The sequence below is a fragment of the Callospermophilus lateralis genome, chromosome 13 (genome assembly GCF_048772815.1).
Source record: "Callospermophilus lateralis isolate mCalLat2 chromosome 13, mCalLat2.hap1, whole genome shotgun sequence".
In the NCBI taxonomy this organism is placed as follows: domain Eukaryota; kingdom Metazoa; phylum Chordata; class Mammalia; order Rodentia; family Sciuridae; genus Callospermophilus; species Callospermophilus lateralis.
Window position 1 is genome coordinate 77,180,471 of NC_135317.1, and position 144,179 is coordinate 77,324,649.

At 38.8% G+C, this 144,179-nt stretch overlaps 2 pseudogenes; both read left to right on the forward strand.

Moving 5' to 3' along the window:
* The first annotated feature begins 11,694 nt into the window (after window positions 1-11,694).
* On the forward strand, window positions 11,695-91,658 carry LOC143412104 (complement factor H-like; annotated as a pseudogene).
* Window positions 56,183-56,569, forward strand: LOC143379398 (cytochrome c oxidase subunit 7A2-like, mitochondrial pseudogene; annotated as a pseudogene).
* Window positions 91,659-144,179: the final 52,521 nt, after the last annotated feature.

Genomic DNA, 144,179 nt, shown 5'->3' on the forward strand with positions numbered 1-144,179 from the left:
ATACTTGGGTATTGTCTCAGTTTACTGTACCTGGTCACAATATCTGGCTTAATTCTCTGGTTATTATATCTTGTCATAGTAGTTGATATTGTCTCTGATTTCTCTGTTTGGTCACAGTATCTGGGTAATGACTCTTTTTTACTCTCTGGTCCTGGTATCTGGCCAATGTCCTGGTTACTGTACTGTATCATGGTATCTTGGTATTATCTTGGTAGCCTCTACTTAGCCTTGGTATCTGGTTAATGTATCTAGTTACTGGTCACAGTATCTGGCTAATGTCTGTGGTTCATGTACCTGGTCACAGTAAGTGGTTTACATACTTGGTCATCAAATCTGGCTAAATAGTTTCTGGTTACCATACCTCTCACAGGAGTTGCTAATGGCTCTGATTTCTGTATTTGTTGCTATATCTGGCTAATGTCTTTGGTTCCTGTATCTGGTCATCTTATATGTGTTATGACTCTGGTTACTATACCTAGTCATGGTATTTACCTAATGACTCTGCTTATTATAACTGGTCACAATATCTATTTTTTTCTCCCTTTATTTATTGAACCTGGTCATGGTTTTGGGCTCATATCTCTTGTTATTGAACCTGGTTATGGTAACTAGCTAATTTTTCTGCTTCCTGTACCTGGCCATGGTAAGTGTCTAATTTCTCTGGTTATAGTACCTGGGCCACTGTATCTAACTAATGTCTCTGGTTACTATAACTGATCACAATGTCTGAGAAATGTCTCTTGATTACTGTACCCAAGTCATAGTATTTGCATATTTTCTCTGGTTACTGTATCTGACCACAGTGTCTGGCTTATATCTCCTGTTATTCTTTTACCCAGTCATGGCTCTGGGTAATGTCTCTAGTTAGTATATCTTGTCAAAGAATATGATTAATGTCTGGTGTCTGTGTCTGATCATATTTACTATATATTTTTCCATACTCTGTACTTATTCAAGATGTCTGACCCATTTCTCTGCATACTATACCTGGTCATGGTATCTGGCCAACATCTCTGGTGACAGTAGCTGTACATTGTATCTGTATACTGTATCTGTCTGTGTTTACTGTGCTTGCTCAAAGGTTCTAGCTAATGTTTCTGGTTAATGACTCTGCTTATTGTAACAGGTTGAGGTACGAGGTATTGTCTCTACTTACGTTCCTACTGACAGAATCTGTTTACTGTACCCAGTAACAGTTTCTGTCTCTGGATAATATATCTATTCATGGCATCTTATTAAATTTCTGCCTATTGTAACTCTACATGTAATCTAGTTATCATCAATAGTTACTGAACCTGGCCATGGTATCTCTTGAATGCCTCTTCTTATTGTAACAGGTTGAGATATGAGGTATTATCTCTTCTTACTGTTTCTGGCCACAGAATCTTCATCTACTTCACCTTGTTAGAGCATCAGGTTGTCGTGTCTATTTAGTGCACCTGTATCTGGTATTAGGGTGAAGTGTCTGTTTACTGTATCTGGTCACAATATTAGGCTTATGCCTTTGGTTATTGTGCTGGGTCATGGTATCTGGATATTATCTCTGGTTACTCAACCTGGTCATAGTATCTGGCTGATGTGTCTGGTTACAATGCCTGGACAAGATATTTGGCTAGTGTCTCTGGATGGGGGACATGGTATCTGGGTATTGTCTCTGGGTACTAGGTACACTAGCACCTGGGCAAGGTGTCTACATATTGTCTCTGTCATGGTTATTGAATCTGGTTAAGGTTTCTAGTTGGTCATGGTATCTAGGTAATGTCTCTGATTATTGTATCTTGTCACAGTATATGGCTAATGACTCATCATGGTATTGTTCTGTGTACTATACTTGACCAAAATGTCTGAAATCTGTTTCTGTACTGGGTCAATGTACCTAGCTAATGACTCTAGTTACTGTCCTTAATCATGATATTTGCTTAATGTTTGTGGATATTATCCCTGGTCACAATCTCTGGTTAATGCCTTTGCTTATTGTAACACATTGAGGTATGAGGTGTTGTCTCTGCATACTATTTCCTCCGCAAAATCTGGCTAAGGTCTCTGTTTACCTAGTTATGGTGTTAGGATATTGTCTCTGTTTACCATACCTGGTCATGGTATCCAGCTAATGTCTCTGGTTTTTGTATCTTGTCTAAGTATTGGATTCATAACTCTGCTTACTGTATCCAGTCAAACATTTGGGTATTATTGCTTGTACCTTGTACCTTATCACAGTGTCTGGAAAATGCCTCTGCTTACTATACTGGGTCACAGTATCTGAATATGGTCTCTGTTTACTGCAACTCCACAGTACCTGGCTAATATCTGTAGTTACTGAATGCAGTCACGGAATCTGGCTAATGTTTCCTGTTGCTATTCCTCATCACAGTATCCAGCTTCTGTGTCTAATTGCCATACTAATGCATGTGGTCATTGTATCTGCTATTGTCTGTGGTTCCCGAACCTGATCACTAAATCTGGATATTACCTCTGGTTATAGTGACTGGTTCCCATATCAGGCTAATGTCTCTCTTAACTGTATCTAGGCACAATATCTGAGCATTACTTACTTGGTCACTAAATCAGGCCTGGTTACTATATCTATTTATAGCATCTAGCTATTGTCTATGTTTACTTTACCTGGTCACAGTAGTAGGCTAATGCCTCTGTTGATTGTATTCAGGCATAGTATCTGGACATTGTTTCTCCCTGGTCATTGTATCAGGTCTGGATATGGGATCTGTTCACTACATCTGGCTATGTCTCTGGTTACTTGAACTGATTATAGTAGGAGGCTAATGTGTCCCGAGATTGTATCTGGTCACTATCTCTGGGTTTCATCTCTATATACTGTTCTTGGAAATGGTATCTGACAAATGTCTCTGGGTACAGCACCTGGTCATGTTATCTGGCTTTTTCTGTTTAATATTCATGGTCAGGTTATCTGACTAATACCTGTGGTTACTGTACCTGGTCATAGAGTCTAGATAATGTCCGATTTTGGTACCTCTTCATGGTTTATGGCTATTATCTCTGGTTCCTGCACCCAGTTACAGTAACAGGCTTTGGGTTATAGTGGATGTATCTGGATACAATATCAGGCAATTGTCTCTGAATGGTGTACTCATTCGTGGTATGTGACTCATGTCTCTAATTGCTACTTCTGGTCACAGTATCTGGATATTGTCACTGGTTACTGAACTTAGTATCTAGCTAATGTCTATGGATACTGTACCTACTCATGGTATCTGGGATTTTCTCTATATATTATACCTTATTATGGTAGCTGATTAATGTATCTGGGTACTGTACTTGATCACAGTATCTGCGTAATGACTCTGTTAAATGTACCTAGTCTCAGTATCTTGCTAATGTCTCTGGTTACCATTCCTGGCCACAGTAATTGCCCAATTTCTCTGGTTACTGTACCTAGTCACAGTATCTGACTATGCTTCTCCTTTCTGTAATAAGTCACAAAAGCACAGTCTCTGTTTACTGTTCCTGGTCAAGTATCTGTCTAAGATCTCTGTTCACTGTACATTGTCACAGCATTGGGTTATTATATCTGTTTACTATATCTGGTCCTTGTATTAGGGTATCATTTCTGTTTACTTCATCTGGTCACAGAACCTGGCTAATGTCTCTTAGGTCTGTGACATTATATGATTAATGTCTCTGGTTATAGTAACTACTCACAATACTTGGATAATGTCCAGTTGCTGGATCTGGTCATAGTGCCTAACGTCTGTGATTACTATACCTGATAATGGACCCTGGATTTTGTCTCTGATCACTTTACATATCTGATTTTCTTCTCTGGTTACTGTTTCTGGTCATGGTACCTACTTGTTTGTGGTTCCTATACCTAGTAATGGTATCTGGCTGACATCTCTGGTTACTCTACCTGCTATATATCTGGTGTGATGGTTATTCTGAATTTCCAACAAGATGGAATTAAAGAGAAGCCTAGTATTAAAAGCTTCTGGGTGTCTCAGTGAGGTTGTTTCTAGGAATGATTGGCATATGGGACAACAAGCTAAGGTGGATACCCATTGTAAGCTTGGGGGTTCAATAGGCTGGGGTCTTGAATGGAATAAAATTTGGAAGAACAAGGAAGCAGCAGCAGAAACAAGCTCAATTCTTCTTGAATGGGTTCTTGACTACTTCTGTGATCACCTGAGGACATCAGAATCTAGTTCTTTCATTCTTCCAAAGCAGACCCTGACCAGCAACTCTCCAGGGGGTTTTCAGGCCTTTGGTCCAGGACAGGGGTGGTATCATGGTTCCTTTTCTTCTGAGACTCCAGTTTCATGGGCTGAGAAGCTACTGATCTCTCCAGCTCTCCAGTCTGCAAATGGCCACTGTAGGACTATCCAGTTTCTGGTTGTATAAGACAATCTAACACATCCCCTTTGTATAACCATACCTATATATATCCTGTTGGTTCTGTTCCTCTAGAGAAACCTGACTAATACTCTTTCGTTACTGGTCACAGTATCTGTGTAATGTCTCTGTTTAGTGTACCTGGTCATGGTATCTGGATAATGTCTTTGGATAGTGTATCAGGTCACAGTATCTGAGTATTGTCTGTGTTTTCTGTACCTGATCACAATTTCTCTGTATGTTTCTGATAATTATACAAGGTCACAGTAGAGGATAACATCTCTGGTTACTGTACCATGTCATAGTATCTGAGTATTATTTCTGTTTATTGTCTATAATTATTTGACCCTATTGGTTTGGGCTTCTGGCAAGATAGGACATGATGACAGAAAGCATGTAGGGGAGCAATGTGGATTACCTCATCGTGGCCAGGAAGCAAAGATTAGGAGTGAGGGAGAAAAGGAGCCTGGGATAAATGACAAAATGTACCCTCAAGGGAAATCCCCCAATGATCTATATCCTCCAACCTTGAGCACATTCTCCAGTTCTTACCTCCAAATAACCCCTTGAGTGAGGGATCCACTAGCATTCTTATAATCTGTTTGTGAGGTCAGAGCCCTTTATGATCCTATCTTCTGCTCAAGGCCTAATCTCTGAGCTCTCCTGCATTGGGGACCAAGTCTTTAACACATGGACTTAATGAGGACATATAAGATCCAAAGCATAACATTCTGCACATAGCTCCCAGAAATGTTGTCAAAATTGCATTTAATTAATCTCCAAGAATTCCTGTAGTCAATAGTTCCAATATGGCTCAAACATCCAAGTTCAAAGCCTTCTCTCAAGACTCAAGGATAAATATTTGATGTGAATCACTGTAAAAATTAAACCAAGAGTTGCACGTTCCCAAGGCACACACACAGGATAAATGTCCCCATTACCAAAGGAAGGAGTAGAAAAATGACAAAGAGAAATGGTTCAAAGCAAGACCAGATCCTCCCAGGGTAAACATCAATTCCTGTAGGTCCATATTCAACATCTATGTCACAGGGTGGTATGATGTGAGCACCAAAAGACTTGTGCAAAATCTCAACTGAAAGTGGACCAAGGACTTAAGCAATGGACCAGAGACCCTGCCATAACTAGAAGAAAAAGTTGGCCCAACTCTGTATCATCTTGACTTTAGGAGTCAAGAAGACTCCTGGAGTGTAAGAAGTAAAACCAAGAATCAATACATGGGATGATAGCAAGCTAAAAAGCTTCTTCACAGCTTAGGAAACAAGAGTGTAAACAGACAGCCTACAGAAGGGAACATCTTTACCACCAGCACCTCAGATAGAGCATTACTCTCCAGTATATATAAAGAACTCAAAAAAAAAAAAAAACAAAACCTTTTAACACCAACAAAACAAAACAAAAATAATCAATCAAGAAAAAAAAAACCCACCCAAATAACTCAATCATTAAATGGGAAAAGGAACTGAAAAGGTACTTAACAGAAGAAGAAACACTATTGTTCAAAAACTGTGAAAAAATGTTCTACATCCCTAGTAATTAGAGAAATGTAAATTAAAACTAACTCAGATCTTATTTCACTCTAGTTAGGCAATTATTAAAAAAAATTAAAATAACAAATATTAGCAAGGGTGTGGAGAAAAGTTTCACTAAATACAATGCTGGTGGGACTGCAAATCGATGCAACAACTCTGTATGGAGATTCCTTAGAAAACTTGGAATGGAACCACCATTTGACACAGCGATCCCACACCTTGGTTTATACCCAAAGGACTTAAATCAGCCTACTACATTGATACAGCCACATCAATGTTTAGAGCAGCTCAGTTCACAAAAACTAAGCTATGGAACAAACCTAGGTGCCCTTAAACAGATGTATAGATAGAGACTGTGGCATATATACACAATGGACTATTATTCAGCCTTAAGGAAGAAATTATGGCATTTTCTGGTATACTCGGGGAGCAGGCACAGACTCTAGATAGCTCCCCAATATCACATGTGCCCAATATCACTTGTGCCCATGCATCCACACACACACACACAGACACACACACACACACACACACACACACAGACACCATTATGAAGCCTGATAAGATGGTGCCCACTTGAAATGCCTTCAAAGGTTGAGACTGAGGACTTGGGAGCATCATTTTGAAGTTCATCTGGGGAACAGTGTAGAGCTAAGTGGTCAAGTTCTTGTGTGGTATATTAATCTCCTGTGTCCACAACTAGTGGGATGAAAAAAAATGTAAGGAAGGTAGAAAAAAAAAAAAAGGAAGGTGGTAGTAGGAAAGCTGGGGGAAGGAGGAGGTAGAGTTGAGTTTACTCCTCCTTCCTCTCCACTTCTTGAGGACAAAGCAAGGAAGCCGAGCGAGAGAGAAGGAAGCTAGTTCTGTGCACACACCAAATCTCCTGGCCACCTGACTTGGACTCATCAGGACCCGGGAAACCCAGAACTTGAACCCATGGATTCATTGTTATGAGCTAGCCTAAGATGGCGAGGGGCAGGAGTGAGTGTGACAGGGAAGGCCTCTGGGCACACCTGTGTTTCTCTGTGCCACGGCAGGACCCATTTGTGGCGTCTAGGATTGGTGGCCTACAGTTGTGTCCTGGATCGCTTTGCATAGTTGAAACCACTGCCTTGGGGGTTCCAGGGTTCTTGGAGAGGGAGGTGTCTCAGAAATTCTGGGGGAAATGTGGACCAAGGCACGTTTGTTCTCAGCCCCGTTGGAGTGAAGAAGCTGGACCCGGGTGTCTTAGGGAACAGGGCATTGTGTGAGGGTGCGGTGATGTGACTGAAGGGCCACCACATTAGGACACCAACCTCCCTGAGGCGGCAGACAAAGGAGGGTGGAGGCGCTATGGACCGAAGGCCAAAGGAGCTGCGGGTGTTGGGACCAGACACACCAGGGCCTTGGAGCCCACTACAGGTTTTGGTAGGTGCGTGAGACACTGTGGGTGGGCAGGACGCACCTGTCCTTGAGCTTGTGGACTTTGATCTTCGCATCATGACCAGTGCCAAGGTCCTGGGGGCCAGAACCCCCAGGGAGAGGAGCACCATGGGCCAGGCAGGGCGCACAGGGCCTTTGTGGCCGTGACCTCACAAGGGGCGATTGTGAGGGCATTCCACAGGGCGTTATAAAAGGCAGCAGCGACAGCTGGGCTTCGTCCATTGTGCAGGAAGCTCTTGGTGGTGACCTGTCGGACTCCCAGCTAGTTAGTGCGTTTGGTGGTTGGTGGTTGGCGGTTCTGGTTTGTGTCTTGGTTCTTTGGTTTGTGGTGTTGTTGTGTTGTTTTGTTGTTTTAGTCTTGCTTTGTTTGTTGGTTTTGTTTGTTGTGTTGTTTTAAGGTAGCGTCCTCGGGTGGCGTGGCCGCTCCTGATGCCTAGAGAGAGTAGAGAGAGTCAGAGTAGGGCGCCCAGGAGCCCCCAGCGGGGCCTGGAGGCCAGCTCGTCCTCGGAGGATGCCCTGAGGGGCCAGTATGAGGTGCTGAGGTGCATCGGGCAGGGCAACTTTGGCACCGTGAGGCTGGCCCGCCACATCCTGACGGGGGCGGAGGTGGCTGTGAAAACCGTGGGCAAGGGCGAGGAGCTGGACCTGGCCTTCCTTCAGGCCGAGGTGGCCATCATGAAGGCCTTGGAGCACCCCAGCGTGGTGCAGCTGTTCCAGGTGATGGAGACGGCTGACCGCGTGTACCTGGTGATGGAGTACGCTGGTTGGGGCCAGCTGCTACAGTACATCCCAGAGGGGGTGGGCCTGCCAGAGCGGGAGGCGCAGGGACTGTTTGAGCAGGTGGCCAGTGCCCTGCGCACGTGCCACGCCCAGGGCATCGCACACAGGGATGTGAAGGCAGAGAACATCCTGCTGGACGCGCGAGGCCGCATCAAGCTGTGCGACTTCGGCCTGGGCTGCCAGTTCAGGCGGGGAGAGCTGCTGGACACGGTGTGCGGCACGGTCACCTACTGGGCCCCGGAGATGTTCCTCCAGCAGGCGTACCACGGGCCTGCGGTGGACGTGTGGAGCCTGGGTGTCGTCCTCTACTTGATGCTGACGGGGCACCTGCCCTTTGAAGGGGACACCTTCGAGGAGCTGAGGGACCAGGTGCTGCACCGCTCCTGGGTCTTACCGGCCCACGTGTCCTTCGAGGCTCAGGACCTGGTGGCGGACATGCTGACCGTGGACCCCATGGAGAGGCCCAACATGGCCCAAGTTGCGACGCACCAGTGGCTGAAATGGGGTCAGTGGCCTTTTGTGATTGCTAGCAGGAGGTCCCGCCGCCGCTTCTGCCCAGATCCCTCCACAGTGAAGGCCATGCTTGACCTGGGTTTCGACCTCACTGACACCTGGATGTCCCTGAAGGGCCGAAAGTTTGACGAAGCCATGGCTACATATCTCCTGCTCAGGCACCAGCACAGGCAGGGGGTGGGCTTCACGGTCCAGAGGAGGTCTGTGCACTCGGGGCTCCAGCCCAGGTCCTCTGCGGGTTCTCTCCCAGCCACCCTGCCCCGCCAGAGGAGCGCCAGCAAGCCCACCTCTCACTCCAGGCGGGTGGTGCCAGCTGTACAGCAGCCGCGTGGGGAGCACCTGTGGCCCCGTCAGAGGGGCAGCAAGGGAGGCAGCCTGCCTGCCCTGGCCCTCCCCAGCCTGCAGGCCCAGAGCCCAGCTGCCCCCGGCATGGCCCCGCAGCAGGACCTTGCCGCCCTGCCTCCTGGCCCTGGGTCTGGAGGCCACGGGTCACAGGTGGAGGGCAGCATTAGCCCCCAGGGAGTGTCAGGAGGAGAGCAGGCCCTCCCCAGGCAGCAAGCCCAAGGAGGGACAGCGGGCTCCTCCCAGGAAGGCACCAAGGCCTGGCGGAGGGTGGCCAGGAGGATCCTCGCCTGCCTCACACGAATGTGCTGTTGCTGCGTGGCGGCCCCCAGGACAGGATCCAGGCAGGAAAACAGGGTGGCTGGGACCCCAGAAGGGCCGGCACGCAGAGTGCGAAACAAAGTGGTTCCTGAGTTGGTGGCCAGTTGAGATGGAGGCGCAGCCAAGCAGGTGGGTGGATGCAGCCTGATGAGGCCCTTGCGCCATCCCTGATGGCCTTCCCCAGGACATAACCCCCTGTCCCTGGGTGGGTACCGAGAAGGGGGCGTGATGCGCGCACGCTCAGGCCAGTCCCTGTCTTTCCCCTCAGGCAGTTGGCAAGGATCTGATCAGCATGGCACCGGTGCTCCATAGAGGCGTGCCACCTGCAGGAACCTCCTTCCTATGAGTTCCAGTCCAGAGGGTCTGCTGGGGACAGGATGCCTGGAGACAAGTGCTCTACCACCAACCCCCTCCCTGGTCTGCAAGAAAGACTGGGGAATCCTTTTCCTGGGATGCCCCTCCCCCGGCCGTGCTCTCCTCTGTCCCCTGTTTCTGGCATGGCAGACATGGATGGTTCTTAATAAATTTTTCTTCCTCACAGATCTCCTCGCTTGGATGCTTTCAGGGGGACCAGGGAGATTTGTCTGGGTTGCATCCTGCTCTGAGTTGGGGCTGGGCCACCATCCGTTTGAGAGAAGGGGTGGTTCTGTAGTACTGGGAATAGAGCAAGGCAAGAGGGACTCCTGGGTCCTGTGGAGGTCCCCTGGGCCTACAAGGGCTCTCAAGTGCTTGGAGAGGTGGGAGGCTCTTGAGCTGCCTGGGGGCCAGCAATGCAGACCCTGTGGGGCACCTTCTGACCCTGCTGGTCCCTGATGAGAGTGGAGAAGGGGAGGTGCCCTGGACAAAACATGCGCCCAGAGATCATGTCCTCAGTGACCTATCTCCTCCTGCTGGGCCCACGTCCTAATATCTCTACCACTTACCCCTAGCCCACCCAGATGCACAATCACCAATGTCTCCATCCATTCCTGAACTCACAGCGCCTTTGATCCATTCACCTACCCCAGGACCCCAACACAGAGTACTGCTCCCCTGAGGTTCAAGCCTTCAAGGCATGAGCTCTCTGGGGACTGTGAAGAGTCAGAGCAGAACAGGAGGGGTGTAGACTGTGCTTAGAATGTGGATTTGAGGCCGACCATGGGCTCAGAAGACTCAATTCAGATCCATTCTCTTCCACTGACCCTCTGAGTTACTATGGACATGTCACGAAACTCTGCAAGCCTTAGAGTTCTTGTTTATTCCAGAGGCCTTATTGAGTGCCTACTGTGTGTGTGTGTGTGTGTGTGTACACATGCTTGTCTTTGGGATCCGCCCCAGGATCCCACCATATATCCCAGCATATTTGTGCCCTGTGACAAAACAGGACCCACACTTTAGCCTCATGAACAGTGAAGCACAGACAGGAGGCGGATCATAGGAGAGAGCGTGACACATCCAAGGGTCTGGGTACATCTCTTCCTGCTTTCCTTCTCCCTGAAGGGAGTCTCCGAAACAGAGGGTCTGAGGTCCAAGGCCGAGTCTTGAATAGGATCCACTAGTCCTGGGATGTGGAGGGCTCCCTTCAGGCTCTCTTGGGAAATTGCTTCTGTCCACTTGATTGAATTTCCTATTTTCTTTTTCCCAAAATTAGAACACAAATATCCAGTGGTGATCTTTGATCATGTCAGTAAAGCAGCACTTTAAAAAGTGGTAGAGTAATAAGATAGTTGGTGCCTGAATCTCTAGATTTTGTCAACCTGAGTTTTGAAATGCCTACCAGATTAGACCTTTATGTGAGACAGAACTTCTCATATTGTATGTCTTTTAAGCAACTGAACTGATTCATTTTTTTTCATCATCTGTAAAGCAACTAAGTTTTTACAGTGTACACAGGCCAAAAGCTAGGAGTTTATAGGGTTGGGGAAGGTCACTTGGCCTTTAGTCTTCTATTCATTCTGTATCTTCTGAGATTCCTTTGTTCTAAATGTCTTATTGCTCATTTAAGTTATTTTGTTGTTTTGTTTCAGTCTCAGAACATAGTTCCAATTCAGAATCTTTATAGCTGACATATTCACCCAAAGACTTCGAGGGAATCAAACCCATAAGTCATCTTTCTTGCTGGCTTATTGTGAAGTAAGAAGAACATGAATTCTTTGATACTCATCACATCAAGAAGTGGTTGAAAAAGTAACTCTGTCTTTATCTGGACAGTCTCTTTAACTGTTTTGACCCATAGCATATGGTAGAAGCTGTATCATGTAGATTTCTGGGCCCGGGTAGTAAGTTTGTGGCTACCTCCACTTGCTGTCTCTTGGAATACTTACTTGTAAGAAAGTCCAAAAATTTCTGTTTAAAAGCCCTCCTGGAGTAGAAGTAAAATCCCAAGTCTACAGTCTCAGTCTCCCAGTAACAGCCAGCAACAATGTGCTACCCATCCTGTGCTACCCGTGAGTCAGCCATCTTGGAAGCAGGTATTCCATTTCTAGTCAAGTCCTCTCTAATGAAATTCAGGTGACTAGAGAAGCACCATCCTGTCAATTCCTGACTAGACTGCAATTTTGTCAGCACAATTGTTTTTGAGCCAAAATTTTGCAGTGGTTTTTTATATAGAGATAGCATACTGTGAAATATTTTATTAAAAACATTTTATTATACTGCCCTGTAATATTATGCTTATTTGGCACAAAAGCATCTGTAGCTATTATCTTATTCAGACATGTTTACCTTAAGACTATGACATTCATAACAATAAAACATAGCAGGGCCAATTACCACCTAATACAATTACCAACTCTACTATTTTTTTCTTTTTAATCCTGAGGATTTGGGTGCTCAGAGGTGCTCTGTCATTGAGTTACACCGCCCACCTTTTTAATACTTTTTATTTTGAGACAGGTTCTCACTAAATTGCTGAGGCTGGCCTCAAACCCTGACCCCACCTGTCTCAGCACTCTGAGTCTCTGTGATTACAGGTATGCACCATCACACTGGATTTTGTAGGCTCATGTGGAAGCTCAACATTCCTGCAATTCCAGCCCACCTCTCTAAAGTTAAGCCCCAGGGACTGGGAAGGCTGAGGTAGGAAGATCCCACGTTTCAGGCCAGCTGGGAAATTCAGAATTTTAGCAACACTGTAAGACCCTGTTTCAAAATAAAATAAAAGCTGAGCGAGGTGACCTACTCCTGTAATCCCAGCATCTCAGGAGGCTGAGGCAGGAGGATCAGGAGTTCCAAGCCAGCCTGAGCAAAAGCGAGGCACTAAGCAACTCAGTCAGACCCTGTCCATAAATACAAAATAGGGCTGGAATGTGGCTCAGTGGCTGAGTGCCCGTGAGTTCTATCCCTAGAACAACAACCAAAAGAAAAAAAAAAAGAAAGAAAAAAAAATGCAGAGGATGTAGCTTAGTGTAAAACACCCATGGGTTCAATTCCCATTACTAAACAAAGAAGCAAAAACAAAAAATTTAAAAACCTGCAGATGGGCCTTCAAAGGAAAGCTTAAAGGCAAGAAATAAAAAATAGCCTGGAGTCATGCTCATATTTAAGGCTGGAAGGAGAAGAGACTCAAATGGTGGCACTGTCCAGTATCATAGCCTTTGTCCACATGTAGCCATTTATACTTACTTTTTTTTTCCACTTCTTAGCTTTTTAAAAAATTTTATTTTTTTATTCTGACTTGTTTTATATGACAACAGAATGCATTACAAGTCATGTTACATATATAGAGACCAATTTTTCATATCTCTGGTTGTAAACAAAGTATATTCACACCATTCCTGTCTTCATACATGTGCTTTGGATGATCATGTCCATCATATTCCACCATTATTTCTAACCCCATGTTCCCTCCCTTCCCCTCCCACTCTATCTAGACTTTGTCTATTTCTCTTCCTTCCTACCTGACTATGAAACAGCTTGATGCTGGTTGTTTTAATAAATCATAATAATAGTCATTATTTATCAGGTCGTTAGTGTGTGCCCAAAACTGTTAAAACACTTCATAAACTAGATTTCTTTTTAAAGTCATGTTTGTTGAGATATAATTTATATATGATACAATTACCCCATTTAGTTTATAGTTATATGTACTTTGATAACAAACATATAAAAAGTGACATGACGTATATATGGATATATGGTACTACCTTCAAGATACAGAATGTTACCTTGTTCTCCTTTACTTCTTTTTTTAAACAAATGGACAAATTAATTTTAGTATATTTCATTTAACCCAATGGATAACCAATATCATTCGCAAAGAAAATAATTGTTAGCAAGATATTTCATGTTCATTTTCTTAGTCCTAGTAATTCTTTGGAATCTAATGTCTATTTAACACATAGCACACCTCAATTCAGACTATACACATTTCAAATACCCAGTGGCCTCCTGTAACCAATGGCTGCCATATTGGCTCCTTTATCCATCTTTCACCTTTGTATGAGACACATGCTGTAGGCTGCATGATAAGTCTCCTTGTTATGTGGTTTCTTGTTGCATTCTATCAGAAAGGGACCCCAAAGAGATGAACTTAAAATATACAAGAGTAGAGCAAGGTGTTTTATTCCTTCCTATAAGACTCTATTATAGACTGTGAGTTGGTTTCTACATGCTTTTAGTGGGAATAACTTCAGTTCGGTCACCTTCTCCTACAAGTTTTTCATAATGGCTCTCTCTTCCTTCACCTCCTACCTCTCCAGGTTTACAGAAGGAAAGGTGCTTCACAAAATTTATTAGTTACCTTCAACCTTGCCCTTATCTTTATAAATACCTTAGTAAACAATTTTTCCTCTGATTGATCTTTTTCATCCTTGAATCTTAAATAATGGCTTTTTAATTAAAAGAGTAAAGTATACCTCATCTCATAGCACAGGCAATGTATATACACATACTAGATTAATTATATATTAAAATATAACATATAAAATGCTAACACTTTTAAAGAACATATTTATATAACTTTGTGAGGAGAAATGGAAAACCAAAAAATATGAAATAAACAAAAACCTGAAAAATGAGATGATATTGTAGTTTAAATTTTTATGTGTAAAAATTTATCAAAAAGAGTTGAAAGAGACGTGAATTGTATTACAGGTCATACAATTCACGTCTATTTTGATATTTAGCTTGACTTGGTTTCTCCTTTGGTTGGCTTTTCCTTTTGTAGTTCTTCCTTTTGCAGATTTTTATTGTATTTTATTTCCTCCTCATGGAATATGTTGCCAAGAATGTTCTATAGTGCAGGCTTTCTTTCTGTAAATTCTTTTATTTTTTGTTTGTCAATGAAGGTTTTAATTTCATTGTCAAATTTGAAGCTTAATTTTGCTGGATATAAGATTCTTCGTTGGCATTTATTACCTTTTAGAGCTTGGTATATATTGTTCCAGGATCCCCTGGCTTTGAGAGTCTTGGTTGAAAGATCTGCTGAGATTGAGTTGCACTTTCCTTATAGGTAATCTGATTGTTCTCTCTTGCAGCCTTTAAAATTCTATCCTTATTCTGTATGCTAGGCATTTTCATTATAACATGTCTTGATGTAGATCTGTTGTAATTTTGTACATTTGGTTTCCTATAGGCCTCTTGTATTTGATTTTCCAGTTCATTCTTCATGCTTGGGAATTTTTCTGCTATTATTGTATTGAAGAGATTGTACATACCCTTGGTTTGAATCTCTGAACCTTCCTCTATCCCGATAACTCTTAAATTTGGTCTTTCAATGGTATCCTTGAATTCTTAGATATTCTGTTCATGGTTCCTTACTAGCTTCCCTGTGAGTTCAACTTAATTTTTAAGATTGTATATTGTATCTTCATTGTCTGAGGTCCTGAATTGCAAGTGATCTAGTCTGTTAGTGATGCTATCTATTGAGTTTTTAAATTGGCTTATTGTTTCTTTCATTTCAAGGATTTTTTTTTAATATCTATCTCTTTCTCCTGCAACTTGTATTTGCTCTCTTATCTCTTTGTTGGAGTGATCCATTTTTGCCTGTATCTGCTCACTTTAGGTCATTCTTTAGTTCCTGAATCATTTTAGTTATGTATATTCTGAACTCCTTCTCCGACATTTCACCTACTTCACTATCTATGGATTCTATTGCTGTAGTATCTTGGTTTGTTTTGGGCACTTTCTTCCCTTTTTTTTTTTTTTCATGATGTCTATGAGTCATCCTCTCTTGCAGAGTAGACCCGAGGTATGACAGTCTCTGCTCTATTGTCTTATAGTGTTCCTATATGTTACCAATACCTCACTTTTAAGGGAGAGATCAATATTAAGCACTCAATGTACCCAACATGCAGCCATATATCAGTTAGCTTCTATTTTTACATCTTGCTGTTTTTTACTCATCAGAAATGATGAGTTCGGTTATCTTCTACCTTATAGTCAGTAGGTTTGCATAATGGTTTACATTTTCTAATGGTAGAAGTGGGGCATGGGGGGTTGGCTGAGATTTTTATGAAGTAGGATATTAGAATATGGAGGTGTTAGATTATATGACATGTGAGAGTGTAATCGTAAGAAGTTGGCTGTTAGTAGGAGAAACATGAGATAGGTAACACCATGCAAGACTCCCTGTTACCTCAGCAACAGGATAACTGTTAGCACCTCTAGTAGAGAAACTCCTGGTGCAGCCAGGCACACAGGGACCTTTATGATATCTTACCAGGTCCTTATTGTTGTCCCTTGATACAAGTGGTGATATCCCAGTTTCGTGGTGGCGGCAGCCTCAAGCTTATATGTACCCTGATGTTAGGCTGTGGAGCCATGCTTTGGTGAATAAGGAACCCCAGTGTCGGGGGGCTCAACACATATCTCTGAGCCCTGGACAGGCCTCTCCTCCTGACCTCCTGGCCGCATGTGGCGGGCCTCTCCTCCGGATCTGTGGGCCAAGATGTGGCAGTCAGGTCTCTGGATCTCTGGGCCACGTGTCACAAGGCTGTTCTTGTTTGGCTTTAAATGTCTCACTCCATTCTACATTATATAATTTTTTAAAAATATATCATAAAAAATTAACATTGCCCTCCCAGATCCCTATGTTCTTTTCATTTTGATCATGCTATTCTCTCTCTTTTGAAGCCTGTTCACAAATTCCTAGAAGCAGACTGAGAAAGCCTTTTTGCATGTGTTAGACTGAGAGTTTACATAAATCTAAACCTGATTAAATATCTAGAATCAGTTTTCCTTCTTCTACCAGTTAGAAAAATTTCTGCCTAGTAATCTGCCTAGCAGAAATCATGATGACTGTTTAACTGGTAATGACGACCTGAGAAAATCAAATGATTATTTACTTTTACAAGTATACTTTTTTGCACAGCAAGTAATACCTGCTATCTCAGGTTAGAGTCCATACCCATCAGTGTAGATTGTTGTTTGTGTTTTTCAAATGACGTTGACAGTTTAAGTCATCTTCCCTAAGGAATATTTCTTATTTAAAGACTTAAAAAATAAGATGAGATTAAAGTATAAAATTGTGATGTTAGTATAAGTTAAATATAAGCTAGTATAAAACACAGGTAATATTCTCCCACGTATGTTCCTTGATGTATGATTTCTTAATTTACGTTAAATAATCAATGCAATAATAGAACAGAAGATATTTTTTCCAGAAAGAACAAAATGGCACAATATGTTGTCAAGACTTTTAATATTCCAGTGCAGTATTCTGGCGAGTCATCAATTAGGGCAATATGCATGCTTTTCTCTGACTTGGTGTTGTCTTGTTAGTGAATTAATCTTGTTTAACCTTTGAGGCTCTACTGTGTACCATGGAGAAGGCAATATGTAAAATAAATCAAGATGTCAATGCTGAGTTTAGGGAAAGACAGTGAGGAGAAAAATGTGGCAAGAGGAAGAAAGAAGTTAGAGCCTGCTAATTACATCTCATAGCCATATCCAAGGGGGATGCATGGTATACAATTGATGCCATTGATATTCTGCTCTCAGATTTTCTTAAAACTAAATATAAAGTTAGGAACCATAAATTCAGGTCAAAGAATTTTTTCTAATTTTTTCTTTCTCAAAAAAAAAAAAAAAAGAGTTCTGCCATACTGTGGCATTCTGCCATGCTGTGCCTCAGTAATTTCCGATTAGAATTGGAAACAGTTTTGAAAATTCTTCTTTAAAATATTCATTTGATTTGCAATCTAGTGTACATCCTAGCTAAGCTAGAATTGGACTGGACTTTAAGAATGATGGAATATGTAATAATCACTATTCAAATTTTAGGTATTAAGATATCTACCAAGTTTAGTTTCTAATAAAATGACCAATATGGGCACAGAGTACTTGAGTACTAAAAGAACTTCCAGATGATGCATATTTACTTGGCAGTTCTAACAGTAAAAGCATCGTTATAAAGTCTGATGTTCACTATTTACCACTATTCTTTACTCATTAGGGAACTGAAAAATGATTTGGATGGTGTCATATTTCTTTCCATTTGAATCTTTTTGGATATCAGTATTCAATGGCTTATGTTAATACTCTTTTAATAGACCTTCAATTCTAACTGAATGAACGATACAATCAAGAAAGCACATGGCTTCTAAGTTTATGTTGCATACATTGTGCATGGGCCTGAAGCAACAATATTAGATTAGATCCATTATCTACCTAGCACATAAATAGAGGAAATGTAATACACTATGCCTGAATCAAATCTGAAACGTGGTTTAATTACTAATTCCATGTCAACTCAGTGCAATTAATTTAACACAGTGTGGGACTCTTCTTTTTCTTTATAAAGAAACTTTGTTATCCTGTTCTCATCCCACTTCCAGGAAACTAATGGAATCCACTACTCAATCTGGCCAAGCTACTCATTTATTCAGCCCTCATCCTTCCTCCTTCTAACACTGATTTCTGAGGAGTACAGTTGGTCCACACACATATATTCTATTCTTCATTTGTCTTCAATCTGAAGATTGACAGAGTTCCTGTCACAGTCATTGCCAAAAAGTTAGCAGAACATGGTATTTAGTCACCCAAACCTCTGCTACCACCCACCTATGCTCACTTATACCTATTTCACTGTGTATTAATTTCTTCCTTTTTCCCACCTGGATCTACTTATTATCCTTTCCCTATCTTTTAGATGTTTAATTTATTTATTATTCTTTTTATATTAATTTATTATTTGTAAGCTAGTACTTGAATGCTGTTTTAGCTACATCCCATAAATTCTGATATATAATATTTTCATTGTTATTTTCTAGAAATTCTGTCAATTTAGTTTATAGTATCCTTTTGACCCAAGGATTCCTTTATAGAAAGTCTGTACATTTTCATACTTACTTGGCTTATGTTTTAAATGTGTTGCACTATAATCACAGAATGTGGCTTATATAAATCTCTATTTGGAATTTAGTTATATTTTCCTTATGGCCTAATATATAGGGCAAGTTTTCATGACTGCTTCCTGTGCACTTGAAAATAACCTACATCTTTATTATTGGGGTGCAGAGTTGGCATAATCCATAAAGCACCTCTTTTGCTAGTATATTGATCACATGAAGTAGACAAAGACAATTTTTAATTTTCCCTCCTTTTACCCTTCACAGGGGTTTTGCTTCATAAATTTACTGTTGTGTTAGTTCACTATAGGTATGTTTAACTGAACTGTGTCTCTCTTTGCAGTTGAGGCGCTATAAAGAATTCTTCTTTGGTTCTTTTGCTGTTTGTGTCAAGATTTTCACCTTCTCAAGACTGAGATACTTGTAATACTTTCCTCCTTCTCCTCCTCCTGCTCCTCTTCCTCCTCCTCCTCCTCCTCCTCCTTCTTCTTTTTGAATTAGTTATACTTTTAAAACTTGTGTTATAAAACTTTGAATTAGTTATACTTTTAAAACTTGTGATATAAAACACGTAACTTAATATTTACCATCATATCTAGTTTTAAGTTTACAGTTCAGTTACATTAAATGTATTCACACTGTTATGCAACCATCACCAACATTCATCTCCAGACTCTTTCACTGAACATGAGCTCAGCATTCCTCTTTCCTTCAACACCTGGCAAACATCATTTTATCTGTTTCTATAAATTTACCAACTTGAGAGTATTTTATTCATTGTGCCTGATTATTTCATTAAACCAAATGTCCTCAAGTTATCTTATTTTCTCTTATATGAGTTGAGCTCTTCTGTTGTTTGTTTCATCTATGATGTGTGTTTGTATATTTTTAAAAAGTTTTTTGTTATGTTTTTTTTCTTCGTTCATTATAGTGTTGCACTTTATTTTTTAATTTATTTACTTTTAAGGAGGAATATATTAAATGTTTTGAGTTCTTGATATATCATGGGGATTAGTGCTTTATCTAATGTGCATGTGGTAAAAATTTGCCCCTATTCTATAGGCTCTCTCCTCATTTCATTAATTGCTTCTTTTGCTGAGAAGAAGCTTTTTAGTTGGAATTCATCCCATTTATTGATTCTTGATTTTACTTCTTGTGCCTTAGGAATCTTGTTAAGGAAGTCAGGTCCTAAGCTGATATGATATAGATTTGGGCCTGATTTTTTTTCTATTAGATGCAGAGTCTCTGGCCTAATTCCTAAGCCCTTGATCCATTTTGAGTTGAGTTTTGTGCAGGATAAGAGATAGAAATTTAATCTTATTTTGCTGCATAGAGATTTCTAGTTTTTCCAGCAACTGTTTGTTGAAGAGGCTATCTTTTCTCCAATGTATGTTTTAGGTACCTTTGGCTAGTATGAGATAACTGTATTTATGTGGGTTTGTCTCTGAAAAAACATAACACCAAAAAAACAAATAACTCAATCAATAAATGGACTAAGGACTTAAAATCAGCATGTTACAGTGATGCAGCCACCTCAATGTTTATAGCAGCTCAATTCACAATAGCTAAACTGTGGAAACAGCCTAGATGCCCTTCAGTATATGAATGGATAAAGAGACTGTGGTATATATACACAATGGAATACTATTCAGCTTTAAAGAAGAATGAAATTATGGCATTTACAGGTAAATGGACAGAATTAGAGAATACCATGCTAAGCAAAGTAAGCCAATCTCCAAAAACCAAAGGTCAAATGTTTTCTCTGTTTTATATTTGAATTGTTTAAAGTGATTAACAGACTTGCCAAAGAGTTGTTTCTATATTTGAGAAAAATAATGATCCATAATGGGTGGGGGTCTGGGGAAGAAGAAAGAAACTTTGTATTGAGCAGAGATAAGGATGAGGGGAGGGGAGGGGGAATATGGGGGTGGGTATGGGAGAATGATGTGGACATTATTACTCCTATTTATGGGTATGATTGCATGAATGGTGTAATCCTACATCATGTACAATCTGAGGAATGAAAAGTTGTGCTTCATTTTTGTAAAAAAAATATAAAATTGCACTAATATAAAAAAGAGGACTATATTCATCAGGTAGTTACATCAATGCTAATTGATGTAAATTAATAATTAAATAATATCTCAATACCACATGCCCTGTGGAATATGTATTTGACCTTATCTGAAAAAAAATACTAGTTTACAATTTCTTTTTTTCTTCTCCTTCCTTTGCTTTTCTCATCATCCACTTTTATTCAGTGTTAATACCTTTCTGATTATTTATTTGTTCTTTGAAATATATTTAGAATTCTACTATGTCATTTAGCTTTAAATTTTATTATTTGACTCCCAACTATAACCTATGAAGGGAAGAATGAAGGAAGAAGGAAGAAAGTGAGAAAGATAATTCCAAGTATGTCAATCAAAGAATAATTAAATTATTTTGCCTCCATCTTATGAATGCTACTCAGTTATAAAAAATTAAATCCATCCACATATCAATGTGGTTATAGATCTATCATATTTTAGATGAAAACAGAAGCTTTAGAACAACAATATAGCATAATATATAATATACAGTATTTTTGTATATAAGTGAGTATTGGAGAATATATATTTACATCTGAGAAGACACAGAGCAGATTTGTTACAGTGTTAACCTCTGGACTGAGAAAGTCAATCTAGAGTATTGAGGAGACTAAAGAGAATTTCGTTCTTTATTTTATTTACATTTATATTGTTTAAACTGATTAACAGAGTTGCCAAATAATTGTTTCTATATTTAAGTTCATGTAAGTTCAAAAACAGGTTAGTAAACAGTTTTCATTTTTGTCCTTTGGTTACTAAGGTTTGATCCAAAGTTGAAATTGATCTGTTTTTATCCACTAAGTCTCTGTTTTTTTTCAGTCTATCACTTTTTCTTCTTTGCAGTTATGCCTCCTCCCCCCATACCATCCCCCCACATGCCTAGGTCTTTGAGATTCTGCCAACCAATCTGTTTTTTGCTCAGTTAACTAATGTGCACTTTATTCATTTCTTAACTTTAATAAATCTCAGAACCTTGTATCTAAAAAGGGCATAAGGTAATTGGGAAAATGTGTTACATTTTTGCTTAAAATTAAAGAAACATTGCAAAAAAATAACTCGGAGAAAATAAAGTAATGGAACAGAGAAAAAAAAACCCAGCATGAAATAATAAAAGAAAAAGAACATAAAGATTTGACAGAACACTTTTATTTGTTTTGACATTTTAACTTAGAAAGCCAAGTTTCTCATAAACCTTGTTAACTGGAAATATAATAGATAGAAAAGTGATTATAGAATGTTCCTTCAAAGGTTCCTGAAAGATTTTTTTCTTTTTTAAGCTAAATTAAAGTGATTCCTTGCTTCAAAACTGTATCATAAATTCAAAGTTGGGACACATAGACCAGATGCACAATGGAATTACAGAAATTGGAGTTTCTGGGTTCATGGAACAGCTTTTAAGTGCACTAACATTGTTTCCTCCTCATCTTTTGTATTTTTACATTTGCTGCTGTCTAATATGCCTACAGATCAAATGGGAAGTCTCCTAGTTTCGTTTCATTTCATTCATTCATTCATTCATTCATTCATCACTTTGTGACTTCTAAGTGCTAGGCAGTATGACAAGTACTTTCTAAAGGAGATAGCTTAGTGGAACAAAAAACAAAGAAATGAATATTTTAGTATGTAATACATTATATAACACTAGACGAGTGCTATACAGCTGCACCACAACCGCAGCTCCCCAGGATAGGTTTTGAAGATTGAGAAGGAGTTAGCCAGGAAAGGTAGTCAAAGAAGACATTAAAGACGAAAGAACATCAAATGTACAAATCTGTCTCCATGTATCTATTTGCTCCATCAATTTAACTTCCGCAGCTACTAGTAATGGAATTTTGTACAATGTGTTAATTTTTTTTCTCTCTCTCTCCTTTTTTTGGTACCAGGGATTGAACTCTGGGGAACTCAACCACTGAGCCACATCCCCAGCCCTTTTTTATATTTTATTTAGAGACAGGGTTTCATTGAGTTGCTTAGCGCCTAGCTTTTTGCTGAGGCTGGTTTTGAACTCATGATCCTCCTGCATCAGCCTCATGAGCTGCTGGGATTGTGGGTGTGCATCACAGCGCCCGGCTTCCTTTCTCTTTTAATATTTACCCCCAATATTCCCTGATAATTACTCAGATGCTAAATTATTCCTACTGCAGGATACTCAGGGTCTCATTTTAACGTTGCCCTGTGGCTAAGCTGCTTTTTGTGGCAGCCAGTCAAGCATTATGAAAACTCATTCCATATATACTAACAATTTATTTTAATACTGAAATAATGACGGGCAGTAGGAAATAGCTACTCAGACACTACATGTTTCAAGAGATTTGATCTCAGTGGAATCTCAAGCTCTTTTCTGATAATAATGTATTTCAACCTAACTATGACATATCTGTTATTTTACCCAGTTTCTTAGGGCTGTTACCTGTTTTTCCTGGAATAATCTTTTTTTATATATTTTTTTAAGTTATAGATGGACAAAATATCTTTATTTTATTTATTTATTTTTTACACAGAAATTGCACAATCATTTCTTTAACTATGAAAAATATATAATTTTGATTCTTTGAAAGCTTATTAAGTGCAATATAAATGCTATTCCTTTTTTAGAGTTTATTTTTTTTAAACTTCCTTACTGCCACTGATATTTTTTTACACCACTTTTCCCAATTACCTTTCTTCTCATGATACTTCTAATTTGAATAACATTTTTAGAACCTACTTGAATCATACCATATATATGCATATAAACTATACTCATGTATATCCATGAGAAGATAGGAAAGAAATTTGATGCAAAATATTTGCTTTTTTCCATTTTCATTTTGTTCACTTGCTTTATTTTTTTCTAAATTGATTTTGAAGTAGGCTATTTAAAAATATCTCCTACTCTACTCTTTTTTCTCCAAAAAAAGTGATTTTAGAAAAATAGAGCAAATGTACAAAAAAAAGTAAACATTTAAGTAAAGTTTTCTGAATCCCACTATTATCTATAATCATAATGGGACAATTAAACTCAAAGATACAAAGAAAATAATACCATTCTCTTAAATTTAAAAGTAAAAAAAAAAGGTAAATGATGATTAAATGACAATAAATTCACAGGGTGAAACATTTGTTGTTTAAATCCAAACAAATACTTGGATATAAGAACACTGACTTTACTTACTAATCTGTAATTGGAAGCATAACATGGAAACTTTTAAAAATTTTAAGATAAGTCAAACATGAAAAAACATTTTCACACTTTGAAAAATATTTTTATGCTGCCTATGTAATAAGTCCCTATTCAATTTTCTTTAAGAACTGCCAATTTAATTCAAGAAAATTTTGTACATACATGTTGATGGTTTGATCATTTGGAGCAAAATAACTTATTGCTTACTTATAAATTTTTGAGAATGTTTTTTATTAAGCTTGAACCTGTAGTTTTTTTGTTAATTCAGGCAAATAAACATCCTAACATAAGAAATGCTTAACTATTGTTATAACTCAATATGGTGAATTATTACTTGAACTATTTTTGCTATGACATAGTTGGTAATAAAAATTCCATGTATTGGGGATTACAACAAAAATAGTCAAGATGTACTTGAAGAGAGAAGATATTAAATATTATTGAAAATTATTCTACCATACAAACAGAGACAGTCCTCAATTTCAGTTAGCTTATACTTTGAGAGTGATAGACTGAATTATAAACTAAGATATGGGGCTGGAGATGTGGCTCAAGTGGTAGCACACTCGCCTGGCATGCGCAAGGCACTGGGTTCGATCCTCAACACCACACAAAGGCAAAATAAAGATACTGTGTCCACCTAAAAGTAAAAAATAAACATAAAAAACTAAGATATGAAGGAAACAAGGGCCAAAGGAAAGGACGTGGGATGGAACTGTGTTGCGACATTAGATGAGCTAGACTTGGGAATCGACTAGTAAAAACTGGATGGCTTTGAGCAAGCAGCATTTGAATAGAGATCTAAAAAATGAAGCAAAGCCAGTCATCAAAAATCTCTGGCTGGGGATGTGGCTCAAGCGGTAGCGCGCTCGCCTGGCATGCGTGCGGCTCCGGTTCGATCCTCAGCACCACATATAAACAAAGATGTTGTGTCTGCCAAAAACTAAAAAATAAATATTAAAAATTCTCTCTCTCTCTCACTTCTCTCTTAAAAAAAATCTCTAGTACAAATATTCTAGAGGAAGAAATAACTAGAGAAAAAAATCTTAAAAAAAAAAAGAAAAAAAACTAAAGAGAGACAAGTTTTGAAATGCTTAACAAATTATAAACAAACCAGGGTAGAGCGGTCCCAGTATATGAGAAGAGATTGGAGAAAATGGCAAGATACAGATTATATGTTTCCATTCAGGTGGAGGTAAGGAATGAAGACTCCTTAGTAAAAAGGAGATGTCTTAGAAGAATTTTAATCACAGGAGTGATGTGATCAGATTTGCAAAAATCACTTGTGGTTTTGTACAGAATGGCCTGAAGAATAGAAGAGCTGAGGCCTAGAGTCAAGTTAGGCTGGTCAGTAACAGAATGTGGGGAAATGGAGAAGGGATGATACTTTCTTTTCTTACAAAATCCAGTGATGCCACTTAAAATTGTGAAAGAAAGCACTGGAGTGTTAAAAATTATTTGTGGTGAAGAAAGGAAAGAAAGGAAAGAAAGGAAAGAAAGGAAAGAAAGGAAGAAAGGAAGAAAGGAAGAAAGGAAGAAAGGAAGAAAGAAAGAAAGAAAGAAAGAAAGAAAGAAAGAAAGGAAGGAAGAAAGAAAGGAAGAAAGAAAGGAAGAAAGAAAGGAAGAAAGAAAGGAAGAAAGAAAGGAAGAAAGAAAGGAAGAAAGAAAGGAAGAAAGAAAGGAAGAAAGAAAGGAAGAAAGAAAGGAAGAAAGAAAGGAAGAAAGAAAGGAAGAAAGAAAGGAAGAAAGAAAGGAAGAAAGAAAGAAAGAAAGAAAGAAAGAAAGAAAGAAAGAAAGAAAGAAAGAAAGAAAGAAAGAAAGAAAGAAAGAAAGAAAGAAAGAAAAGGTAATCGTATGAGAATTCCTTAGGTCTGATAAACATCTATACACAAAGTAAGATTATGAGGAGCTGGTAGGAAGAGATATGGCCTTATACTTTATTTCTTGTTAAAAGTAACTAAATTTGAAAGATCAAGAATTAGAAGTATAAACATAGTGTTTGAAATTGGAATAGTAAGCAGAAAAAAATTATGGGCCTCTGGGCCGAACTCTTTGCAGATGAACTACATTTTGGGTAGAGGTATTCCTTTAATAAAAGTGATTGTAATCAAATAAATTGATAGGAAACTTTGCAACTCTTTGTCCCAAAAACTTAATAAAGGCAAAGGAACTGGATTTATTAAAATTTTAAGGTCATGGAAAGTAGTCTCTACTTACAATGTTGGGAACTACATTTGATATTTAACTAATGTACTTTCCCGGTAATTGGGACACCACAAAATTGAAAGTTAAAGACGCACAGTCCAGCCTATAACTAAAGAGAAATTCTCCATGTCGCAAACTAGACGTCAAATTTCAATATCAAAACAAAAACATCAGGCTTTTTGGTATGGTGAAAGGTGGAGAGTGGTGGTGTTTTGTAACAGGATATTGGCACCACCTAGTGGAGAAGATTTTATTTGTTTAAATTATTAAAATCAAAGCTCTAATGAGGAAGCTCAAGTTAACCAACTTCACTAACACTAATGTTAAAATATTTTGCAAAATCTTCAGAGGGAAATCAATGAATATTACAGCCTACACAGATATTTTATTTTTTCACAAAATTCAATTTCACAGGAATGTTTTTGTTTGTTTTTATGAAATGTAAAACATTTTTTTTTTTTTTTGCTGAATATGTAGGACAGTTATGTTATTTTTCCCCTTACTTTTTTAGAAAAAAATTTTTGGTGGTAGATTAACATATTTATTTATTTATTTTTATGTGGTGCTGAGGATCGAACCCAGTGCCTTACACCAGGCAAGTGCTCTACCACTGAGCCCCAACCCCAGCCACTTTCCCCCTACTTTTTAAAAAGAAATCCAGAACAGAATGCTAAATAATTACCATTATTATAAAACCAAGTAATAAAAGAAGTTTGAGAATTTAAATAATAATCTAACAAATATGTGTGATAATATCTTCAAATTTATCATTTTTAAAAACTAAGATACAATCTTTCTAATATCACTGTTATTGTATCTTAGTTAAACAGCACACAGTCTTTAAAAAAAAGCATTAACAATTAAAATCAATAACCAGCATATTTATTTTTTCATTTGATTTTATTTTCTTTTGTTTGTTCTAGTTAGCTATACATGACAGTAGAATACACCCTTATACATCACACATAAATGGAGTATATTTTCTCATCCTTCTAGTTGTACATGATGTAGAATCCCACTGGTCATAGTCATATGTGTACATAGGGCAATAATGTCTGATTCATTCTACTATCCTTCCTACCCCCATGCCCCCATATTTATTAACTTTGTTTTTATTTTATATATCATATAATTAATATTACAAATAAAAATAATATGCAGATTTTTCTTTCATATTTTATTGTAAGATATAATACATATAAGTAAATAAAATAGGAACATAATCTATTACAAATAATTCTAATCATTCTGTTTTATTCTTAATGGCCCCCTCCCTTTACTCTTGATTAGTCTTGTCAGAATTGCATTAATTTTGTTTTGTCCCCAAACTAGCTTTTAGTTTCTTTAATACTTTATATATTGTGTATTTTTTTCATTTTATTATTTCTGCTCTTTTTACTAATATTCACTAATTTCTTTCTACACAGCTATTTTTCTAGTTTTTTGAGAATTCTCACTTCCTTAAGTTTTACCTCCTGTATTTTCATTTATTTTACCAAATGTTTGTGTATAATTTTGATTATTATTCACTTCAAAATATTTTCTAATTCTCATTGATTTTCTCATTGACCTATAGAAGACTTTATATATTTGTAAACCAATTTTTGTTTATTGCTATTTTCTTGTTTTTTTTTCCTTATAACATGGGGGAACAAGAATATATTCTGATTTTGATAGTTTGAAATTTATCAGAACTTGCATTATTATCATCTAATGTTATTTATTTTCATAGACATTTTATGTGTTTTTAAAAAATATTGTTGGGTACAGTGTTCTTTGTATATAAAGTAAGTCTTTTGTTTTGTAAGTTTTTCAAAATATCCTTAAGACTTTTCTTGCTTTGTTCTCATCAATTATTAAAGATGTCCACACTGTCTCCAACAGTAATTTTTAAACATATACACTTTAAGATTTTATTTATATATACACACACACACACACACACACACACACACACATATACACATACACACACATATATACATGTACACACACATACACACTTTTTACTAGGTGCTTCACATTTTATTTTAGTTTTTTTTTTTTGTACTGGGGACTGATTCCGGGGGCATTTAACCACTGAACCACATCCCCAGCCCTTTTTTATATTTTATTTAGAGGCAGGGTCTCGCTGAGTTGCTTAGGGCCTTGCCAAATTGCTCAGGCTGGTTTTGAACTTGAGATTCTCCTGTCTCAGTCTCCTGAGGTCTGGGATTTTAGCATGCACCACTGTTCCCAACATTATTAGTATTCTTGATGACTGCCATTCTGACTGATGAAGATGAAATCTCAGTGTAGTTTTGATTTGCATTTCCTTGATTGTTAATAATGTAGAATATTTTTTTCATATGTATTTGTATTTCTTCTTTTGAGAAATTTGTGTTTAATTTATTTGTCCTTTTAGTAATTGCGTTATTTGATTTTTTTGGTGTGAAGTTTTTTGAGTTCTTTATATATCCTAGATATCAACCTATGTCAGAAGAGTAATTAGTCAGATTTTCTCCCATTCTTTGGGTTCTCTCTTCACATCCTTAATTGTTTCCTTTGCTGTGCAGAAGATTTTTAATTTGATACCATCCCATTTATTAACTGTTGGCATTATTTCCTGAGTGTTAGGTAGTCTGTTGAGTTGGAGTGATGATCCGACATTGTCTTCTAGGAGTTGTACAGTTTCTGGTCTAATCCGTAGGTTTTTGATCCATTTTGAATTGATTTTTGTGCAGAGTGAGAGATAAAAGTCTAGTTTCATCCTTCTTCATATGGATAGCCAGTTTCCCCATTTAACTGAAACATTCAATCCATTTCTGTGTCATAAAATTATTGATGTGTTGCAGTTAAGATCTAACCCTTTAGCTTAATCCCTTTTACTGTATTTGATTCCTCTTTATGATCTTGCTGTCTTCTGAATTGGTTAATTTTCATGATTTAATCTTTCCCTTAAAGGTTAAAAATTTCATCTCAATTCTGCTTCTGTAACTTTGGCAATTAATCTAGGAATTAAAACTAGTTAATTTAATTCATTTGGACTGCTATAGCACACCATCATTAACTGGGCAGTTTATAAAAACATCAGATGTTTATTTTTGACAGTTCTGAAGGCTGGGAAGTGTGAGAAGGTGCCAGCAGAGGATCAACTGAGGACATCTTCTGGTTCATAGACAGCACCTTCTACTTGTGTCCCCACACAGTGGAATGGACAGGGCAGCCTCCTTTGTAAAACCACTCTAAAGCTTCTTTAAACATAGCTCTAATCCCCTTCATGAGAGCTCCACTTACATAATCTAATTACCTCCCCAAACCCCACCTCCTAATACCAACACATTGGTGACTAGGTTTAAACATGAATGTTGGGGAAGCAACAAACATGGATATCATAGCACAAGCCTTCTTAACAAAGTCTGATGCTAATTTATCACTCAGACTTCAGAAGAAAAGTCTAATCAGCAGAAGATTATCTAAATGTCAATCAGTTGATCAATATACCCATTTATCTATCTTGCTCTTAAAAATGATTCTTCCTAGTTGCTTAGGAAATTGTGGGAACAATCTAAGTCTGAAACCTACATGGTGGAAAGTCAGAAAGAGAAGGTCACAAACAGACTGGAACTCACAGGAAGGCAACTGCTGTCCATAGTAAAATTCCTTCCAGAATTTTTACCTTGAATAATCACCTGGAGTAAAGTCAATAGATTTATTGCATGCCCTCCTAGCAGCACATAGATTAGTGTTTGATGGAATACCAAAAGATGGAGGCCCAGCCATTTTCATCTATCAATTATTACGCCTATGTATGAGTATGAGTGCGCGAATGGGGTAACCCTACATCATGTACAACCAGAGAAATGGAAAGTTGTGCTCCATTTGTGTAAAACATAAAATACAAATTATTAAAATAAAAAAGAAAACTATCTCAGCTAGTTAATACCTTTCCACTCTTCTCAACACTGAGAGCTTATAAGACATCAATTCTCTTTTCTCTGTTTATACACCATTGTCATGTAGTTTATATATGTGTGTGTGTGCACACTTGTGTATTTAAACAGCATAAGATTACATATATTCATATATATATTTGTTTTGTAGTCAATGTTAATTTCGATTTACTCCTGTGTATATCATTTTCTTGGCTCTTCATTTCTTCTTTTATCATAGACCCTATATCAAGGGGCATTTTCCTTTTTCTGAAGTATAGTTCATTTGTTTTTGTTTTATTAATGTGAATTTATAGAGGCAATTTTCTCAAATTTTATTGATCAAATTTTCATTCTTGAAAAATTATTTGTGTATGTAGAATTCTATATTGGTAATTACAGCTTTCTCCAAATTAAAAAGATCTTTTAACATCTTCTAGCTTGTCACCGCTATTGAGAAGTCTGCTGTAAGTCTAACCATTAATTGTCATTAAATGAATCTGACTTTTTCTTTGGCCAAGTTAAGATTTCACTCTTTTCTTTGGTTTTCTGTGTATTCTTTAAAATGAAGCGAGGCATTCATACCAGGGATATCACCAGTTACCCGAGAGAAATCCTGCTTCCTCACGTGTTGAAGTATAACATTAGAGAAGCACACTGAGGCAAGCATATAAAGCAGGGTTTATTTAGAAAGGGGTAACACAGACTTCTTCCAGGAGGAAGAAGGGGGCCATGGCTAGTATCCTGGTATCTTAAGAAGTGAGGGTATTCTGCCTTTTTTTTTTTTTTTTGTCTTAGGCTTCCTTTGTTCTCCTGCTCTCTTCCCCGTATCTCTCTCCTTTCTGTGTATGTGACTAGGCCCAGGAGATGCTCAGGTGGAATGACCCAAAGGTGAGAAGCAGATGGACAGGGGGATTGGCCAGATGAAGCAGCCCAGGACACATTAATTAACAGCTTTTACAACTCCCTGGAGGGAGGGACAGCTCCTGGGGCAGATTACCTTAGCAACAGGTTGGAACAGGGCAGGTTATCATGATAAGGGTGGAGGAAGGGCTGTGAAGACCCTGGGGGGCAGACTCCAACTTCCTGGACTTACTCAAATTGGCCTCCTTGATCCAACCTGACTCGATTTACCTATCTATGTTGACTGCCTGGCTAATTCTGGCTTCACCAGCGTGAACCCATTCAGGGTCCAAATTGGACTTTTATTATTTTTGCCTAATAAACCTAACAAGTAACGGTCATGTTAATGACTGTTCTTAAGATAATGAATATATATATATATATATATATATTTTTTTTTTTTTTTTTTTTTTTTTTTTCATTTTAACAATTGATTTTTGGTAGTATTAGTGCTTTTCTTACTGGAAAGAAGAATGTAATTTTTCAGTTGTTTAATTTTGCATAGGCTTTTTTTATTTTAAAATACTATAATATATATGTTGTTTTTGAAATTTTTTATTCATTAAACTTTATATTTTTGATATTTAATAATAGTGTTTAAAACATTAAGTTTTCATTGTATATAGGGTAAGTATCAATTATGATAATGTACTGTGTATTTCAAGAGCTGGAGAAAGGATTTTGAATGTTCTAACTGCAAAAAAATAAATGTTTGAAGAGAAAGATATTTGCCCTGATTTGGACATTGTGCAAAGTATACATGTATTAAAACATCATAAAGACCCCATAAATATGTGCAAATAATTATCAATTAAAAAGATGTTTTCATCATGAAGAAATGATAGATCATTGAGAAGATAGATGTTTAGCCTGACTTAAACATTACACAGACTATACAAACAGGGAAATACCACATAGTAAACTGTCATTAGATGTAATTTTTGTTTTAATCTATCATTTTTTTTTCAAAAAATTAAAGAAAAAATGAAAATATTGATAAAATAAGCAAATATGATAGTAGATTAATGGCATGAAATATTAGTGAGTTAAACAACTGATAGAGTGTCAAATGAAGTGGATGGTTAAAGAAGATTTAAGAAAATATGTGTTCTCTTACATAGATTGTGGTGAGATGTGAACCCCTTTTCTGTGGCCCCACCCCTTTGGCCTTGTGCGCTGCATCCAACATGGCTTCTCTTGGATGGCTCTGCCCATTGCTTCCTACAGCTTTCCTTGGCAGATGTTCCATGTTACTAGAATCTCTGAATTCCTGAGGTCTCCACTGCAGCTTTAGCTTCATTCTCACATTTTTATGCATTTCTGTCTCAGGGGCTACCTGAAAGGATTCTGACCCTCCTGCACTTTGCCTGGCCTCCCAGGACTTCCTTTGAAACCTCAGTGGAGGCCTCCATGATCCCCAACTCCAGAATCCTACTCTTGAACAACTGGCACCACATAGATGATGCCAACTCCTGCTGCCAGCTCAAGGAATAGCTGGGCTCCTTGACAATGGTTGCAGGGGCCCTTGAGTCTAGACAACTGAACATTATTTAAGGACGCATGAGGAAGGAACTTCATAGGTCCCTCTTATGGAGGCAGGGTGCTCCTATGATCTCTTTTCAAATGAATTTTTATTTTACACCCTTAAGACTTCTATGGGTGTAGTTTTCTAACATGCCCTCAAGGAACCTTTCCTTGTATCTCTGTATACAACACTTAGCTTCTCTTTAGTGGTGGTAATCACTTCAGCAACCACATCTTCTTGGCCCCAATTTTACATTTACTTCTTTGGTCAAACTGAAAGCTTTTTGAATCTTTCTTGGGTTTCCTTTTGCTTCTGATTATCATGGTAAACTTGGATTAATAACCACCAGCAATACCCATGCAACTTTCTGAATTTGTGCTGCCTTGAAATTTACTCCCCAGATTAGTTAGTCCATCAACTATAGATTGAGACTCAAAGTTTCAGGTCATGGGCAAATTGCAGACAAATTCTCTGCTGTCATGTGACTGTACCTAACGTGACTTGTCTCTAATCCAATTCCTTAGAGTCCTCATTACATTCTGAAACCTCATGAGCATCGTCTTTTTACTGTTCATATTGTTATCAACATTGTAGTCTTCTCCGCTCCCACCAGAATTACCTAAAAAACTTTGCTTTTAACATTCTAAGTTTTCTCCAGCCTGCATCTCCAAACTTATCCAAACTCCTGTCACAAACCAGTTCAAAAGGCTTCTGAACCACATGGTCAGGTTACTCACAGCAACAACCCTACTTTTCAGTATCAATTAATATGTTAGTCAGCTTTTCATCGCTGTGACCAAAGTACCTGACAACAGTTACTTAGCAAAGAAATAATTTATTCTCAGTTCATAGTTTTAAGGATTAAACCTCTGAGTTGGTGAGCCCAAAATAAGATTTTTTTTACGAATTCTCAGTTGACATATAATTTTAAGCATCTAATTAATTTTAGAAATAAAATTTTAAGCATCTAATTTTAGAAATGTAAGACAATGATTTCATGCTTCAACATTTAGTATTATAGACTCAGTTGTTATTTTGGTGTTATCAAAATAAAATTTTTTCTGTATGTGTTTAAGGTTTTTTTGCTTTTGTTTTTTTATGTTTGTGTTTTAGCAGAGCCTAAATATAGGTTTCCTTTGTGTATATACTCGGAGGAGTTTGCCAAGATTTACATTTGTGTTTTGATTTCTCTAATCAATTTTAGGTACCTTTGAGCTATTAATTTTTCAGTTATTACTTCTGTCAATTTTCCCTCCTTTGAAACTCCAGTTATTCATATGTTCTGTTACTTGACACTGCATGACACATTTTTTTACTCTGTTTGATTTGTTCTTATTTATGCACTTTAGCCTTTCTGTATTTCATTTGTGGCATTTCTACATTAGACTTTCTTCAAGTTTAATATATTTCCCTCTGTGTCCATATGACTCATGAGACATTATTTCACATATTTATTCTGTACTTTCAGAATAACACATGATTTTTAGAGTCATTTTGTTTTGGTATCTTTTTATTTTTACTCATTTACATCTTCTTTATATAGTTTCTTTAACATACTTAAAAGAGTTATTCTAAAGATATTGATAGCATTGTAGCTTCAGGAGCTAAGTGTCTGCTATTTACTAACTTTATTTTCTCTTCCTGGACATACTTTTTCTCCTTTCATGTGTGCTTTAATTTTTATTTGAGTCCATACATTTTGTATGAGATGGAATGTTATGACTTAAGTTTATATAATTACTCCCACCAATGAGAGTGTTTGCTTTCTTTTGATCTAATTAAATTCATTTGGACCTGGGTTACATTTTAGTTTGTGTCAGTCCACTTCTAGTATGAAAATATGCAAAGAGAGGACTGTGTGTTTCTGTGTGTGTGTGTGTGTGTGTGTGTGTGTGTGAGTGCGCGTGTGCATGCGTGCAGGCACGCTCATATGTTTTCAATTGAGAAGCTGGTTACAATCTTGTTCCTCTATCCCAAAAGACTGATAAATTTACCTGCTTCTTTGATGCTTTAACTCCTGTTTTAAAATTTGATCCTGAGTGATTTTCAAATATAGCAAATATGTTCAATAAAGATACTGTTTACTTAAAGCAGGCCACTTTTCCTATTGGGACATTTTGTCTGAGAATATGGGAAATTTCAGTCCAAAACCTCAGCAGTGCCTTGTGCATGCTAGGTGAGCACTCTACCAAGTTTCAGAAAATTTTATGCTAAATGTAATCTCTCAAAGTTCATCTGGTTCTTCCTTTCTTCATTACCATTCCTCTATTTATTCAAATTCAGATCATCAATCTATATCCAGAGCTGGCAGTCATAACCAGGTAAGAAATAGCCAGACCATATGTTTGCATGAAATAGAGCTTTCTCACTTGGATTTAATTAATTTAATCCTCTCAATTCCACAATTTACTTTTAAACACACACACACACTGTTTTACATGCACACTGTTCTAGTCAGCTTTCTGTTGCTGTGATTAAAAGATCTGACCAGAACAATTGTAGAGGAGGAAAAGTTTATCTGAGGGCTCACAATTTCAGAAGTCTCAGTTCATAGATAGGCAGCTCCATTCCTCAGGGTTTGAGGTGAGGCACAACATCAGCAGGGAAGAGTGTGGCAGAGGGAAGCTGCTCACATGATGATCAGGAGGCAGAGAGACAGAGAGAGACTCCACTGGCCAGATACAAAATGACCAGATACTCTAATGACCCATCTCTTCCAGCCACACCCTACTCACCTTTATTTACCACTCTGTTAATCCCCATCCCCCCACCAACGGATACATTCACTGATTGGGTTAAAGCTCTCATAACCCATTCATTTTTCATCTAAACCTTCTTGCATTATCTTATAAGTGAGCTTTTGGGGACACATCACAACCAACCCATGATACACATTCCCACAAGGGATGGATCCGTAACCACATAGGTATTTTTAAAAGCAAAGTGAACCCTGACATACCATATGTTTGCTTTTATTATTAGATTGCCAAGGACCTCCTCCAATAGGAGATACAGAAATCCTGTTAGGTTCCTGGCCTGACCAGCCTTATCCAGAGAGTACTCAGGCTACCTACAAATGCCACCCTGGCTACAGAACACTTGGCACCATCAAAAGGGTATGCAGAAATGGAGAATGGGTGGCTCTTAATCCAGCCAGGATATGTCAGAGTAAGTACTTCACTTTTTTAAACAATACTTATTCTTAAGTTTTAGGTGGGCACAATATCTTTATTTTACATTTATGTGGTGCTGAGGATTGAACCCAGTGCCTCTTGCATGCTATGTGAGCACTCTACCACTGAGCCACTACCCCAGCCCCGAATACTTAATTTTTTTTGTGAAACTTATGAAATCTTTTAGTTGTGAAAATGCTTAATACTTGATATTGTAACAATAATGGTTGAATTATATCATTCTTATCATTTTAATACAAAACAATATATGATTATTTTAAAAAAGAGGACAGTAATCCGACAAAATTCAAAAATATATTCAATTATAAAATAATAGCTTTGCTATTTTCAATTTTCCTTATATTCAATGTTGTCCTCTAATTAAATGCCAAATATCTTTGTCCACCAACTCCTACATAAAATGTGTTCCCTGTATAACATACTAACACACACACATACATACATATATATATATATATATATATATATATATATATATATATTATTTTTATTTTAGGGAAGCCCTGTGGACATCCTGGGGATACTCCATTTGGTTCTTTTCATCTTGAAGTAGGAAATAAATTTGAATATGGTCAAAAGTTGTTTATAAATGTGATGAGGTGTATGTAGTCAATATCGAAAAGGTTTATAACTCAAATACTAAAGAGGAACTGTACTAATTTATATACACAAGTAACTTGAAAATTAAGGTACAATATAAATTATTATATGTGTATATCATACTCTTTTCTTAACATTAAGAAATTCAAGCTGTAATTACTCTAATATAGTATTATTATAAGTATATGGATAAACAGTTCACATGTAAGTAAATGTTCACCCAAGGAATCTTTTCTACATTGTACTATTTGCAGGGTATTTTGGGTTATTTATGTTGGGGATACTTGGACATATAATAAAATTATAAATTTATAAAATTTAGGAAGAAGCAATTCTTTGGTTGTAAGTTTTACTTATAAATGCTATTATTTAAATTTCCATGTTATACAAATTCTTTTTCTCATTCATATAAAAAATGCTACTCTTTCAGAATCAAACCAACCAGTCAGGACCTGACTGATCTCATCACGTACCTCCTTACTATTTGTTCTTCTCTATTATTCCTCTCTAGGTCAAAAACTTATTTTGCAGAAAATTTTGTATATTAGAAAGCCATGATATGATCACTGTAATTTTATTCTAAACAAGAAGAATCAAGAGATTATAAATTGAATCATTATTCTCCCTTCATACATTTCTTGATTTGGAGCAAGAAAATGTAATAGTTTAAAGGTCAGGCTTGACACTAAACCCATGTTGCAAATCTTCAACTCTCAGTATCTGTGTGTAAAATAGGTCTTCACTTGAATTTTGCTCTCTTTTTAAAGTGAACACATATCATGTGCATCATGGGATTAGTGAGAGAAAGAAATAAGATCCATACTTGAAGCCCTTAAAAGAGATCCTGGAATATTTCAAATGCCCAATAAGTTTTAGTTATTAATAGTTTGGCCTCTTCAGAGGAAGTTTTTCAAACACATTTTCAGTCCAACTCTCAGTCATTACTACTGTCTTCTTCATATGTAACCAAGTAGGTTAAACCAATCTGGGCCTGAACTTTTTGATTTGCTCTATTTCTGAAATCTCCCTGTATTTCTAGAAAAGTCTTCCCTTTAGGTTCCAACAATGACTTGGAAAGGAATCAAAATCCATACATTTCTTTTACTTGATTTCCTCAATTGTAACAATTAATATTTATAACTTGTTAAAGAAATTAGCTACAGACTTGCCTCTGATTCTGGCTCTCTTTACCTCACCCTGTGTCCACTAGGGGTAACTCTGCTATAGCTTCACTATGAGAGTTTCTGCTATTCTCAGTCTCCAACAGAACTTTGTCAGTGAAATCACTGATATTTATCAGTGAAATGAAGTGTTGAGATCATCCAGCAAACTAAAATAATTTATGTTATTTTAAAATTGTTTTATTTAAAATAAATTAAACTCTTAAATTTATTTTCAAGGGGATATAAATCTTTTGACCGGGTTATAGATAGTGAAGTAGATTTAATTTTTTTTTTTGTATTTGTAGATGGACAGCATGCCTTTATTTTATTTGTTTATTTTTATGTGGTGCTGAGGATTGAACCCAGTGCCTCACATGTGCAAGGCAAGCACTTTGCCACTGAGCTACAGCCCCAGCCCAGTGAAGTAGATTTTTTTACCCCTTGGTTTCTGTCAACTAATCCTTTTTGATCTTTTGCTTTTAGTTATTTCCCTTGCAGAATACTAACCATTTAACTGGATATTCAATTCAGATATCCAGTTTTATAATCCTACAGCAATTATAAAAATTTTGAGAAGTTTTGAAAAATCTTAATTTTTTTTTTTTTAATTATTATTCTGCTTGTCTGGGTTTGAGTATTGTGAGCTACTGTTTTTTGCCAATCACTATCAAACAGGCAACTTCATTCTTTTTTTTAAATTTATATATTTATTTCTTTAGTTTTTAGGTGGACACAGTATCTTTATTTCACATTTATGTGGTGCTGAAAACCGAACCCAGTGCCTCACCCACTCTAGGCAAGAGTGCTACCAATTGAGCCAAATCCCCAGCCCTGCAAATTCATTCTTTTTCCTCCCCTCCTCCCTCCAAATATTTGGACCATGGGAGGCTTTTGCAGAATGTTGCAGAATATCTGAAAAATCTTTGGGAAACAAATGGATCTCTGGTGCAGGTGGAAAAAAAATAACCAGAAAATCTGCTTTCTCTGTTAAGAGGGTACATTCTAGCTAGTAGAGAAGTTATAGGATTACCTTAGTAGTCAATTATTTTGTTTCCTTTACATGAGTGATACATAGAATAAATGCTTGGCTCTGTGACTAAAACTAGGTTTATGAAAATGTTTTATTTCCTTACAGAATTAGTCACAAATAAAAGCATTTTCCTTTTTTTGAGGAAGAACAATCCTTATTTGCAAATGAAAAAAGGCCCATGAAAATTATTTAGTGAGTCTGCAGGTCTTTCAAAGAAAAGAAGAGAGGGGGAGAGAAAGACATTTAAGACAGGAAGGAAGGAAGAAAGGAAGGAAAGAACAAATGATGGTAGGAAGGGAGAAAGGATAGTAGGGAAGGTAAAATAAAGGAAGAGAAAAAGAAGGAAGGAAACGTATAAGTAGCTAATTTTCCATAAAATGGAGTTTTTGAGAGACATTCAGAATAAGATTAAGCTAAAAACTGCATGCAAATACGTAATCTCTTGCCAGTCTGTTATTTTTGTGTTTTCAGGTATCGAATGTTAAGTGAGAATAATTTCTGTGAATGTAAAGCAGAAGGATGGACAAATGATATTCCTATATGGAAAGGTAATATAAAATAAGTTTACAATCTGTCAAGACAGCTAAACTATTTAAGCTATTTTAAAATGTTTGGCATCAAAACATCCTTAAGTTTATAATTAAATATTTTTTATTTAAATTATTTTTCTGGTTTATAATACAGTACAGTTCCTTCCCTTGCTGAATACTAATCACTTAACTGGATATTCAATGTGGATATCTAGTTTTATTATCCTACAGGAAGGTGGCTTTAAGAAACTTTTGAAAAATCTGAAAAAGTTGTTCTTTCTGCATTCTGCTTGTCCAGTGCAGCAATGTATCTAGTTATTTTGTTTTATTTTTTATTTTTAAGTTTATTTTTGGTACCAGGGAATGAACTCAGGGGTGCTCAATCACTGAGCCACAGTTCTAGTCTTTTTTAAATTTTATTAAGAGACAGGGTCTTGCAAAATTGCTTAGAGCCTCACTAAGTTTCTGAGGCTGGCTTTGAATTTGTGATTCTCCTGCCTCAGGCTACCAAGTCATTGGGATTACAGATATGTACCAAACACGCCTGACAAGTCATTTTATTACTACGTATTTTGTGTTTCGATATATCAAGTATAGGAGTTGAGGTTATAGCTCACTGGTAGTATGTTTATTAGCCATGCATGAAGACCTGGGGTTTATTTCCACTACCACAAAAATAAATACATAGATAAATAAGAGAGAGAGAGAACAAATAAACAGATAAATCAAAATCCCTTGGGATCCACGTTAAAACTGAGATTTGGGTTACTAAAAAAAAAAGGCCTATTGAATCAGTATCTCTGGGGTGAGAGAAGCACTCCTAGAATTTTCATTATAACAAGAATCCAGGGTCCTTTTACAGTAAAAAGGGCTGACTTCTACAACCTTGGATATTTGAAAATATTAAGTAAAATCAAAATAAGTACTCAAGTTATTTTGAACACTGAGGTGGAAGAGGAAGGAAATTTAAGAACAATTTTTCTATTGAAATAAATATTATGAAGTTTACTTTTCTATCTTTTAGAATGCTGGTTTATATTATTTGGGGGCATAAATGGAAATTTTGTATTTAGTCATTCTAAACATATATTTCTTAATAATTTGAGCTACTTGTTACCATAAAAATGCAAACTACCATTCAAAGTAGTAGTTGTTTGTTCACTTCCACAGAAAAGAATCAGAGATAAACAATAATTTTAATGTTACCTACTTTTTTTCTTTTGCAAACAGGTGTATCAAATGCTTCTAAAAATATTTAAGTAATTTTCTCTATTTTATCTTGCTGATGATTTTACACACACACAATTTCATTATAAAGTTTTCAAATTCTACTAGATAAAATTATTTTTGTTTTTCAGTTGTTAAGTGTTTGCCAGTGACAGAACCAGAGAATGGGAGAATTATCAGTAGTTCGATAGAACCAGATGAGGAATATAATTCTGGACAAGTCGTGCAGTTTGAGTGTAATTCAGGCTTCAAACATGAAGGACACAAAGAATATATTGTTCAGAAAATGGTCATTGGAGTAATGAAAAACCAAGATGTGTGGGTAAGATGTACTTAACTGATTGTTTGATTGTTCTTAGTTTTTCTTATGGAAATATATATTTAAAAACATTGTACACAATAATGAATATAAATAATTCTTAAAAAGCTAATGTTTATTAAGCATGTACAACATCCCTGAGTTGATCTTAGTTTTCTATATAAGTCATCTATTTTCTACCTACAAAACAGTTTTATGATTTATGTACTAGTATCATCTCTATAATTGAAGAAATTTTGGTGCAAAATTGTTTTAGTCAGCTTCTTGGCTGATTGATCAAAAAACTAACAAAAACAATTAGAGGAGGAAAAGTTTATTTGAGGTCTCTCAGTTTCAGAGGTCTGGGTCCCTGGATAGCCAGCTCCATTCCCTGGGGCTCAAGGGACATGATGGTAAAATAATGAAGCAATGGAAAGTAGCTCAGGACATGATGATCAAAAATGAGAAAGAGGGGGGGGGGGGAGAGAGAGAGAGAGAGAGAGAGAGAGAGAGAGAGAGAGAGAGAGAGACTGACTCTCCTCACAACATACAAAATGCATACCCCAAAGATACACCCCCGATGACCCACCTCTTCTAGCCACACCCTACATACTTTCAGTTACCACTCAGTCAATTTCTATAGGGTTAAGGCACTGATAGGGTTAAGGCTCTCCTAACACAATCATTTCACCTCTAAATCTTCTTGAATTGTCTCACACATGAGCTTCTGGGTGTTACTTCACATGTAAACCACAACAAAAATCAAACCATGCAGCCTAGATTACCACAGCATAGAGAGTCTAGATTTAAACCTAGGTTGTTATCTGACATCAACATCCATACTCTAACCATACATATATTGTTGTTGGCTCTTTTTTCAGGGTGGTGGGTACAAGGGATTGAACTCAGGGGCAATCAACCATTGAGCCATATCCTTAGCCCTTTTTTGTATTTCTTTAGAAACAAGGTTTGAGTTGCTTAGTTTCATGGAGTGGCTTAATGTCTTGCTGTCCTGAGGTTGGCTTTGAACTTGAAATTCTGCCTCAGCCTATGCTGCTGGGATTACAGCGTGTAACACCACTCCTGGCTGTAGTTGGCTCTTACAGATTGAAAGAGAATGCTCAGCCTTTCTGTGCTGATCTCCAGAAAAATCTATTTTTAATTCTGGATGCCAAATATTTATTATTTGTTTCCACTGATGCATCATGATGGCATTATATTTTTGAATAACTCATCTTTGATAACTTATTTCTAGGAAATGATTCTCTTTCATATTTATGCTGAAAGTTAACTATGAACTGCTGAACATAATTGAATCCACCAAATAAATAATTTTATTTTAGAAAAATTTCTAAGTCAAGTGTAAGCCACAATTTCTTCAGTTTATTTTTTCATGAAACTGCTGATTTGTATATCTTGATTCATCAATAATTTTGGCTTTTAAGTTAAACATTATGACCAATTAATTTAATAGTACCATACTTCATTTAACCTATTCTTGTTGGGAAGAAGTTTCTGCCATATTTATTTATTATCTAAAGCCTATGATTTATTCACATTTTTATCTAACATAAATAGTTCTTTGTGATAATATGTTAAGTTAAATACTTTAGAGGTTCATATATGGGATTTCTATGATCAAGGCTAGATGTCATGACTAGCAGAACCCTCTTGGAATTGCAGATGCTTAAGGAAAGTCTTACAGGAAGAGAGAGCTATTTTTAGGTGACCATGAAGAAGGCAAAAGTATGCCAGTCCCAGGAAGGTCAGAAGAGGAACACAGAAAGGCAGTGAGGCTTCAATAAGTGTGAAATCTTATTGTTCCTTATCCACTGTCCACAGAGGCCTTGTGTAGGATGCAGTCAGGTGATAATCAGTGATAAAACTGAAGATAGGCCAGTACAAGGTACTGAGAAGTTAATGCACCATTCTTAAGAACTTAGCTTTAATGAAGACTGATTTGGGAACTGGTGAAGGATTTCAAGTGGAGGAATAAAGTGACCATTTGAAAGTTTTTGTAGTTAAACCCAAGAAAAACAGATTAGGAAGATGGAAGAAGAGGATTTGGGAAATTCTCTTTATTATTGTCATGATCTCAGGGAAAAGTGTTTGAGAGAAGTGGTGTCAAAGATGATGGGCAGTTTTCTGATGTTATTGTTTGTGTGTTTGTTTTGTTGTGTTTTTGTTTTTGACAGAAAACCTGTATAGACCGTGAAGACACAAAAGCAGAATCTCAGTTACTTCCAAAGATGTAATGAAAAATGAGTTGACTAAATTTCCTTGAGAAAGTTTTCTGTTGAATAAGTACTCTAATCAATAATGAGAAAATGTTTTATTTTTACAGGTCACTTGGAGAAAATACTTATCACAGTAAATCTATATTCAATATCACATATACATTTGATGAGTATTACTATCAATTACTACAAAGGACTAATTTACCCTTAAACTAAAGTTGAAACATAATTTTACTCAGAATTTTAGCTTCTGGCAAAAATGAAGAGCAATAGATGATAACAACTGATGTTAAGAATATCAGATAAAACAGGCCAAAAGAGAACTTTTGTTTGGTTGGCTGATTTACCTAATGGAAACACAATTTCTATTTTTATATAAACACAACTTGGTCATAGTCCTTTAGTTCATAATAAACATTTTAGAATTTAATCCCTTGTATTTAGAAATTTCCTGCACATCACCAGAAATTAGAAATGGCCATTCTGTATCTCTGAAAAAAATTTATAAGGAGAATGAAATATTTCAATATAAATGTAATCAAGGTTTTGAAAACAGTGAATGAAGCAATGCTACATGCACTAGTTCAGGATGGAGTCCAAGTCCCTCATGTGAAGGTAAGGTTATTTTTATTTTCTGTCTCTTTTGTTAAAAATTTTATCAGGCCTAGTGAGATGGTGCACATCTGTAATCCTTGGGCTTGGGAGGCTGAGGCAGGTGCATCACAAATTCAAAATCAGCCTCAGTGACAGCAAAGTACTAAGGAACTCAGAGAGACACTGTATCTAAATAAAATACAAAAGGGGGGTGGGGGTGTGGCTCAGTGGTCAAGTGCCCTTGAATTCAATCCTTGGTACCCTACACCAAAAGAATTTTATTGGTTATTTATTTATTATTTATTTTGGTGGTACGTGGTATTGGGCCCAGGACCTTCTGTATACTAGGCAAGGATTCTACCATTCACTGAGCTACAGCCCCAACCCAATTATTTTAATTAATATAATCATTTTATGTAAGCAATCTATTTTTCTCAAAAAAAGAGTATTAAATTTGTAAGAATTAATTGTGCAAAGTCCTTTCGATACTTATTTGTATGACATATTCTCTCAAGATAAAAATAAATAGGACCAGAGGCTTAAATATACTATTAAGTAGCTAGTTCATGGTGATAAAACATTCCAGGAACAGAGTCAGGACTGTCATAGGCTTTCCAATTTCAATAATCTGCAAGTCTCAAATACATAGATTGCTCTTCTAAAGCCTAGAATTTGGCTCTAAAGAGTAAATTATGTTAACATCAGATGAGGTAAATCTCTATTTAGACAATGGAATTAAAGGGATCCAGAAAGTGGAGATTTTCATGAGCAATGGGTCTAATTTGGAACAACAGTGATGATGGTGCTGAAAAAGAAATCCTAACTCCCAGCTTCTTCATGGAAGGATGTCATGCAGATAGGCAGAGCACTTTTCCCCACAAGAAGTATATCTGAATATTGTGTTCTTTTTTGCCTACCTCCTTTTAAAGGGATGTCTTCTAACGATCATGACTTAGAAGAGAGAATATAGATAACTGAAGAATTTAAGAAATCATAACCATAAAAAATAGCAAGAAGACATAGCTATATTGTAGTAATTCCTGTCCTCAGATATTTGCAGGCATCTGAAAAGAAATGTTGTATTGGAGCACAACAATGTCCATTTATTTATGTATTGGGTATGGTTACTTTTATATTACATTGCCAGACCTAAGTAGTTGCAAAAGAGACCCTTTACAAAAAAGGTTTTCCAAAAAATAGATTGCAGTATATCAATATCTTAACAAACTACACTTTGTTTCTGGTTTGTGCTCACTTCTAATACAGTTCAGAATGGCCCTTGCACAGTATTTCACTGAAAAATCATTGCAGATTATCTGCATTATTTTTTTGCCCCAAAGTGAAGTGCTACTAAATGTTTCACATATGAAAAATTTTTTAAAATTGTGCAGGTATTACTTGAAATTCTTCATTACTTAACTGTCTTGGTGCAAGATTAGAATGCATGGAATGCTCATGAACATATATTAATGCAGTGGTATGGTAGGGACTTTCTCAGAACAAAGAAAACATGGCACCATTAAAATCACCATGCACATTCCACAACTCTATTTTAACACTGTTGCAAATCTATAGTATAGAAATATAATGCCCTCCAGCAGAACAGGCACAGCAATCCGCAGAGCGGCAGAGCCACCCCCCAAGCCTGCAAGGTAGGCAGACCTGCGACCCACCGGCAGGTCAGGCCCAGCAACCTGCGGAGGGGCACAGCTGCCCCACGCGCCTGCTAGGTAGGCAGAACCGTGACCACCAACAGAACAGGCCCAGCGGCCGGCCAGACACATCGCCCCGCCCCAGTTGGGGGAGGGGCAGAGCTGCCGGGCACCTGCAAGGTAGGCAGACCTGTGACTCACCAGCAGATCAGGCCCAGCGACCCGCGGAATGGCAGAGCCACCCCCCACGCCTGCAAGGTAGGTGCACCTGACACCCACCGGCAGGTCAGGCCCAGCAACCCGAGGAGGGGCACAGCTGCTCCACGTGCCTGCAAGGTAGGCGGAACAGTGAACACCGACAAAACAGGCCCAGTGGCCCACCAGACACATCACCCCGGTTAGGGGAGGGGCAGAGCCGCCGGGCGCCTGCAAGGTAGGCGGACCCGCGACCCACCAGCAGAACAGGCATAGCAATCCGCAGAGCGGCAGAGCCACCCCCGCGCCTGCAAGGTAGGCGGACTTGCAACCCACCGGCAGGTCAGGCCCAGCAACCTGCGGAGGGGCACAGCTGCCCCACGCACCTGCAAGGTAGGCGGAACCGTGACCACCGACAGAACAGGCCCAGAAGCCCGCCAGACACATCGCCCTGGTTGGGGGAGGGGCAGAGCCGCCACCAGCGCCTGCTAGGTAGACAGACCTGCATCCGACAGACAGAACAGGCCTAGCGGCCAGCGGAGGGGCAGAGCCGCTGCTCGTGCCTGCAAGATAGGCGGACCTGCGACCACCGAAAGAACAGGCCCACCGAAAGTACAGGCCCAGCGGCCTGCCGGAGTGGTAGGCACATTGCCCCAATTGGAGGAGGGGCAGAACCACCGCCAAAGCCTGCGAGGGAGACTTTGCAACTATACAAGAGCAATATAAATATATAGGGGGAAAAATCAATAACACAACAGTTTCACCAAGCAGAAAGAAACGCGATCAGTATGAAAAGACAAGGAAAGAAAGGACCACAAGCAATGCAGGTCAACTCAAGTTTAGAAGAGGTAATATCTGCAGCAGATGGAATGTCAGATAAAGAATTCAGGATATACATGCTTCAGATGATCTGGAGTCTCACAGAAGACACTAGACAGCAAAATCAGACAATGAAAGACCACTTCGACCACTTCGACAATGAATTACATAAACAAATCCAAGAAGCAAAAGATCAATTATACAGGGAGATAGAGGTCATAAAAAACAAACAAACAGAAATCCTGGAAATGCAGAAAGCAATAAACCAACTTAAAAACTCAATTGAGAATACTACCAGCAGAGTAGAACACTTAGAAGATAGAACATCAGACAATGAAGACAAAGTATTTCAACTGGAGAAGAACATAGACAGCTCAGCAAAGCTGTTAAGAAACCATGAGCAGAACATTCAAGAAATACGGGATAACATAAGGAGACCAAACTTAAGAGTCATTGGGATACAGGAAGGTATAGAGGTCCAAAACAAAGGAATGAGCAATCTATTCAATGAAATAATACAAGAAAACTTCCCAGACTTGAAGAATGAGACAGAATCCCAAATCCTAGAAGCCTACAGGACGCCGAATGTGCAAAATCATAAGAGATCCACACCTAGACACATTATAATGAAGATGCCCAACATACAGAATAAGGAGAGAATTTTAAAAGCTACAAGAGAAAGGAAGCAGATTACATTTAGGGGTAAACCAATCAGGATAACAGCTGATCTTTCAACACAGACTCTGAAAGCTAGAAGATCCTGGAATAACATATTTCAAACACTGAAAGAAAATGGGTTCCAACCAAGAATTGTGTATCCAGCAAAATTAAGCTTCAGGATGGAAGATGAAATTAAAACCTTCCATGATAAACAAAAGTTAAAAGAATTTGCAGCTAGAAAACCATCTCTTCAAAACATCCTCGGCAAAATATTACAGGAAGAGGAAATGGAAAATATCAATGAAAACCAACAGCGGGAGGTAGTACAGTAAAGGGGGGGGAAATAATCAAAGAGGAAAACAAACCATGTTTAGTAACATAAATAAATAAATATGGCTTGAAGAACAACCCATATCTCAATAATAACCCTAAATGTTAATGGCTTAAACTCACCAATTAAGAGACACAGGCTAGTAGAATGGATCACAAAACAAGACCCAACAATATGCTGCCTTCAGGAGACGCATTTGATAGGAAAAGACATATATAGACTGAAGGTGAAAGGTTGGGAAAAATCATATCACTCATATGGACTTTGGAAACAAGCAGGAGTGTCCATACTCATATCAAATAAAATAGATTTCAAGCCAAAATTAATCAAAAGGGATAAACAGGGACACTACATACTGCTCAAGGGAACCATACACCAACAAGACATAACAATCATAAATATATATGCCCCAAACAATGGTGCAGCTATGTTCATCAAACAAACTCTTCTCAAGTTCAAGAGTCTAATAGACCACCATACAATAATCATGGGAGACTTCAACACACCTCTCTCGCCACTGGACAGATCTTCCAAACAAAAGTTGAATAAGGAAACTATAGAACTCAATAACATAATTAATAACCTAGACTTAATTGACATATATAGAATATACCACCCAAGATCAAGCAGTTACACTTTTTTCTCAGCAGCACATGGATCCTTCTCAAAAATAGATCATATATTATGTCACAGGGAAACTCTTAGACAATATAAAGGAGTAGAGATAATACCATGCATCTTATCTGATCATAATGGAATGAAATTGAAAATCAACGATAAAAGAAGTAAGGAAAAATCATGCATCACTTGGAGAATGAACAATAGGTTACTGAATGATCAATGGATTATAGAAGACATCAAGGAGGAAATTAAAAAATTCTTAGAGATAAATGAAAACACAGACACAACATATCGGAATCTATGGGACACATTGAAAGCAGTTCTAAGAGGAAATTTTTTTATTTTTTTTTTAAAGAGAGAGTGAGAGAGGAGAGAGAGAGAGAGAATTTTTAATATTTATTTTTTAGTTATCGGCGGATACAACATCTTTGTTTGTATGTGGTGCTGAGGATCGAACCCGGGCCGCATGCATGCCAGGCGAGTGCGCTACCGCTTGAGCCACATCCCCAGCCACTAAGAGGAAAATTTATTGCTTGGAGTTCATTCCTTAAAAAAAGAAAAAACCAACAAATAAATGATCTAATACTTCATCTCAAAATCCTAGAAAAAGAAGAGCAAAACAACAAAAAAAGAAGTAGAAGGCAAGAAATAATTAAAATCAGAGCTGAAATTAATAAAATCGAAACAAAAGAAACAATTGAAAAAATTGACAAAACTAAAAGTTGGTTCTTTGAAAAAATAAATAAAATCGACAGACCCTTAGCCACGCTAACGAAGAGAAGAAGAGAGAGAACTCAAATTACTAGCATACGGGATGAAAAAGGCAATATCACAACAGACACTTCAGAAATACAGAAGATTATCAGAAATTATTTTGAATCCTTATACTCCAATAAAATAGAAGATAGTGAAGGCATCAATAAATTTCTTAAGTCATATGATCTGCCCAGATTGAGTCAGGAGGATATTGACAACCTAAACAGACCAATATCAATTGAGGAAATAGAAGAAACCATCAAAAGACTACCAACTAAGAAAAGCCCAGGACCGGATGGGTATAAAGCAGAGTTTTACAAAACCTTTAAAGAGGAACTAATACCAATACTTTTCAAGTTATTTCAGGAAATAGAAAAAGAGGGAGAACTTCCAAATTCATTCTATGAGGCCAACATCACCCTGATTCCTAAACCAGACAAAGACACTTCAAAGAAAGAAAACTAAGGACCAATATCTCTAATGAACCTAGACGCAAAAATCCTCAATAAAATTCTGGCAAACTGGATACAAAAACATATCAAAAAAATTGTGCACCATGATCAGGTAGGATTTATCCCTGGGATGCAAGGTTGGTTCAATATATGGAAATCAATAAATGTTATTCACCACATCAATAGGCTTAAAAATAAAAACCATATGATCATCTTGATAGATGCGGAAAAAGCATTCGACAAAGTACAGCATCCCTTTATGTTCAAAACTCTAGAAAAACTAGGGATAACAGGAACATACCTCAATACTGTAAAAGCAATCTATGCTAAGCCCCAGGCTAGCATCATTCTGAATGGAGAAAAACTGAAGGCATTCCCTCTAAAATCTGGAACAAGACAGGGATGCCCTCTCTCACCACTTCTGTTCAACATAGTTCTCGAATCACTGGCCAGAGCAATTAGACAGACGAAAGAAATTAAAGGCATAAAAATAGGAAAAGAAGAACTCAAATTATCACTATTTGCAGATGACATGATTCTATACCTAGCAGACCCAAAAGGGTCTACAAAGAAACTATTAGAGCTAATAAATGAATTCAGCAAAGTGGCAGGATATAAAATCAACACGCATAAATCAAAGGTATTCCTGTATATCAGCGACAAATCCTCTGAAATGGAAATGAGGACAACCACTCCATTCACAATATCCTCAAAAAAAAAAAAAAATACTTGGGAATCAACCTAACAAAAGAGGTGAAAGACTTATACAATGAAAACTACAGAACCCTAAAGAGAGAAATAGAAGATCTTAGAAGATGGAAAAATATACCCTGTTCATGGATAGGTAGAACTAACATCATCAAAATGGCGATATTACCAAAAGTTCTCTATAGGTTTAATGCAATGCCAATCAAAATCCCAACGGCATTTCTTGTAGAAATAGAGAAAGCAATCATGAAATTCATATGGAAAAATAAAAGACCCAGAATAGCAAAAACAATGCTAAGCAGGAAGTGTGAATCAGGCGGTATAGCTATACCAGACTTCAAACTATACTACAGAGCAATAGTAACAAAACCAGCATGGTACTAGTACCAAAACAGGCGGGTGGACCAATGGTACAGAATAGAGGACACAGAAACCAATCCACAAATTACAACTATCTTATATTTGATAAAGGGGCTAAAAGCATGCAATGGAGGAAGGATAGTATCTTCAACAAATGGTGTTGGGAAAACTGGAAATCCATATGCAACAAAATGAAACTGAATCCCTTTCTCTCGCCATGCACAAAAGTTAACTCAAAGTGGATCAAGGAACTTGATATCAAATCAGAGACATGGCGTCTAATAGAAGAAAAAGTGGGCTATGATCTACATACGGTGGGGTCGGGCTCCAAATTCCTCAATAGGACACCCATAGCACAAGTGTTAATAACTAGAATCAACAAATGGGACTTACTCAAACTAAAAAGTTTTTTCTCAGCAAAAGAAACAATAAGAGAGGTAAATAGGGAGCCTACGTCCTGGGAACAAATCTTTACTCCTCACACTTCAGACAGAGCCCTAATATCCAGAATATACAAAGAACTAAAAAAATTAGACAATAAGATAACAAATAACCCAATCAACAAATGGGCCAAGGACCTGAACAGACATTTCTCAGAGGAGGGCATACAATCAATCAACAAGTACATGAAAAAATGCTCACCATCTCTAGAAGTCAGAGAAATGCAAATCAAAACCACCCTAAGATACTATCTCACTCCAGTAAGATTGGCAGCCATTAGGAAGTCAAACAACAACAAGTGCTGGCGAGGATGTGGGGAAAAGGGTACTCTTGTACATTGCTGGTGGGACTGAAAATTGGTGCGGCCAATTTGGAAAGCAGTATGGAGGTTTCTTGGAAAGCTGGGAATGGAACCACCATTTGATCCAGCTATTCCCCTACTCGGTATATTCCTTAAAGACCTAAAAAGAGCACACTATAGGGACACTGCTACATCCATGTTCATAGTAGCACAATTCACAATAGCAAGACTGTGGAACCAACCTAGATGCCCTTCAATAGACGAATGGATAAAAAAAAATGTGGCATTTATACACAATGGAGTATTACTCTGCATTAAAAAATGACAAAATCATAGAATTTGGAGGGAAATGGATGGCATTAGAGCAGATTATGCTAAGTGAAGCTAGCCAATCCCTTAAAAACAAATGCCAAATGTCTTCTTTGATATAAGGAGAGTAACTAAGAACAGAGTAGGGACAAAGAGCATGAGAAGAAGATTAACATTAAACAGGGATGAGAGGTGGGAGGGAAAGGGAGAGAGAAGGGAAACTGCATGTAAATGGAAGGAGACCCTCGGGGGTATACAAAATTACATACAAGAGGAAGTGAGGGGAAAGGGGGAAAAATATAAGGGGAAGAAATGAATTACAGTAGAGGGGGGTAGAGAGAGAAGAGGGGAGGGGGGATAGTAGAGGATAGGAAAGGCAGCAGAATACAACAGACACTAGTATGGCAATATGTAAATCAATGGATGTGCAACTGATGTGATTCTGCAACTGTATACGGGGTAAAAATGGGAGTTCATATCCCACTTGAATCAAAGTGTGAAATATGATATATCAAGAACTATGTAATGTTTTGAACAACCAACAATAAAAATTAATAAAAAAAAAGAAATATAATGCCCAATTAGAATATATATTACCTTATATGGGAGACAAAGAGATAGCAGATAAAGAGGAGCTAACAAGATGTATATAAGGCAACACCTCCTGCTTTGGGGCCTCAGCCTTTGGATATAAATCCGCTGGAGCAGTGCCAACACTAATATACTCTGCTTCCTGTTGAATGCCCTCCTTTCTGGTCTCTCTGTGGAAGAATCCTGTAAAGTGGCAATGATAATACAGTGAAATATGGTAAACTAGTTCTAAGAATCAGGTGAAAAAGGCATCATCTTTCCAATGTTCTTCTTCAGTTATTGGAGATGTGGGGGTGAGAACATGAAAATTCACACAACGTCTTTTAAAACTCCCTTCTGTTTTAATTTTCATTACATTGAACTATCTATGTCATATGGCCACATTTAATTCAAAGAAGGGATGTGATATCCTACCAGTTGTGTGGAAAGAAGAGTCTATGTACATTCCTAAACAATCCTCATGAGAGCAACAGTGCCCAAAGAAATAGAAGAAAGTGGAAGATATATTGGAAGTTATAAATGATGAAGTCATTGCCAGACATGGAGTATCATGAAGTATGTGATGGCTTTGGACAAAGAGGGATTTAGAGTTCAGGAGAAACAAATATATTGGTGAAAACCACAGTAAGTTAAACAGGAGTTATATATGAGGATATATATAGTCATATGTGAGGGTATGTTTATTTTAATGTCATTTTGTGCTCCTCTAGGGACAAATAAATATCACCTATAGCCTTACTTTGATATACTTAATTTTAATGAGTACTGATTTCCACACTATTCACATATCCTATTTTTTTCCCAGAAGTAACATGTAATCCCCCTTATATTCCAAATGGTGTTTACTCACCTCAAAGGATTAAGCACAGAACTGAAGATGAAATCAGATATGAATGTAAAAGTGGTTTTTATCCTGCAATCAGGGGGAATACTACAAAATGTACAAGTTGTGGCTGGATACCTCCTCCAAGATGTAACTGTAAGTTTCATTTATATCTTGACCTATTTTATAATTCTGAATTGATTTTTTTCTCCTAAACACACACACACACACACACACACACACACTGACAAGACCAAATAGTTGTCTATGTTTATGTACATGATATGTACATAAAGTAGAGCCTTTAAAAGCATTCTTTACTTTTCTTAGTATGAGAATCACATTTTAGTAAACTAAAAACAGTTTCTTGCAACTCAAAAAATATATGTATGTGTATAAATGTGTTTCTCTAATTAATAAAATTCTTCCAATATGTGAATAAAACATTGGGTAAAAATACTACCTTCTAACACATAATATGTTAGTTATTTGTTTCATTAAAACAAATATCCCCCAAAACATATTTGTTTAATACCAAACATTTGCTGTCTCACAGTGTCTATGGGTGAGAAATTTGGGAATGACTTCCCTGGGTACTTCTGAGTCAGTTTCTTCTTGTGGTACAGTCAGTACATTGGAGTAATAGACTGTTCTGCAGGATCAGCTTCCCACATGGTTCACTCACAGATTTTGGCAGGAGGCCTCAGCTCCTGACCACAGGGGCCTCGCCTTAGGTTACCTGAATGACAGCTAACTTTCTCCAGAGCTACTGATCTGAGTGAGTGGAGGCCCGAATACCACTTAGGATCTACTCACACACTCTTGCTGCCACCACATCTATTCTTCAGAAATGAGACACTAAGTCCAACATGCCCCCCAAAAGGAGAAAAGTAAAGCTCCCCTATTGTGAGGGAGGAGTGCTGAAGGACTTACGTAGTTTCCTACAAATCTTACAAGTGGCAAAATTCCACTCAGGTCAAGACTATTTTATTTATGGAATGCTTTCTTGGCCCTCTTCAAGTTTTAGTGTGTCTCCACAGTCATATTCCTTTTCTTTCTATCTAGCAGTACATTTTAAAGGTGTATCACACTTAAACAAAAATGTGATGATACAAATGATTGGTCAATGAATTCAATGTTAGTTCTAGGCAAAATTCCAGTCAGTAACAGAGAAAGCTTTTATAACTGTGAAACAAATTTCAAAAAGTGCATAAGAACTATAAGGTCAATGTTTAGTGATTTTATAGTTGACCTTTGACAATATAGATTTGCTCAAATATATCTGAACAGGTTCTTATGGATAAGACAATGAAATTGACTAGTTAGGTGGTTTATCTGTTTGCAATTTCATTAATAATCTTATCTGATAATCAACCAAGAAAACTTTCTTCTCAGAATAACTCTATTACTCATTGGTGACATCAAATTATTCAATGGCTCAGGGAAAATGTAATATGAATTCACAACTTGAAAGACACAAAGGATGATGTTAGTGAATCTACATTAGGACATATCATTCAAAGAAAATCCTACATGTCAAATTGAATCAAATAGGATAAACTTCTGCAATGGTAACTATAAAATCCTGGGCTTGAATCAAAAGAAATAAACTTCCCTAGGACAGATGGATTAGTAACAGCTATGAAAATTAGTGAATATTCAATTTTAAGATCAGTTTGACTCATCACTAGGATGGAACAACTATAGCTGGTAATGAGACTATGAGCTACATTTAGTGAAAGTATAAGCAGGTGGATTCTCTAAGTAGTAGAATGAGGCTTTTGTGAGAACCACCCATCTCTGCTGATCAGTCCCTAGTGGAATATTATATGTGCTTTAAGGAATACCCTTTTAATGAGGTTTAGATGTGCACACATGAGTGTGAAAAATATAGCCAAGTGCCTCTGGCCTATCATAATAATTATACCTGTCAATTCTCTGCTTTTTGTGTATTTTGAAAAGACATCAGAGTGAACTAATTTATTTTATTGATGTTCCATGAAACAGCATAAGGGGGTGAATAAACATTTGTTCTGCAACAACCAGTTTCAAATCTCTTATCTACAAATGGGAAATTTAATTGATTAATCTTAAAAATCTCATTTCTTGCAACTCAAAAGACTCAAGGATGCCCAAGACACAGTTGTTGAATAACACAGGTTTGGACAGATCATGATGTAATTTCTAAAATCCATGGGTTAATATAAGATATTCAAAATCTTTTTTTTTAAAGAGAGAAGAGAGAGAGAGAGAGAGAGAGAGAGAGAGAATTTTTAAATTTTTAATATTTATTTTTTTAGTTTTTGGCAGACACAACATCTTTGTATGTGGTGCTGAGGATCGAACCCGGGCCGCACGCATGCCAGGCGAGCGCACTACCGCTTGAGCCACATCCCCAGCCCTATTCAAAATCTTTTAAATAGCATTACAGGGGAAAGAGTGAATGTTACCTAAAAGGAACAAGACTAAATGCTAAAAAGCATTTTAATATCAACAATGGAAGCTTCATAAAGGTAAAGATGTATTCGTCAATGATAAGAGATATGGACTGTAGTCCAAGAAAGTATACTTAGAAGAAATTGTTTTCTCACCTTTGTTAAAAAAACAAGACATTTACATTGAGCAAGAATTCAAAATACATAATCCAAAATCCAAATAATATATCCATAATAACACTGAATATAAATGGTCTCAACTTCCTCATTAAAAGACATAGACTAGCAGAATGGACCCCAAAACAAGATCCAACCAAATTCTGTTTGCAAGAGACTCCTTTCATAGGTAAAGACACTTGCAGACTGAAGGCAGAAAGATTGAATAAAACTTTCTTCATGCAAATGGACTCCTAAAACAAACTGGAGTAGCCATTTTTCATATCTGACAAAGCAGATTTCAAGCAAGAATTAATCACAAGAGAAAAAGAGAGCCATTACATCCTAGTAAAAGAAACAATCCAACAAGAAGAAATAATGATAGCTAATATATATATGCCCCAAATGTCAACATATTAAATTAAAAAATACTTCTTAAGGGTCTGTGGCTGTGGTTCAGCAATTTCGCACTTGCCTGTCATGTGAGAGGTACTGGGTTGGATTTTCAACACCTCATATAAATAAATAAAATAAAGGTCAATCAACAACTAAAAAAAATTAAAAAAATACTTCTTGACATTAAATCCTAGGTAGATCCCAATACAGTATTACTGGAAGATTTCAATACATCCTTATCATTAATAGACAGGTCATCAAAACATAAAATAAATAAGGATATATCCAAGTAGAATGTATTCAAACTTTTTCTCAGCAGTTCATGGAAACTTCTTCAAAATAGACCATGTTCCAGGTCAAAATGTAAGTCTAAGCAAAAACAAAAAGAAAATTGATGTAATCCCATGCATCCATTTAGAATATAATGAAATGAAACTAGAAATCAAAAGCAAGAAAAATAACAGAAACCACACAAACATGTGGAGATTAAACAATATCCTTTTAAATAAAGAATGGATCAAAGAATAATTGAGGGAAGAAATAAAAATATTTAGAAACAAATGAAACTCAAGATATATTAAATCTCTGAGATAGTATGAAAGCAGTACTAAGAGTAAATTTTATGTCATTGAGTATCTAACGTAAAAAATATAGAGAGAGCCCAAATAAATAAGCTTATGTTGCACTTCAAGGCCTTAATTACAAAATCAGTAGAAGGTCGGAAATAATAAAGATCAGAGCCAAAATTAGAAGAAAACACAGGATCAACATTCCATCATATCCATTCAGGCACTGACTTTCTGAACGAGACCCCTAAAGCTCACAAAACAGGATCCGTAAGTATCAGTAAGCAGGATGCCATTAAATTAAAAAAGATCCTGCCCAGCAAATAAAATGATGAAGAGAGTTGAAGATTGAGCCTCTGGCCTTCTCTGGGGTGGTCGCACAGGCAGCGGCTGCGGGAAGCTGGACACCAGCATCATGTATTACAAATTTAGTGGATTCACGCAGAAATTAACTGGAGCATGGGCTTCGGAAGCCTACAGCTCGCAGGGATTAAGGCCAGTGGTTTCCACAGAAGCACTCACTATCATATTTGCCACACCGACTAAACTGACCTCTAGTCCCACTGGTTATGATTATGCTGGGAAGAACAAGGTTCCAGAGCTACAGAAGTTTTTCCAGAAATCTGATGGCGTGCCCGTCCATCTGAAACGAGGCCTTCCTGACCAAATGCTTTACCGGACCACCATGGTGCTGACTGTGGGAGGGACCATCTACTGCCTGATTGCCCTCTATATGGCTTCACAGCCCCAAAACAAATAAGCTAGGCTACAGAGGACTGGTTTTTTTTTTGTTTTTTTTTTTGCATAAACCCTTTGAAATTTCATTGTCCTCCCCCGCCCCCACTTGGATGATTTACTTAACATTTTTTCAAAAAATAAAAAAGAGAAAGATATGATGACAATATTTTGGTTTGCTTATGAAATGCATATGGCCTGTCAGATGTCAGGCTCATTTGACAGTTAAAACTATTGTTTAAAGACACACACATACATACACACACACACACACACACACACACACACACACACGGCACTGTGTTTTGGAGCTCCTGATTTCCCTGGAGGTTCTGGATGAAGGTTGCACACAGGCTCATTAAATGACATAAGTCTGTGCTGAGGTCCTCTGGGACTTGGGAATGCATTTTTAAGCATGGAGCACAGAAGCCTTTCTGGATTTGGATGTGACTGAGAATGGAAGATGGAATCTAAGGCAAGGTGCATGAAATGAGGGGTTTGAGTCAATAGTCACCTTGGGAATTTTTCCATCTTACAGCAAAATGTTAATAGCAATTATTTTCAGCCTGCCTGTATTCATTGGGCAGTTTATTTCAAAGGGTTATATGCCTCATCCCAGATCTTTAGTGAAATTTTATGTGTAATTGTTGTGTACTCCATCACGGGAACAGAGAACACCTGTTTAGTGTTGCACTTTAGATTGGTGTCTGTCTTGTTAATGCATCTGTGCCACAAATTCTACTTTATCTCTTAAAGACTTGTTATGGCTTTAAATTATGGTTTATTTTGACTATGGAATAAATATGTGAATGAAAAATTAAAAAAGAAGAGTGAGCCTCTGGAATGGGAGAAAATATTTGTCAGTTACTCCTCTGACAAGGGAATAATATCCAGAATATATAAAGAACTAAAAAAAAACTCAATGCCAAAAGCAAACAAACAAACAAACAAACTCAAACAAGCAAACAAATAGAAATAGGCCAATCAATAAATGGCCAAAAAAAACTAAACAGAAACTTCTCAAAAGAAGAAACCCAAACTTCTCAAAAGCGAAATAAGCCAATCCCCCAAAACAGGGGCTGAATGTGTTCTCTGATAGTGCATGCTAATCCATAATGGGGCGGTGGATGGGGTGAGTGGAGGAACTTTGGAATGGGCAAATGGGTGGGAGGGGATATGGGGGAAGAAAAGGTGGTGGAATGAGACAGACATTATTACCCTAGACACATGTATGAGTGAATGAATGGTGTGACTCTACTTCATGTACAATTGGAGAAGTGAAAATTCTACTCCGTTTATATACAGTGAATCAAAAAGCTTTCTGCTGTCATGTATAACTGATTATGACTAATAAAAAATGAATAACAAAAGAAGAAACACAAATGGCCAATAAATGTATAGAAAATGTTCAGCATCTCTAGCCATTAGGGAAATGCAAATCAAAACTACACCAAGAGATATGGACTGTAGACCAAGAAAGTACACTTGAAAGGAATCAATAATTATCAATATCATGAATAATAATAAATGCTGGTAAGGATTTGGAGGAAAAGGTGCACTTCTGCATTGTTGATTGGTCTGCAAATTAGAACAATCACTCTGGAAACCATGGGGAAATTCCTCAAAAATCTATGAATTAAACTGCCATATGACCCAGCTATCCCACTCTCAATTTTATCCAAAAGGCCTAAAAATCAGCATCCTATTGTGACACAGCCACTTCAGTATTTACAGAAGCATAATTCCCAAATTATGGATTCTATCCAAAAGCCCATCAATTAGGGATTAGAAATGATTTAGGAAAATGTGGTACATACATACAAAAGAGTTAACTCAGCCATAAGAGTGAAATAATAACATTTGCTGATAAATGGATGGAAATGGAGAAAATCATGCTAAGTGAAATAAGCCAGACTTAGAAACTCAAAGATTGAAAGTTTTCTCTCATATGAGGAAGTTATAGTAAATTTAGAGAAAGAAGGCAGTGGGGATGGGGATCGGATATCATAAAGATATAGGGAAGATCAGTAGTAGTACCTATTGGAGAATGAGAGGGAAGAAGGAAGAGAAAGAGGAAGATAAATGGCATTAATTTAACCAAATCATGTCATATTCATATATAAACATCCCAAAGGAAATTTCCCTTTTGCATGTGTAGAAGAAAGGAATTTTAATAGAGAAGAGGAGGGAACAGGGGGAGAAGAAGGGAGGAAAAGGGTAGATATGTACAATTGATATAAAATTCCTTGCATATTCAATTGTGTCAAAATGGAACCAATATTTATAGTGTTCTAATACAAAAGATGAGCAAAAATTCAAAATGTATAATGCAAATTAACATTTTTTTAAAAAAAGATATATAACAAAATGTTTTATTTACTACCTCTACTTTTAACATACTTTGTGCACTTCTAAACATCTAAAAAGACTAGATGTTTCAAATAAGGACTTAAGTTTGTCCACTATGTACATAGTAGTGTTAAATAAACTACACACATGTAACAATGGTTATATCTGAAAGTGTCTTCTAAGTAGGATCATTCTAGCCTAGAATTCTTCATTTCTTCTACTTCCTTCTCCTGTTGTCACATATGTCACATCTGAGTGTCACATGATATGATGTTACAATTTCACTTCCAAATGTCCTTTTCAGAAGACTGCCTTTCTATGAATTTTAACACAAAGTGTACAAAATATGGGAGTTTACTAACTCTACTTTTGTCATACATTGGCAACCTCTTTAATATCTAGGGACTAGACATTATAAAATTAGGACTCCTTTGTCCAGTATATATACAATATATATAGTACAGCAAAGTTAAATGAAATTCACGGTACAAGGCAATGGGTAAGCTGAAGTTTTCTAGCACACTTTAACAATGTTAAACACCTTTTTCAACTTCTTCCCTCCCACCTCCCTCAACCCAATCAACAAGTACAACAGACAGTATTCTGTTAAGAGGTGGTTTAACAATTCCAAACACAATATTTCTCATCAGTTTTTAAAAGCTATTTACAAAAAGTTTCAACTCTACTACTTTTACTTTTAAATATATCAAGCACTTCTAAATATATAGAAGGACTAGATATTCCACATAAGACCCTGTCTACTATTCACACAGCACTGGTAAATAAAATTGCATGTGTAGCAATGGTTAAATATGAGGTACTTCTAATATGACCATGTTGTCCTTGAACCTCTCCCTCCTCATTTCCTTCTCTTTTCAGTCCAGTGGACAAGTACAGGCATATGTAACACTTAGAGATGGTTGAACAAATCCATATCCAAAAGTCTTTTTACAGAGGAAAAACTTTCCTATGAATTTCAACAAAAAATGAAAAAATGTTCTAATTTTACTAACTACTTGGCCATACACTGGCAATCTCTTTAACATCTAGAGACTAGAAAGTTACAAAATTGGAACTTATTTGTCCATTATATACACTATATACACAGCAAAAACAAAATGCACAAAACATAGAAAACTGATGTCTGAAAATGTCCAAATATGAACACACTAACCTTTTGCAATTGCTTCCCTCTCACCTCCTCCACTTCACTGAGCAAATACAGACAGTACTATTCCACTCACAGAGGTGGTTTAATAGTTCCATTCCCAAAAGACTACTTCATATGAATTTTAGCAAAAAGATATTTACAAAGTGATATTTTACTACCTCTGCGTTTAACATACATCAGGCAAGATGTCTAGATGTTTTTAAAAGCTAGACAAGACTAGACAAGACTAGATGTTTCAAGTAAGGACTCAATTTGTCCACTATGTACATGACAATTTTGAATATACTGCACACATGTAACAATAGTTCTAATTTGAAAATGTCCTCAAAATATGAGCATTCTGGCCCTTCACCGACGCAGTGGGCTATAATGCTCAAATTTTCAGAAGACAATCTTTCCTAGGAATTTTAACACAAAACATACAAAACCGGTTTACTAATTCTACTTTTGTCATACACTGGCAACCTCTTTAACATCTAGAAAGACTAGATGTAGATTAGGAGGACTCATTTGTCCTTTGTATACATTATGTACACAGCAAAGTAAAACAAAACCCATAGACAACTCTTGGCTCTCGGTAAGCACACTGGCACGGTGCTCCCCAGGACCAGCACACAACTGAACTATTCAACAGGGGTTTGGCTATTGCACCCCCCACCCAAAAGGAAAACATTTCATAAGTATTTTAACAAAAGGAATTTACAAAATGTGTCATATATTTTACTACTTCTACTTTTAACATATATCAGGCACTTTAGAACATCTAGAAAACCTAGATACTTAAAAAAAAAGTATTTAGCATTTTCAAGTATATATACACTAATGAGGAATAAAATGCACACGCAAAAACAATGGTTATTATACGAAAAACGTCTTTTACGTAAAACCAGTCTGGCACAGGACCTCCTCCTCATGGTCAGTCTTCTCCATGTCCAACAACCCACTGAACAAACAAGTGTCGCTCCTAGAGGTGGTCTAATACATTCATTTCAAAGTCACTTCCAGAAGGCATTTCTGATTTTTTCAAACAAATGGACATTTACAAGAAGTTATTTTCTAACTCTATCACATACCTCAGGCATCCTCTTTACACTTAGAATGTCCAGATGCAGCACAAGTTTTAAAAGGTTGGGGGCAAGTTGAGAGCAGCTTTTGCCTATTATATACACAGGCCTTTTACAAAGGGCCAGGAAATCTCCCCAAAGGGTTTCCAACTGGGTAGATGCGGCTTGTGACTCTACCCTTTCTCTCTTTGGTAGAAGGACACCAACCGCCTGAGGCCGCTAACCCTTCCACCCTTCGCTCACCTTCCAGGACGGTCCGGTCTTCGGTGGCCGAGACAAGGCGCGGTCTCCGGAGCCGGCCCTGAGCGCTCACGGAGGGCCCTGGTCTGTGCGGCTCCGCCGTCCAACGCGCGGCCGAGCTTTCAGGGGTCCATCCTCTTCTTGGGACCTTGAAGCCCCTGCCGGCCTCCACGGCGTTCGGCGGCCGCCCAATTTCTCGCGCTGCCACGCCCGCCGCCACCCAAAGGCGCCACGTCCCCGTCCCCGGTGGCGGCTTCAGCTGGGACGGGCGGGATTGAACCAGGAGGCAGCCCCGCCATCAGGTCATCCATCCTGGGTGGCAGGCTCACCGGTCCTGCACAGCCAGGGCCAGACAGGGGGCACTGGCAGCAGGAGCTGGGGAGCTGCAGGAGAGGCCGCGTCCTGTCCCGGGGCCCCCAGCTCATCCGCCCGCCTGGGGCCGGGGACCCCAGAGAGCCCCGGGGGCAGGCCGCACTCCCATTTCTCACCACCGCAAATTAACATTTTTAAGAGTAGAAACTTCTTGAAAATGGTCTGTAATCAAACATAAAGGAAAGTGGAAAAGTATTAATTAGAAGTTGTAGAATATTTATTGTATGTGTGTATACATGAAGGCGATGGGGGGGGGATTCTTTATAACATATCATGCAAGATTTCCTGAAACGGAATCATATTGCATGGAAAATATTAATACTATTTGGATATTAAAAGGACTAGGTATTCTCTAAACAATCTCATAAAAGAGTACTTTTTCAAGAAAATACAAATAAACCTAACAATAAAATAAATAATAGCACTTAAATTTGTGTTAAATTATTTAATACATAAGAATAAGTTACTAAAATATAATTATACCTCATTGACAAACATTTTAGCACATTAAAAACATCCCACTTCCCAACTGAACTTAGAAGAAAACTATTGTTTATTATAATCTTATCTATTTTGATATTAACATATTTCTAGTTGATTTCTCTGGTGACTGAAAGATATAATTTGACTTCACTAACAAAGACCTCACAGAACATAATCATCTGATTTCTGTGACTTTTCTTGTCCTGTAAACCTTGTAATTATGTTATAATAAGACATAATTCATTACTTAAATGGTTTATTTCTGATATGTTGCTCAATAAAATAAAATATTATTTATCCTATTTTTTTTTAATCACAAGTGAAACCTTGTGATTTTCCAGAAATAAAACATGGACGTCTATCTTATGAAGAAAGATATAGACCATACTTTCCTGTACCTATGGGAAAACAATATCTCTATGAATGTGATAACAATTTTGTGTCTCCTTCAAAATCATACTGGGGTTTCATTCGTTGCACAAAAGAAGGGTGGCTGCCAGAAGTATCATGCATCAGTAAGTAAATGTCTTTACAATGATACATGTGTCTTTCAATGAGGGCAGAAAGAAGCACATAAGTATTTACAGTTAAGTCTTGCATGACAAATTAGGGCCAAGGGAAAAACTGTGTGCATAAAAAGACCCAATTAGTTTTTTTCTTTTATAAGAAGCTCTTCATAAAAATCACATGAAAACCAAAGATACAAGAAAACCTGTATCATTTACACGTTTTAGTTACAAAACTAAAGATGAATTCAATGTTATTGATTTTTATTTTTTAGTAAACATTTGGTATAGTAGTTTTGGGTTTTTCTTAATTGCACATTTTTTGGGTGCTTATGCATTCTCTAAATATCATAAAGGTAATATTTAGTCAGATATTTTGTTCAAATTAATGTTTTCACTTTTATCACTTTATGCTCCTTAGGACAATGCATTTTCAATTATGTGGAAAATGGATATTACCCACGTGGAACAAGACATTTACTGCATGAATCTGTTAAAGTTGACTGTTATCCTGACCATAGTCTTTCAAATGGTCAAAACACAGCTACATGTACAGAGAATGGCTGGTCTCCTCCTCTCAAATGCATTCGGATTAGTAAGTAAAATGCTCTGATATGTATACTCATGATTTTTTAAAGACCCATCTACATTAAACTGGGGCAAAATATTTATAACAATTTGTTTTCATGTTTCAACTGTGTAAAAGTGGAAATCAAAATTTATTGATAAGTATGTAGCAAAATAAGTGCACCTTAGTAAACAGTATTCAAGAATATAGTAAAGAATTGGAATACAGAGGCTGGGGCTGTAGCTCAGTAGTGGAGCACCTGCCTTATGTGTGTGAAGTGCTGGGTTCAATCCTCAGCACCATATAAAGATATATAAATAAAGGTATTGTGTCCATCTACAACTAAAAAAAAATTTAAAAAAATTGAATACAATATTTTTTGGTTTAATTAAGTCATATGCATATACATTGAAATTAATCTTTGACTCAAAATTATCATAAAATTATGTTATAAATAAAAAATAAATACAATGAGAGTAAAAGATGTCAGTCAAGAAGTGATGGGACATTTTTGCAGTACTGCCCTTTGTCTCTGAGTATTTCTGGGACATGTAACAGAAAGGGGTCTTCTAGGACATTGTACATATTTGGTTTTAGGTTTTCTGTAGTGCTTGCACTAATATACATTCTGGTCAATGCTGCATTCTTGCTCTACGTTCTTAATAATGATTAAGTGATGTTGTATTTTAATATTTAGTACATAAATGGCAATAAAGTGGTAAAACACTGAAGTGTTGATATGTGCTTTTTCTATTAATAATTGGTTTTGGCATACATTATTATGGGCTAATGGGGAGTTCATTTTTTAATCTGTAAAATGCAGATTGATGGTTTTTTTAGATTATCTTTTTGGAAGCTTTGGTGTTTGTTGGATTCTTAGTAATTCTAATTATCAATTTTCTTTCAATTATATGTATTACATATGTATTCTTAATTTATGTGGCTATTATTTTTTCTTTAATGTTTACTATGAATAGTATTGATTCTTTCATATAAAATTACTTATTTATTTATTTTTTATTTATGTGATGCTCAGACTCGAACCCAGTGCCTCACGCATGCCAGGCAAGTGCACTACCATTGAGCCATAACCCTAGCCCTCTCTTGATGAATCTTGTCAGAGAATTACCAATTATTTCAAACAACACTTTAGAAAAATCCTTTTTATTATATTATCATTTCAATCTTATTAATTTTTTAAAATTTTTAGTTGTAGTTGGACATAATATCTTTATTTATTTATTTTTATGTGGTGCTGGGGATCGCACATGCTAGGCAAGTGCTCTACTGCTGAGCCACAACCCCAGCCCTCAATCTTATTAATTTTGTATTTTTGTTATAACCATATATCCTCTTTTTTTTTTTTTTTTTTTTTTGGTATCAGGGATTGAGCCCAAGGGCACTTTACTAATGAGCTACACCCACAGCCCTTTTTGAGAAAGGGTCTCACTAAATAGCTTAGGGCCTTGCTAAACTGGTGAGGCTGATCTCAAACTGGCAAATCCTATTCCCTCAACCTCGTAAGTAGCCAGTATTATAGGCATGTGCCACTGCTCCCTGCTGTGGGGGCTGAACCCACGGGGGGGGGGGCTGGGAGCTTAATCACTGAGCAATATCCCAGCCCTTTTTTATATTTTTATTATAGACAGGGTCTTGCTGAGTTGCTTAGGGCCTTGCTGAGTTGCTGAGGCTGGCTTTGAATTCTAATCCTCCTGGTTTAGCCTCCCAAGCTGCTGGGATTACAGGTATGTGCCAGACATACATCTACTTTTACTGGGTTTATCCTTTTAGTTTTTACGTATTTTTAAGTAAGTTCATCAATTTTCAGTCTACCTTCTGATATTCTGAATTACTTAGGAAATGAGTTTATAAGTCTCTAAAGATGGGGAGAGAATTTCTCTTTTCTTTTCAGTACTGGGGATTGAACCCAGGGGTGCTCTACCACTGAGCTATATTCCCAGCCCTTTTTATTTCGAGAAAGCATCTCGAAATTACCCAGGCTAGCCTTGAACTTGTGCTCCTCCCATATCAGTCTTCCAAGTAGCTGGGATCACAGGTATGAGCTGCTATGCCTGGCTAGTTTTACTCTTAAATCCAATTTACACTATTTTTTAACTGGCTAGTTTAGTATATATTTGTCATTACTGATGTCTAGATTGATGTGTAAATTATGTGCCTACCATATTTCTGTGCTATCTTTTTTTTTTTTTTTTCTTGGCGGGGGCGGGGTGTGACTGGGAATTAAACTAAGGATGCTTTACCACTGAGGAAAAGCTACATCCTCAGTGTTTTTTATTTTGAGACAGGGTCTCACTCAGTTGCTGAAGGTCTTGCTAGGTTGCAGAATCTAGCCTGAAACTTGTGATCCTCCAAACTTAACGTCCTGAGATGCTGGGATTACAGGCATGCACCACTATGCCTGGCACCTGTTTATTTTTTAAATGATTCTTTTTTTCTCCCCTTCTTCTCTATTTCTACTGGACTTAGCATGTCTTATTAGTTTTTTATCCTTCTACAGATTTAGAAATTGTCATTTTTATTTCTGTTCAAATTTTCTTTCTAGATTAAAAAATACACATTTACCTTTAAATTCTAACATATTTGTCTAAAGATGATCAATAGCTGTATCCTCTACTCAAATAATGTACATCTAGAAATCTTTAATATTATCCCCTTTTTACATATGATCTCTGAAGAGCGTATTTTAAAATAATCCTAATGTGTTACTATATTATCATTTCCCCAGTTTGCAATAGGTATATTTTAATTATTTTTCAAACTTCAATTTTCAAATAATCAAATTCTCTATTAGAAAACATTTTATTCAAATATTTCCAATGGAGGTATAACTTTCATTTTAGGTGGGTCAATTGGTCCAAAGTGAAAAATAGCCTGTGTACTGCAGGATTTTTAGAAACTATGGTCTTACCAACAAATGCCATAGATATCCTCCGTTTTCCCCAACAATGATAACCCAAACTGCCCCATACTGTGTTTCCAAACATTACTTTCAGGATCAGTATCACTCACTTGAGAACTACTCTTTTACTGCATGAAAAAAAAAATTGCAAAGATTACAAAATAAATAGATTTAGAACTGAAAGAACAAAGAGTAAGAAATATTTTAGTTTCACAAAGGAAATAATAAAAGTATTTTTCTTTAAACTCAGGAAATTCATTTTATACAGCAGTTTTCAATCATTAGCAATATGCCTTGGTCTCTTTACCATACAAAATTTTTGCTTACTTACTTTTTGATTTTTGCAGTGTTGGGGATCAAACCCAGGGCCTCATGTGCACTAGGCAAGGACGCTATCACTGAATCATACCCTGAACTCCAAAGTTTTTAGTTGTAATATGATTAAGTAACAAAAGATGGAATAATTTTTGATTTTCTAAAGCCAGTTTTTTTTTTTTTCTTGAGACTTCAGTAGAATACTGAATTTGTTCACCATTTTATCTGTTTATTTTTGTGGTACTGGGGATTGTGGTATTCAGGCCTCACACATGCCAGGCAAGTGCTCTACCACTGAGCCATATCCCCAGTCCTGCTCACAATTTTAAAAAAATGTTTTTATTCATAATCCCAATATGATCTCCTAGTTACAAACCTGTTTGTGTCCCAACTAATGACATTTCCATCAAATCCTGATGTTACTAAGAGTCTTGTATTGATATCCTATTCGATGTTCTTCACCCAGCTAGTGGGACCATGTACAGTGCACACTTTGGTGTTCACTTTTCTCAGATCCCATAATGCTCTTGTAGTGTCATCAGAGCAGGTAGCGCACAGCCGGTTATCAAGAAATTTTTCACTGTTTACCCTTCTGTACCTTTGAATTTTGCACCACGTGCATGTATTACCTGATATTATTTACACAGTCTTCCTGAGCTTCAGAAAGCGTCTTCATGTGCTCTGAAGATCTGGGGTCAAACAGGAGAACTTCAGTCTGTCACAAGCAACTGTCCGAACTGACCCGTCCGTCGGCCAGTACTCAGGTTGAAGACGCTCCGTGGGCGCGGGTGCTGAGACACACCGAGGCCGCAGGGTGGAGGGAACCACAGAGGTTAGACTTGGTGCTGGAAACTGTCTCCACGAACAGCCCGCGGCCCAGGTGAGTTCTCTTAGCCACCGGAACAGTCTGGCGCCAGGGCCGCCCAGGCCCGCGCTCAGGCCGTGCCCACCTGGCTCCCGGCCCCGCGGTCCTGCCCGGGACGTGGGCGAGACGGGGAAGGAGGTGAGGTCTCTCCCAGGGCGGAGGCGGCGCTCCGTCTCCCGCCCGCGTGGCCGGGGGCCAAGGGGGAGCGCCAGGGCGGCGAGGGCTCGGGCGGCCGGCGGGGGCGGGGCCGTCAGTCCCGGGCTGCAGAGGCGCGGGCGGCCTGGGCAGCGGCAGGGGGCGGCCTGGGCAGCGGCAGGGGGCGGCCTGGGCAGCCCTTTGTGCCCCGTGGGGCGCTGGCTCCTCAGCCCGGGCCTCCGCCTATGCTCTGGGGCTCCAGCCTGAAAGTAAACCTGACCGACCCCGCCCCAGCTCCCGCCGGGGGACCCCTGGCGCCCAGCTCAGCGCTGCGTGTGTTCCTCCGTCAGTGCACTCTGTCTTGTTTACTGCTGTGCGGTCCTCCACCTTGGTTCTTAGTAGAAAAACTAAGGGCCTCCCTAAAGATGTCACGTTACTTTGAAAAGGTTAAGAATGTAACAATTAAGTTCTGTTTTCCTGGAACCTGAAACTCAAGTAGAAGTTAAAAACAACTCCTGGAAACGCCCACTAAATGTATGTTGAAATCTCCCCTGATCATCTGGTTGCTCTTGGAGAACAACCCCTCCCAGAAACCTGGCTAAGCTGTATGTGAAGTCCCTGTCCTCTCCAAGGAAAGTATACAAGCTCTGCTTAAGCTGTTCCGAGGGCTCTCTGCTCCATTCAAGTGAGCTCTGAGCCCCAGCATGCTGGACCCCCAATAAGCCCTTTGCTGTGGCATGAGACAGTCTCTTGGTGGTCTCTTCCTCTGATGCTTTCCCGACCTTTACAACTTTAAATGATAAAATGGACTTTAGAGATGTTACTGTGACCTTGAACTAAGGAGAGTATTCTGGATCATCTGGGTGAAATCAAGATAATGTGTGGAAAGAAAGAGAGAAGGAGGGAGAGAAAGAGAGAAGGAGGGAGAGAAAGAGAGAAGAAGGAGGGAGAGAAAGAGAAGGAGCTATGTTACTGTGGAAAAGGGTCAGATAGAAGTTCAATGTTTCCGACTTTGAAAACGGAGGAAGGGGACATAAACCAAACAAAGGGGAAAGTCTCTGGAAATGGAAATGACAGGAAAATTGATTCTTCCCTCAACCTTCCAGAAAGGGATGCACCTCTTACAACATCTTAATCTTATCTCAGTATATACATGACATATTTTTGATATTTGCAATTTTAAGATAAAAACAGTGTTGTTTGAATTTATAATAGAATTCTTTTTACAGAAGCAATTAAATACAAATACATTATTTTAAAAAATGATTTTGCCTTGTCTAGCTGTTTTCCATTTTATTTTACTTTTGATATCACCTTGTTGATTTCTATAAAAATTCTGCTGGGATTTGATTGAGACTGAGTGTAATATGTACATAATTGGGAGATTCATATCATAAAAATATTAATTCTTCCCTTTCATGAACATGGTATGTCTATTTATGTATTTACATCTTCTTTAATCTGTTTAGTAATGTTTTTTAACTTTTAAAAGGTGGGTTGTGTACATAGATTGTTAAATATTTTCTTAGGTGGCAGGAGATTTTTTAAAATAATATTGCATATTATATTTATTTTTTCCAATTTTATTAAATCTCATAGGATTCTAATGTTTTTCTTGTATATTAGGATCTTATTAAATTTACCATTGGTTTTGCAGTATATATCCCTCTGAATACATTCTTAAAGCTTGTAGGTATAACTAATTATACTATAATCTATGTATTCTTAGGTAATTTAGATAAGCTTCTAAAGGGTGTCTCCAGGGGAGTTTTGAACTTTGAATAGAAAATTATTAATCACTACATACTGTAACTCATGCTTATCTTGGTCAAGGTTTAACACTGGAATTCCTAACATCTTTGGAGATAACCACAGAAGATATTATTTCTCTATCAAAAGAATCCTGTCCTGACAGTTTATCTTCCTGTTTATTGGTCAACTTTTCTTAGTTAAAAATATCTCATGGTCATTCTTTTTCGTGCATTTTAAATAATATGTATCGAATTTAAAAAGCAGAAAGAGAAGAACTATTGGTTTGTAGGTATTGCTTTCTAGAGTTTTAATAAATATTTCAGCATAAATTTATCTATAAAATGTGTTACTACCTTTGATTGTCTACTCCATGAATATAATATAAATATGTACCTTACATTGTGTTTTTCATTTGGAATGCCTCCCAAAGGCATGTGCGATAAATGCTTGATCCCTAGCTAATAGCACTATTAGGAGATGGTAGAAATTTCAGGAGGTGGAGCCTGGTTGGAAGAAGAAGATTACTGGCAGATGTGTCTTTGAAGAGTTTATTTTGTCTCCAGCCTCTGTCTCTGTCTCCCCTCCCACTATCTCTGTTCCATCACAGGCCCATAGCAATGGAGGCAGCCACCATGGACTAAAACCTTGAAACTTTGAGCTAAAATAAATCTTTCCCACTTATGTTTTTTTTTTGGGGGGGGGGCGGGGGAGTATTTTGTCATCATGATGGAAAGCTGACTAACATATTTTGTAACTAAATTATAGGCTTTTCCATATAGTTTTATAAAGGTGGTATTTACCTGACATATACATTAGTTTGAATATTCCAAAGGCAGGTACCCTTGGCAAGCACTAAGCTTGTTAATAGTTGGTATGGAAGGCATAGTGACACTCTTATTCTGAATTGGACAGTCATCCACAAAACAAAGAATTCTCCATCCACAAAGATATCATCTACAGCACTGACAAGTCAATAAAGGACTGACAATAAATATTTGGGGTTTTTCAGCCACACATTTTTGTTGCTGTTATTCAACTGGCATTTTAGCATGAACATTGTCTTAATATAAAAACCATTAATGTAGCTGTATTCTAACAACCTTTATTCACAAAAAGAGACAGGGGCCAAAATTTAGTCTACTGGCAATTTTTTTCCCCCAAATCACGGTCCAGATGCATTGTAATACAAGATAATATGACTAATTAGACATTCCACAGATATTTTTGTTTTCATCTAGGTTATTAGTTATATGGTGTTCTCAAGACCTGTTTTTGAACAATGACCTCATGTGTTTCAGGGAGTTAATATTTCCCACAATTCACTTCCCAAAAGAAGTCCTGTCATACAAATAGCCTGTCAAAATGAAACAAACAAACAAAAAAACCAGACAATATTAAGTCTCTTCCAGGTGTTTACCTTCAAGGTGCTATTAGCCTCTTTGTAAAGCACTATGTGCATCCATTCATTTGTTTCAATCCCCCAGTACCTATTCTATACCTTCACCTGCAAAACAAAAACAAAACAAAACAGGGAGGATTTCTATAGGCAAAACAGCTATGATTTTGCATACTTGTAAATACTGTCATAAAGTTACTGTACATTCTTTTGATCTCAACTTTTCACATGGTAATCAAGGCAATAGTAACTTTTCCTTTCTGCATTTTTTTTTTTTTGGTCAACAATATTCCCCCTCCGTTTCATTTAGCATTGATTTTTATCTTTAGTTTCATGTCAGTGCATCCAAATGTAGGATCACTAGGTTCAGCAGAGAATTGAGTCATAAGATGGTAGCAATATCCATCTGGCTAATATTTCTCCTTGTGTTCCCCATTACATGGAGCAGGGATGAATATATATAAGGTTACAAATCTCCCATCCACTCTGTAGAAAAGAAGTAGAAATCTTAATTCTAGTTTAAACAGTGGAAGAAGGAGCAATCCATGCCTTAACCTTTCTGAATTTGATCTGCAACAACTAGAAATATTGCCATGATATCATATTTAGCAATTGATCCTTTCTCTAAACCTGAAAAGACAGCCTAAGTCCCAGCTGTATAATCAGACAAAATAAAATTAAAAAGTCTCAGAAACAGTGAACATTTTTGAAATTCCAGGTATCATGCCTTACTTGTCTTCCCTATCTTTCCCAGGGTATTTCAAATGTCTCTCCAGTGGTGATTCTGTTTTACATCCATCAATGTTGAGTTGTAACACACATTTACTTATGCAAACTATCCTTTTATTTTCTAAAATGCTACCTACTCTATACACACACACACACACACACACACATACACACACACACATGCACACACACACAAATTAGTAAGTAGAAATATTCTCATTCCAATTTTTGTTCAGTCAACTACATTTTAGGTCATGAGGACTTTAGTTCATTACATATTATGCTTCTCAGTCCTCTGTTATATTGCACCTGCAGTAAAATAACTGCATTCCTTGATTAGATAAAATACAACCCGGGTCTAATTTAAGTGCAGTCCTTAAATTGCAATCCTTACCTATCTACTCTGCGCTATTGTAGAGAAATTTGTTTCAGTTACCAGATACGGAAATCCATATCCAAAATTACATTATGGCTAAAGCCATCTGAAATTGGAGGAAACCAAATTTTACCAGATTTCTTCCAAGGTAAGGAATAGATATATTTGGTATGCAGTGATCCTATTACTTTTTTTTGTCTGGTAAATGAAAAAAAATAACAGAGCCTAATAATATTTCTTGATTTGACATGAAATATTTTTATTCTTTTTAATTACGTATAACATTAGGATACATTTTGACATAATCACAAAAGCATGGAATATAATTTGCTCTAATTCAGTCCCCAGCACTTCTTTCCTCCCCTATTTCTGCCTCCCCCTGCTCCCCTCTCTCTCTACTCCACTGATCTTTCTGTACTTTATTTATACTTCTTAAAAAATCATGTGTTATCGATATACTTGGTGATGTTATTCACTCTGCTATATTCATGCTATATTTTAATCCAATTCATTCCACTGTTCTTCCCTTTTCCCGTCCTTCCATCCTCCGCCTCCATCCCTTCCATCTACTCAACTGATCTTTCCTTTATTTTGATGAAATTCCTTCTCTCTTTTCTCCCGCTCTCTTTCTTTTTTATTTCCCCCTTATTTTGGATTAGCCTTCAAATATTTGACCTTTGACTTTTGGAGACTGGCTTATTTTGCTTAGAAGGATAGTCTCCTGTTTCATCCATTTACTGGCAAATGCCATAATTTCATTCTTCTTTATGACTGAGAAATACTCCACTGTGTATATATACCACATTTTCTTTATTCATTCACCTGTTGAAGGGCATCTAGGTTGGTTCCATAGCTTGTCTATTTGTAAATTATGTTGCTGTAAACATTGATGTGGCTGTATCTCTGTAGAATGCTGATTTTAAATCTTTGGATATATACCAAAGAGTAGGATAGCTGAGTCATATAGTGCTTCCATTCTTAGTGTTTTAAGGAATCTTCTTACTGTTTTCCAGAATAGCTGCACTATTTTGTGGTCCTACCAAAAATCTGAGGATACATTTTCCCCCACATCCGTGCTAACATTTATTTTAAAATTTATTATTATTATTATTATTTGTATTTGTATTGGGGATAGAACCCAGAAGTGCTTAACCACTGAGCAACTTCCCCAGACCTTTTTTATATTTTATTTTGAGGCAGGGTCTTGCTAAGTTGCTTAGGGCCTCACTAAGTTGCTGAGACTTTGAATTCCTGATTTTCCTGCCTCAGCCTCATAATCTGCTAAGATTAGAGGCATGAGCCAATGCACCTGGAAGCACTTATTTTTCTTTGTATTCTTGATGATTGCCATTCTGACTAGAGAGAAATCTCAATGCAGCTTTGATTTGCAATTCCTTAATTGCTAGAGTTGGTGAAGTTTTTTTTTTCCTTATATTTGTTGACCATTTGTATTTCTTCTTTTGTGAAGTGTCTATTTAGTTCTTTTGGCCATTTATTGATTTTTTTTAGTGTTAAGTTTTTTAAAAAAATTCTTTGTATGTTCTGGATATTAATGCCCGTCTGAGGAGCAGGTGGCAAAGATCCCCCATTCTGTAGAATCTCTCTTCACACTCTTTGTTTCCATTGCTGTGCAGAAGCTTTTTCATTTGATGTCATCTGACTTACTGATTTTTTATTTTACTTCTTACACTTTAAGAGTCTTTTAAAGGAAATTAGTTGCTTTACTGACATGTTGGACTGTTGGGCCTACGCTTCCTTTTATCAGCTGCAGGGTTTCTGGTCTAAAAATTCCTAGGCTTTCAATCCACTTTAAGTTGACTTTTGTGCAGCATGAGAGACAGAGGTTAAATTTCACTCTTCCACTATGCATTTTTAGTTTTCCCAGATCCTTTTGTTAAAAAAGGCTACCTTTTCTATAACATATGTTTTGGGCATATTTATCTATTGTCAGATAACTGTATTTATGTGAATTTGTCTCTGTGTCTTCTATTGGGTTCTACTGGTCTTCATGACTGTTTTGGTGCCAGTACCAAAACATGTGCCTTTGTTACTGTAGCTTTTCAGTGTAGTTTGAGTGATGTTATTTTGTTGCCTCCAGCTTTAACATGCTTTCAGTTGAAGTTAATAATCCCCTTTTCTTTATGTAAATGAAAAATATGAGGACATTTTCTCTTTCCCTATATATTACACTTGATCCTAAAACTGTAAGTTATGATCTAGGTACATAATCCAGTCACCATCTTTCATTTCTATCAACAAAATTGGACAACTCTTTGGGATATTATGTAACTAGCAGATAAATTCCTCTTTATGAATATTTTTCATATAATAAAATAGACAAATCAAGGGAGATATTGGGCAAGAGCATAGCATAGATATAGTGATGACAGACTTTAATAGTATTTGATTTTAGTTTTAGTTTAAACATTTTATTTATGTTTGACCCTTTGATTTCTGTTTTTCATACAGAAAATCTTTCATGTTCTCAACCACCTGACATAGACCATGGAAGAATTAGTCCATCTAAATCTTCAGAAGAAAGGAAAGAAGCAATTGAATCCAGACAGTATGCACATGGCATTAAATTGAATTATAGTTGTGAAGATGGTTTCATAACCTCTGAGGAAGGTGAGATAACATGCTACATGGGCAAATGGAGTCCTCCACCTCAGTGTGTAGGTGAGGACTGCATGAAAACTCGAATTCTGATTTGAGAATACAAATATTTAAATACTTGAGAGTACAAATAATTGAATATAATATGCTTTTGTCAAAGTCAGGGTTTAGAATAATATAGATTATCATATGTATATAATCATTTAAATATTTTACCATTAAAATACTATTGCATTATTGAATCAATCCTATTTTTATTAATTTTATTGGATAATTATAGAGTCACTTTTTAATTTGGCATTTCTTTTTTAAAGAATACAACATGTAGTAAATTTAAATTGCTGTAAGTTGTAGTGTTTGCTTTGCAAACAAGATTTTGAATATTTTAAAAATGTTTTTCTTATAGTGTTCCTTCTGATGTCTTACAATACTTGGTAAATCCATCTCATCAATTTATTTAATGTTATTTTAAAAAATATTTATTTTTTAGGTGTAGATGGACACAACACAATGCCGTTATTTTTACGTGGTGCTGAGGATTGAACTCGGGTCCTGCCCGTGCAAGGCGAATGCTCTACCGCTGAGCCACAATCCCAGCCCCAATTCAATGTTATTAATTCTGAGTATGTTTCTGTTTATTACTCATGGTTGATTAGAGAAGATCTGGCGATCTCTTAAAAGCATCAACATTTTTTATTTCAATTTCTTGCTCATGTATTTACAGTTTATGAGATGGACATACATGAGAAAGGTGGGCTTAAGAAGCCTTTATGCACATTCTCTGTGACTTCATAATAGCTTATTTATTATTATTTCTTTTCAAAAACTGTGAAGTATCAAAATTGACCTATACAATTGAATTTCTGGGTTGTGAAACATGGATTCATTCTTTCATTATTTTTATATTTTAGGACTTCCTTGTGAACCTCTACCTTCCATTCCTAATGGTGTTGTGTCTCATGAGTTAGACAGTTACCCATATGGACAAGAAGTTATTTACAATAGTTTTGAAGGTTTTGGAATTGATGGACCTGCATTTATAAAATGTTTAGGAGGAAAATGGTCTTCCCCACCAGAATGCATAAGTATAGTGTATTTAATTTTATTATATGTGTGATAGATTCCCTCATTCAAAGTATAAGTGGTACAAATAAGAAAGTAAGCTGTAATTCTAGAATTTTACAAGGTACCTGAAGTTTCTTGAGTCTGGCAGAGAATTATAGCCTAGTAATTAAAAAAAAATTTGAAAATATGAGGCAAATTGCTTCACTTTCACATCATTTTCTGTGAACATTTAGCATCCTCTAATGTCCGTTCTCAGAATTCTTATCTCTCTCTGTTTCTAGAGAAACTGTCCCTTATTCATCCAACTCATGCTCAGTTTATCATCAATCTCACTACAAAATACATATTTCATAAAACTTTGATCTAAATTGCAAGTAATTCACATTTGCAGAAGCCCAAAGTAGAAATACATAATACATGTGGCAAGTGTGGGCAAAAAATAATTTGAATGTAAAAATCTGACCTAAAGCATTAGAACTACTAATATTTCTTCAAGCATCATTCCTATCTTATATGTTTGATAAATTTAGAACAGTTCAATTAAAATCAAAACATTATATTTTGCAAAGTTGTCAGAAGTATATTAAACATTATTCATTGGTTCTATAGGTAGCTAAGTATTATTTTAGAATATTACTATTAAATATTACATATATTATAATTTACTGAAAAATACATATATTTTTTTCTTTCAAGAACAGATTGTTTTAATTTACCCAACTTTGATGATGCCATGCTTTTAGGAGAGAGGAAAGAATCATATAAGTCAGGAGATCAAGTGACTTACAGATGTCCAAAATTTTACCAAGTGGATGGGTCCAATACTATAACATATATTAATGGCAAATGGATAGGAAAGCCAATGTGCAAACGTATGTTGATGGCATTATAAATTTATGTATAGTGTCTTATGAAATATTAAATTTTCTATAACATTCTTAAAAATGAGTATAGGTTAATTTTCAGGCCAAAACAAAGTAAGTTTAGGGTTAGAAATAAAATGTTGGAATTAAATATACAGTGGTTAAGCTCACAGCCCAATGGTTCTCAGAATGTGGTCCCTAGACCAATAGCATAAAATTTTTGAACAGATTTTATGAATTCGAATGAAAATTCCTGAGCTCATCTTAGACCTACTGGAAAAAATAATCTTGAGGTGTGACCTTGAAATTATTCATCAAGTTCCCCAAAGGATTTTACATACTCCTCAATTTGGGAACCATTGCTATAGTCTTTTATTACTATCCATGCACCTAAAATTCTCTGAGGAATTACACAGTTTATCATAGTATCCAAAAGCATTTATAAATAAATTTAAAAAGCTATGTTTCTATAAATAAAGTTGTACTTTTCTGTTACTTTCCTATATCTTTAGTTTTTTAATTGATAATCTTCCTATTTTTTAAAAGTTTTACTTAACTTTTTTTTGCTTTATTGGTGCATTATAGTTGTATATAACATCTTTGAACTGTGTTTAAGAATAACAAATTATTCTTCAAACTGTGTTCTTAATTCTTGACTTATTCTCTAAAGAGATACCTCTTTCAGTTTTTAAGAGGCTAAAATGTTAATTAATGAGCAAGATAATTGTATACCAAAGAGTGATGCTATATAATCTTGTTACTTTTGTTATATTTTAAAATTCATGTCACACTTATGGAACTTGTAATATTTGTTGTCCTCAACCCAAGGGGAAATATTTCATTCTCAGTGGTTTCAACTGTTCTAGCAAAGGATAGAGAACATATCTAAAGGCATGAAAGGTTAGCTCTGCCAAAAAAATGTTGCTATATCTTCTTTTCCTTGTATTACATGTAAATTTATTAAAAATCAGAAAAGTTCTTCATGACAAAGTGTCTATTGATTTTTAATCCTGCTTAAAATGTATTCGGAATCTGATTCATTAATTAGCTACTCAAAATGAACACTAGGTGGAGATACTTTCTTTTCTTTCTATTCAGATATTTCCTGTGTGAATCCACCTAAAGTGGAAAATGCTAATATAACATCAAAACAGATGCTTAAGTATCCATCGGTGAGAGAGTATGGTTATGAATGTATCAAACCTTTTGAAATATTTGGGGAAGTAGAAGTGATGTGTCTAAATGGAATTTGGACAGAGCCACCTAAGTGCAAAGGTAGAAGATCATATTTCCTAACTTTTCTTTGCTGGAGGACATAATGTGAGTAAAATATGTTGATAAAAATAAAGTCAAGTCATTCTTATGGATTATATTTTCCAAATGCAAATAATATGATATTTCTAAAGATTTATTATTTGGCAAAATGAACTAAGAAATATGGTATAAGTTTTTCAAAACACATTTAACCAGATTAATAGAACAGTTACAATCTGAGAAAATTCCTCATCTTAAACGTTAAAACACTCAGTACATTTTGACAACTCCAAGACATATCCACTTTGAGAAACAAAAAATAGGTCATTGAAGACTGATCATAGAATATAAATATACATTTGGGCATCTTCAGTATATAGAGTATATTTGAAAATATGTGACTGAGTCTAGCCAGGGAATCACTATATTTTAAAAATAAGTCTAGATATTTGGTCATCAGCATTCTAATATTTAAAATTCAGGAAATGAATAATGGAGATATTATATCATCCTTTTCCATTTTAAAAAATTAATTTTTCCTAATTTATTTTCTCTTACTTTAAATTGAATCTACCTTTGGCTAATGGTGAAGTCAGTTTTATGTAAACCATAGAATTAGGTCTCATATATGAATCTATCTTGCCCTACTTGCTCTTTCACCTAGTATATTTAGATCATTTATATTTAAAATAAATATTGGGCTTTTTTTCTTGTTTTATTTGTTTATTTTCTCTATTTCTCATTCTTGCTTCTTTTTAGGGAACATATTAAAAGAATTTCATTTTGATTTATCTTCCTGTTTTTGAGTGTATCTCTATGATAGCTTCCCAGACCACCTTTCTTTTTAAAATTGTTGCTTTAGGAATTGCAATATATACATAATATATTTGCAACTTACCACTCTACTATAGTAATGGCACTTTATTTTCGGTCAAAACATGGGAACCTTACTTCCATTTAAATCCATTTACTCTTTAGTATTTCCTGTTCGTACACTGAACATTGTTCACACATTGAACATTCCTGTTCATACATGGAACATTGAACATTTGGTAAAATGCTATAATTTTTTTCAAGCATCAAACATAAATGAACAAAATGAGGAGAAAAAATTCTACTATATTAGATAGTCTTTGTTTTAGCAATTACAAGAGCGAGAAAATGACAATGTAATTGATAAAAGGAAGAATATCTAATATAATAGATTTTTTTCCTCCTTAGTCTGTTCATTTGTTTGATAACTCAATTATCCTTTCTTCCCTCTTTCTGGGCCTCCAACATTTTCTTTTCCTCTAAAAGTCTCTGAAGTTTGATTGATTCATTGATTGATTTTTCAGTCTATTTTCACACTGGATAATTGTTATATCTTGAAGTGCATGGATTTATCCTTCGGACATCCTCAAACTGTTCAGTCTGTCCAGTGAGACATTTTGTTTTGTGTTTAACTTGTTATATTTATCTGTTCTAAACCCTACTGAGCTTTTAAAAAACATTGACTATCAATATCTTTATCACATCAGTATTTTATTATCTTTCTTGTTTTTAAATGTTTCTGATCCTTAATATGATGAGTAATTTTTAATTTTACACCTGATATTTTAGGTATTACACTTGACAACCCCCTCCCATTTTATTTAAATTTCATGTTCAGTGGTTCCCCATTACAGCCATGCTGAATTTAAGTCAAGTTTCTCATTCAGCCTCTACAGACACACAGGATCTCTTCTGCCACCCCTATATGTGGGTGGTCTCTGGTCATCAATGCCTTATGATGTTTTTATTATTTTCTCTAGATTAGGTCATGTATTGTTTTAAAGATCTCTTAGACTAGCAAGGCCGCTCCCTTCCTTGTCCTTAGGTTAAATGGATGAGACTCTGCATGAGCTTTTCCTTATTTATCTCTACCTGATATCATTTCTGAGATTACCAGCCTTCTCCAGTGCACCATCTAGAACACACAGGAGCCTCAAAGTGAACTCATATAGCAACCTGTTTGCCATTCCTTGAGTCCTGAAGTTCCTAGCCAGAGTGAATTCTCTGCACCTTCTAGAGTCTTCTTATAATTGTATTTAAAAATCATTCCGTCCAAGATTAAAAATTATGCTTAGCAAAAGGGGAAGGGAGGGGTGTTGGGGATAGGAAAGACAGTGGAAAGAGATGGACATCATTACCCTAAGTACATGCATGAAGACAAGGATGGTGTGACTCTACTTTGTGTCCAGAGATATGAAAAATTATTCTCTATATGTGTAATATGAATTGGAATACATTCTGCTGTCATATATAACAAATTAAAATTTTTTAAAAAACCCAACGTACAAAATGTGAAAAAAAAGAATAGGTAACAATGATTTTTACTCATCTTCTCCAAATTAGGAAGACAATATTTCCCTATTATTCTCTACAAATTTACTTCCTTCAAGGAGTTTTTTTTTTTTTTTCTAATGAAAAGGAAAATTAAGAAGAAGTCAGTAGGGACACAGTAAACACTGCATAATGTCATATATAATAACAAGAAACTTTCTTAGTTTGTCCTCACTGTCTACGTGATCAGCATTTATATATTAAGACACATTTTTTAGTATTGAATCACTACAAAGGAGACACATTTGTTGATGGTTTATATGCGCCTTCAGTGAGATGAAAAGAAGAGCTTAAAATGTAACTCTCATTTTTCTATGATTAAGATTTCTGTGAGCAATCATTTGTTACCAGAAATCATAAAATCTTGATGCTATCTAGAGTGATGTGTTTGTGCTGGCTTTATTTTTACACTGTATTTTGATTTGTTCTCTCCATAAATGAAATGGTATTTTTCAGATTCCACAGGAAAATGTGGGCCTCCTCCACCAATTGACAATGGAGACCTCACTTCATTCCCATTAGCAGTATATCCTATGGGATCATCAGTTGAATATCAGTGCCAATCCTTATATCAAGTTGAGGGTAGCAAGACAGTAATATGTAGAAATGGAAAGTGGTCAAACCCACCAAAATGTTTACTTAAGTACTTCAGTATGATACTTTTCTGTGTAAAATAGCAATAATTCACATATTAAAAAATAAATATTCTCTGCAATGCTTCTCTACCAACTATTCATATGTGAGGAAATAAAGATCAATAAGTTATTTTTAATTTTAAAGTAATTAATAAATGCAATTATAAATTCTTTATTAGCATGTAATTGTTGCCCTTATTAATGGGGGTCAGTGTGATATTTCCATATATGCATACACTCAGCATGATCATATCCAACCTTTTTTTACCCACCCTACCATCCCTTCTCAACCTCTATTGGTCACTATTCTACATTCAGGTCACCCTTTTTAATATTCCACCTATGAGAGAGAATGTATGGGACTTATCTTTCTGTGTCTGGCCTACTTTGCTTAACATAATGTCCTCCAGTTGAATCCATTTTGCTGTAAATGACAAGAGCCATTTCTTTGTGGCTGAATAATATTCCCTTGTGTAAATATATTACATAGTCTTTATCTCCTCATTTATTGATAAACACATGTTCTCATTCAATATCTTAGCTACTGTGAATAACATTGCATGGGCATACAGATATCCCTTTGGTATGCTGATTCCTTTTCCTGTAGAAATGTACCCAGAAGCAGGATAGCTGAGTCATAGGGCAGATCTAATTTAAGTTTTTTGAGAAAACTTCTGCTCTCCATAATGATCGTACCAATTTAAATTCCCAACAAGAGAGTGTAAGTGTTCTTTTTCTCTCACATCGTCACTGACATTTATTAATTTTAAGGTTTATTGTTAATAATAGACCTTCTAACTGGGGCGATGTGGTATCTCATTGTAGTTTTCATCTTCATTTTCCTGATGGCTAATGATATTGAGAGGGTTTTTTTAAAAATGTATTTTTGACTGTTTGTACGTCTTTGAGATATGTCTATTCACAAATCATTTGCCCAATGTTTAATTGGATTGTTTTTAGTTTTTTGAGGTCATTATACATTCTAGGTATTAACCCTTTGTGAGATGCATAGGTGGCAAGTTTTTTCACATTCTTGTCTCATTCTGTTGACTGTTTCTTTAGCTGTGCAGAAGGTTTTCAATTTAATATATCAACTTTGTCAATTTTTGCTTTTGTTTCTTGTGCTTTTGTGGTTCTATCCAGAAAATTGTTGCTTGAACCAGTTTCTTATTTCTCCATATTTTCTTCTAGTAGTTTTATTAGAGTTTTTAGGTTTTACATTTAAGCCTGTGTACATTTTGAATTTAATTTTGTACATGGAAAGAGGAGTCAAGATTCAATCATCTGTATGTGGATATCCATTTTTAGCATCATTTATTGAAGAGGTGGTCCTTTATCCAGTGTGTTCTTTTTTGGAAACTTTTTTGGAAACTTTGTTAGGAATCAGCAGATATAGATGCATGGATATATCTATATGTATGTATGTATCTATCTATCTATAAATACACATATTTATGGAGAGAAAGAGAGAGAGAGAGAGAGAGAGAGAGAGAGAATGAGAGTGTGTGTGTATTCTGTACCATTGGTCATTGCATCTGTTCTTATGCAAATACTATGCTTTTTGGGTTGCTATGGTACTGTAGTATGTCTTGAAACCAGTTATTGTGATTCTTACAGCCTTTGTGTATTTATTTTTTTCTCAAGATTTCATTAGCTCTTCAGGGTCTTTTGTGCTTCCATATGAATTTTAGAATTCTCTTCTGTAGTTCTGTGAGAAATATCATTCATATTTTAATGGGAATGGCTTTTAATCTGTAAATTGCTTAAGGTATTATTGCTGAAGGAATATATGTTTAAAGTATTATTACCAACACTAATTCTTCCAATCCATGAGCATGGGGAGTTTCTTATTTATTTTTTATTTTCTTTAATTTCTTTAATCAGTGTGTGGTAGATGTCTTTTGTTCTTTGCGGTTTTGTTTGCTTGTTGTAAAGATTCATGAATGGGATTGTTTTTATTATTTGGTTCTCAGCACATTCATTATTAGTGTATAAAACTCTCACTAATTTTTGTATATCGGTTTTGTATCTTGCTACCTTAATGACTTTATCCATTCTAATAGTCTTTTGGTGGAGTCTTTGGGTTTTTCTATATATTTAAACATATCTGCAGACACAAATAATTTGACTTCTCTCCTTCCAATTTGTATGCCCTTTATGTCCTTATTTCACTGTTCTGACTAAAATTTCTAGTACTATACTGAATAAGAGCAGGGAGAATAGATACCCTTGTTCCTGATCCTAGAGGAAATGTTTTCAACTTTTCTCATTTCAGTATATTCCCTGTGGCTATGTCTGGTATGGCCTTTATGATGCTGAGGTATGATGTTCCCAAACCTTATTTGCTCAGGACTTTTATCAGGAAGTGATGCTGAAATTTTTCAAATGCATTTTCCATATCTACTAATTGCATGATTTTTATCCTTCCTTCTATTAATGGGATGTATTATTGCCGCTGTCTCTGGCTGGGCACAAGATCACGAGCCACTCAAACAGGAACAAACTTTATTTGAAAGAACCGCCAATAACACGTCCGTGCCTGGGAAGCCTTTTTATCCACCCACGCGGCGTTCTGCCGGTTCCTTCCCGGAACTCTAGCGCAAGCGCCTCCCCGGAATTCCCTCCTACTGCACTTTCCCAACCAATGGGAACTCTCCAGGAGTCCCGCAGCAGGAGTCCGGTATCCATATGAATGTAATTTTTAACATAATCGTATCATCTCAATGGCTAGCTGGCATCACCTTTCAATCAAAAATGCCATGCATCATATTAATTGGCTGTGGCTCCCAGCATCTCCCCCCTTCTGTTTAATAAAGCAACAAGTAATGTGGCTAGGGACCGTGCCTGTTAGGTTTGTCCAATTCAACATATGGTTCTTACCCGTCATTGGAAAACTGACCTTTAGGCGTCAGCCTCCTGTCTTAGGTTGATACCACTGCAATTGGATCATACCCGTCACTGACTACCGGTCCAGCATATAGCCATACTTGTGGATAGGCCTATGCACCAGTGGGGGGGTGAGGTTCTTTGCCTCACCTCTGTTGGCCCCCAGATTTGGCCTTGGTGCCAGTGGGGGGGTGAGGTTCTTTGCCTCACCTCTGTTGGCCCCCAAAATTAGACCATCACTAGTAGAAGGGAGGAGGATACAGAAATGCCACAACACCAAATCAATTGACGACTCCTAGGGAAAATTGCATCACTGGTGACACATCAGCAAAGATACGCCAGCATTACCATAATTTGTTGTATCAACAGATAGATCACAGTGCATACAAGTGATACATAGTCCAGGCAAGTTTTGTAAGCAGTTCAAAGTGGAGGAATCTATCAATATGTCCATTTCCTCCCAAGATCATTGATGTATCAGTTTGTACAGTTTGTTGTGATAATTATCGAAGAAGTTGTAGTTTGGTTTCATCTTTGTCTTCACCGGCACTGGGATGAAAAATAGGAATTCTGACAATGATGTTAAAGAGAGAAAGAAAAAAAAATGTAACATTTTAACAGGTACTAAGAAAACATTTTTTTTTTTTTAGAACAATTTACATTATCTTGAACAGAATTATTAAATATAATGAAAAGGAAAGATGAAAATAAACAAACAGATTTGTTAACCTGCTTATTTGTACACATATTAAAATAATTTTTAACAGCTGTTTACCCAATTTAAATTAAACCATTAAAATTATGTGAATAATAAAAAGTACTTGGATCCATTTTTTTTTTTTTTTTTTTTTTTTTTATGAGCACTCCTCATATGATCTATGGACATACGCACATATAGACATATAACACAAAACAGAAGTGTGCACATATAACATACAACACATAAGACAATAGTAAAGGCCTTGTAGTTTCACCTAGGTGAAATCTCCATTGCAATGTTAAAAACTCCACAGTTAAAAAATAAAACTGATCAGAAAAACATCAACCTAGGTCTGTATGAGCTCAAAAATAAAATAGAACCTTATGATATGGAAAAATGTAATAATAAAATAGATATTGAAAAAGGCATTCTGGTTAATCACTGTCGCAGATGTAAGAATGGCCAAGCTGGAGTTCTGGATATCAGCTGTTATGGATTTGAGTCAAATCATCTTCTTTTTGATCTGTAGAAATCGTTTTAGTTAGTCTTTCTGGAATCCAGATCGGTTGCTGTTCTCCCTGTGGAAACACACAGACAGAGCCCCGACTCCAGACAATCACTGGATCAGGACCTTTCCATTGTCCTGTTAGAATATCTTTCCAGAGAACTTTAGGCTTATGCACATTTTTTGGATACATATGCCTTTCCGCAGCACTAAGTCCTGATGAATCCAAATTTAAAAAGTTTAGAGTAAAGAGGGTTATTTTAAGTTTATCTTTGGGGGATATATACCCCTTTCCAATTCCCTCCTTTTGTTTTAATAAGTACATTTTAATAGTTTGATGAGCTCTTTCAACTATGCCTTGTCCCTGTGGATTGTATGGAATTCCTGTTATGTGAGTAATGCCAAATGATGAGCAGAATTGTTTAAAAGGGGTAGAAGCATAACCGGGACCGTTATCTGTTTTTAACTGTTTTGGAACGCCCACAGTGGCAAAATTTTGTAAGCAATGAGCTATAACATCTTTAGTTTTTTCTCCGGCATGAAGGGAGCCCATCAAAAATCCAGAAGAAGTATCAACTGTAACATGCAAATATTTTAATTTTCCAAATTCTGGCAAGTGTGTGACGTCCATCTGCCAAATATGGTTAGGTATCAGTCCTCTAGGATTGACTCCAAGATTAACTTGTGGTAAAAATGTCACACAATTTTGACATTGTTTTATTATATGTCTGGCTTGTTCTTTAGTTATTTTAAAACGTTTTTGTAAAGTATTAGCATTGACATGAAACCTTTTATGAAAATTTATAGCTTCTTCTATTGTGGAGAAAATATGTATGTCATGTGTAGATTTATCTGCTAATTCATTGCCCAAACTAAGGGCTCCAGGCAATCCTGTATGTGCCCTGATATGTCCTATAAAGAATGGATCTTTTCTGTCCCAGATTAGACTTTGTATAGTGGAAAACAAAGAGAAAACAGTAGAAGAAGGGGAAATCCTACCTGCATCTTCAAGGGATACTATAGCATTAACTACATATTGACTATCAGAAAATAAATTAAATACGGAATCTTTAAACATCATAAAAGCTTGTAATACTGCATTAAGCTCTACCTTTTGAGCTGATTGTTTGGGTACTAAAAATGTAAAAGTTTGATCAGGGGTAACTACTGCTGCTGTACCATTATTTGACCCATCAGTGAATATATTTGGAGCATTCATGATAGGGGTCTTTCTTGTCATTTTTGGAAAAACTACAGGATGCTTAGACCAAAAAGACAACAAAGGATTAGATGGCAAGTGATTATCAAATGAAACATTAGATTTACACATGATTATTGCCCAAGTATTTAACTCATTGGCTAACTCATCAATTTGATCCATAGTATATGGAGTAATAATTTTATTGGGAGAAATCCCAAACACTCCCTTTGCTGCTTTTATTCCTTTGAGTATTAATTGTCCTACAGCCTCAGGATATCTAGTAAGAATAGTATTAGGAGAATAAGATAAATGTATCCACAATAATGGACCTTCTTGCCAAAATACTCCTGTAGGAATATTTTTTGTTGGTAGAACAATAAATAATAAAGGCAAACTTATATCAATTCTATCCAAGTGCATATTTTCCATATATGTTTCAATGATTTTTAATGCCTTTCTTGCTTCAGGCGTTAACATGCGGGGTGAATTTGGATCTGATGGACCTTTTAGGATATCAAATAAAGGTCCTAGCTCTCCTGTTGGTATGCCTAGATAAGGCCTTATCCAATTTATGTCTCCCAATAACTTTTGAAAGTCATTAAGTGATTTGAGTTGATCTACTCGTATTTGAATTTTTGGTGGACGGACCATGGTTGAGGATAACAGAACTCCTAGATAATTAATTGGAAGATTTAATTGTACTTTATCTATTGCTATCTCTAGATTATAACCTTTTAATAAATTTGTAAGTGTGGCATAACATTCTAGCAGTGTGTTTTTATCTTTATGTGCCAATAACATATCATCCATATAGTGAAATATTTGTAGTTCAGGATTTTGATTTCTAAGTGGTTGGATTGCTTTGTTAACATAAATTTGACACATAGTTGGACTATTAGCCATCCCCTGAGGGAGTACTTTCCATTCATATCTCTGATCAGGACCTTCATGATTTAGTGCAGGGATAGTAAATGCAAAATGTGGACTATCCTCAGGATGAATAGGAATTGAAAAAAAACAATCTTTAATATCTATAGCTAAAACATACCAGGTTTTTGGTAAGGCAGACAATTGGGGAATCCCTGATTGAGCAGGTCCCATAATAACCATCTCATTATTAATGGCTCTTAAATCTTGTAATAATCTCCATTTACCAGATTTCTTTTTAATAACAAAAATAGGAGTATTATGGGGAGATATGGAAGGTTGTATATGTCCTTTCGCTAATTGTTGTTTAACCAGATCATGGGCTACTTGTATCTTTTTTTTAGTCAGGGGCCACTGAGGAACCCACACTGGTCTTTCTGATTTCCAAGTAATTTTTATTGTCTCAGTGGCCCTTTCTGAAAATCCAACCCATGTCTGTCTGTTCCTTGATCTATTTGAATTGGTGCTGCTATATTTTGTCCTTGTTTTCCTAATCTTTTTTCTTTTTTAAAACCTTGTTTAGCCCTAGTAGTGGGCGCATTAGAATTGATGTTATTTGTTAACGTTAAACCTAATTGATCTAGGACATCTCGTCCCCATAAATTTATAGGAAGATGATCCAATACATATGGCTGTATAGTTCCCTCACATCCTTCAGGATCCTTCCAATCTAATACCATTGCACTTCTATGGGGATTAGTAGCCACTCCTAGGCCTCGAAGCGTTTGAGTGGCTTGTTGTAATGGCCAATGTTTTGGCCATTCCTGACTAGATATGATGCTAAGGTCTGCACCTGTGTCCAGTAGCCCATTAAAGTCGTATCCTTGAATATTTAGTTTTAGCATGGGGCGAGAATCTAAAGTTAAAGACAGCATAGCCCAATCTACACCTGTGGAGCCCAATCCCCTGGTACCTCTTTCTACAGTACGACTGGAAAATTTATCATGTAGGCTGGGTATTATTAGTAACTGTGCTATTCTATCCCCTGGTGAGATAACTGATATGCCTCTTGGAGAACTAGCTATAATTTTTATTTCACCTTCATAATCGGGATCAATTACCCCGGGACTTATCATAAGTCCTTTTAGTGTGGAAGAACTGCGTCCCAATAATAAGCCTACCGTTCCTTGGGGAAGAGGTCCTTTTACTCCTGTGGGAATGATTTGAATTCCCATCTCTGGAGTTAGTACTGCTCTTGCGGAGGTGCAGATGTCCAGCCCTGCGCTCCCTCTAGTTTGTCTGATGAGGGATTTAATGGATAATGTGTCCTGGGCACTACCTTGATGGTGCTGCTGGGTTCCTCCATTGCCCCGTATATTTGTGGTTTTGGGCCCCGGAGCATTGGGCCCTCCAGTCCGTTTTTTGGCAATGGAGCCTGATGCCTTTCTCCACGATATCGTGGGTAAACACTTGATCCTTGTCCGTTTTTTGATAACGGAGTGCCCTCTATGGTGGTTTGAGAACGGCATTCATTAGCCCAATGTCTCCCTCTACGGCATCGTGGGCAAATACCTGGTATTCTATTCCTTTGATACCTAGCTTTGTTAAACCCTCCTCCTATGGGGCAATTCCTTTTAAAATGTCCTGTCTGATCACAATTGTAGCATGTTTTTGGCCTGGCATCTAAAGCCTGTTGTACTGCTGCTAAGACTTGTCCTTGTTCATTAATGTCTCTACATAATTTAATATATGTGTTTAAATCTTCATGTTTCCATGGTCTAATGACCTCTCTGCAGCAACGATTTGCTTGGTCATAAGCCAGTTGTTTTATAAATGGCATTGCCTGTTCTACATCTCCAAATATTCTAGAAGCGGTCTGAATAAGCCTATCTACAAATTCAGCGTAAGGTTCGTTAGTTCCTTGTATTACCTTAGATAACTGTCCTTGTAAATCTCCATGCCCCTGTAAAGTTTTCCATGCCCTAACTGCATCTGCAGCAATTTGTGCGTATACACCAGGATCATATTCAATTTGTTGCCGTTGACCCTCATAAGGTCCCTTTCCTAACAACATCTCCAGATTTCTTTGAGGGTAACCGGCTGCTGTATTTCGCCTAGCTGTCTCCATGCAGAATTCCTCATTGGCAACCTTCCATAACAAATATTGTCCTCCATTTAGCACAGATCGACACATGTTAGCCCAATCTGCTGGTGTCATGTCTAAGTTGGTAATAGATTCGACCATGCTTATGGTGAAGGGTGCTTGCGGGCCATAGGTTGTTACAGCCTCCTTTAATTGCTTTACTGTTTTGAAATCTAAAGCACGGTGGATTCGTTGCCCTCCTGCCTGCTCAAGTACAGGGCATGCTAGTCTTTGGGATCTTGCCTTAGGATTTTGTGCATCAACTACGGGAGTTGAGGGCCGCTCAGCTGTTACGCCCTCTGGTGATAGAACGGAGTTAGTAGCAGCCTCCTGTTGTAACTCCCCAACTGATGGTCGTTTTTCCTCTAAGCTTTCTTTCTTCAAATTTTCCTCTGTCTGACTAGCTGGAGAGACCTTCTCTTTTGCTTGACCTGACATGTTTTCTACCACAGTTTGGACCTCTAACAATTTACTTAACAGTTTTTCGGTTTGTTTTTTACTAGTTTCTAATCTACTATAAAGGTAACGCAACCCAGTAAGGTAGCATAAAACAAAGCCGAAACAGAATGAAACAAAAACGGAGCAAAGAATAGTTGTATCAATTTTCTCTTTCTCCGGGCCAAACAACTTCAAGCCTTGAGCCAACCATTTTTCCCAGTTTGCCTGAGAAAATTCTAGGGATAGGCAGCTTGAAACAAAAACAAAATAAATCAAAAGAAGAACACATTGTTTTTTGAAATGGTCACCCATTCTGTCGCCTTCCCTCAGGGGCGAGCAATTTTACTCACCTCCAAGCTTCAGGCGCTCCCCGTACAGGGCCACCTGTTGCCGCTGTCTCTGGCTGGGCACAAGATCACGAGCCACTCAAACAGGAACAAACTTTATTTGAAAGAACCGCCAATAACACGTCCGTGCCTGGGAAGCCTTTTTATCCACCCACGCGGCGTTCTGCCGGTTCCTTCCCGGAACTCTAGCGCAAGCGCCTCCCCGGAATTCCCTCCTACTGCACTTTCCCAACCAATGGGAACTCTCCAGGAGTCCCGCAGCAGGAGTCCGGTATCCATATGAATGTAATTTTTAACATAATCGTATCATCTCAATGGCTAGCTGGCATCACCTTTCAATCAAAAATGCCATGCATCATATTAATTGGCTGTGGCTCCCAGCATATTATGTTTATTGATCTGAATATGTTGAACCATCCTTGCATCTCTGGGATGGAACCAATTTGATTGTGGTGAATAATCTTTATGATTCTCTGTTGAATCACATTCAGATTTGCTCATATTTTATTGAGAAATTTTACATCTATGTCCACCAGGGTTATTAGTCTACAGTTTCTTTTATCTTGTGTTCTTGTTGCTATGGTACCAGGGTAATGCTAGCCTCAGAGAATGGGTTGGAATAATTCTCTCTCTTTCAAATCTTTGCAACAAATTTAAAAGAAATGGAATTAGTTCTTCTTTAAAGAATTCGAAAAATTAATCAGTAAAAGCGTCTAGTCATGGGCTTTCCTCAACTTATTATTACTGATTCAATCTCATTCAATCTCTTCTGGATTGCATGTTTTCATGGTTTAATTTTGGCAGAACCTATGTGTCTAAAAATTTATAAATTTTTTCTACGTTCTCTAATTTGTTAGCATAGATTTTCTCATAGTAATCCCTAATGACTCTTTGTATTTCTGAGGTATTGGTTGTAATGTGTTTTATTTTTTTTTCCATCTCTTATTTTGTTTGAGTCATCTTTTTCTCGGTTAGTCTTATTAAAGTTGTGTTCATTGTTCTTACCTTTTATGATAACCAACTTGTTTCATTAGTCTTTTCTACTGCTTATGCATGTGACACCCTCTCTATCTTATACATTTTATAACTGAAAATTTATCGCATTTGACCAATATTTCTTTTCTCTCTCTCTCTCTCTCTCTCTCTCTCTCTCTCTCTCTCTCTCTCTCTCTCTCTCTCTTTTGTGAGGCTGGAGGTGGAAACCAGGGCTTGTGCATGCAAGGCAAGAACTCTACCAACTGAGCTATATCTCTAGCCTTTTGACCAATATTTTAATTAAAGAAAAACCAGCCAGTCATGGTAGTGCACTCTTGTAATCCCAGAAACATAGGATCCTGAGGCAGGATGATCACAGGTTTAAGGCAAGTCTCAATAATTTAGTGAGACCTTGTCTCAAAATAATAATAATAAAAGAAAGGAATGCAGATGTAGTTCAGGGATAAAGTGTCCTTGGGTTCAATTTCCAGTCCAAAAAAGAAAAACAAAATCAGCCATGATACCATAATGATTTTACACTCTACAAGCTCTTAATATGATAAATGATCTTAAGAATTGGTAATAAAATATAATTATCACACATTAACCACCTAATTCTTACATCATTTACTATTTTAACTTTATTTTAATCTATCTGTTATTCATACAGAATTTGTTCAGCAAGAGTTTTCAGGAAGAATTTTCTGAAATATTAAAAACATTCTACTTGAAAACCCCAAAGTCTTGGTAAAAGACTCATTTCTAACTTAGTATTATACTCATTTATTTTTTTCAGATGCATGTGTAATATCAGAAGAAATCATGGAAGATACCACAAACCTTAAGGTGGAAAGAACAGTAAAAGCTTTATGCTTCATCAGGGGACACAGTTGAATGTGTGTGTAAATATGGATATTCTCCATCAACATGATGTCAATGATTTCGTACAAGGTGCATTTCGTACAAGGTGTATTGATGGTCACCTGGAATATCCCGTTTGTATTAAGAGCTATTCTTAATCTCATTAAAATGTGCACTTAAACTATCATAACTGTTACTATATAACTATGGAAAAAATGATTGGCAGAAAATGCAATAAAATCTGTAAAAACTATAATTGTGCTTAGAGGTAAGAGGTTTGACTTGTTTAATTCCTTTAAAGAGACAGTCTCTAAATTATGGTGGTTTAATTTGTGATTTTTTTTTTTTTACTTTACAGTAGTATGAAAGTGATATGTATTCAGCAGAAATTATACTTTAATCTGTTTCTGCGACTAGAAATACATGGTAGACAACTTTTATGGTATTGAGTAACAGCAGTTAACAGCATCCAATTGGCCTTGTGATCAACAAAGTGAGCAATCACTATACTACAGGGTACTGTTCTGCTAAGCTATGATATATGATAGGTTGGTATATTAAATGCATGTTCAACTTAAAATAATTTTAATTTATCGTGAGTTAATCAGGATGTAACATTCTAAACTGAGTATCAGCATTTATATTATATTGTACAATTTTTAAACCTTTAATATACTCAGTTTTGAACTTTGAGAATATGGCATTTTAAGACAATAATGCCTAAAAACCAAGGTGATCATGTGGAGAAATATAAACACCTTATTGGTAATGATCTCAAGGTCAAATAATTCTTTAATGAGTTTTTTTGTTGCAGATTTCTTTTTTCTGTTTTTAAAATTTCAGTAACAAGATCTTGAAGTGTAATTTTATATCTTTGCATTTCAGACAGCACTATTTAGTTAAAATCACTTTGTCTAGAAACATTTTTGATTTTTAAAAAGCTATAATCTTAAGATGAAAATAAAGGTAAAGATAAAAATGTACAAAACTTTAAGGTGATAAATTGTTACCTCTTATTGCATAAAATCATAAAGCTTATATTAAATGCTTTCCTCTTGTTTGAGATCCTGATTTAGATAAATTGAATTGAGACAGATTTTTTTCAATTTTAATGAAATTGGTTACAACAAGCAAGTAATCCTTGTGTTTAATTTTAACACCTGAATATACTTAACTCAGTCCCATTGGGCCACTATAACAGATATAACTTGTCCATTGTGGCTTATTTTAAAAAGACATATCTTTCATACAGTTCTTGGAGCTGAGATGTCCAAGACCAAGGCACCAGCTAACTTGGTGTCCCAGGAGAGCTTATTCTGTTTTGCAAATGGCGTCCTCTCTCTAGGTAGAAGCAGTAAGGAAGTGCTCTAGCCTTTCCTTGTAAGGGCGGTTTCTACTATTGAGGATGGAACCCCATCACCTATTCACCTAAAAAGACTTCATCTTCTAATATGCTCACTGTGGTCACTAGGAATGAAACGGTGACATTTAGGGGGACACAAACATTCAGGACATAAAAGAGAATAGGGAAGGAAAAAGACAGTCCATGCCACAGAACCAAAAGGCAGGTTCTTAAACCTTTAATATACTCAGCTTTGAACTTTTTTTTTTACATGAATATTTTTTCCATCTAAGGGAATAAGAATATTTTATAGCCCTCATTATAAAGCTAGTATTAAATGTACAAAGGTTGGTTTTGAAACTTAGAATCTGACTAGCTTAATAGTGGCCTTAAAATACATATATAATATAAAATATATATAAAATATAAACACATGTGAACAATTTGTTTGAGCTTTTAAAAACCAGAGCAGTTTACAGTGGTGTTTACTCTTCTATTTCACAGAGGAATTTCAGCCAAACATTGTAAGACAGAGATAAAAGAAGGTTATTTTACACACACACACACACACACACACACACACACACACACTCTCTCTCTCTCTCTCTCTCTCTCCAACATGGGAGAAGCTAAATGTAAAAAAGCAAATGTTAATAGATCTTAAGGGAGAAATAGATTGCAAAATAATAATAGTAGGTGCTTCCATTCTCCATCTTTAATACAATAGATAGGTCATCCAGACAGAAAATCAATAAGAAAACCTTGGACTTTAGCTGTATGTTACACCAAATATATACATAGAATATTCTACACAGTAGCAGAATACACATTATTCTGTACTGCATACACAACATTCTCCAGGATAGGTTATATGTTATGCCACAAAACAAATTTCAAGTATTTAAGAATGCTGAAATTATATCAAGTATCTTTGCCAAATAAAAGCCCCAAACTATATGTCAATAACAGGGAATGTTGGTATATTCACAAATATTTTGCATGATTATCTGCATAAGGGCAGCTTAAGAGCATGAAAATCAATAACCCTCACTTCTTCATATTTTGCAGATAAAAGTTATAGTGGTAAAAATGTTCTTCCCTTTAGTCCATACTTTAAACCTATGAAAAAAGGCAGTTCAAACTTTTTACATTTGAAAGAATGGAAAATAACTGAATTAGGCTTCTAATTTATCTTTTAAGTAAGAAGCACACTGGGGAATGATATTGCCCAAATTATATTGTTATATTGTGTATATATGTAGAAATATGTAGTAATGAAACCCACCATTACATATGTATAATTATAGTGCACCAATAAAGATATGAAATATGTAAAAAGAATAGATTTCACATATCAACAGTCACTCTTAGCAATCTTTTCTGATACTGGCTGCCTAAGCCTGTTTTCTAAATACATTAAGAACTATGGCATCTTCATTACTTCTTGAATTTCCAGGTAATTTCTTTGCAGCACCAACAAATAAGGCACAGACCACTCTGAGTTTCTAATAACACAGAATCAAATAGGACAGTGAGGACTTCGTCTCAAAGTTCTGCAAAGAACTGACCTTACTATCTTATCACATGAAATTTGGTCTTGCCTCTCAACTAGCCAGGAGCACTTGAGTTACCAAAACAAAGTATTAAGGGAATCAAACTAGCTAATATAGATCCAATATCTTTGTTTTCTGCTATTAAACCCTCACAAATCACCGGAAAGTTTATCAGATGATGGCACAGTCATGGACAAGTAGTACAATTTTGTTTTGAAAAAGATGCCAGCTACTTTACAGTAACATAAAAAACAAAGGTTCACTATTCTTTTGCTTGACACATTTGGTTAAAAACACGAGCCAGCGTCTGGGGATATAGCTCAGTTGGTAGAGTGCTTGCCTTGCATGCAAAAAGCCCTGAGTTCAATCCCCAGCACACACACACACAAACATGAACCAACATATTTTCTATCCCAGTAGGTCATGCCCTATGTATAGCCCAAGGAGCACCCCTCCCCTAAGAAAATACAAATATAGCTTAAGCAGGGTTGCAGCATCCTGCCTAGTACCATTGAGCAAGGTTGTGTACTATATGCCCACAGACCACTACTTCAACCCTAGTTGGATGTGACCCCAATTCAAAATAATTAACCAAATCACTATAAAGCAACTCTTAAAAGCTGAAAAACTAAGGCCAATGGCTTTATTCAAGACAGCTAAATGTATGCCAGTCAATGTTCTGAAATTCCTGCAAGGAAACCACCTTTTGCTTATACTCCCAAAGATCCTTGTACATTATATATGCTTCTAACACAGAAATTATTTGATAGAGAAAAATAAGAATCTCTCACTTATGTAAAACTGCTCTGGTTTTTAAAAGCTCAAACAAATTGGTCACGTGTGTTTATATTTTATATATATTTTATATTATATATGTATTTTAAGGCCACTATTAAGCTAGTCAGATTCTAAGTTTCAAAACCAACCTTTGTACATTTAATACTAGCTTTATAATGAGGGCTATAAGATATTCTTATTCCCTTAGATGGAAAAAATATTCATGTAAAAAGGTTTGAACTAAGAAAAGTACCAGTAATATATCAGCAGTAAATGACTTGATCTGTTCTGTTCACACATTAAGTTACAATGCAAGAACTAATCAAATTAAGCAGTATGGAGACTCCTGGGAAAGCTGGGAATGGAAACACCATTCGACCCAGCTATCGCCCTCCTCGGACTATTCCCTGAGGACCTTAAAAGAGCATACTATAGGGATACTGCCACATCAATGATCATAGCAGCACAATTCACAATAGCTAGATTGTGGAACCAACCTAGATGCCCTTCAATAGATGAATGGATAAAAAAAATGTGGCATCTATACACAATGGAGTATTATGCAGCACTAAAAAATGACAAAATCATGGAATTTGCAGGGAAATGGATGGCATTAGAGCAGATTATGCTAAGTGAAGCTAGCCAATCCTTAAAAAACAAATGCCAAATGTCTTCTTTGATTTAAGGAGAGCAACTAAGAACTGAACAGGGGGAAAGAGCATGAGAAAAAGATTAACATTAAACTGAGACGAATGAAGGGAGGGAAAGGGAGAGGGAAGGGAAATTGCATGGAAACGGAAGGAAAACCACATCGTTATACGAAATCACATATATGAGGTTGTGAGGGGAAAGGGGGGGAGGGAGAGAATGGAACAACAACAGATGAGGTAGAGAGGGAAGATGGGAGGGGAGAGGAGGGGGGATAGTAGGGGATAGGAAAGACAGCAGAATACAACAGTCACTAATATGGCATTATGTAAACATTGTGAATGTATAACTGATGTGATTCTGCAATTTGTATTTGGGGTAAAAATGGAAAAGCATAACTCACATGAATCAAATGTATGAAAGATGAAAAAAAAATAAAAATAAAAAAAAATAAGAAAAAAAAAGAACTAATCAAATTAACATTTAGATAGTTTACTATTGTAAATGCTATGTAAATTTTTGTTTTCCACTTTAATTTTGTTCACATTTACAGATTATTTGCTTTCTTTGCAGATATTCTGATCAAAGAAAGATGATTATTTCCTTCCAAACTAGTAGAAATGTCTATTTTTGACAATATTTCTACCTGTTTCAACCTGCTCTGTGCACCGAACTCTTAGCTACTTTCCCATGTGATAATCTATAAAGACATATATTTTCAAGTTTCTTTTTTTAAAAGAAAGGTAAAGGATAAAGCTGATTATTTCTCTTTCATGTTGTGCAGTCATTCTGCAATTAAGACATAGATAATTATCATAAACAAAAGAAATACAAAATTACAATGATGAGTAGATGACCATATACACAAAAGCTGAAAATATAAAAATCTGTCCTTTTTTGGCTCCCTGTTTATAAAGGGCTACCCTTCAAATTTTAAAACCATAATGGTAAAAACAGATTCTTTAGTAATTTAGTATTTTCACTGGAAAAGCAAAAACCAAATGTCAAAACTCTACACTGGATGACTCACAGTCCTTACAAGTTACCATTTTAAAATGACACTTAAAGTGGCTTAAATAAATAAGAGATTAATATTTGAAGATTTCACTACACTTCACAAATCTTCTGACTACCACAAACTTCTATCGATTAATGATAGGTCAATAGCAATGTAACAAAAATTGATGAGCACGGCCTCCCAGGTATGCAAAGTTGTACATAGGAATTGAGCATGTTGGGTACATAAATATTGTTTTTTATTTCTTAATTTAATAGGTTATTTGGACTTTGGAAAAGGAAAAAAGATGTAGGAAATGAACAGCCAGTGATAGGGATGGTGTCAAATAGCAGGATCTGCTGTTCTGACTTCTGACCTTTAACACAGAATGTTGAACTCTTGGCAAGGGAGACAGGTTTTTCTGAACAACAAATGTAATAATAATAAGATGATGAAGATGAAGACAAGAAGCAACAAGCATGAAACATGAAAATGTGAGAACCTTTTATACTAATATCATAGGATGGGAATAATAATTAATATGATGAAGAACCAAGTGTATGACCATGAATGGAGATGGAGCAGGAAAAGTCAGTTGATATTTAGTAGGATACTACTGAAGGGGTTTCAAAATAGGAGAAAAGTTCAAAATCATGACGCCTAAGGCCCTCTACTCTAAAACAGACTTATTTAATTTTAAAATCATCTCTCAGTACATATGGGTAGAGAGACAAAAATACTAGGATTATTCTTCCATTGTACACTTTCACTCTGCATTCTAAACTTCTCTCTAATCCAGGCTTTCATATGAATTGGGTAAAAATTTCCCAAAAGTAATGGTAGTATGTAACCTGCATTATTCCCCTCTTCCAATACAATGCTATGGAACAGGAACAAGGAGTCCACACACTCAGTTTTATGAACCCTTGCATATTTGCTTTTGGTTCCCAAATGATTTTGACATTTAAATGATGGTACATGATGGATGTTTTCTGCCCAGTGGAATAATGTATAATGGCATTGAAGGCTTTCCTTTCAACAGTTACGACCAAATGGAATGTTCATAATAATCAAAATGGTAGGACCCGTAACCCATAACTCTACTGATGGTGTAAAAGGAGTAAAATGCAGGACTCAGTTGTAGGGCACTCACCTAGCATGTGCGAGGCCCTGGGTTCGATCCTCAGCACCACATAAAAATAAGTAAATAAAATAAAGGTATTATGTCCAACTACAAGTAAAAAAATAGATATTAAAAACAAAAAGAAGGAGCAACACTGCTAGGGGGACGGTTAGAATGAGTGTGCACTTACAGAGCTTCCTGAGAAAATCCAGAGGCGGGAGAACAAGTCAGAAAATCCTAACAATAAACTCAGATATTAAATAATGAGGGTTCAGGCTGGACTGCAAAGAAGGATAAAATCAGATTTCATGAGAAAAAAATTAAGAATTCTGGTAATGGAGTGGTCATACAATGAGATGATAATTCTGACTTTCTGAGCCTGGCAGTGCTAATGAGACAAATAGTGATCATCCACCTTTATGTGTGCAACACTAAGCGTGTAAACACAGTTTCTTCTTTTTCTCTTGCACTGCCAACTGTCATTACTCACCCAGAGTATTCCATTTATATTATATAAGTAAGGGGCTGGGGTTGTGCCTCAGTGGTAGAGCACTCACCTAGCACATACAGGGTGCTGTTCAATCCTCAGCATCACATAAAAATCCAATAAAGGTATCGTGTTCCACTACAACTAAAACAAAACAACAAACAGCAACAACAAATATATAAAATATAAGTGACCTTCTTGCCACCAACATTGTTACTTGCCTTCCCTGCCCCCAGTGACCCATCTCAAATCCATGGTCACAAAAATCATTGTTCTTTTACTTGAAATTCTTCAAAAACTTTTAAAGGTTTTCAGAATAAAATGTAAACAATTTACCTTAGACTATGATCCTCTCTCTACATACATCTGAAACTCATTCCTCACTATGATCTTACAGATACTGTATACAACATCCTAACAGAGCTTGGAACTACAGAAATCTAGAGATGGGCCCCATTACACATGCTCCATATAGCCCCTGTTCACCCAGTTGAAGACTCTCAAACAGTAGTGTTGGACTGAAGCAATATCTCTCTGGGAAACCTTCTCCACATCTGCATCTATTTTCTTCTCCACCTGAATTCCACACAGGCTGGGTGGGTGGCCTACACTTTGATGCCATAACAACCTGTACACTACCATTACACTCAACCACACAGCTTATCAAGAGTTGGTTACAACTGGGTTAGATTGCTCCTGAACCCTCAGGAACTTAAAGCCAAAAATCAGACTATAGGTGCCCTGTCTCATTAATACATGCTTAAATACTTAAGTAGTATTTGTATAAAGGGATATCTCATTTGGAAGATTATTCAGATATTCCAGAAAATCACAGGATTATAAATCAAAGAAGATGTATTCTAAGTGTGATTATGGTCAAATATTTAAATATTTTACTCTTTAAAAGTTTATAAATAAGAATTCTATAACACACACTTTAGATAAGATTTTAACTGCACTTTTGCTGAAGTTACTTTTAATTGGAAAAAATAAACTCAAGAAAGGGTTTTTGCTACTTCACAAGCACACACGATGCTGCATTCAGAAGCTTCCTAAAAACAAATCAAAGCTACTTTTCTTAAACTGAAGTCTTAATGTTTAAAAATACAAGTTAGCAAAAAATTATTTATTTTTTGTACTGGGGGTAAAACTCAGGGGTACTTAACTGCTGAGCCACATTCTAGCCCCATTTTGTATTTTATTCAGAGACAAGGTCTCACTGAGTTGCTTACTGCCTCACTGCTGCTGGGGCTGGCTTTGAACTCAGTATCCTCCTGTCTCAGCCTCCCTAGCTGTTGGAATTAGAGGCATGGTCCACCTTTCTGATTCTTATATTGTACGTTTGTTGTTATTGTTGTTGTTTTGTGTTCTTCTAGCATTGCAGAACATTCAGCTAACTGTTAAATGGATTAATTAAAGGGAGCAATTCATAAGGTACTTTGACTTTGGAATGTATATCTTGAATTCTTTCATAGTAGTTTTATTTTAATATAAATGGATTCTGATTTTGATAAAATTAAACTTAGTATGTATTGTTTTTCCTCAAATGTGTGATGATAAAAGGGGTCAGCATACTGAGAAGTAAAAAAAAGAATCCTAAGTTACGAAATGCAATGTCCTATTATTTAGCTACTGAAACAACAAAATTCCCCCAGATGTTCTCATATTACCAATGTAAATTTAGTTTCTTCTAACCTCATATTGCAAAGCTCAATTATGTGTGTTTTAGAGCAATGCTTTATTATCTCCTAAGAGAACTGTATGAAAAAAAGGCAAGCTACTCAAAATATGTCCATCTTGGCAAGACAAAGTTTTTCTCATTTAAACTTCTAAATATGATGTATCTTAAAATCAACAGTTAGAATTAATAGGAGATATTTTGTTCTGTTATGTTTCATCAACTTCAATCCAAAAAAATTTTACTAATTTAATAATAGGGTATATTATTTCTTGTGATTTTTAATTATGAAAAAAAGATTTTATATATATATATATATATATATATATATATATATATATATACACACACACACACACTCACACACACACACACACTCACACACACACACACACACACAAATCAACATTACTGCATGCATTTTCTTGGTTGCAACAGAACTGATTTATTGTTATGGATACAGAAGCCACTTGCTGAGAGCCAGACTGAATGTATAGTTTGCATAGAAGGAGGAGCAGATTATACATGTCCTGACCTGTGAAACACAGCTAGGGCCTCAGAGATAAGGGTCCTAGAATACAAAGCTCCATTTCAATCCAGATAGACACACACAACATGGAGAAGCCAGATAGATTAAATGAGACACAAATTCTGGCTTCTGCCATCTCTGGAGGAAGAACATAAGTGCTACAAAAGATGACAGACACCAGATAACACATGGATCCCACCCCAGTCTCTTGGCCCCCAGTGTGGTGCCACTACCATGATTTCAACACTGTGGAGAAAGGACAAGCCTGTTCAGCACCGTGAAAGGCAGTCACTGGGGACGTGCTCAATTCAGTTGATGAGAATAATCAACCATTTCTCTGTGTGCATCTCTCTAGTAAAGAGTAAACATATTAGAAGAAAATGAGAGACTGAATCAGTCTGGGACTTTCTGCTCCTCACCAACTGTCCTCCACTACCTGCTACAAGCTTTTCATCAACTGCCCACTCTCCATGACAGCATTTGCAGGATGCATTGCATCCTTGAAGACATCTGTCTAACCAAAAGATTCCTCAGACTATGGTCCTCTTTTAAGAACAGTGGTGAGACAGCATTTTAACCTCAACAGGTGACCAGAACTGAGTCACAGCACAGAAAAAGAACCTTCTGGCCCAGTATCTCACAGAGTGCAAACAGCGGAGGTTAGGTTGCTGAGGCATAGGCCTGAAAAATTAAGATTGCAAGAGCAATGTCCAGTGATGGAAAGGATATAGGACAGTGGCAAAAGCCTGAACAGACATGAAAAGGATGGAACTTGGGAAAACAGAGGAGGAGCTAATGGAGCCAGCTGGCCTTGCTCACAACCCTGAGGCATAAAAGGCATTTTTGTTGCTCATTGTCATGACAAACAGCACTGAGGGCACCCTTGATTATTTGTTTGCTTCTTTCTTTTTAAGAAAAAGAAAGTTTACTAAGATGCAAGGCCCAGTGTAGGACACAACATGTTTAGTGAAATGTCACTGATGACCTATTATAACATACTGAAAATCTTTCTCTGTCCCCCGCCTTTCTTGCACACCAGCAGCAGTTAGCCCAGAGCTCGCTCACTGATTCGACAGACATTCATGAGACTGTCTGATTTGCCCAGCCCTGGGCCTGGGATTGTGGGATTACAACACATCTCAGAGATGGTATGAGGGGTTATCAGGCAGAATGTGTTATCTTGCAGGTAAGAAAATGGATACAGATAATCAGGGAATGTTAAAACTAGAAGCAACCTCAAAAAAAAAAAAAAAATCAAACTGCCTAAGCCAGAACTTTTTAATATTTTTCCTAAATCTCCTCCCTCTCTCTTTGCTTCCCGGTTGCCAGGAGCTGAACAGCTATCCTCTGCTATACCCTGCTGCATGATGTTCTGCCTTACTCTTAGGCCCAGAGCAATAGAGCTGGGGTAACCATGGACTGAGACCTGTGAACCCATGAGCCTAAACAAACATTTCCTCCTGTAAATTGTTATTTGGGGGCATTTTTGTCACTGTGATGAATAGAAGATGAACACAGGTCCTTGAAAACAGCCAAATCCTTCATCTGGACTCAGCTTGGAAAGGCTGATGCCTATCCTTCCCTAAGAGGTGACACACCTGGACACACCGAGCTCTACCAGTGTTGTGGGACAAGCCCCATTTCTGTCTTCTAAGCCATCTGTAGAACACAGCCATCACGGTGCCCTAGGAAGGCTCCAGTTATGGCTCACAGATATTGATCCCTTATAACCTCCTTGCCTCCTTCCAAATGCTCTGAAGCCTTCACTTGTCAAGATGGCCCAGGGAGGCAAACATTCTCGCCCATGCTCCACACCCAAGGATATGGAGGCACAGGGAAGTTAATTAAATCTCCCATGATTACACAGTTAGCAAGAGGGTCAGCTAAGATGTGAGTTCCAGGGATGCTTTTCTAAGCCATTCTGAGGACTGGCCTGCCGAGTAGACAGGACACACTGTTCCCACTGCTGCCTGAAGATGCTCATCCTGGGTCCTGGACTCCATGGATATAGGGAAGCCTGTGGCAAATTGCAGGGACCTGAGTGAGCATAGAAGCTCCTGAAAAGCATTGGTGAGGACATGAAGTGAAGAGAAACCACCTAGTCCATGGAGCATGTGGGTGATGCACTGTGAAGAGCACTTTGTCTAATGGAATTTAAGTTATGGAAATTCCGGGTCCCAGCAATGCCCTCTTGGTGTATCCTCAGTAGAAATTCCACGGGACACATGCTCAAGGTCTCCACCACAGTACCATGGCATGGGGAAGAGTCCCTTGCAGCAGACAGATAAGCATCTTTCCATGTCTACTCAAAGGCACACTATCCACCACGATTGACAGGATGAAGCCACATCCAGCAAAATCAGACATGGATGAATGTACATGAAGTCTGAATCAGGTAAAACTCAAGATGTAACATTAGTGAGCAGCGTTGGGCAGTGTGGAAACAGAGGAACCAGGAAGCCACTGCCTGAGTCAGCAAGTGATGACTTTAGAGGGTATGGACGGGCAAGGGGACAGAAGACTTCTGGGAGTGCCTGCATCCTAATGTGGCATGAGAGTGTACACTTCAACTGCCTGATAATGATCATAAAGGCAAGTGCTCTTTCAGGAGGTGTCCTCTATTGCACAATTTTAATAAAATACAGAATATTAAGGGTTCCAACAACGTGAGTAGCAGTGCCCTAGCCCTCCTAGTGGGATCCCTAATTTCCCTCCAACTATCCATAAGACCCCCTCTATGCCCAAGTGACTCTGGGTCTCTTTGTCCACAACTTCAAGTTTGCCTCTTTAGATCTGCTTCTCCATAAGACACCAGCTCTCCACCTGACCCCAGCTTTATCTTTGAAATCTGCATGTGTAAAACTGGCTTTGAACTTCTGCTCCAGCCTCCATATGACAGGACGACAGGCTCAAGCACACTATTCTGAACATACAAGACTCCTATCATCTTTGTCTTCATTCCAGAATCAACAGCAAGTCTGGTGGAGCAAGCTCTTCCTAAACGTCCTACCTTTCCTTAAACTCCTAGGATTCCTTTACTGTCCACCTGTTCATATGGCTGTTTTACTGACAGACTGAGCCCCATCAAACCTGTGGGATTCTGCACACAATTATAAGATCTGACACGTATAGCTGATTCTCTGGGGCTTTCTGTGTACAGTAATGATCTGTTGATTCTCTGTCCACATCCCTATCCTTTCAGTCCCACCAAACATCCAATTATTTGTTGTGTACTGCCCTTTGACACATCCCCATCACAACCCTGAATGTCACTTGGTGCCTCTTTCTGTGTATCAGTGACATGCTTGTGTCTTGTCTTCACATCTCCATCTCAAGGTTCTGAGTTGCCCACACTACAGTCCATCACTCTGATGTCATCTGATGAGAGAGCTCATGGAGCGGGAGGACCAGCAGCTGAGGTCTTCCTCTGGGCTACTGAGACACTTCTGAATCCAGAGGTGCTCCTGGCAATCTTTCAGAGTAGGCAGAATCTGGAACTTGGCTACCGAATCAGTCGGTCCTGGGGAAGAACAAGTCTCCAGTACACTCCCGGTGCTCTGAGTGTTGCTCCGAGGCATCACGCTACTTGGGTCCTCAGCATGATCTGATGGAATGGCACAGTTTTGCATCCCATTTTTTCATATCAAATTTCTAAACACAGTGAAGTAACTCAACCAAGATGACCCAGATAGAAAATGACAGAAGCAGGCTTCTAGCCAAGGGAGTTTGCAAGCCCCCATCCCAGAATTAGAAGTTGCTTATTGTGTTGACACAAAGGAGGAGGAAGCCTGGTATTTCTGCCTTCCTTTTTTATTTGTCTTCAGACTCCTGCTCAGCTCTGCATAAAGGTGTGTTCTCCTTTAAGGAGTGCTCTTCTAAAACCTGGTAGCACAAAGTTTATTAGTCCTGATTTACCTAGTCTTGAAGAGGGACAAGATGATGAGATGAGAATACCTAAGGGATTTCCAAAGTTTTCAGGGACATTCAGTGTCAGCCTTCACATCATCCTGTTCCACAACCCTGGAGTGGCCGAGAAGTTTCAAGTCATTGCCATGCACCTCCCAAGTACAGCAGAACCTTGAAACACCTGGTGACAAGGCTGGCCCCACCAAGCAGGTGCACGTGTCCAGTCAGAACCAAATTGCCCCCTTCTGGACCTACAGTCTAAAAGACAAGAAGTCCCTCCTAGAGCACCAGGGAGATGACAATGACCTGATCAGCTTGTTCAGGGCTGCATCCTTGTTCAACTCTCTTGCTCTGACCCAATCCCTGCTCTATTTAACCTGAGAGCATCCCATGGACAGGACCGAGACCCTGCAGCTCACTTTGCTTTCCTGATATGGCCAAGGTGAGGAAAGCTCCTTCCTTGTTTTCTCCATTACTTTCCAGTTTGGTTTTGGGATGAGTGGTTGGACCTGATTTACTGGGACCCCAGGGTCAGATCTCTGGCTGCAAATTGCAGCAATATTCCCAGATTCTGGCTGCTAGCCACCCCACCTAATGTTGAATGGAGGGTTGCATGTGCAGGTGCTCCTGTAGGTCTCAGCACAGCCTGTTTGGCACCCTCCTGATATTAACCCTGTGGCTGCTGGGAGTTTGCAGTCCATCCCACAAACCTCTTCACTCTGTTCTAGTGGCCATGTTATTCTCTGTTCCTTGGAGCAGCCCACCCAACCGGCAAAGACCGACCTCCCCATTTTCCAGGACCCTACTTATAATGCATTAGCCTGTGAAACCACAGAGCAAGTTCATCTTGTAATGTCTGCATCCTTCAATGATTGCAATAGGAATGTCAGTGCCCTGCAGTGAAAGAGGTTGTTGGACAGGAAGGCTCTGGTTGTTTCTGTAGTGCTCAGCTTAACAGCTGGTGGGAGAACAGATTGCAAACAGTTTGGGGGATATGGGTGCAGAGGTGACTGGTCCCCCTGGACTGTTTTTTGAGTGGTTCTGACTTTCTGGCGATAACACCTTGAAGAACTGGGAGCCATCCCAGATCTCACTCCAGGAGCACCCACAGTGTCAGTCCCATGATAACTCAGGTAACCCAGACCTTCAGCTAGAGAAGATCAGTGCTGAAGTATGGACAGCACCCATTTGGTCAGTTGGACCAATCAGTTTTGAAGACATTCCACTGTAGAATCTCAGAGCAGGAAAAGAATTTGGAGAAAAACTGCTTCAATTCACATCTTTACAGTCAAGAAAAAGGCTCAAGCAGTGGCATGGCTTGCCAGGGATGGCACAGGGGCCCCCACAATTTAGAAGGTTAGCGTCCTCTCTTGGGAGATCCTCTGAAGCAAGAGGTGTTTAACACCTCCAAGTGCCCCCATATTGATATTTATGGCCTGAAACTATTATGAACTCTGACTCATCCCCAGCTGCCCAGATAAATCAAAATGCAACCTGTCCATGTAAAAACCTCCATGCCTTCACTGTAGCCTCAATGATGGTTTCCCACACAACAAAGGCTGAATCCTGACCCAAAAAGTATCCGGAGGTGCCTCTCAAAGGGGATTAGGTCACACGGATATGTCTTTATGAGTGAAATTAGCTTAGCATTCTTATCAAAGAGGCCCAGGATCTCATTCACCTGCAGGGATGTATGCAGAATGCCTCTCTGTGAGCCAGAAAGGGCAAGACATAAAATCTGCTGGCACCTTGATCTCAGACTGTCCAGCCTCTAGGGTGGTGAGGAATGACTTTATGTCATGTATAAGCCACTTGGTCTATGGTATTTGGTTCTAGCAGCTGGCACAGATGGAGACAAACTCCCTCTAAACCTCCTGGTCCTGGAGCATCTCAGGAAATGGCAAGATCATGGTTCCAGTTCTCAGGACCTAAGCTGGGAGTCACCTTTGTCACGTCACTTTCACCAGCCCATCTGGACAATCAACCCCATCTCTGGAACATACCAAGCCTGGCCCAGGCTTTCCTCCACTGTCCCCACTGGATCTCAGCTCCATTTCTCCCAGCCTCTTACCTCTTGCCCTTCAGGCCATTAACAACTCCCAGCCTCTTCTGCTCAACAGAGCACTCTGAATGATGTCCCCCAGCTTGGAGCAAGCCCTATGAGTCCTCTGCTCCAAGCCCTCTGTTGATTATTCACCTTATTCTCAGTGACAAGAAGGGAAACTAGCAAGACCAAAAGGAGATCTGGCTCCAATGCCATACTGATTCCTGGTTCTAGAAAAATAGGAAAATCGGTGACTCATTTTCCCCACATCTGATCCTGCTTTAAAGACACTAAAAGTGGATATTTTAAGAGAGAGGAGTTAGTAGAGCAGAGGTCATCCCAGGACTCCTCCCCACCTTGAACTCTGACTCACCATGAAGTCTGTGCTTCCTGATCCACAGTACTGGCCCTGCACCCCACACCTCCATGCCCTTCTCCTCCTGCTTGCACAGGCTCTATACCTCCTGCAGGCCACTCTGCTGATGCACAGGTTATCTTAGATAGTGTGGTGAGAGCTGCATTGGAACACTGAAAATGCAAAGAAAAAAAAAGGAGAAAACAAAGGCACAGAAGAGGACAAAGAAAATCTCCTGTGAGGGGTGGGCAGTGGCTGTACAATTACAAGGGAGGTGGCTTATTTTCCTGGCAGGGCTTGGAAGTGCAGAAACACAGCCAGGCCCTGAACTCACCAACTCCTAACAGCAATATCTGAAAACATGGAGAACAATTAGTCTCTGTTTACCAAGGATCCCTGATCACTGCTGGATTCCTCTTCTGTGACATAGTCCACAGCCTTGGGCCAGGATTCTGCCTGCTTCTTCACAGGCTGTAGCCTCTGTCCCAAAACCCAGATCTTGACATTCACTGTCACATACCCCCTGGAAGATTCTAACAAAGTTTTCTTTTTCTTTACCCACCCCCAGTACAGCTCCTCCTCCAGCTTCCCATACCTGTTCAGGCTCCATGGCCAGGTGTGTTGCCACCTCAGAAAGCCCGGTTGCCTCTGGCACTGTGATGGGGATGCTTTGGGCTGCAAGCACCACATTCCAAACTAAGTAAGTTCTGAGAATGCCAAGAAGCTTAGAACAAAACCTGGAAGGATGACACCAGGCATCACCTACCCCAGGTTTGCCAAGAACAAAGGGAAAATGGCCATTTAGGGAGCAGCCTCCTTGTACTCCTAGTTTGACAACATATAAGACCATTCCCAGGACCCCACTGGCCAGAGTGAGGTCTTTGGCAGCCCTCAAAAAAGGAAGCCCTGAGGCCTCTGACCAAGTGACTGGGAGAGCCAGGACTGGTTTCGACTGCTCACCATTCCTTTTCATTTTCCCTAGAAAAAACCATGCAGCAGGCAGAGAAGTGGACAAGGTCCAGAGGCAGACCTTAGCCTTCCCACTCGCTCCCTTCTCTGCCAGCTTCCTGCCTGCACTGCAGCCTCCCCCTTTCCTCCCCAAAGGTGCACCTCTGGAACTGCCTCTTCCTAGACCTGCCTCAGATCATCTGTCTCCCCAATGACTGACAGAGGCTGATCCCTTGAGCATGATGCTCAGTTGAGCACTCCAGCATCCAAATTTCCTGGTGGCTTTCTTATCCACTCTGTGAGTTGGCTTTCCATCACTGTCACCAGATACCCAACAAACTCCCTAGAGGAGGAAAAGCTTGCTTCAGCTCATGGATTCAGTGCTTCAGTCCATGCCTGGCTGACTCCATCACTCTGGGCCTGAGGTGAGGCAGAAAATCATGGTAGAAAGTGGAGAAATGCTTCTCAGCTCATGGCCACCAGGAGACACAGGGAGAGAGAGAGCTTCAGTGGACAGGGAGAAAACATCAACAAAAAGGGACACGCCCAATGACCTGCTTACATCCTTCTCACCTATAATTATCACCAATTAACCCCTTCAAATTATTAACCCACCAAATTAATTAATCCTATGATTATGTTTCAGCTCTCAGGGTATAATCATTTCACCTCTGAACATTTCTGTATTGTTCCACACACCTCCTATCTAAATAGAATGTTCCTTTAGGAATAAACCTACTCTCACTGAAACTCAAGGCCTTTGGCAATATGGCCATTGATCAAAATAAAATGAGTGCAGTTATCATCTAGACCCTGAGAGGGAACTGAAAAAGGGATATGACCTTCCTGACAAACAATAGGGGGCTCATCCATGATCTCCCCAAGTCAACACAAGCAAAGCTAATAGATGAAAACCTCAGGCAGGACCACATGGTTGTCATATCGAAAACTAGGTGGAGACTGACTCTGAGGCCACAGAAATCATTGAGTCCAAACTTTTTCTAACATGAGTGACAGCTACCTCCTCACCAACATGGACTGTGACTCTCCAGTAATCTTCCCACCTCTGAGACAACATAGTTAAGATGCTCAATCACCAAGCTGCCTCACTTCTGGACCCTGTCCTGACTCACATCTTGGAGTCACTGAATAGAAGACAGAATCCTCTAAGGGTCACTCACTGCTCCATGCTTCTTTCTGAGCTGCTTCTGTGTGGCTGTGGAGCCACCAGAAATCTAGGTAAACTGACTGTGACCACAGGTGACAGCCTGGTGAGCTTCAATTGGTGGACATCAGCATTGTGATCTTGTTTCTAAGGTTACTTCCCTCAGGTCCCAATATCTACTTTAAAATTCAGAATTTTTTCAGCATCACAGGTCACTCTGAATGGGTCTCTACATCCAGCTGCCATTTTGCAAGAGACATGGAGGAAAGAGAAAGAAAGGTGTGGACTATATTCCAAATATGAATCAGCAGAATCCAGATGTGAGGACCTCCAAGGGTCACAGGACCTGCCACTGTAACAAAGACAGTCCAAGGAAAAGACACACCTGGAGGGGAACCTGCAAACGAGGACCCGCACCAAGACATACCAAGTGGTGCATGGGATGTCTCAGTCTGTGAGCATGTGGGCCGTGGGGCTGGTGACTTCTGGAGGGAGGAGGAACTAGGTCTAGGATGCAGCCATGCGGGATGCTGGCAAGGTAATGTTCCTGACTTGGTTCTAGGGTGTTTCACCCAATTTTTCCCTAAGTTAAACCTTTTTCCTGTGGTCCCCTACCCTGTTTTTACTTCCATTGCCTTCCTTTACTGGGACAAATATCTGAGGTGATCAGCTTAGAAAGAAAGGTATATTCTAGCTGACTGTTTGCAGGCTTCAGTTCATGGTTGGTTGCCCTATTGTTCTTGGACCTGGGGTGAACCACAGAGCACCCTGACAGTGCATGGTGGCAAGTGACTCACTTCATGGTGGCTGGGAAGCACAGAGTGGGAATAAGAGGCCAAGGCTCCTCAGCCCCTGAAATCAGGCACCTAACAGAAAACCCTTCACTAGCCTTCCCCCAAAGGTCCCGCCTCCTCCCAATAGCACCTGTGGCTGTGACCAAAGCTTTCCCACCTGCGCCCATAGGGGTCATTCCAGATTCAAACTTTAGTAGTGGCAGTGCTTCATTTAAAAAGGAAAGGATTGGAAGTATACCCTCCATGGTCTTTTCCTACAGATAGAAGTCTACAGGTGGGAGAAGCCAGGAGCCCACCTGGGGTCATCCTAGCAACCAAGAGAGAAAGCTGAAAGCTCTGGACAATGAATGCACAGGCTATACAATTCCCATAATGGGACAGGGCCCATCCAGCTAATGGTGGCCAGTGAGTATGTGAAGCAGGAGATGAACTGATTGGGGGAAGTCAGCACCACAGGGATGTGTCATCTATGTGACCTGGAGACTTGGACTTGGCCTGCTGACTAGGAAGCACTAGTTCTCATGGTTATAGAAGAGGCTTCAAGGGTCTCCAAACCTGTATTGAGTAAGCACAGGACTGTGTGTCTGACCTAGAGACAGGCAACCCACAGGCATTCCTGAAGTTCACAGACTTCAGATATGAACTGTGTTAAATGTCTGTTTATACTATAGAAAAACTAACAACTTTACATTTCTCAGACTTCTCAGACAAAAACAAGGTGATGCCTGATGAATCTTCTGTGAACTTCCTCAGTAATATTACAGTCCTCAGCACTGCAGTTATTAACAGACATACTGTCTTCTAAGTTTCACAGTAACATTGAGGTAGATATAGATGCTATAATTATTCTGCTAACTTCATTAATTTCCATGGAAGCATGGACTTGGCCTATTCACTCTGTACTCCACACTTAGTATAGTGCCTAGCACACAGAAGTTAATCAAGCAAAGTGATTAAAGGACCCAAAGAAATTTTCTGACACAATTACAAGTTTAGAAAATCCAGCAAAGTACCCCAGGCTGTGTGGAGGCAAAGTGTGCCTGAACCCAGACCTCAGCACCAACATGCAGAGTAGACTCAACTCTGAGACACCCTTAACACCAAAATGCAAAGAGTAACCTCAGCTTCACCACCAAGTGTGCAGGAGACAGTGGCTGGGTCAACAGACACCAGTAATCAAACAGCTGTCAGCTCCATGGTGAGCTGGGATTCGTTTTCATAGTTTTAACGAATTTGTGCTTGCTCATAAATTTTAATGCAATTCATATGAAAATCCCAAAGACAATTCTTCACAGAACTAGAAAAAAACAATCATGATATTCATGTAGAAAAATAAGAGACACACAATACCCAAAGCAATCTTTAGCAAGAAGAGTGAAGTAAGACACATCATAATAGTATGGCTTAAACTGTACTACAGAGCCACAGTAACAAAAACAGCATTGTATCATCATCCAAATGACACGTAGACCAATGAATGGCACAGAATGGAAGACACAGAGACAAATTCACAAAAACACAGTTATCTCATACTAGACAAAGGCACCAAAAACATTCATTAAAGAAAAAAAAAGCCTATTCAACAAATGGTGCAGTGCGAAAATTGGAAAGCCACATAAAATAAAATGAAAGTAAAGCCCTCTCTCTCACTCTGCAGAAAACTCAACTGAAAATGGATCAAAACTTAGGAACTAGAACAGAGACCCCGTGCTTCATAGAAGAAAAAGTAGGGCCAAATCTTCACTATGTCAGCCTAAGATCGGACTTCCTTAAGGTGACTCCTACATTCCAAGAAGTAAATTCAAGAATCAATAACAAGATGTATTGCAATTAAAATTAAAAATTAAAAAGCATCTTCTCTGCAAAGGAAACAATCAATAATGTGAAAAGAGAGCCTACGGAATGGAAGAAAATCTTCACCACATGCACCTCAGAGCATTATTCTCCAGGTTATATACAGAACTCAAAGAACATACACCAAAAAAAACAAATAACCAAATGAATAAATGGGCTAAGGAACTGAACAGACACTTCACAGAAGAAGCAAAAAATAAATGAAAAAATGTTCAAAGTTTAGCCATTAGAGAAAAGCAAAAAAAACTACTCTAAGATTTCATCTCACCCAGGTCAAAAACATGATTATCCAGAATACAATCATCAAGTAACAATATGTCAGCAAGGATGTGGGGAAAGGGTGCATGCACACATTGCTTCTGGGACTGCAAATTGGTGCAACCATTATGGAAAGCAGTATGGAACTTCCTCAGAAAACGTCAAATGGACCTTACATTTGACACAGCTATTCCTTTCCTTATTTTATAACCAAAGAATTTAAAAGCAGCATATTACAATGAAACAGCCACATTATGTTTAAAGCATCTCAACTCATAACAGCTGAACTATGGATCTAACCTAGGTGTCTTTCAACAGATAAATGAATAAAGAAAATGTGGTGTGTATGAGTGTGTGTATATATATATATATATATATGATGGAATACAACTCAGCCTTTAATGAGAATGAAATCATGACATTTGCTGGTAAGTGGATGGAGTTTATCATGCTAAGTGATAATCCAATCCCAAAAAAACCAAAGGTTACAAGTTTTCCCTGATATGCTTATGTTAGTCACAGAAGAGGGAAGGGGCAGGAAGGGAAGAATATAGTTGCTTAGATTGCATTGAGGAGTGAAGAAAGAGGAAGGGGTATAGTGGGTAGAATGGATAGTAGAATGAATCAGACATTATCATCCAAAGTACATATACAAATACATGACTGCTGTAATGCTATTTCTTGCACAACCAGAAGCATGAGGGATCATCCTACATTTATGTATGATATGTCAAAGTGCATTCTATTGTCTACTGTAGAATTAGAACAAAATTTTTAAAAGTAGATTAAAAAACATATCAATTTGCAGAAAACAATATGACTACAATATCTGCCCATAAATGGATCCACCTGGAGGCAATCATGATAACTGAAGCTAAGCCAGTTTACAAAAAACAAAGGACAAATATTTTATCTGATATGTGGAAGCTAACCCACAACAGGAGGGATGATGGGAACAGAAGTGCAGTAGATTAGACAATGGGGAATGGAGGGAAAGGAGGGGGCATAAATAAAGGAAAAACAGTGGAAATATGGACCATATCAAAATAAATTTTATGGGCCAGGGTTGTGGCTCAGAGGCAGAGCCCTTGCCTAGCATGTGTGAGGCACTGGGTTTAATTCTCAGTACCAAATATAAATAAAATAATATAGAGGTTCATTTACAACTTAAAAAATTTTAAAAAAATGGATTTTATAACTAAAAATGACCAATAAATAAAACTAATGAAATGAAACATTTCCTAGGTTCCTTTAAACATTTTGATAGCACTGAAATCAACTTCGAATGAAGGGAAAGAAAAAGGGCTTTTAAGAGTGGGTTTAGTCTGTCCCACTTTTCTGCCAAATGATGACACAACTATTGGGACAGACTTTTCTGGCTTCTAATCTCCAGAACTGTGGGAAATAATTTTCTATTCTTTATGAATCTTATAATTTTACTGATAGAAATTAAAATTAAAAATTGCAATATTTATATATTTACATATAACATATGAATATATAATATATATTATAATATATAATAGGCATGATATATAATAGATATTATATATTTGTAAATATTATATATATTTATTACATATAATATATTTTTATATATATTTATATATCTTGGATATAACAATACCTTTGAAACCGGAGTTCAAAATGAAAATCCATGGCTTCTGCTGGTAGGTAGGATCTGTGCACACGGGGTGGGGAAGCCTCTGCAGCAGAGAGGAGTCCTAGCTCCTCCTGGCGGGCCATTCCATCCAGTGCTGCAGCAGACCCCAGCAGATTCTCAACCATCTCTTCTTCTTTCGCAGTTTTTTGGAAGTGGAAGAATCATCTCCGGGAACCAAACCAGGCTGCAACTTCCGTAGAACTCGGGCGGAACTCAAGCAAACATCCAGAGTACCGATCTTGAAGGTCTGGGCAGCTTCTCTTCTCCAAAATGGCCTCCAAGGGTTTATATAGCACTTGGTCCAATGCTATTGGTCCAAATTTATGCTAATTAGGACTTGAAAGAAGTACCAATGCTATTGGCCCAAAGTTATGTTAATTGGGTAGGACACATAGGAACGCCATTGGTCAGTCTTTTTTGAAATATTCATAGTACCTTCATTCATAAATGCAGCCCCGAATTCCCACACTGGCAATGAATGAATGGGCTGGGAAGCAGCTTAATGGGAAAGCGGCAAAGCCCTTGCCTTCCATTCCCCAAGCTGTGCATTGGATCCCCATTCTGAAAAGAAAAAGAAAAAAAAAATCACTGGTAAATTTTTGCTGGCAACAAGGAAATAAACAAACTTTATAAATACATAAATCCTTATTCAAAAACATACCTGCTCTGCATTCTGCAGGATCTGTCAAGTGACCCCTTATCCTTTACCTCTTCAAAACAATTTTTCCCTAAAGTTGAGAGTCATGGACGATGTCTTAGTCATCTCTCTTCTGCCCCCATGCCAGAGGTGACGTGGATGTGTGGAATGTAATCCAGCTAAGGATCAAGGTCTCATTTGGGGCCAGCTTGGGAAGCATTGCTAGTGATATCACATAATAGCTACTTGTTAAAATTCAAATGCATGCATGAACAATTGCTATAGAACCAAAAGATGGTATGATTAAAGGTCAAGAAGCAGCAAAACCTGCCCAAGCTTAGGCCCTTCGCAGATGCACTGGAGCCAGGGCTCACTGTAGCCCAGTTTCATCCCACCAACAGCAAGATTCTCAGGCCCAGCCCGAGAATGCTTCCACTCACTTGCAGACACCTGCCAGAGCTCATATACAGTCCAGATCTTCCCCCACCGACCTGCTCTGGAGGCCAGACACAGGGTAGGCCCATGTCCACCCCTCAACTGGGAGACCTGCACTGAGCTCTGGTCCGGCCCAGGACCACCTGTGCACACCAGCAGACACCCACTGGAACTCAGGCTCTGCCCAGATCAGCCTCGTGAACCTGCATGGAGCCCGGGAAACGGTAGGTCCAGGTCCATGCCAACGCTGGCCAACCCTCACCAGAGCTGAGATTCAGACCAGGCCTGCCTCTGCCCACTGGCAGACCACTTCAAGAGCTCTGATCCAGTCCAGAGCCACCCTAACGACTTGAGCCAGAAAAGTGTCGCAGGTTAGCCGGAGTCCATCCACTTACCCTGAGACTGTCCCCAGAGCTCAGGTTCTGCCCAGGACTGACTCCACCCTCCAGTAGCTCCCTCCAGAGCTCAGGTTTGGACCAGGACAGACTGCCTACCAACAGACACTCCTTGGTGGCCAATCCCGGTCCATTTCAGCCTCAATGACCTGAGTGGCAGCTGAATCCCAGAGTAGGCCCTGCTGCTTCCCTCCACCAGCTGACCCCTGCTCTATCTCAGCATTCAACCAGAGAAGCCTTGCAGATGTGCACAGGACCCTGGGCACAGGGTAGCCCTGGGAACATATGGCCACCACCAGACCCCCACCTGAGTTCAAGGACCAACTGGGCCCACAATCAGACCCCTGCCAGAGCTCATACATGGCCCAAATTGGCCTCACTGACCTCCACTGGAACCCAGGCAAGGGGAGGTCCAGTTCCATCCTGCCACCTGCAGAACTCCACCAGAGCTCCAGCTCTTCCCACATCCAACTCAAAGACCTGGCAGGAGACAAAGCTCAAGCCCATGATAGCCCAAGTCCATTCAGTCACCAGGAGACTGCCACCAGAGCTAAGGCTCCACCCACGACTGACTCTGCCCACTGGTAGACAGTCCCTGAAGTTCAGTCCCAGCCCAGATAATCCTTGCTGACAGGCACGGGAGCCTGGCCCAAGGTAGGACTGGGACCATCTGCCACAAGCACCACCTCCACCCACAGGCAGAACCCGGCTCAAGCTCATATGAGGCCCAGAACCATCGTGTTGACTAGCTCAGGAGCTCTGGAAAAGGTAGGCGCTGTTCCATCCAGCCACCGACTGACCCCCCCACACCCCCACCCAGTAGATCTCAGGCTCTGACCAGATAAGCCTTGCAGAAGTGCACAGGAGCCCGAGCACAGGGTAGCCCTGGAAACATATGGCCACCAACAGACCTCCACCCGAGCTCAGGCTTGACCCACAACTGACTTCACCAACAGGCCAAACACCCTTCAGAGCTCAGAGCTCAGTCCAAGCCCAGGTCCACCTCCAACACCCGCACCAGAGCCCAGGCAAGGATAGGCATGTTCCATTCCTCCACTGGCTGTCCCCTGCTGGAGCTCAGGCTCAGCCAGGACTGCCTCCACCCCCAGGCAGACCCCTGCAGGAGCTCATAAATGGCCCAGATCGCCCTGCTGACCTGCACAAGAGCCCAGTCAAGGGGAGGCCATGCTCCATCACGCCACTTGCAGATCCCGACCAGAGATCCAACTCGACGACTTGGCAGGAGACAGAGCCAGAGCCCAGGGTAGCCAAATCCATCCAGGCACCAGGAGCCTGGCACCCAAGCTCAGGCTCCGCCCATGACTGACTCCGCCCACTGCCCGACAGTCATCAAAGTTCAGCCCCAACAAAGATCAGTCTTGGTGACAGGCTCAACAGCCTGGCCCAAGGTAGGCCTGGGACCAACTGTCACAAGCAGGCCCCAAGCAGAGTTCATGCCAGACACAGGACCGCCTCTGCCCACAGGTAGACCCCTGCTGGAGCTCATCCATGGCCTCGCAGACCCGCAGGGGAGCCCGGGCAAGGGGAGGCCTTGTTCCATCCCGCCACCTGCAGAACCCCACCAGAGCTGCAGCTCTGCCCAGATCCAACTCATATACCTGGCTGGAGACAGAGCCCGAGCCCAGGATAGCCCAAGTCCATCCAGTCACCATGAGCTCAGGCTCCACCCACAACTGTCACCCGAGCTCAGGCTCCGCCCACAATGGACTCTGCCCTTTGAATGAAAAACAGTTGCTGAAGTTCAGCCCAGCCCAGATCAGCTTCGCTGATAGGCACAGGAGCCTGGCCCAAGGTAGGCCTGGGAACAAGGGCCACAAGCAGGCCCTGAGCAGAGCTCAGGCCAGACACAGGACAGTCTCCGTCCACAGGCAGACCCCTGCCCCAGGTCATCTGCGGCCCAGATACCCAGATACGCCTTGGTGATCCGCTCAGAAGCCCTGGAAAGGGTAAGCTCTGTTCCATCCAGCCACCAGCTGACCGCCCGCTGGACTTCAAGCTCCACCTAGGTAAGCCTGTGCACACAGGAGCCCAAGCACAGACTAACCCTGGGAACATATGGCCACCACCAGACCTCCACCCAAGCTCAGGCTAGGCCAAGGAATGACTCCACCCACAGACAAGACACCCTCTACAGCTCAGTCCCAGCCCTGGTCAATCTTGATGACATGCTCGCCAGCCCAGGAAAGGATAGGCCTGTTCCATTCCTCCACTGGCCAACACCTGAGTTAGCTCAGGCTCAGCCCAGGACTGCTTCCGCCCACATGAAGACCCCTGCCATAGTTCATAAATGACTACACATCAAAATATTTGTTTGCAATGATACTGGACTATATTATTGCCTTCATATATGTGCAAAAATTTGCACTCCCATTTGTCTTTATTCTTTTCATTAATTTTAGACTTTTCTGTTACTTTCAATGCAATATTCTTGTAATGGCAAAGAACCAATCACAGTAGGGGAGTTTTACTTTATTAAATGCAGGAGAGACTGTCCTTCAGACTGTTTAATTATAAAAAAATTTTAAATTAATTGTAACTCAAGTGGTTTAAAGACCTAATAATTAGATCATAAACTCTACAACTGCTAGAAGAATCATAAGCTCAACACTCCAACATATTGGCACAGGCATCAACTTCCTTAACAAGACTCCTAAAGTACAAGAAATAAAACCAGGAACCAATAAGTGAGACAGCATCAAATTAAAAAGCTTCTGCACAGCAAAGAAAACAGTTAAAAGTGTGTGGAGAGAGAGAGCCTACAGAATGGGAGAAAATCTTTGCCACTTGCTCTTTAGTGGATTAATATTAAATGTATATATAAAGAATTCACAAACTTAACACACACACACAAAACAACTGAATAAATGGACAAAAGAACTAAACAGATGCTTCTCAGAAGAAGAAAGACAGGTGGCCAACAAATATATGAAAAAAATGTTCAACATCTCTAGCAAGCAGGCAAATGCAAATCAAAACTACATTGAGATTTCATTTCAAATCAGAATGGCAATAATCAAGATTATAAACAATAACAACAGATGCTGGAGAGGATGTGGGGGGAAAGATATACTCATATATTGCTGGTTGGACTGTAAAGTAAAGCAACCACTCTGGAAAGAAGTATGTATATTCCTGAAAAAAAATTAGAAATAGAACCATTGTATGAATCAGCTATCCCACTCTTTGTTACTTATCCAAAACAACTAAAATAAGCATGCTATAGTGATACAGCCACATCCATGTTTATAGTAGCACAATGCACAATAGCCAAGTTATGGAAGCAGTCCAGATGCACATTCCACAGATGAGTAGGTAAAGAAAATGAGGCATTTATACACAATGGGATTTAAAACAACTATAAAGAAGATGATATGCATTTGCTGGTAAAAGGATGGAACTGGAGAACATCATGCTAAGTGAAATAAGCACACTCAGAAAGTCAAGGGTCAAATGTTGTCACGGTTTGAGGTGTCCCCCAAAAGCTCACGTGTGAAACAATGCAAGAAGGTTTAGTGGAGAAATGGTTGGGTTATGAAAGTCTTGACTCAATCAGTGAATTAATCCCCTGATGGGATTAAAGATTGATGGCTGAAGGCAGATAGGCTATGTCTGGAGGAGGTGGGTCATTGGGGGAGGCTTGTCTTTGGATTATATATTTTGTATCTGATGAATGGAGACTCTTTCTGCTTCCGGATCATCATGTGAACGACTTTTCTGTGCCACACTCTTCTGCCATGATGTTTTGCCTCTCTTTGAGCCCCAAGGAATGGAGCCAGCCTTCTGTGGACTCACACTGCTGAAACCATGGGCCCTCTGAATAAACTTTTCCTCCAAAACCATTGTTGTGATCTGGTCTTTCAGTTGCAGTAGCAAAAAAGCTAAAATGTTTTCTCTAATAATGCAGAAGCTAGAAAAAATAAGGAAAAAAGGTGAGCAGGGATGAAAATAGAAGAGAGATCAGTTAAGTAGAGGAAGAGTATTGAAATGGAAGAAGGAGGAACAGGAAATGGGAGGAATGGTGCAATGAAATTGACCAAACTCTCTTAGGTGCATATATGAATATACCAAAGTGCATTTCACTTTGTGCATATGTATAAAGAAATAATTTTTTAAAACTATAGATAAATAGAAGGACGACTAGTAGAGTAGGAAAAAAGGAACCAGAGGAGGAAGGAGAAAAGGGAAAGGGGAAGTACTAGGGACTGAAAGGAGCAAATTATATTCTAGGCTTGTGTAATTACATCAAAATGAATCATTATATTGTGTATAACTATAATATACTAATAAAAATTAATTGTGATATTTGCTATAAGGTTAATAGTCAAATTGTTTTTATGATAGTCAACTATCTACATGTTAAAATATTGTTAAAAGAACATGGTTGAAAAATGAATGGCCATTGCTATTTGTATATTCTATGCTCCGAAAGTAATTCTTTTTGGCCAGAAAATTACTGGGGTCATGCAAATGATATGGTCTGAAATTAGCCAGTCCTGCAAGCATGATGACAGTGTCTGTATCACACAGATCTGTTGCAGACCTGAAAGAGCATCACTGTCACTCTCTTGTTTGAAGTAATGGCTGTACTTTAATCTTCTGATTTGTTAACTGGGAGGCCGACTAATTTTAATATTTTGGAGGGAGATGAATTTTCTGTGGACATTATAGTTCAAAGCTGCCTGTTTGCAAATGCTCAATGCTAAAGAAAGAAAAGTGTGAAAAGTGCAAAAGTGAAAGCAAGTACAAGGTAAAATGGTGGCATATTCAAAGTTTAGTGGTTTGGGATAAGACAAGGTACAACAAATAAACCGTAAAGGACTGGTTCAATGGAAACCAGAAGAGATGAGACTAAAAATACTGTTTGGATACTGTGGACTTATTGGTTAGCCCCAAAAGAAGAAACAGCATCCAGTATGAAATGGAGAATGGAAGTAGTTGAGGAATAAATGTAAGGTACAGAAAACCTAGACGTGAACGTGATGAGCTTGTCAATAAGTAGGACTGTGAGTGGGGAGATACTGGTAAAAGAGATCTTTTTTAATAAAATGAAATGAATTCTTAATGAAAAAACATTGAGCATTTGTTCAAATTAAATGAAAGAGGAAAGAAGGACAAAGAAGAAAATTTTCATAGCAGATTTCAGTGGTTTCTTGAAAAGTGAGGACATTGAGATCAAAGGCACAGGAAGCACCTGACCTTTTGTGGGAGGAGGGACTGGGTTTGGGGCTAGAAAGAGGTCATTTCTGGATTCTGCTTCTTCTGTGAAGGAGAAGAAGTTGGTGGTGAGAATGAGGATAGGTGGATGGGGAGAGAAGCTGTGGGAAGAACAATCCAGCAAGGTGATTTAACAAACTATAATAATTTCAGAGAATTATCACTTAATTAAATGTATAAGGTATTGAGCATAATGTTACAATAATTATCATTTTGCTTTCTAAAGAACTGTGTTGTAAGAAATTTTCCTCATGATGAATTTGAAAACAGACTTTGACTAGGTAATTTTCCATCATTGCGATACAGGCACACTACATCAAAGATCAAAGAATCTCTAACCTGATGATCACCCTAAGGTATTCTGAAGCTGAGAAGGGTGCTGCCTGGTTCTGCAAAAAGGAACTTTAATTTTTCAAAGGGTAGTTAAGAATTCATACTTATCTGTCTTTTTCTTCATTAAAAAGAAAGACTAAAATACTGGAGAACATTATACATTAAAACTGAATTCAGGGCAACTCAGCATGATTCCTTTGAGGAAAAAATGGGAACTATAAAAAGACCAATCCAAACTGAGAAGTAGTTTGCCTAATATATTTTTTCCCAAATGGAAACAGAAGACTAATTATTAGACAGTATGCAAGATTTCAATAAGACATTTTGCTTGTTATGTACTTTCAAAATATGAGAAAGTAAAAATTCAGTTAATAAATTTGCTGATATCAAAGAGATTATTCTATGACTAGATGTTTTAAGAATTTCAATATTAACATATTTATTATTTTTCTCAAATATAGAAACAATTCTTTGGCAACTCTGTTAATCAGTTTAAACAATACAACTGTAAACAAGATAAAGAATGAAATTCTCTTCATTCTCCTCAATACTCTAGATTGACTTTCTCAGTCCAGAGGTTAGCATTGTAACAAATCCACTCTGTGTCTTCTCAGATGTAAATATATATTCTCCAATATTCACTTATATACAAAAATAATGTATGTTATATATTATGCTATATTGTTGTTCAAAAGCTTCTATTTTCATCTAAAATATGATAGATCTATCACCACATTGATATGAGGATGGATTTGATTTTTTATAACTGAGTAGCATTTCATAAGATGGAGGCAAAATAATTTAATTATTCTTTGATTGACATACTTTGGAATTATCTTTCTCACTTTCTTCCTTCTTCCTTCATTCTTCCCTTCATAGGTTATAGTTGGGAGTCAAATAATAAAATTTAAAGCTAAATGACATAGTAGAATTCTAAATATATTTCAAAGAACAAATAAATATCCAGAAAGGTAAGGTATTAACACTGAATAAAAGTGGATGATGAGAAAAGCAAAGGAAGGAGAAGAAAAAAAGAAATTGTAAACTAGTATTTTTTTCAGATAAGGTCAAATACATATTTTCAGGGCATGTGGGATTGAGATATTATTTAATTATTAATTTACATCAATTAGCACTGATGTAACTACCTGATGAATATAGTCCTCTTTTTTATATTAATTCAATTTTATATTTTTTTACACAAATGAAGCACAACTTTTCATTTCTCTGATTGTACATGATGTAGAGTTACATCGTTCATGTAATCATACCCATAAACAGGAGTAATAATATCCACATCATTCTACCATTTTCCCCATATACTCCCCCTCCCCTCCCCCATCCTTCTGTATGCGCAATCCAAAGTTCCTTTCTTCTTCCCTAGACCCCCACTCATTATGGATCATTATTCTTCTCAAATATAGAAACAACTCTTTGGCAAGTCTGTTAATCACTTTAAACAATACAAATGTAAATCAGAGAAAACATTTGACCTTTATTTTTTGGAGATTGGCTTACTTTGCTTAGCATGATATTCTCTAATTCTTTCCACTTACCTGTAAATGACATTATTTCATTCTTCTTTAAAGCTGAATAGTATTCCATTGTGTATATATACCACAGTTTCTTTATCCATTCATATACTGAAGGGCATCTAGGCTGTTTCCACAGTTTAGCTATTGTGAATTGAGCTGCTATAAACATTGAGGTGGCTGCACCACTATAACATGCTGATTTTAAGTCCTTAGCCCTTTTATTGATTGGGTTATTTGTTTCTGTGGTGTTATGTTTTTTCAGAGACAAACCACATGAATACAGTTATCTCATACTAGACAAAGGTGCCTAAAACATACATTGGAGAAATGATAGCCTCTTCAACAAACAGTTGCTGGGAAAACTAGAAATCTATATGCAGCAAAATGAAATTAAACTTCTACCTCTTACCCTGCACAAAACTCAAACTCAAAATGGATCAAGGACCTAGGAGTTAGGCCAGAGACACTGCACCTAATAGAAAGAAAAATCAGGCCCCAATCTATATCATATCAGCTTAGGACCTGACTTCCTTAACAAGATTCCTAAGGCACAAGAAGTAAAATCAAGAATCAATAAATGGGATGAATTCCAACTAAAAAGCTTCTTCTCAGCAAAAGAAACAATTAATGAACTGAAGAGAGAGCCTATAGAATAGGGGCAAATTTTTACCACATGCACATTAGATAAAGCACTAATCACCAAGATATATCAAGAACTCAAAACATTTAATATATTCCTCCTTAAAAGTAAATAAATTAAAATATAAAGTGCAACACTATAATGAACGAAGAAAAAAAACACATAACAAAAAACTTTTAAAAAAATATACAAACACACATCATAGATATAACAAACAACAGAAGAGCTCAACTCACCTACTACAAGACAAAATAAGATAACTTGAAGACATTTGGTTTAATGAAATAATCAGGCACAATGAATAAAATACTCTCAAGTTGGCAGATATAAAAAAACAGATAAAATGGTTTTTGCCAGGTGTTGAAAGAAAAGAGGAATGGTGAGCTCATATTCAATGGGTTATAGTCTCTCAACTCTGAAAGAGTCTGGAGATGAATGTTGGTGATGGTTGCATAACAGTGTGAATATACTTAATGTCACTGAACTGTAAACTTAAAACTAGGTATGATGGTACATATTAAGTTATGTGTTTTATATCACAAGTTTTAAAAAACAGGTAAAAGTGTAACTAATTCAAAAAGGAGGAGGAGGAGGGGGAGGAGGAGGAGGAAGAGGAGCAGGAGGAGGAGGAGGAGGAGGAGGAAAGTATTACAAGTATCTCAGTCTTGAGAAGGTGAAAATCTTGACACAAACAGCAAAAGAACCAAAGAATTCTTTATAGTGCCTCAACTGCAAAGAGAGACACAGTTCAGTTAAACATATCTATAGCGAACTAACACAACAGTAAATTTATGAAGCAAAAACTATGTGATAGGTAAAAGGAGGGAAAATTAAAACTGTCTTTGTCTACTTCAGGTGATCAATATACTAGCAAAAGATGTGCTTTATGGATTATGCCAACTCTGCACCCCAATACTAAAGATGTAGGTTATTTTCAAGTGCACAGGAAGCAGTCATGAAAACTTGCCCTATATATTAGGCCATAAGGAAAATATAACTAAATTTCAAATAGAGATTAATATAAGCCACATTCTGTGGTTATAGTGCAATACATTTAAAACATAAGCCCAGTAAGTATGAAAATGTACAGATTTTCTACAAAGGAATCCTTGGGTCAAAAGGATACTATAAACTAAATTGACAGAATTTCTGGAAAATAACAATGAAAATATTATATATCAGAATTTATGGGATGTAGCTAAAACAGCATTCAAGTACTAGCTTACAAATAATAAATTAATATAAAAAGAATAATAAATAAATTAAACATCTAAAAGATAGGGAAAGGATAATAAGTAGATACAGGTGGGGAAAAGGAAGAAATTAATACATAGTGAACTAGGTATGAGTGGGAATAGGTGGGTGGTAGCAGAGGTTTGGGTGACTAAGTACCATGTTCTGCTAACTTTTTGGCAATGACTGTGGCAGGAACTCTGTCAATCTTCAGATTGAAGACAAAGGAATAGTAGAATATATGTGTGTGGAGCAACTGTACTCCTCAGAAATCAGTGTTAGAAGGAGGAAGCATGAGGACTGAATAAATGAGTAGCTTGGCCAGATTGAGTAGTGGATTCCATTAGTTTCCTGGAAGTGGGATGAGAACAGGATAACAAAGTTTCTTTATAAAGAAGAAAAAGAGTCCCACACTGTGTTAAATTAATTGCACTGAGTTGACATGGAATTAGTAATTAAACCACCTTTCAGATTTGATTCAGGCATAGTGTATTACATTTCCTCTATTTATGTGCTTGGTAGATAATGGATCTAATCTAATATTGTTGCTTCAGGCCCATGCACAATGTATGCAACATAAACTTAGAAGCCATGTGCTTTCTTGATTGTATCGTTCATTCAGTTAGAATTGAAGGTCTATTAAAAGAGTATTAACATAAGCCATTGAATATTGATTTCCATAAAGATTCAACTGGAAAGAAATATGACACAAACCAAATCATTTTTCAGTTCCCTAATGAGTAAAAATAGTGGTAAATAGTGAACATCAGACTTTATAACGACGCTTTTACTGTTAGAACTGCCAAGTCAATATGTATCATCTGGAAGTTCTTTTAGTACTCAAGTACTCTGTGCCCATATTGGTCATGTTATTAGAAAATAAGCTTGGTAGGTATCTTAATACCTAAAATTTGAATAGTGATTATTACATATTCCATCATTCTTAAAGTCCAGTCCAATTCTAGCTTAGCTAGGATGTACAGTAGATTGCAAATCAAATGAATATTTTAAAGAAGAATTTTCAAAACTGTCCATTTCTAATCGGAAATTACTGAGGCACAGCATGGCAGAATGCCACAGTATGGCAGAACTCTTTATTTATTTATTTATTTATTTTTTTTTTTTTTTTGAGAAAGAAAAAATTAGAAAAAATTCTTTGACCTAAATTCATGATTCCTAACTTTTATATTTAGTTTTAAGAAAATCTGAGAGCACAATATCAATGGCATCAATTGTACACCATGCATCCCCCTTGGATATGGCTATGAGATGTAATTAGCAGGTTCTAACTAATTTCTTCCTCCTGTCAAATTTTTCTCCTCACTGTCTTTCCCTAAACTCAGCATTGACATCTTGATTTATTTTACATATTGCCTTCTCCATGGTACACAGTAGAGGCTCAAAGGTTAAACAAGATTAATTCACTATCAAGACAACATCAAGTCACAGAAAAGCATGCATATTGCCCTAATTGATGAAACGCCAGAATACTGCACTGGAATATTAAAAGTCTTGACAACATATTGAGAAATTTTGTTCTTTCTGGAAAAAATATCTTCTGTTCTATTATTGCATTGACTATTTACGTAAATTAAGAAATCACAAATCAAGGAATATACGTGGGAGAATATTACCTGTGTTTTATACTAGCTTATATTTAACTTATACTAACATCACAATTTTATACTTTAATCTCATCTTATTTTTTATGTCTTTAAATAAGAAATATTCCTTAGGGAAGATGACTTAAACTGCCAACGTCATTTGAAAAACACAAACAATAATCTACACTGATGGGTAGGGACTCTAACCTGAGATAGCAGGTATTACTTGCTGTGCAAAAAAGTATACTTGTAAAAGGAAATAATCATTTGATTTTCTCAGGTCGTCATTGCCAGTTAAACAGTCATCATGATTTCTGCTAGGCAGATTACTAGGCAGAAATTTTTCTAACTGGTAGAAGAAGGAAAACTGATTCTAGATATTTAATCAGGTTTAGATTTATGTAAACGCTCAGTCTAACACATGCAAAAAGGCTTTCTCAGTCTGCTTCTAGGAATTTGTGAACAGGCTTCAAAAGAGAGAGAATAGCATGATCAAAATGAAAAGAACATAGGGATCTGGGAGGGCAGTGTTAATTTTTTATGATATATTTAAAAAAATAATATAAGGTAGAACGCGAGATCCAACAAGGCGGCGGGCGGAGAGGCAGCGCTTTCAATACCCCCCCAGTGATGGGGTCATAAAGACGCATAGATAACGCTTAGATTCTACCAATGGAGAATCTCCTAGCAAAATTCTACTGAAGAGAGACCGGCCGGGAGCTACTAGGATTTTTTGAAGCCTCAGTTTGCCCCAGACGAGCGAAACCCGGCCATGAGATGCAGAGTCCAGATCAGCCAGCTGCAGTCTGCGCTGTGGCGGGCGCGGCTGCTGGTCTGTCCGCCCACAGCCAACGTGACTGGGTCCCGCTAGCCTCTGAGACGCAGCTTGGCAGGAAAAAGTCTTTAGCGAAGCCTTCATGATAGCGAGCCAGGAGCTGAGGCCAACCGGGATGGACCAGTCCCACTCCTCCCTTTGGACACCCCTGCAAGGAGCGTGGGGCCCGCCAAAGCAGAGAGGTGACGTCATCGGAGTTCGGCCGCCGGAATTCCTTCCCAGCAGAATCCACTTTAGCAGGTGTGTGACTCCCTCCCCATCCAGATACAAGCAGCCAGGAAACTTCAGGGACCTCTCAGGGGTCGTGTCTGTAGGGAAGCAGAGGGGATCCCCGACCCCCAATCCCCCATATCACCAGCGGTGACTCACAAGGTCTTAGCCACCAGTTTACCACAGCACTGGGGCTTAAATGGGACACGCCGTGGGGCTGCAAGTGTAACTAGATCTCTGGGGAACCGCTTCTGGGGAACAGGACCTGGCTGGCTGGCTGACAGGAGGAAGGGGGGTAAGGGCCAGAGAAGTGAAATGGCTCTGGACTGACAAGTCTGAGAGACTCCCAGGAGATGCCTTACAGGGATTGCTATGGGCAGGTAGAGAGCAGAAGCTCCGCTCGGAGGGCACAGCTCCGCCTACTGGAAGAGAAGAAAGTGGATCCCTAAGACTTCAATATTTATTTATTTATTTATTTGTTTATTTATTTATTTATCATTTTTTGTTTTTTTTCTTCTCTCTCTGTTCCTTTCTCCCCTTTTCCTTCTCTCTTTCTTTTCTGTTTCAAGTTTTATTGTTCTTTTCATTCTCCTCAAATCTATCTGTCTCTCTCTCCTTCTTTCTTTTTAAGAGCACCTTCATTCCCCTACCCCCCAACTTTCATCCCAACCATTACGTATTCCATTATGTGTAATTGTCTAAATGCAAATAGGTGAATGTCTCAAGGCTGTCTATAGGACTCCGAAATACCTAGATACTACATCTTAAAACCCTAGAAAAGGAAGAGCAAAACAACAGCAAATGTAGTAGAAGACAAGAAATAATTAAAATCAGAGCAGAAATCAATGAAATTGAAACAAAAAATCCATAAAACTAAAAGTTGGTTCTTTGAAAAAATAAAGAAGATCGACAGACCCTTAGTCATGCTAATGAAGAGAAGAAGAGAGAGAACTCAAATTACTAACATACGGGATGAAAAAGACAATATCACAACAGACACTACAGAAATACAGAAGATCATCAGAAAGTATTTTGAAACCCTATATTCCAATAAAATAGAAGATAGTGAAGATATCCATAAATTTCGTAAGTCATATGATCTGCCCAGATTGAGTCAGGAAGACACACACAATTTAAACAGACCAATAACAAAGGAAGAAATAGAAGAGGCCATCAAAAGACTACCAACCAAGAAAAGCCCTGGACCGGATGCGTATACAACAGAGTTTTACAAAACCTTCAAAGAAGAATTAATACCAATACTTTTCAAGCTATTTTAAGAAATAGAAAAAGAAGGAGCTCTTCCAAATTCATTCTATGAGGCCAACATCACCCTGATCCCAAAACCAGACAAAGAGACTTCAAAGAAAGAAAACTACAGACCAATATCTCTAATGAACCTAGATGCAAAAATTCTCAATAAAATCCTGGCGAATCGAGTACAAAAGCATATCAAAAAAATTGTGCACCATGATCAAGTAGGATTCATCCCTGGGATGCAAGGCTGGTTCAATATACGGAAATCAATAAATGTTATTCACCACATCAATAGACTTAAAGATAAGAACCATATGATCATCTCGATAGATGCAGAAAAAGCATTCGACAAAGTACAGCATCCCTTTATGTTCAAAACACTAGAAAAACTAGGGACAACAGGAACTTACCTCAACATTGTAAAAGCTATATATGCTAAGCCTCAGGCAAGCATCATTCTAAATGGAGAAAAACTGAAGGCATTCCCTCTAAAATCTGGAACTAGACAGGGATGCCCTCTCTCACCACTTCTATTCAATTTAGTTCTTGAAATACTAGCCAGAGCAATTAGACAGACTAAAGAAATTAAAGGCATAAAAATAGGAAAGAAGAACTTAAATTATCGCTATTTGCGGATGACATGATAATATATTTAACAGACCCAAAAGGGTCTACAAAGAAACTGCTAGAGTTAATAAATGAATTCAGCAAAGTGGCAGGATATAAAATCAACACGCATAAATCAAAGGCATTCCTGTATATCAGCAACAACTTCTGAAATGGAAATGAGGAAAACCACTCCATTCACAATATCCTCAAAGAAAATAAGATACTTGGGAATCAACCTAACAAAAGAGGTGAAAGATTTATATAATGAAACAACAGAACCCTAAAGAGAGAGATAGAAGAAGATTTAGAAGATGGAAAAATGTACCCTGTTCATGGATAGGCAGAACTAACATCATCAAAATGGCGATATTACCCAAAGTTCTCTACAGGTTTAATGCGATGCCAGTCAAAATCCCAACGGCATTTCTTGTAGAAATAGATAAAGCAATCATGAAATTCATATGGAAAAACAAAAGACCCAGAATAGCAAAAGCAATTCTAAGCAGGAAGTGTGAATCTGGAGATATAGCGATACCAGAGTTCAAACTGTACTACAAAGCAATAGTAAAAAGAACAGCGTGGTACTGGTACCAAAACAGGCAGGTGGATTAATGGTACAGAATAGAGGACACAGAAACCAATCCACAAAATTACAACTTTTTAAAATTTTTTGTTTTTGCTTTGTTTTTCTTTCTTTGTTTACCAATGGGGATTCAACCCATAGGTGTTTTACACTAAGCTATATCCTCTGCAGTTTTTTCTTTTCTTTTTCTTTTTTTTTTTTTTTTTTTTTTTGCGGGGGGGTTGTTGTTGCTAGGGATTGAACTCAGGGGCACTCAGCCACTGAGCCACATCCCAGCCCTATTTTGTATTTATGGACAGGGTCTGACTGAGTGGCTTAGTGCCTCACTTTTGCTGAGGCTGGCTTGGAACTCCTGATCCTCCTTCCTCAGCCTCCTGAGATGCTGGGATTACAGGAGTAAGTCACCTCGCTCAGCTTTTATTTTATTTTGAAACAGGGTCTTACAGTGTTGCTAAAATTCTAAATTTCCCAGCTGGCCTGAAACATGCGATCTTTCTACCTCAGCCTTCCCAGTCCCTGGGGCTTAACTTTAGAGAGGTAGGCTGGAATTGCAGGAATGTTGAGCTTCCACATGAGCCTACAAAATCCAGTGTGATGGTGCATACCTGTAATCACAGAGACTCGGAGTGCTGAGACAGGTGGGGTCAGAGTTTGAGGCCAGCCTCAGCAATTTAGTGAGAACCTGTCTCAAAATAAAAAGTATTAAAAAGGTGGGTGATGTAACTCAATGACAGAGCACCTCTGAGCACCAAAATCCTCAGGAATAAAAAGAAAAAAATAGTAGAGTTGGTAATTGTATTAGGTGGTAATTGGCCCTGCTATGTTTTATTGTAATGAATTTCATAGTCCTAAGGGTAAACATGTCTTAATAAGATAATAGCTACAGATGCTTTTGTGCCAAATAAGCATAATATTACAGGGCAGTATTCAATACACATTTTTAATAAAATGTTTTTCATAAAATATTTCACGGTATGCTATCTCTATATAAGAAACCACTGTAAATTTTTGGCTCAAAAAAAATTGTGCTGACAAAATTGCAGTCCACTCAGGAATTGTCAGGATGGTGCTTATCTAGTCACCTGAATTTCATTAGAGAGCACTTGACTAGAAATGGGATATCTGCTTCCAAGATGGCTGACTCATGGGGAGCACATGATGGGTAGCACATTGATGTTGGCTGTTAACTGGGACACTGAGACTGTAGACTTGGGATTTTAGTACTACTCCAGGAGGGCTTTTAAAAAGAAATGTTTGGCTCTCTTACAAGGAAGTATTCCAAGAGATAGCAAGTGAAGGTAGCCACAAACTTACCACCTGGGCCCAGAAATCTACATGATACATCTTCTACCATATGCTATGGGTCAAAACAGTTAAAGAGACTGTCCAGATAAAGAGAGTTACTTTTTCAACCACTTGATGTGATGAGTATCAAAGAAGTCATGTTCTTCTTACTTCACAATAAGCCAGCAAGAAAGATGACTTATGGGTTTGATTCCCTAGAAGTCTTTGGGTGAATATGTCAGCTATAAAGATTCTGAACTGGAACTATGTTCTGAGACTGAAACAAAACAAAAAACACCACACGATGCAAAACAACAAAATAACTTAAATGAGCAATAAGACATTTAGAACACAGGAATCTCAGAGGATACAGAATGAATAGAAGACTAAAGGCCAAGTGACCTTCCCCAACCCTATAAACTCCTAGCTTTTGGCCTGTGTACACTGTAAAAACTTAGTTGCTTTACAGAAGATGAAAAAAATGAATCAGTTCAGTTGCTTAAAAGACATACAATATTAGTTCTGTCTCAAAGGTCTAATCTGGTAGGCATTTCAAAACTCAGGTTGACAAAATCTAGAGATTCAGGCACCAACTATCTTATTACTCTACCACTTTTTAAAGTGCTGCTTTACTGACATGATCAAAGATAGATCACCACTGGATATTTGTGTTCTAATTTTGGGAAAAAGAAAATAGGAAATTCAATCAAGTGGACAGAAGCAAGCTCCCCAAGAGAGCCCAAAGGGAGCCCTCCACATCCCAGGACTAGTGGATCCTATTCAAGACTCGGCCTTGGACCTCAGACCCTCTGTTTCCGGAGACTCCCTTCAGGGAGAAGAAAAGCAGGAGGAGATGTACACAGACCCTTGGATGTGTCACGCTCTCTCCTATGATCCGCCTCGTGTCTGTGCTTCACTGTTCATGAGGCTAAAGTGTGGGTCCTGTTTTGTCACAGGGCACAAATATGCTTTCATGATTGGTGGGATCCTGGGGCGAATCCCAAAGACAAGCATGTGTAAACACACACACACACACACACACACACACACACACACAGTAGCCACTCAATAAGGCCTCTGGAATAAACAAGAACTCTAAGGCTTGCAGAGTTCCGTGACATGTCCATAGTAACTCAGAGGGTCAGTGGAAGAGAATGGATCTGAATTGAGTCTTCTGAGCCCATGGTTGGCCTCGAATCCACCTTGTAAGCACAGTCTACACCCCTCCTGTTCTGCTCTGAATCTTCCCAGTCCCCAGAGAGCTCATGCCTTGAAGGCTTGAACCTCAGGGGAGCAGTGCTCTGTGTTGGGGTCCTGGGGTAGGTGAATGGATCAAAGGCGCTGTGAGTTCAGGAATGGATGGAGACATTGGTGATTGTGCATCTGGGTGGGCTAGGGGTAAGTGGTAGAGATATTAGGACGTGGGCCCAGCAGGAGGAGATGGGTCACTGAGGACATGATCTCTGGGCGCATGTTTTGTCCAGGGCACCTCCCCTTCTCCACTCTTCATCAGGGACCAGCAGGGTCAGAAGGTGCCCCACAGGGTCTGCATTGCTGGCCCCCAGGCAGTTCAAGAGCCTCCCACCTCCCCAAGCACTTGAGAGCCCTTGTTTGCCCAGGGGACCTCCACAGGACCCAGGAGTCCCTCTTGCCTTGCTCTATTCCCAGTACTACAGAACCACCCCTTCGCTCAAACGGATGGTGGCCCAGCCCCAACTCAGAGCAGGATGCAACCCAGACAAATCTCCCTGGTCCCCCTGAAAGCATCCAAGCGAGGAGATCTGTGAGGAAGAGAAATTTATTAAGAACCAGCCATGTCTGCCATGCCAGAAACAGGGGACAGAGGAGAGCACGGCGGGGGGGAGGGTCATCCCAGGAAAAGGATTCCCCAGTCTTCCTTGCAGACCAGGGAGGGGGTTGGTGGTAGAGCACTTGTCTCCAGGCATCCTGTCCCCAGCAGGCCCTCTGGACTGGAACTCATAGGAAGGAGGTTCCTGCAGGTGGCACGCCTCTAGGGAGCACCTGCGCCATGCTGATCAGATCCTTGCCAACTGCCTGAGGGGAAAGACAGGGACTGGCCTGAGCGTGCGCGCATCACACCCCCTTCTCGGTACCCACCCAGGGACAGGGGGTTATGTCCTGGGGAAGGCCATCAGGGATGGCGCAAGGGCCGCATCAGGCTGCATCCACCCACCTGCTTGGCTGCGCCTCCACGTCAACTGGCCACCAACTCAGGAACCACTTTGTTTCGCACTCTGCGTGCCCGCCCTTCTGTGGACTGAGCCAACCCGTTTTCCTGCCTGGGCCCTGTCCTGGGGGCCGCCACGCAGCAACAACACATTCGTGTGAGGCAGTTTAGGATCCTCCTGGCCACCCTCCGCCAGGCCTTGGTGCCTTCCTGGGAGGAGCCCGCTGTCCCTCCTTGGGCTTGCTGCCTGGGGAGGGCCTGCTCTCCTCCTGACACTCCCTCAGGGCTAATGCTGCCCTCCGTCTGTGACCTGTGGTCTCCAGACCCAGGGCCAGGAGGCAGGGCGGCATGGTCCTGCTGCGGGGCCATGCGGGGAGCAGCTGGGCTCTGGGCCTGCAGGCTGGGGAGGGCCAGGGCAGGCAGGCTGCCTCCCTTGCTGCCCCTCTGCCGGGGCCACAGGTGCTCCCCATGCGGCTGCTGTACAGCTGGCACCACCCGCCTGGAGTGAGAGGTGGGCTTGCTGGCGCTCCTCTGGCGGGGCAGGGTGGCTGGGAGAGAACCCGCAGAGGACCTGGGCTGGAGCCCCGAGTGCACAGACCTCCTCTGGACCGTGAAGCCCACCCCCTGCGTGTGCTGGTGCCTGAGCAGGAGATAGGTAGCCATGGCTTCGTCAAACTTTCGGCCCTTCAGGGACATCCAGGTGTCAGTGAGGTCGAAACCCAGGTCAAGCATGGCCTTCACTGTGGAGGGATCTGGGCGGAAGCGGCGGCGGGACCTCCTGCTAGCAATCACAAAAGGCCACTGACCCCATTTCAGCCACTGGTGCGTCGCGACTTCGGCCATGTTGGGCCTATCCAAGGGGTCCACGGTCAGCATGTCCGCCACCAGGTCCTGAGCCTCGAAGGACACGTGGGCCGGTAAGACCCAGGAGCGGTGCAGCACCTTGTGCCTCAGCTCCTCGAAGGTGTCCCCTTCAAAGGGCAGGTGCCCCGTCAGCATCAAGTAGAGGACGACACCCAGGCTCCACACGTCCACCGCGGGCCCGTGGTACGCCTGCTGGAGGAACATCTCCGGGGCCCAGTAGGTGACCGTGCCGCACACCGTGTCCAGCAGCTCTCCCCGCCTGAACTGGCAGCCCAGGCCGAAGTCGCACAGCTTGATGCGGCCTCGCGCGTCCAGCAGGATGTTCTCCGCCTTCACGTCCCTGTGCGCGATGCCCTGGGCGTGGCACGTGCGCAGGGCGCTGGCCACCTGCTCAAACAGTCCCTGCGCCTCCCGCTCTGGCAGGCCCACCCCCTCTGGGATGTACTGTAGCAGCTGGCCCCAACCAGCGTACTCCATCACCAGGTACACGCGGTCAGCCGTCTCCATCACCTGGAACAGCTGCACCACGCTGGGGTGCTCCAAGGCCTTCATGATGGCCACTTCGGCCTGAAGGAAGGCCAGGTCCAGCTCCTCGCCCTTGCCCACGGTTTTCACAGCCACCTCCGCCCCCGTCAGGATGTGGCGGGCCAGCCTCACGGTGCCAAAGTTGCCCTGCCCGATGCACCTCAGCACCTCATACTGGCCCGTCAGGGCATCCTCCGAGGACGAGCTGGCCTCCAGGCCCCGCTGGGGGCTCCTGGGCGCCCTACTCTGACTCTCTCTACTCTCTCTAGGCATCAGGAGCGGCCACGCCACCCGAGGACGCTACCTTAAAACAACACAACAAACAAAACCAACAAACAAAGCAAGACTAAAACAACAAAACAACACAACAACACCCCAAACCAAAGAACCAAGACACAAACCAGAACCGCCAACCACCAACCACCAAACGCACTAACTAGCTGGGAGTCCGACAGGTCACCACCAAGAGCTTCCTGCACAATGGACGAAGCCCAGCTGTCGCTGCTGCCTTTTATAACGCCCTGTGGAATGCCCTCACAATCACCCCTTGTGAGGTCACGGCCACAAAGGCCCTGTGCGCCCTGCCTGGCCCATGGTGCCCCTCTCCCTGGGGGTTCTGTCCCCCAGGACCTTGGCACTGGTCATGATGCGAAGATCAAAGTCCACAAGCTCAAGGACAGGTGCGTCCTGCCCACCCACAGTGTCTCACGCACCTACCAAAACCTGTAGTGGGCTCCAAGGCCCTGGTGTGTCTGGTCCCAACACCCGCAGCTCCTTTGGCCTTCGGTCCATAGAGCCTCCACCCTCCTTTGTCTGCCGCCTCAGGGAGGTTGGTGTCCTAATGTGGTGGCCCTTCACTCACATCACCGCACCCTCACACAATGCCCTGTCCCCTAAGACACCCGGGTCCAGCTTCTTCACTCCAACGGGGCTGGGAACAAATGAGCCTTGGTCCACATTTCCCCAAGAATTTCTGAGACACCTCCCTCTCCAAGAACCCTGGAACCCCCAAGGCAGTGGTTTCAACTATGCAAAGCGATCCAGGACACAACTGTAGGCCACCAATCCTAGACGCCACAAATGGGCCCTGCCGTGGCACAGAGAAACACAGGTGTGCCCAGAGGCCTTGCCCTGTCACACTCCTGCCCCTCGCCATCTTAGGCTAGCTCATAACAATGAATCCATGGGTTCAAGTTCTGGGTTTCCCGGGTCCTGATGAGTCCAAGTCAGGTGGCCAGGAGATTTGATGTGTGCACAGAACTAGCTTCCTTCTCCCTCACTCGGCTTCCTTGCTTTGTCCTCAAGAGGTGGAGAGGAAGAAGGAGTAAACTCAACTCTACCTCCTCCTCCCCCCAGCTTTCCTACTACCACCTTCCTTTTTTTTCTACCTTCCTTCCTTTCTTCCTTACATTTTTTTTCAACCCACTACTTTTGGACACCGGAGACTAATACACCACACAAGAACTTGACCCCTTAGCTCTACACTGTTCCCCAGATGAACTTCAAAATGGTGCTCCCAAGTCCTCAGTCTCAACCTTTGAAGGCATTTCAAGTGGGCACCATCTTACTAGGCTTCATAATGTTGTCTGCGTGTGTGTGTGTGTTTCTGTGTGTGTGTGTGTGTGTGTGTGTGTGTGAATGCATGGGCACAAGTGATATTAGGCACATGTGATATTGGGGAGCTATCTAGAGTCTGTGCCTGCTCCCCGAGTGTACCAGAAAATGCCATAATTTCTTCCTTAAGGCTGAATAATAGTCCATTGTGTATATATGCCACAGTCTCTTTATCCATACATCTGTTGAAGGGCACCTAGGTTTGTTCTGTAGCTCAGTTTTTGTGAACTGAGCTGCTCTAAACATTGATGTGGCTGTATCAATGTAGTAGGCTGATTTAAGTCCTTTGGGTATAAACCAAGGTGTGGGATTGCTGTGTCAAATGGTGGTTCCATTCCAAGTTTTCTATGAATCTCCATACAGACTTGTTGCATCAATTTGCAGTCCCACCAGCAATGTATTTAGTGAAACTTTTCCCTACATCCTTGCCAATATTTGCTGTTATTTGTATTTTTCATAATTGCCTAACTCTACAGTGAGATAAAATTTGAGTTAGTTTTAATTTACATTGCTCTACTTGCTAGGGATGTTGAACATTTTTTCACAGTTTTTGAACAATGGTATTTCTTCTTCTGTGAAATACCTTTTCAGTTCCTTTTCCCGTTCAATGATTGAGTTATTTGGGTGGGTTTTTTCCTTGATTGACTGTTTTTGTTTTATTTTGTTGGTGTTATAGTTTTTTTTTTTTATTTCTTTATATATACTGGAGAGTAATGCTCTATCTGAGGTGCTGGTGGTAAAGATGTCCCCTTCTGTAGGCTGTCTCTTTACACTCTTGTTTCCTAAGCTTTGAAGAAGCTTTTTAGTTTGCTATCATCCCATGTATTGATTCTTGGTTTTACTTCTTACACTTCAGGAGTCTTCTTGACTCCTAAAGCCAAGATGATAGACTTGGGCCAACTTTTTCTTCTAGTTATGGCAGGGTCTCTGGTCCTTTGCTTAGGTCCTTGGTCCACTTTCAGTTGAGTTTTTGCACAATCCTTTTGGTGCTCATCATACCACCCTGTGACATAAATGTTGAATATGAACCTACAGGAATTGATGTTTACCCTGGGAGGATCTGGTCTTGCTTTGAACCATTCTTCTTTGTCATTTCCCTACTCTTTCCTTTGGTAATGGGGACATTTATCCTGTGTGTGTGTCTTGGGAACGTGCAACTTTTGGTTTGATTTTTACAGTGGTTCACATCAAATATTTATCCTTGAGTCTTGAGAGAAGACTTTGAACTTGGATGTTTGAGCCATATTGGAACTATTGACTACAGGAACTCTTGGAGATTAATGAAATGCAATTCGCATTGTCTCACAGACAACAGTTCTGGGAGCTGTGGGCAGAATGTTATGTTTTGGATCTTACATGTCCTCATTAACCCATATGTTAAAGACTTGGTCCCCAATGCAGGAGAGCTCAGAGATTAGGCCTTGAGCAGAAGACAGGATCATAAAGGGCTCTGACCTCACAAATAGATTATAAGAATGCTAGAGGATCCGTCACTCAAGGGGTTATTTGGAGGTAAGAACTGGAGAATGTGCTCAAGGTTGGAGGTTATTTTCATTGGGGGAATGCCCTTGAGGGTACATTTTCTCATTTGTCCCTGGCTCCTTTTCTCCCTCCCTTCTAATCTTTGCTTCCTGGCCACAATGAGGTAATCAACATTGCTCCACTACATGCTTTCTGTCATCATGTTCTATCTTGCCAGAGGCCCAAACCAATAGGGTCAAATAATTATGGACAATAAACAGAAATAATACTCAGATACTATGACATGGTAGAGTAACCAGAGATGTTATCCTCTATTGTGACCTTTTATAATTATTGGAAACATACAGAGATATTGTGATCAGGTATAGAAAACACAGACAATACTCAGATACTGTGACCTGATACACTATCCAAAGACATTATCCAGATACCATGACCAGGTACACTATACAGTCATTACAGAGATACTATGACCAGTAACAAAATAGTATTAGGTTTCTCTAGAGGAACATAACCAACAGGATATATATAGGTATGGTTATAAAAAGGGGATGTGTTATGTTGTCTTATACAACCAGAAGCTGGATAGTCCTACAGTGGCCATTTTCAGACTCGAGAGCTGGAGACATCCGTAGCTTCTCAGCCCATGAAACTGGAGTCTCAGAAGAAAAGAACCATGATACCACCCCTGTCCTGGACCAAAGGCCTGGAAACCCCCTGGAGAGTTGCTGGTCAGGGTCTGCTTTGGAAGAATGAAAGAACTAGATTCTGATGTCCTCAGGTGGTCGCAGCAGTAGTCAAGAACCCATTCAGGAAGAATTGAGCTTGTTTCTACTGCTGGTTCCTTGTTCTTCCAACTTTTATTCCATCCCAGACCCCAACCTATTGAACCCCCATGCTTACAATTGGTATCCACCTTAGCTTGTTGTTCCATATGCCAATCATTCCTAGAAACAACCTCACTGAGACACCCAGAAGCTTTTAATACTAGGCATCTCTTTTTTTTTAAAGAGAGTGAGGGAGGGGGAGAGAGGGAGAGAAAGAGAGAGAGAGAAAGAGAGAGAATTTTAATATTTATTTTTTAGTTATTGGCAGGCACAACATCTTAGTTTTGTGTGTGGTGCTGAGGATCAAACCCTAGCCGCACGCATGCCAGGCGAGTGCGTACAGCTTGAGCCACATCCCGAGCCCAATACTAGGCATCTCTTTTATTTCCATCAAGTTGGAAATTCAGAACAATCATCACACCAGATTCATAGCAGGTAGAGTAACCAGAGATATCAGCCAGATAACATGACTCGGTATAGCAACCACAAACAACAAGTATGTACCATGACCAGAAACAGTAACCAGAGAAAAAAATCAGATATGTAAAATGATCAGAGACAAAATTTAGGGTCCATTATCAGGTATAGTAATCACAGATGTTAGGCACCAGGACCTGATCCAGCAACTGGACATTATCCAAGTATTGTGAGACGTTAATCATATAATGTCACAGACTTAAGAGACATTAGTCAGGTTCTGTGACCAGATGAAGTAAACAGAAATGATACCCTAATACCTGCTCAGATATACTAAACAGATATAATAACCCAATGCTGTGACAATGTACAGTGAACAGAGAACTTAGCCAGATGCTTGACCAGGAACAGTAAGCAGAGAAATTGGGCAATTACTGTGGCCAGGTATGGTAACCAGAGACATTAGCAAGATACTGAGAGGAGGTACACTTAACAGAGTCATTACGCAGATACTGTGACCAAGTACAGTAACCAGATACATTAACCAGGCACCATAATCAGTATAGTATATAGAGAAAATCCCAGATACCATGAGAAGGTACAGTATCCAAAGACTTTAGCTAGGTACCAATTTCATTAACCACTGACAATATCCAGATACTGTGACCAGCTATAGCAATCAGAGACTTGAGTCACATACCACGAATAAGTACACCATTCAGAGACAATTGCCTGATATTGTATCCCGATACATCCACTATAGCCCAAAGCCTGTTACTGTAACTGGGTGCAGGAACCAGAGATAATAGCCATAAACCATGGAGAGGTACCAAAATCGGACATTATCCAGACTCTATGACCAGGTACAGTAATCAAAGGTATTAGATAACCTGACCATGAATAGTAAACAGAAACAGCCAGATAACATGACCAGGTGCTGTACCCAGAGATATTTGTCAGATACCATTACCAAGAATAGTATATAGAGATGAAACTCAGAGATATTGACCAGATACAATCTCAGGACACATTAGCCTCCTATTATAACCAGTTCAAGTAACCAGGGACATAGCCAGATGTAGTGAACAGATCCCATACCCAGGCCTGATACAATGACCAGGGAGAAACAATGTCCAGATACTATGCCTGAATACAATCAACAGAGACATTAGCCTACTACTGTGACCAGGTAAAGTAAACAGACAATATCTAGATGCTATAAATAGATATAGTAACCAGGCCTGATTTAGTGACCAAGTAGGTAATGCTCAGATACTGTGCCTAGATATAGTTAAGAGAGACATTAGCTTGATATGGGAACCAGTCACTATAACCAGAGGTAATGTCCAGATTTAGTGATCAGGTTCGGGAACCACAGACAATAGCAGATACAATGAACACATGCATTAGTATGGCAATTAGACGCAGAAGCCGGATACTGTGATGAGGAATAGCAACAGGAAACATTAGCCAGATACTGTGACTGCATTCAGTAACTATAGACATTAGCCAGGTACTGTGACCAGTTACAGTAAACAGAGACCATATTCAGATACTGTGACCCAGTACAGTAAGCAGAGACATTTTCCAGACACTGTGACAAGGTACAAGGTACAAGCAATAATACCCAAATATTCAACTGGATACAGTAAGCAGAGTTATGAATCCAATACTTAGACCAGAAACAATAACCAGAGACATTAGCTGGATACCATGACCAGGTATGGTAAACAGAGACAATATCCTAACACCATAACTAGATAAACAGAAACCTTAGCCAGATTTTGCGGATAGAAATAGTAAGCAGAGACAATACCTCATACCTCAATGTGTTACAATAAACAAAGGCATTAACCAGAGATTGTGACCAGGCCACAATAACCATAGACATTAAGCAAATACCGTGATTAAGGACAGTATCCAGAGTCATTAGCTAGGTACAGTGACCAGGTACAGAAACAGAATTCAGACATTTTGGTCAAGTATAGTACACAGAACAATACCATGACAAGTCATTAGCCATATACTGTGACAAGATACAATAATCAGAGACATTACCTAGATACCATGACCAAGCATAGCAACTAGAAACATTAACCAGATTCAATAACCATGACAGAGACAATATGGAGACACCTTGCCCAGGTACACTAAACAGAGACAATACCCAGATACCATGCCCCCCATCCAGAGACACTAGCCAAGTCCAGGCATTGTAACCAGACACATCAGCCAGATACTATAACCAGGTTGAGTAACCAGAGATAATATCCAGATACAATGACCCAGCACAATAACCAAAGGCATAAGCCTAATATTGTCACCAGATACTGTAAACAGACACTTCACCCTAATACCAGATACAGGTGCACTAAATAGACACGACAACCTGCTGCTCTATCAAGGTAAAGTAGATGAAGATTCTGTGGCCAGGAACAGTAAGAAGAGACAATACCTCATACCTCAACATGTTACAATAAAAAGAGGCATTCACCAGATACCATGGCCAGGTACAGTAACTAGTGATGATAACTAGATTACATGTAGAGTTACAATAGGCAGAAATTTAATAAGATGCCATGAATAGATATATTATCCAGAGACATTAGCAAAATATTGTGACCAGGTTCAATAACTGAGACTTTGGGAAGACATGAAGAACCAGTAAACAGTAATTACCCAGACACTGTATCCAAGTAGAGTAACCAGTGTCATTAGCCAGATACCATGAAAAGGTCCATCCTACAGAGACATTAGCCAGATATCATAACCAGGTATAGTAATCTGAAACATTTGCAAGGTATGGTGACCAGATATAGTAACCAGAGACAGAAACTGTTACTGGGTACAATAAACAGATTCTATAGTAGGAACAGTAAGTAGAGATAATACCTCGTACCTCAACCTGTTACAATAAGCAGAGTCATTAACCAGAAACATTACCTAGAACCTTTGACCAGGCACAGTAAACACAGACAGATACAGTATACAGATACAATGTACAGCTACTGTCACTAGAGATGTTGGCCAGATACCATGACCAGGTATAGTGAAAGGTTAATAAAATAGGTACTTGTCACTCTGTTTTTCTGTATGCTTAACAAAACACTGTTGAAATCTTAAGAACTGTTTGCCAATCTTGTTCCCAAAATGTGCTGTCCCCAACTGCGAACTGTTTGCTAATCTTGTTCCCAGAATGTGCTGTCCCCAACTGCCAAACTGCAGAATGTAACTTCCCTCCCTGCCCTCTCCAAGGAAAGTATATAAGCTCTGCTTAAGCTGTTATCAGGGCTCATTGCTCTCTCTCTTTCTCTTTGCTCTGTTCAAGTGAGCTCTGAGCCCCAGCAAGCTGGTCAATAAACCCTTTGCCGTTGCATGAGATAGTCTCTTGGTGGTCTCTTCCTCCGACGCTCGCCTGACCTTTACATTTTGGAGGTTCCACCGAGATCCGGCAGCGGCGGACGAAAGATCCCCAACGGACTCCTCTCGGGGTAAGTAAGGTGCCTTATCTTCTTCCTCCTCTCTTTTCTCCCTCCTCCTTTTTCTCCTGCTTGTTTTTCCTTTGCAATCGCTCAAGGTTTGGTTTCTGGTCTCCGGAGAAGAGCGTGAGCTCTCAGTGCTTTTCTGGTTTTTCGGTTTGGGTTGGCAGGGTGGCTGCCGGAGGAGAGCGTGAGCTCCCCCTGGTGGTGGTGGACAGACGTGTCCGGAAGCCACAGGCCATGTCCTTCAAGGGACGCCTTGGAGGACTCTGGGAGGGACGGAAGCGCCCTCATCTCGTAGAGGGACGGAGGTGCCCTCAGAGGGATGGAAGTGCCCTCATCTGGTAGAGGGACGGAAGTGCCCTCATCTAGTATATTCTGCTGCCAACCCGTCTGGTCTTGCCGGCAATTCTTTCTCTCAGGTTGAATTCACTGTCTGTTTTTAATCTTTGCCTCTGAACTTGTGTTACATGTTTACTTGTGTGTCTGTGTTTACTTGTGTGTCTGTGTTTGTGTCACTCGTTTGTATTATCCCTGTCTTTGTTCAAGTAACTTTCATTATGGGACAGAGCCATTCCACGCCTCTGTCCCTGACTCTTGATCATTGGACTGAAGTCCGCTTAAGGGCTCAGAATCTTTCTTTTTTAGTAAAACGCTGGACCTGGCAGAATCTCTGTGCCTCAGAATGGCCCACCTTTGTAGTTGGATGGCCCCCATAAGGATCTTTCTACTCCCCAATAATTTGAAGAATCAGAAATATTGTCTTTGTCTTTCAGCTGGGGCCACATAGCCATCCAGATCAACAGCCGTATATCTTAACTTTTCAGGACCTCTGTGAATCTCCTCCTCCATGGGTGAAGCCTTTTCTTGTCCCTGTCCCCACTCCTACTCCTCCCCCCATGATTCTATCTCTCAAACCCTCTGCTCCTCCTCCTCCATCCTCTGTTCTCCCTGAGTCTCAAGATTTGACTCTATTGGACTCTCCTCCCCTTCCTTATCCCCTGCCCTTATCCCCCAACCCCCAACACCCTCTAAGTGATTCCCCTGCTGCTGACTCAGCCTCTCCACCATTGGAGGAGGTTAAGCCGGCCCAGCGTCCTCCAGATAACTTCCCCATGGCACATACAGCCCCTCCTCCCCTAGAGGAGGCTGGCCCAGCTAAAGGAACTCCCCGGCAGCGAATGATTAAAAACCCTGAAGCCCCCGTGATACTTCCCCTCCGTCCTTACGGGCCAATGATAGAGGATGGCCATGGTGGAGAAATGCAAGCCTACCAGTATTGGCCTTTCTCCTCTTCAGATCTATATATCTGGAAAAATAATAATCCCCCTTTTTCCGAGGACCCCACCTGGCTCACAGGTCTGATTGAGTCATTGATGTTTTCACACCAGCCTACTTGGGATGACTGCCAACAACTCTTAGGCATTCTCTTCATGACAGAGGAACGAGAGAGAATCCTCCTGGAAGCTAGAAAAAAATATCCTCGGACCAGATAGGCGACCGACACAACTTCCCAACATAATTGAAGCTGACTTCCCCTTGAACCGACCCAACTGGGATCCCAACACCTTTGAAGGTAGGGAGCATCTGTCCACTTATCACCGGGCTCTAATAGCGGGTCTCCGAGCAGCTGCTAGACGGCCAACTAATTTGGCCAAGGTAAGAGAGATTATTCAAGGGCCTAATGAATCTCCCTCTATGTTTCTGGAGAGAATTATGGAGGCATATAGGAGATATACTCCTTTCGATCCTCAGGCAGAGGATCAAAAAGGCATCTGTCACGATGGCCCTTATTGGGCAAGCTGCCCTGGATATTAAAAGAAAGTTACAACGCTTAGATGGATATGACTTTGAGAGATTTAGTCAGAGAAGCCGAAAAGGTATACTATAAGAGAGAAACTGAGGAAGAGAAGGAACAAAGGAGGGAGAAAGAAAGGGAGGATGAAAGAAGCAAAAGACAGACTAAGGCATTGACTAAGGTCTTGGTCACAACAACAAATAGGCCAGAAATTAAGAGAGAGACAAAAAGGGATACCTGGGCCCACGCCAGAAGCCACCTCTGCCCTCAGACCAATGTGCCTACTGTTGAGAAAAAGGACACTGGGCCAAAGAGTGCCCTAGAAAGAAACAGCCACGCCAGCCAGCCATTCTAACTCTGGAGGATGACTAGGAAAGTCGGGGAGGGGACCCCAGTAAACTTTGAAGTGGATACAGGGGCAGTATACTCAGCCCTTAAGGCCCCATTGGGCCCTCTATCAACTAAGAGATCTCTAGTTCAAGGGGCTAACAGCAGTAAATACCGGGCTTGGACAACTAGGAGGACCATGGACCTGGGAA